We start from the raw sequence: 121,896 nt of genomic DNA, 5'->3' as shown, positions 1-121,896 counted from the left end.
ACGTATGGCCAACATGTGTAAGAACCAAATTTGCCCACAGTCCCTTTCTAGTGCATCAGCGAGTTAGAGCCCAGGCCAGTGCCTGGAGAATAAGGTGCAGAGAAGGCAAGCAATGTGGTCAAGGTCAAGCAACTGACAAACACCATGCTCGGGGGCAGAAAGGCGCCAGGCAGGGACCTGATCTGCTGCTGGGTCTGAGGGAGCCTGAAAGAAGCAACAGGCTTAGTCTGTTTCTTTTGAGTCCCTGGGGCTGCTTCCCACCAAGGCTGGTTCACAGTCATCTCCGGGCACATGTCCACAGTCACACACACAGCACAGGTAGAGCTGGAGAGCACTGACGTTAGCCCTGAAGCACCTGGAGTCAGTCCTGGCTCAGCCACTCTCTCTACTTCTGATCTAATGGCCTTGAGCTTCAGTTTTCTCATCTGTGAAATGGGACTGCTGGGTGCCAGCCTTGCCCTCCTAGGTAGTGAAATACACAGGCCCAGATGAGCCACCCCCACAGCCTACACGGATCCAGCCTCCCCACCACCCACAGAAAAATCTAGGAGGTCAGGCACATGATCCTGCTGAGAACGCCTGAGCGCCTCTCTGCACACAGCCCTGGGCGGGCCATTTCCCTTTCAGCTTGGTGAATGGTGGAAACTCATGGAAAACAGCAGACAAAGCAGCCCTGGCACAGGGAAGCTTCCAGAGAGGCCCAGTCACGGGGATGCTGGGGCTGGAAACCAAAAACCACTGTGCTCTGTAAGTCCCCTAGGCACAGCAGAGGCAGAAGGGGAGATGAGCACCAGGCGCGTGGTGGTGGATGCGCCCGCAGGGGCCAGCTCCAGCATGCCTCTGCAGAGGCACAAGGCGTCCTTCAGGGCAGCTCAGTCACCTTCCTCCCTGGACGGCCTCCCAGCTTCCAGGACCGTTGCCGTGAGTGGTCTTGTCCGAACACCCAGAGTCTATGTAGGGATGGCACCCAGTGGGCCCACAGGTGGCCTGGGTGCCCGAGTGACCCGCAGGGCCCTGGGCATCAGTAGCGTCTTCCTGCAAGGCCTGCGGAGCTCAGGCCTGGCCACGGCACCCGCTCCCAGCCTGGAGAGGGACCTCGGTGCCGTCGAGGACCTGGGGGGTTGCCTGGTGGAATACATGGCCAAGGTACATGCCCTGGAGAAAGTCAGCCAGGAGCTGGAGGCACAGCTGCGCATGCATCTGGAGAGCAAAGCTACGCGCTCAGAGAACTGGGGTGCCCTCCGGGCCTCATGGGCCAGCAGCTGCCAGCAGGTGAGTGCCTGAGAGAGGGTGCTGACTGGCTGCCTGCTGCCCCGTCTCTGGGGGTCATAAAAGAGAGCAAGGGTGCTGAGGCGGGGTCGGGGGTAGAGGAGACAAGGAAGTGAGTGGCCTGAGGCCAGAGAGACTGACCATAACTCCTTACACTTCCATGCTAAAAACATTAATGACAGTGATAAAAAGAATAAAAGGGGGCATCATTTCTTAAGGTGCCCTCGGGGCCGGGCCCATGCCAGACCCTCTGCAGACACTGTCTCCTCTAGGATTCAAAGCAGTACTGTGCAGAGGATCGTTCACTGGTTGCATTTTTAGATGAGAAAACCGAGGCACAAAGAAGTTATGTGCCCCAAATCACACAGCCGATGGGGAAACAGAGCTGAGATTTGAACCTAAATTTTTCCATCTCCAAAGCTTGCATTTCTCCCCTCAGCCTAGGCTGACTCTGTAACTTTGTATTAAAAAAGGGTTTTTACAGCCATCATCAAGCCATCATCACCACCAAATGGCTGTGGCATTAAAGACGATGGCTAAATGGAGGCGTGTTCCTGCTTGCATCAATTCAGGGCTATCCTGTAGAAATCTGAGCCATGCAGGTAATTGACAAATTTACTACCCACAGTAATAAAAGTAAAAAGAAACATGTGAGGTTCATATTAGTGTATTTTATTTAACTCATTATATTTTAAATGTTATTTCAACATATAATCAATACTAAAATTATTACTGAGATAATTTACATTTGGATAGAAGTTCTGCAATGATGGAAAAGTACTGTATCCATACCATCTAGTTATCTCTGGCTATTGAGCACTTGATGCGTGGCTAATGAGAATGAGGAACTGACATTTTTCTTTTATTTCATTTTCATTCCTTTAAATTTATACATCCACAAGTGGCCAGTGGCTACCTTACTGACCAGGGCAGGGCACAGAGGTTTCCTCCTTGCTTGGTCAGGACCTGCTCTCCAGGGTGGTTCTGCAGGACGCTGAGATCATCAGTCACATCTGCTTGCAGCCTGTGGTTCTGACACTGGGCCCGCAGCTAGCTTTGCACATTTCATCTATCTCTTTGTGGGTGGCTGGCTTCTCTGTTCCCCTCCTCCCACAAATGCTGGCCTTGGCATCCCTCTGAGCTAAATCAGCCTCTAGCCCAGCCAGGAACTGCCAGCTCAGACCCGTTGCACCCTGGGGCTCAGCACACAGCCCCCAGGGGGACGTCACAGACCTTCATTCGTGTGTGACTGGGTGATGCTGGGCAGACACACTCAGGGGCTTCCCATTTGCCCCTCTTGCCTCCCACTTGACCCCCTGGAGGCTTCTCCACTGCCAGCTGGTGCCCAGCAGACAGCACAGTACACATGACACCCAACACTGTCCTCTCGGCTCTTCCTCAGAGCTGCTGCTCTGCTCACATCCATCTGTGTTGGGAGGAGAGCCATCTCAGAGCAGCCTGGGGCCTTGAAGCTGACAAATCTCAGCCAGCCATTCCTCCAGGGTTCTCTCCAACAGTAATAATTCCAAGTTTTTGTGTCCTACAAGCCACCAGAATGCCCCTATTCCAATATTTCTTTATTTCATTGGAAAAGACTCTGATGCTGGGAGGGATTGGGGGCAGGAGGAGAAGGGGACGACAGAGGATGAGGTGGCTGGATGGCATCACTGACTTGATGGACGTGAGTCTGAGTGAACTCCGGGAGTTGGTGATGGACAGGGAGGCCTGGCATGCTGCGATTCATGGGGTCTCAAAGAGTCGGACATGACTGAGCGACTGAACTGAACTGAACATTTCTGTATTGGAATATTCCAATATTTCAGCTCCTGCCAGATAATTTCTTACACTCAGCTGCCACACAGACTTTTCATAAGTCAAATGTCCCAATTCCTAAGTCAAAAAGTACAGTGACAAAACTTAGTCTATACTCAACAGAGACTGACTTAGTCTGGCTTCAGAGGCTTCAGCAGCTGCCCAACTTCTTTCAGCCTCAGTTTCCTTATCTGTAAAATGGGTATACTAATGCCATGGGTATTCCAACAAGTCCATAGATAAATAAGTCGCATAGGTCCTGCCCGCAGGTAGACTACAGATCAGAAAAATGCATAGTGAGAGTGGTACAGGCAGAGTGCTGTGGGCTGGACACCGAGACAGTCAGCCCCCAGATAGGGCACATTTTCATTTTAAGTGACTTGAGATTCTAGCTATGAATACAGAGTTCCCTTTTTCCTCCTTTGTGAAACACGGACTTGAAGATTCAGTTAGAACAACCTGTAAAATGGAATTATTTCTGTTTCACATGGCCCAGTCCTCCCGCCATATCCAGCTCTGTTTCATCCAAGAAAATAAATAAATAAGAAAATCCTACATATCTGAGAAAGACACAGTTTTTCCTCTGTTGCTGTTGCAAAACTGACTCATGTGGGCCATCCGCCTCCCCCTTCAGCTTTACTAACACCTTCTCTCCACCTGGTATTCTCCACCCAGTCACCAGAGTGATCTTTTGGACACAGGCAATCCATAATGCAAATTCTGCATTATAACCCTGCACGAACCCTCTGGGCTTCTCCTCACCGACGAACTAAATCCGCAACCCTGAGCTCAGTCCAGAGGGCCCTCCCAAAGTCACCTCTGTCCCGGCCACACCACCCACCTAGGAGGCCATGAACACACCGCGTGCCCTCGGCCTGCTGTTCCTCTGTGGCCTCGTGACAGCCTGCACACACATCCGCCGCGGCGGTTGCCATGTCGTCCTGCGCCATTTGTGTGTCTAGGCCCTCACATACTAGGCTCACTTAGGCACATGGACAGGTCAGGAGAACTTGAATTTGGATGTTGGCTCTGCTACCTTCCAGCTAGGTGGCTTTGAATCGGTTATGTAACTTCTCTGAGCTTGTTTCCTCATTTGCAATTTGGGCGTCACTATATCTACTGTGTGGAGCTGTTAGGGGGTTAACTGAATGTCATGTACTTGGTAAAATCAGCAGCTAACAGCCTAGAAAGACAGTTTCATTCCTGGCACTGCAGATACCTAGAGCCACATGCACGATCGATGGTCAACACTGAGAGGGACCTGTTCCCTTCAAATCCTGGCTCTGCCCCTCACATGGACCAACCATGTGAGGGGCACATCCACCCCACACCTCCCTTTCCCTGTCTTTGAGGTGGATGAACACCTCACCAGTGGAAAGGGGCCACTATGAGCATGAACTGAAATAAGATGTGAAGGGGGGCTGCATGGACTATGAAGGGCTGTGTGCATGCAGCGTGGTGTCCTCAAAGAGGACCCACCACCCTGGGAGCTGGGCCACAGGCCCTGGGGTTGCTATTGGGACCATGGCCCCGTTCAGGGCCTTAAAAGGACCCCTTACTCCCCGATCCCCAAGCAGTGTCCTCATCACCAAGGGCCGCGGGCGATAGCTCCCTCCTAAGCCCAATCTATCCCCAAACAGCAGGCCCAGCTTCTGGGCACTGAGAAATGATGCCTTTCCCTCGGGGAGTGGGACCCACTGCCTCCCTGGGTGCAGGTTATGGAGCCCTAGACTCCCACCCGCCAGTCCCCATAGGGCTCAGGAGGGGCCCGCCCCCCAGGCACTCTCCCTCTTTTGGCCTAGAGATCAGCCCCCCGCACCTCCACAGTCCATTTGTTTCAGAATGTGCCTCCTTCTCCTCATGGGGGCTCAGAGGCAGCCACGCATGCCGAGTGCTCCTGGGCTCCTTTGCCCTCACTTGGATTTCTTGGCCTGGAGCTTCCTGCCTGTCTCTCCAAACACCTGTCCCCAGCATTCCTGACACTTCACAACACTCCCGTACCCTCTCCCCTTGGCCGCCCAGTCTCCTCCACCTACAGCCACTTCCTCCCCTATGTGCACCTCCTCCTTATCCTTTAAGTCTATTTCAATGGCACCTCTGCTGTGAAGTCCTCCCTGATCTTCTTTGGCCCCTCAGGACCCACACTGTGCTTGAGGCCTGGGGTCAAGCTCTCAGTAACTGACCCCTAAAGTGGCTGAATGGTGGTTGGACACCTAGAGAAAAATGTCACCTTCTCCCTAGCCTGGGCCCCCAGTAGAACCCAACATGGACCCCTGTCACCCACGAGTAGGTTGGGCTGGAAAGTCCATTTCAGTGACACTTTCTCAGACTCAGCTCTAGGAGCAATGGAGAAGTTCAGAGCAAGTACCAAGCATAATTTCATGTCCAACACTTCTGTAGCTGTTTGAGAAGGAAAAAGAAAAAAGATTGAGAGGGGATAGTTTTAATAGAGAGCTCCCAGAACTTCCCTGGGAAAAGGCCCCCTCTGCCCCGGAGCCTCCCACAGCCTCTCCACCTCCACCAAGAGTTTTCACCACCAGCCTCGAGGAGACACAGGCGTACTTTCAGAAGAACAAGGAAGAGGGCGAGAGGGGGAAAGAGAGTGCTGTCCCTGTGGACAAAGCCCCAGCATGGGACGTGACCCAGGACGGGGCTCAGGAGTTCACAGCACAGCAGTCCAGTGAGCAGCCTGGGGAGATCGTCTCCCTCCCGCTTCACTGTGTAAGTTTATCAGCCTTGGAAGAACTGGGGTCAGAGTCAGAGCCAGCTTCATGGGGGCAGACCCACTGCCACACTATAGAGCCCAAACTCTAATAGGCCCCAAAGTTGGGGTTTAAGTCTCAGTAGCTGCCTGCAAAATCCATGGACAGAGGAGCCTGGTAGGCTGCAGTCCATGGGTCACTACGAGTTGGACACGACTGAGCGACTTCACTTTCATTTCTCACTTTCATGCATTGGAGAAGGAAATGGCAACCCACTCCAGTGTTCTTGCCTGGAGAATCCCAGGGATGGGGAAGCCTGGTGGGCTCCCGTCTGTGGGGTCACACAGAGTCGAACACAACTGAAGTGACTTAGCAGCAGCAGCAGCTGCCATATTGAAACTTTCACTAGCTGTTTCTTTGAATTCGTGTTTTGTAAGTAAAGTCCAATGGCACAGTGAAGTGTGTGTCAGGGACTTGGAGCCTCGGCTCCCCTGTCTCTCTGGGACAGCCAGGTCCTGTGACCCCTTGCAACTCAAGGCCTCTCCTGACCACCCCTCCTTGCCCCACCCCCAGCAAAGGCCTGGTCACAGGGGCAGGGAGGGTCAGGGTGGTGTCTCAGGGGGGCAGATCCGAGACTGGCAGCACCACAGTGCATTCAACAGGCAACTGACAGGAGAAAGGTGAGCCTTTCACCCACCCTCGATCCAGGTGCCTACAGGGTAGTACTGAGGTTCAGTACTCTTAGGGGTCCGCTGTCCTCCATGTTAGGGTGGCCAGTCTGTAGAAAGGGAGATGCCTGGCCGGACTTCCCCACCCCTGGCCAGGACCTAGCACATCAGTCCAGTAGCTGGCAGGAAGGGTAACCCCATAGTAGCGGGCCTCACAGCTCCCCCAAATCACAGGGCATGGCCCCCCGGGTGCCTGTGGGTTGCATCTGTGCCTTGATTGCCCCTGTACTCAAAGGACTACAAGATTAAACAGCAAAAATGAGTAGGACAGGTCAAGAGAAAAAACAGAAAGAAAGGAAAATTCTAATACCTTTCAAGGCACCCCTTTTCCTGCTTTTTGAAAGCAGGAAAGCACAAGGAGCTCTGTGCTTTCATTTTGCACTGGGACTCACAAAGTATGAAGCCTGTCCTAGTTAGAGTTAAATGTATATGAAGTTCTTTTTCATGTCCAAATGTTTCTCTCAGCAACTCAGCTGTGTTAGAATAGAAACTCTCAGCTACTTCTGCTCAGCAGTAAAACAGATGGAAGAACTCCCAGATGGTGGCCAAGAGGTCAAGGAGGACCCGGGTACCAGCTCAGGCAGAAGGTGGTCCTTTCCCTCTCTGGCTTTGCTTAGTGCTCTGACTTTTCATGCCAAGTGAATAACGCGGATAATAAGTTCTGGCAGCAACATCAGGCCCTTTCATCCTCAAATATGCCAACCTCAAGCTTGGAATTGGGCAATATCCCTGCCTCAGAGCTGCTCATGAAAGAAGAGTAGGAACAGAGGTGGAGCAGCCACAGAGTCAAAGCACCGGGAGTGAGCAGAGGCCAGCGCTGTGGAGAGGCTGCAGGTGGAAGAAAGGGGACCGTGGAGGCTTAAGTCTTCACTGAAATTAGTGGTCTCCACGGGAGAAAACAGCGGCTTATACCTCCAATGGCGAGGGCTGTCAACTGGAGGCAAGGAGAAGTCAAAACTATTGAAAGGCAAAAGGATTCAAATTTCAAATGGGCCTGATTTTAATATTTCCCCTACTCTCACAGTCTCTCTTTCTGTCCCTCACAGAGAAGGAGTCCATACTCTGAGGATCTACCTATTTGGGGAAACTACCAGAAACAGGGAATCTGGATCCAGGCCAGGTTTCTCTCCTCACAGCACTTGGGGTCCTAGCAGTTTTTTATTTTGTTTAAAAAAAAAAAAAAAGATATGAGAAGAACCCTCCCCACTGAATACATGAAAGGCCACAGGGTCACTGTTGTGATTCACAACCTGGTATCCCTGAAAGGCGGAGAGAGGAAGAACCTGAGCAGTTTTAGAGCCTGTAAAAGCTTGAATACATTTACCCAAGACAAACCACTCAGTCTGTTTCTCGATAAATACAATGAAGTGAGAGCAGGCCCGTGAGGTAATCACTCTGTTAGCAGATCTATAAGGGACACTGAAGGATCATTAGAAATGTAACTAAAGAGAGAAAGATACATTGAGAGTTCCTCTGAGGGAGAGTGATGTGTAAGATTGGAAAAATTCCTTGGATGCAACAGGCGAGGGGAAGAAGGCCTGAGGCTCTTGATTGAGTAATATAGGTGGTCAGTAAGCTGCTTTCTAAGAAAAGTTGTTTTTTATTTCTTGGGGGCTCTTCTTTTGCTACATAGAGTCTCTGAGAGGGAGCAGAATTGCTGAAGAAAATAAGGGAGAGACTGAGTCCTGTCACTTGGGGCCTCTAGGCCCTTCCCACACGCTAAGTTTAGTCACTCTTAAATCTCTTAAGATCTGTTAAAACGTCAGGTCCATGTTGAGGAAGCGGGCAGAGGAGTCTAGATAATAGGGGTGTCCTGCAAAGACTGGGGATTATTAAGCCGGGGAGACTGAGGCCCCACAGACCTGAAGACAAGTTCTTCCTTGATGGCTCTACATCTCGATTCCTCATCTGGATAATGAGGATACTTGGACACTTTCTTCAATGATAAATTGTCTCTAAGAATAAAACACTGGTAGCCTTCCTGCAGAAATTAAAAAGAAAAGGATGAGTACTGTCTCTACTACTGTGTAACACTGGGCAGAGGTAGTAGTCAATGCGATCAGAAAACAATTGGAAAGCACCAAGAATTTGAATACAAGAGGGAAAATGGTGGTCTTCCTGGAGTATCCGAAAGGTTCCATGTGAAAACTTTACCACAAACAATAACATAATTTTAGTGAAGTACCAGGTTACTTAGAAAATTAAAAGTCAATGCCATTATATCTATAAATAACAAAAAAGATACAATGAAAGAGAAAAATCTTACTTATGATAGCAAAAAATAAAATGAAATGCCTTTACATAAATTTAACAAGAAATGTCCAAAATTTATATGAGACCACCATAAAACTCTCCTGAAAGACCCAAATGGAAAGAAATACCATGCACTGAAATATAAAGACTTGAAAGCATAAAGATCCCAGTTCTCCCTATTGATTTATAAATGTGATGCAATTCTAATTTTTAAAATAGTAACATTGCTTTTTTAGAGCTAGATGGGTTCATTATAAATTTCATTTGTAAGAGGAAAAAGGCAAGAAGAGCCAAGAAGAAAAACTAAAAAAGAAGAGAAAGCTCTTCCAGATAATAAAACATACTAGAAAGTCTCAATCATTAAAGTAAACTAAGGATAGAAAGGCCACTGAAACATAAGACAAAATTTAAAAGTAAGCCCCACTGCATATGGAAATTAGTATTGATCAAGGCAGCCTTTGCAACCAAGCCTTTTCAGTGAGTGGTATTCAGGAAACTAGATAGTCATAAGGAAAATAATAAAATCATACCCATTCCTCACTATATTTTAGGATCAATTCCAAATTCATTCTAGATTTAAATGTAAAAGAGGAAGCCACGCAAGGCTAAATTCTTTATAACTTGGCTGTGGGGACATTTTTTTCTTGATATAATTCAAAATCTAAAAGCAAACTTACTGATCTTTTAAAATATTGATAAATTTGATTACCAAAGTTTTTTAAATTTTGCATTCTCAAACAACAACATAAGCATAACTGAAAAATAGATGGCAAACTAAAAAATAAGTATTTGAAACTTAGAATATAAAGGGTTAATATCTCCATTATACAGACAGCATTTAAAATTTAAGGATTAAAAAAAGTCAGCAACACTCTTATTTTTAAGTGGGCTAGAGATATGAATAGACCGTTTACATAAAAAAATTAAAAGAAAAAAATTTGCAATCAACTAATTTCTTTTAATTAGAGGATAATTACTTTACAATATTTTGATGGTTTTTGCCATACATTGACATGAATCAGCCACGGGTGCACAGGTGTTCCCCCATCTTGAACTCTCCTCTCTAAAGTTAAAATGTTTTTTAACCACATAAAAGAATGCTCAATTTCAGTCATAATAGTAAAATACAAAAAATAAAACAAAATGAAAACCTACCTGAGATCATTTATATCTATCAGATTGGCAAAGCTCCACAAATGAGTCTGTTTTGTTGGTGAAGCTCTGTGCTCTGCTGTGCTCAGTCGCTCAGTCATGTCCGACTCTTTGCGACCCCATGGACTATAGTCCGCCAGTCTCCTCTGCCCATGAGATTTTCCTGGCAAGAATACTAAAGTGTGTTGCCATTTCCTACTCCAGGGGATCTTCCCAACCCAGGGATTGAACCCACATCTCTACGTCTCCCACATTGTCATGAGGATTCTTTACCACTGTCCCACCTGGGAAGCCCAGGTGAAGCTCTAGGGAAGTTCATATAATACTGATGGGAATAGAAAATATTGCAATCACTTGTGAAGAAGAATTTGGCAACATCTATACAAATGTATATGCATTTATGTATATTGAAGTTGATCCAGCAATCCCACTTCTAAGACTCTCTCCCAATGACACACTGGCAAGAACATGAACAAGAAGTATGCATAAGACTATTTATTTCAATTCTATGAATAATGGCAAAAAATTGGAAGCAACCCAACTATCTATCAGTAGGGACTAGTTGAATAAGCTATGAATTATATATCCACAAAAGAAATGAGAAATAACTCTGTAAACTATTATGGAAAATCTCCAGGATATGTTGTTGGGTTAAAAAGCAAGGTGGAGAGAATATGTATGTTATTGACCACTTATCTAAGAAAGAGGAAGGGATATGAGTACATGCATACATATTGCCTTATAATTGAAAAAAAATTTTTAACATGTTTTTAAATGATCACTTACAGGAAGCAGGTAGAGGGAAAAGAAATAGACACTAGAGTTGTTTTAATTTATCTTGTTATGTGGAGATGACTTTGGGGCCATGCAAATATTTTACAGAATTATAAAACAAAATTAAATCTTAAAGAGAAAGCTCTAAAAACCAAAAAGAAAAAAGAAACAAATGAATCCAACTATGTTTCAAACTTATGGTATAATCACAAAGAGAAGAACTATTCCAAGTGACTTTTAAAATCACAGTAATCCCTAGTGGGGATGCAGAAGAGTACTGCAAAAAGAATTTCAAATTATTTCAGTAATCATGTTGTTGGTTGTAGGTCAACATAAAATAAATATATATCCATTTCCTAACTCTAATCAGTCAAAAGACTTAGAAACTATGGCCAACCCAGTGGTACTGAGCATTTTTAGCCTCTGGTTTTGGTCTCTAACCACCATCTTTCACTATAAGAACAGAAGCTCCTTGGAGAAATGGCTAGATCCAGGTTTGGGGGCAATGAATCTGAGAAACCAAGGAAACTATAAAGAACTACTAGAGTCACATTAAAAGACTTAATAGTCAATTTGAATAAACCCCCATTAATCAAAGATGGCAAAATACCAATAAGAATATTAACTATAGTAGATTGAAATACATAAAAATGTTTAAATCTATACATTCAGTATTGTACTCTTCCCCTCCAAAATCCACCTTGGAGTCTGCTGAGGAACCAACTCAGTTTTTTGAAAACTGGTAGATAATGAGCCAGATGTTTTTCCTGACTTTCCTATAAGAACTGTAGGTATATCATGGTTACAGTTTAAAAAAAAAAGAGAAGAAAAAGAAGAGAGGAAGCATCATTTTGTAGAAGTATTACAGTTAAAAAACAAATAAGAATGTAATTATTAATTTTATTTGTATATCATAAAAGTAATTCTTAAAACAGCATTTGAATATCACCACTTTGCAAATAATGTATCTAGGCAATAACAAGTATCAAATAGCTACTAATCTCACAAAAAAAGACCAGCAGACTTGTACCTTTTGATGGAGCACGCAACACCACCTATGAAGTAGCCTTGCCAAAAAAAAGAAAGAAACCAACAAAAAAGAAAATTGCAAGTGATTAAGTCTCAAGAAAAAACTACGGGAAATACAGAGGTCAGATGAACATGTTAACTGACACCATGGGGATGAAGTCAGCAAATCCAGGCAGTAGGAAATTACAGGGGTAACCATCCAATTTTTTCAGCAAGCAAAAATTACCAGGGGAAAAAGGAGAGATGGGGGATCTATAAGTTAAAAGAGATTAAATTGACATATCAGCCCATTGAAATGGACTTTATTTGGACCACTCTTCAAAGAAACTGTAAAAAATATATCAAACAAGTGAAGAAAGAGGAACTGGATATTTGGTGCTATTGAAGAATTGTATTTACTTTTTAGATGCTATGTATTTTTAGATTTGTAGAAGTTATGTGGTTTTTTAAAAATGCATGTTTATAATTTAGCAATACCGTACTGAAATATCTGAAGAAGAAATAATATCCAGGATTTGTTTAAAATAATCTGGGACAGGATGGAAATGTGAGGGGATATTGGTATAACAAAAGAAGAAAAGAAAAAGCCATGTGTTTATAATCATACTGGTGATGGGTATACGGGGATCCATTATACCATTCTCTTTTTATGTATGTTTGACATTTTCATAATAAAAATGATTGGCCCGTAGGTATAACATGAAATAATATATGTACATTGCTGGGAGCACACTTAATACCCAATTAAGTTTGTAGAATTGAATAAATGAGAAGATAGCGACATTAAGTGGGTGGTAACATAAACAACTATGTTTACGTGAGAGGTTCAAACCACAGACACTGCAGGAGTTGAGAGAGGAGTGGGGTACTGACTAGCCCTCAGAGGTACCCCCAAGAAATGGAGACCAAATGTGAGACCCAAAGAACCTGCCAGAGGGTAACCCTTCAACCCGGGCCCAGCGTGGACCAAGCCGGGAGTTAGGACCAGGTGTGACCGCCTGCAGGGCAATCTGCACTTGGAGCTGACCTCCCAACTGTCAAAGGGAAGGTCTGTATTGGACATTTGTTAAAAGTCAGCAAAACAGGTTTTATTAATATTCAGACTACGGCAGTAGGAGAGAGAGACTTCAGAATAGAACTGAGCTCAACTCCACTGAAACAAAAGGTAGGAGGCTTTTTAAATGCTGGTGTGCTACAGGAGAATGCTGAAGGAGGCTGAGGAGGGTGGTCCAGGCGATCCAGCCATCCATGTTTGCTAACTGGCACTTATCCAGAGGAGAAACACACATCTCACATCTTTATGACGGGCACAGACTGGAGCAAGGAGCCCCCTGAAATTAGCATCATACCAGGAACTGGGAGAGGGGGAACTATGTCCCCAAATGTTTGCATTTCACAGAGACGGCTCCCAGGTTCTAGAGGAAACATTCTGGGTTGTAGGAGATTCATATCTCAAAACAATAGAGAAAAGATTTACAGTTCCATGTTTCCCAAAGTAATTGTCTAAGAAAAGGTAGAGCAGGGGCCTGTTGTCAGGCTGGAACAGTAAACTCTTTGGGGAGCTTGAGCTCCCTCAGGAAGGCATTTTAAGTGGGCTGAGTGGGAATGCAAACTAGTACAGCCACTATGGAGAACAGTGTGGAGATTCCTTAAAAAACTGGAAATAGAACTGCCTTATGATCCAGCAAAAATACTGGAGTGGGTTGCCATTTACTTCTCTAGGGGATCTTCCCAACCCAGGGATTGAACCTGCATCTCCTGCTTGGCAGGTAGCTTCTTTACCACTGAACCACCTGTGAAACTAAATATATATTTTTTTAAAAAATCAAAAGGCAGACTGCAAAACCTATCTATGCTATGCTACCATTTGCATTTAAGGCAAAAGAAAGAGAGAGAGGAAGAAAGAGAGAGGGGTCCTTAAGGAAGGAAAAAGAAAGAAAGAGGGGAAGGGAAGAAGGAAAGAAGGGCAGGAGGGAGGGGGAGAGGAAGAAAGGTGGAGTGCAGCCTGTCCCTGGAAGGATACACACGTGGTGGCAATGGCTGCTTCTAGTGTGGAGCTGGGTGACCAGAGACACGGTGGGAACAGGCTTACTTTGGGCTCTTGCACCATTTGAATGATCTATCTTAAAAGAAAATAAAGTTATAAATAAAACTGCTACCAATGACTTGGGGTGAGCTCCAGTCAGGTCCAGTGCTGGTGAAGCCCCGACAGCCTCAGAGAAGTACCAAACCAGGTGTGAGGAAAGAAGACTTTTCCCAACAGCCTTCTCTCAAAACAAAACCCCAAGAGCAATAGGAGAGACCCTCCACCGACCTACACTTTTCAGAAGAACTAAATTACAACAATCCAGGCAAGTGCCAAGGACAAATGTGATGCCTCTTTCCAGGGAGTTATTGAAAAAATGGTTGAACCCAGCAGAATGTAACCCATACCCACCCCCACTCCCCTAAAAGGTTTATGCTGATCTACCAAAGTTGACGACTCAATTGAGGAAAATAAAATCTAGTTTATCGTTGTCTGGCTGGAAAAAAGCACATAAAGACTCATTTACCTGGTTGTAAATGAGATGGTAGAGCAGAGTGTCACAAATACATTATTTAGCAGAAATGAGAAGTTATGTCAGCCATTATCAGTAAGTAACAAAAAGCAGTGTGCACAGAGTGGAAAACTCCATCACAAAACCGACCAACTGGTAGTTTTTATTTATCTATTTTAGGGACCAATGAGGAAAACATGGGGAGAGAAGTAAAGTTTAAAAGGCCCCCTTCTCAGCAGACGCTGGGCAAAGTTTCACCCGAGGCAAAGAACCCTCGCCGCCCACACCTGCTGGAGCTGTGTCTCCCAGCACCAAGGACAGAGGCCCCTCTCCCGGCACCCAGGCCCCACCCTCCCTTGCCCTCCCTGGCTGAGCAAAGTACTTCCAGGCCTCACCCCCAGCCTTTAATTGTGTTATTTCTTCATCATCTCTGACCACTTCAGGTAAGGGCCCACTGCTCAGGCCTGTTCCCAGCTAACTCTGAGGAGGAAGGTTATTTGATAAACAAATTGATTGTTACTTGGGGAGGGATGTGACTCTTAACTTACTAGTGCTGGTTTATGTTCCTAATAAAGGTGGAAAGGCTCTTTGCCCATGTGTGGCTGTGAAGTGTGAATGAGACAAGGAAAACAGGTTCCTGGCCTGTCCCCAGAAGCACTGCCTGCAGAGTGAATTGCACCTGATGGGATTTTAGCTCCCATAGGTACCTGGCAGCTCACCCAGAACCAGCCAGGCCAGGCCTTCGCTGCAGGGGGCACCCCTGGGCAACCCCCACTTGCCAGGTGGTTCACCCAGGTACCAGCTGCCCTCTGGAGCGGGCATAGGTGCCCTGGGAGTTCTATACGATTCCCTCCCAAGAACCCTGCTCTCTGATAAAACCCATGGAGATGAACTGTGTGCTCCGTCACTCTGCGCCGCTCACGTAGCGCCTTCATCAGTGTGACACCAGCAGATACTACCAGGAGCTTTATTCACTGTCAGTGGATTCTCTCAACAGTGTCTGTGTCACCCAGAAAAATGGAGGCATGCCCACTTGATCAGTCTGCCAGGGCCGCCATAGAAAATTACCACAGACTGGGTGATACTGGGTGGCTTAAACGACAGAAACTTGTTTTCTAACAGTACTGCAGGCTGAAAGTCCGAGGTCAAGGTGTCTGCAGGATTGTTCCCTCTGAAGCCTCACTCCTTGCCTGACAGGTGGCTGTCTTCTCCCTGCGTCTTCACATGGTCTTCCCTCTATAGTAAAGTAAAGTAAAAAGTCACTCAGTCGTGTCCGACTCTTTGCGACCCCATGGACTATAGCCTATCAGGCTCCCCCGTCCCTGCGATTCTCCAGGCAAGAACACTGGAGTGGGTTGCCATTTCCTTCTCCAATGCATGAAAGTGAAAAGTGAAAGTGAAGTCACTCAGTCGTGTCTGACTCTTAGCGACCCCATGGACTGCAGCCTACTAGGCTCCTCCATCCATGGGATTTTCCAGGCAAGAGTACTGGAGACCTGTGTCCAAATTTCCTCTTCCTATAAGGACCCACTTATATCAGACTACCACCACCTCATTTTAACTTAATCTCCTTTTTAAAAGCCCTTTTCAAATGCAGTCACATTCTGAGGTGCTAGGGGTTGGGACTTCAACATGCACGTTGGAGAGGGGGGCGCAATTCAGGCCATTAACACCCACTTTATAGACAAAGAAACTGAGGCCCACAGAGATGCAGTTTCTCTGGGAGTTAGTGTTCTAGTCAGGACCAACTCAGTGTTGGCTGCCCCCCAAAAATTATGAAAAGCCTCCTATTAAACTCATTTAAAAGACCCCAGGGACTTCCCTGGTGGTCCAGTGGTTAAGACTTCACCTTCCAATGCATGGGGTGAAGGTTCGATCCCTCATGGGGGAGCTAAGTTCCCACAGGCCTCACAGCCAAAAAACCAAAACATAAGACAGAAGTAATAGTGTAACAAATTCAATAAAGACTTTTCAAAAAAAGAATAAATAAGAGACCCAAGATCCTGAAGAGTAGACGGGCCAGTGATCCCCTGAGTGCCTACTGTTTGATAAGATGGAGTCATAGTCAGTGAGAGCCCTTCTCTGAGAGGAGATTAAACTCTGGGATATGCCTCCTTTTTCTCTGCTTTTCTTCCTCTTCTAATTTGGGAGGAACTGCCAGAAACAGTGATTGATCCTTACCCAAGCTTGCTCTAACTGGAACGAACTGCTTTAGCGAGGACACATTAGGCTGGGCGCCTTCCAGCTGTCAGGCCGCTCAGTACTGGGACTTGAAAGTTTAATAGCTTGGCTGTCGGGGAATGGTGCGGCCCCCCAGGGATTTCTATTTTTCTTCTTCAGTGATTTTTTAATGCTTAGAAAAATGTGCTGAGCAGTCGGCCCTGAAGGCAGAACCTCTTTATCTGAATGGAGCTGAGGAGCTCCGGTGGGAGCCTATGGGGGAGGAGAGAGGGGTGCTCCTTGGAAAACGCTCTCCTACATCAGAGGCTTCCACAGACTGCGGGGTGGAGCCACAGTCTCCCTTGCAGGGGTGATGGCTGCCACCACACCTAGGTCCACGGGGCCCCTTGAAGTGCTGAGGGTTCTTCCTGGGAGGAGAGGCCACGCCCAGTGGGAGGAGCCCCCTGTGCTGACGCCGAAGGACCTGGGTCTGAGAGCGAGGCAGGCACCAGTTACAGCCAGGCTGACCACTAAGAGTACACAGATAGGGGGACAAAGTCAGGTGTATCGCTTGCTGAAGCAGGAGAGAAACACTCTGAGGGAACCTGGGACATCTTAGGAAGAGGGATTGCAAGGAGCTTGTTGTGAGGTGTAGGCTTGTACTGGGCAATTTGGAGGAAGTTAAGAGTAAGGACTTGTTCTGTATCTGATGCTGTCAGGAACCAGGGGCTCTTGGATGATGGGGTAGCTTACAGTTTGGACCCAGAGGACAGGGTGCAACAGGCCTAGAGCTGTTGTGAGTAAACAGCAGTCCCTCACAGCACTGGCTGGAAGGAGCCCATTGAGTTTATGTGGTTGGAGAGCATTGACCTTGCCTCTTGGTTCAGATGCGATCATGCGGAGGCCTTGTCTCTGTCCGCCCCCCACCAGGATCGCAGAGCAACACTGGTGGTCGCTGATACACTGTGAACGTTTGTATTCAGGTGACCGTACCACGGCCCAGCTCTTAACTGCAGCTGCCTGCGGTCAGGCCCAGGGTTTTACATCCTCTGCCCAAACTGGGCCTCCTGAGCAGCCTGACCTCAGTGGGGGAAGAGGGGACTTGGAGACAGAGCTGGCAAGTCGAGATCTCTGCCTCACATGTGGCTACGCAGGGCTCTCCAGGCTGGGCCAAGGCGTGGTTTGTTTGGGAAGCAGGACTCTGATCTCAGAAATGCTGGGGCCCCACACCCCTGCCTGTCTCACCTTCTCCCCCCAGGAATCAGTCGTGCACCTCTCTGTAAATGAGTGGAACAGAGTGACAGAGACCAGGCCCGACTTTGTCCTTCCCTAATATGAGGCCCTTATCTCAAGGTGAGGGGGATGACCCTATTTCACAGAATTGTGAGAATTCTGGGAGATAACGCAGGGAACCAGAAGCTTCCAGAAGGCAGGGACTTCCTGCCTCTCTACTCCCTGATCTTTCTCTGGCACCCTAGACAGTGCCTAGCACATAGTAGATACACAATGAATATTGATTAAATCGACAGAGAGACATGACCCGCAAAGTAACTACTTAATAAGAGGTTTTCCATTATACTTGTTTGCTGGCTGCCATAAGGAAGCACCACAGAGAGGGTGGCTTAAACAACAGAAAGGGACTCTCTCCCACTTATGGGGCTGGAGTTGGAAATCTAGGTGTCAGGGGAGTTGGTTCCTCCTAAGGTCTCAATGGCAACCCACTCCAGTGTTCTTGCCCGGAGAATCCCAGGGACGGGAAGCCTCGTGGGCTGCCGTCTATGGGGTCTCACAGAGTCGGACACGACTGAAGCGACTTAGCAGCAGCAGCAAGAGCAAGGTCTCTAAGGGAGGATCTGTTCCAAGTCTTCTTCTACTTTCTGGTGGAGGCCTGCAGTCCTTGACCTTCCTTGGCTTGTAGATGTATTATTTCAGTCTCTAACTTCCTTTTCCCTGTGTTTCTGTGTCCAATATTCCCTCTTATAAGGACACCACGTCACACTGGCCTAGGGTCCACCCTAATGACCTCATCTTGATTGCATCTGTAAAAACCTCATATTTCCAAATAAGGTTGCATTTACAGGTACTTCAGCATATCTTTTGGCTGGTACACAGTTCAACCCATAACATCAGCTATTGTTTTTATCACATTACAGTCTTAATTTCCAACATTTTATCCTGTTTCCTCAAATGTCATTTAAAGGTTCCAGAAATGCCAATATTTCTGCACCTAATTCACTTCACCCTCACTTCCTTTTGCACTTGAAATCAGATCCCAAATCTGTGTGGTGTATGAAACCACACACATGGTACAGAGAACCCAGGAGAGTACTATTTATATATTAGAAACACAGTAAATGTCACTAAGTTGCTGTATGATCTTGGACAAGTTATTCCACATCTCTGAACCTCAGTTTCCTCAACTGTTAAATGAGACTGGGTCAAACTCACATCTTGCAGACACACAGGTAATAGGTCAGATTCTACTTCATTCCATGGACACCAAGTACGGGTGACTCCCACGTCTGTCTTCACTTCAGAGCTAACAGGCTGTGTGCCCTGCAGCAAACCCATTTCACTCCAAGTGAAATCACACTTACAACATGAGAGGGTGAGATTCTCTGATCTCCCAAGCCTTGGCCCTAGACCTTCTGTTACTGTTCCTCATTATCCCCAAGCCATGGAGGACGCCTAAGAGAAGAAACTGCCCTCCCATCAGCCTGGTTCCCTAATCTTTCATGGCTATGCTAGTTGGCCGGCTGGGATAGGACTGTTCAGCATATGTTGGCCACCTGCTTCATTTTCAAGGGTCAAGTGGTGCCTGTGCTCCAGTACTGATGAATCAGTTTTATTGACCCGCCCCTTCCCGCCAACACACACACCTGCCAGAATATATTGGTCTTGCTAACTGGCAGTGAGGGGAGAAATTGGCTTACTGAGAGAGCACAGAGCCCACACCTGATCCATGATCACAAAAACCCAGATTAAATGTAACCAATAGACACCTGGAATTTCCAGCTTGAACACCCCCCAGCATCATGCCTGACCTAAAGGTGGTCCTGGATACAAGTGAATATTTTTTCCTGTTCTCAGATGGGAATCACGCTCCCATGGCCCACTGCTGTCATTCATCCCCAAGAGCAGAGGTTTAGTCCAACAGGTCCTGAATCTAACCCCTGGGACAATGCCAGGCACAGAGAGAGCGGAGGAGAGAGGGAGGAGGACAGAAGGAAACAGTGCCTCACAGTGATTCACGGTACAGGCTACAGAGTCCAAAAAGAACTGCATTCAAATTTGACTTTGCAATTGACTGGACTTGTGATGGAAAACAAATTTATTGGCCTCTCTGAATTTCAATACATCCTCATCTGTAACATGTGGATAATAATATATACCCTACAGGATTGTCATGGGAATTAAATAATTCACTGAAAGCATTTAGCTTAGTGTCTAGCCAGGCACGTGCTCAATTAACTGTAGTGGTAATTTATGTCACTGTGTGTAGTGATTAAAATGATAATAACTGCTTGGATTGTAAGGCCTTCCCAGTACCATCTGCTCAGCCAACTCTTCAGTACTGCAGGATGAAGGAATTAGCAGTTGTGCAGCAGCAATCAGAGAGGGATATCTTTTATGGGTGTCAGTTCTAGAAGGTCTTTAGGTCTTCATAGAACCATTCAACTTCAGCTTCTTCAGCATTACTGGTTGGGGCACAGACTTGGATTACTGTGATATTGAATGGTTTGCCTTGGAAATGAACAAAGGTCATTCTGTCATTTTTGAGATTGCACCCAAGAACTGAATTTCAGACTCTTTTGTTGACTATGAGGGCTACTCCATTTCTTCTAAGTGATTCTTGCCCAAGTAGTAGATATAATGGCCATCTGAGTTAAATTCACCCATTCCAGTCCATTTTAGTTCACTGATTCCTAAAATGTTGATGTTCACTCTTGCCATCTCCTGTTTGACCACTTACAATTTACAACTTGATTCATGGAGCTTACATTCCAGGTTTCTATGCAATATTGCTCTTTATAGCATCGGACTTTACTTACATCAGTAGTTACATTCACAACTGAGCATTGTTTTTGCTTTGGCTCCATCTCTTCATTCTTTCTGGAGTTATTTCTCCACTCCTCTCCAATAGCATATTGGGAACCTATCCAGGGTGTTCATCCTTCAGTGTCATATCTTTTTACCTTATCATACTGTTCATGGGGTTCTCAAGGCAGGAATACTTAAGTGGTTTGCCATTCCCTTCTCCAGTGGACCACGTTTTGTCAGAACTCTCCACCATGATCCATCTGTCTTGGATGGCCCTATTTGGCATGGCTCATAGTTTCTTTGAGTTAGACAAGACTGTGGTCCATGTGATCAGTTTGATTAGTTTTCTTTGATTGTGCTTTTCATTCTATCTGCCCTCTGATGGATAAGGATAAGAGGCTTATGGAAGCTTCCTGATGGGAGGGAGGGGGGGGATGTTGTTCTGATGGGCGGGGCCTTGTTCAGTAAATCTTTAATCCAATTTTCTGTTGATGCGCAGGGCTGTGTTCCCTCCCTGTTGTCTGACTATGGTGTTTGGAGATAATGAAGATAATAGCGACCTCCTTCAAAAGGTCCCAGGCACCCGCTACCACTCTCAGTACCCTTGACCCTGCAGCAGGCCACCACTGACCCACGCCTCCTTTCTGAGACTCCTGGACACTCACAGGCAAGTCTGGGTCAGTCTCTTGTGGGGTCACTGCTATTCTTCCTGGGTCCTGGTGCACACAAGATTTTATTAGTGCCCTCCAAGAGTCTGTTTCCCCAGTCTTGTGTAAGTTCTGGCAGCTCTATGGTGGGGTTAATGGCAACCTCCTCCAAGAGGGCTTATGCCACACCCAGATCTGCTGCACCCAGAACCCCTGCCCACTGTGGCAGGCCACTGCTGACCCATACCTCCACAGGAGACACTCAAGCACTCAAAGACAGGTCTGGCTCAATCTCTGTGGGGTCTCCTGGTATGTACAAGGCTTTGTTTGAGCCCTCCGAGTGTCTCTGGCAGGTATGGGACTTGATTCTAAACGTGATTTTTGCCCCTCCTACTGTTCTGCTGGGGCTTCTCCTTTGCCATTGGACATGGGGTATCTGTTTTTGGTGGGATCCAACATTCTCCTGTCAATGGTTGTTCAGCAGCGAGTTGTAATTTTGGAGTTCTCGCAGGAGAAGGTGAGCTCACATCCTTCTACTCTAGAACTAACACCCAAGAAAGATGTCCTTTTCATTATAAGGGACTGGAATGCAAAAGTAGGAGGTCAAGAGATACCTGGAGTAACAGGCAAATTTGTCCTTGTAGTACAAAATGAAGCAGGTCAAAGGTTAACAGTTTTGCCAAAAGAATGCACTGGTCATAGCAAAGACCCTCTTCCAACAACACAAGAAAAGACTCTACACGTGGACATCACCAGATGGTCAATACCAAAATCAGATTGATTATATTCTTTGCAGCCAAAGAAGGAGAAGTTCTATACAGAAAAAAACAAGACCAGGAGCTGACTGTGGCTCAGATCATGAACTCCTTATTGCCAAATTCAGACTTAAATTGAAGAAAGTAGGGGAAACCACTAGGCCATTCAGGTATGACCTAAGTCAAATCCCTTACAATTACACAGTGCAAGTGACAAATAGATTCAAGGGATTATGTCTGATAGACAGAGTGCATGAAGAACTATGGATGGAGATTCATGACATTGTACAGGAGGCAGTGATCAAGACCATCCCCAAGAAAAAGAAATGCAAAAAGGCAAAATGGTTGTCTGAGGAGGCCTTACAAATAGCTGAGAAAAGAAGAAAAGCTAAAGGCAAAGGGGAAAAGGAAAGATATACCCATTTGAATGCAGAGATAAGAAAGACTTCCTCAGTGATCAATGCAAAGAAATAGAGGGAAACACTAGAATGGGAAAGACTAGAGATCTCTTCAAGAAAATTGTAGATACCAAGGGAACATTTCATGCAAATATGGGCACAATAAAGGATATAAACGGTATGCACCTAACAGAAGCAGAAGATATTAAGAAGAGGTGGCAAGAATACAGAACTGTACAAAAAAGATCTTCATGACCAAAATAACCACGCTGGTGTGATCACTCACCTAGAGCCAGACATCCTGGAATGTGAAGTCAAGCGGGCCTTAGGAAGCATCACTACAAACAAAGCTAGTGGAGATGATGGAATTCCAGTTGAGCTACTTCAAATCCTAAAAGATGATGCTGTGAAAGCGCTACATTCAATATGCCAGCAAATTTGGAAAACTCAGCAGTGGCCACAGGACTGGAAAAAGTCAGTTTTCATTCCAATCCCAAAGAAAGGCAATGCCAAAGAATTTACAAACTACCACACAATTGCACTCATCTCACACGCTAGAAAATAATGCTCAAAATTCTCCAAGCCAGGCTTCAACAGTACATGAACTGTGAACTTCCAGATGTTCAAGCTGGATTTAGAAAAGGCAGAGGTAGCAGAGATCAAATTGCCAACATCCATGGGAGCATCGGAAAAGCAAGAGAGTTCTGGAAAAACATGTACTTCTGCTTTATTGACTATGCCAAAACCTTTGACTGTGTGGATCACAACAAACTGTGGAAAATTCTTAAAGAGATGGGAATACCAGACCACCTGACCTGCCTCTTGAGAAATCTGTATGCAGGTCAAGAAGCAACAGTTAGAACTGGACATGGAACAACAGACTGGTTCCAAATCGGGAAAGGAGTACATCAAGGCTGTATATTGTCACCCTGCTTATTTAACTTATATACAGAGTACATCATGCGAAATGCTGGGCTGGATGAAGCACAAGCTGTAATCAAGATTGCTGGGAGAAATATCAATAACCTCAGATATGCAAATGACACCACCCTATAGCAGAAAGGGAAGAGGAACTGAAGAGCCTCTTGAAGAAAGTGAAAGAGGAGAGTGAAAAAGTTGGCTTAAAACTCAACATTCAGAAAACTAAGATCATGGCATCCGGACCCATCACTCCATGGCAAACAGATGGGGAAACAATGGAAACAGTTACAGACTTTATTTTTCTGGGCTCCAAAATCAGTGAAGATGGTGACTGCAGCCATGACATTAAAAGATGCTTGCTTCTTGGAAGAAAAGCTATGACCAACCTAGACAGTACATTAAAAAACAGTGACACTACTTTGCTGACAAAGGTCAGTCTAGTCAAAGCTATGGTTTTTCCAGTAGTCGTGTATGGATGTGAGAGTTGGACTATAAAGAAAGCTGAGCACCAAAAAATTGATGCTTTTGAACCGTGGTGTTGGAGAAGACTCTTGAGAGTCCCTTAGACTGCAAGGAAATCCAATCAGTCCATCCTAAAGGAAATCAGTCCTGAATATTCGTTGGAAGGACTGATGCTGAAGCTGAAACTGCAATCCTTTGGCGATACTGGGAAAGATTGAAGGCAAAAGGAGAAGGGGGCGACAGAGGATGAGATGGTTGATGGCATCACCGACTGGATGGATATGAGTTTGAGCGAGCTCTGGGAGTTGGTGATGGACAGGGAAGCCTGGCGTGCTGCAGTTCATGGGGTCGCAAAGAGTTGGACACAACTGAGCGACTGAACTGAATTGAATCAGAGATGTACCCTTGGTGTCTGAAAAGCATCTCACTCTGTGATAGAAATCCAACAGTAGACTCTAGGCCAAATTAGAGCGGCTAGGGACTCCCTTGTAGGCGGGGCTGGGGGCGGAGGGCGGGCGGGGTCTCAGGCTGCTGTCTTTGACCAGATTATCTTGGCAAGTGGCGCCACCTTCTGGACCGTCTAGGAACTGGCTTGAACTCCTAGTCACCCAGCTGCAAAATCTGATTTGTGCCAAGTTCTGGATGCCTATAATCATCCCTTCATTGCTAGAGCCACTCTGATCCAGAGAGGCCAGCCACACACTTCATACCGCCCCTCAGTCAGTCCGTTCATGTCAGGATTTTCATGACAGCTCCCAATTTCCTGAGGATTATAAGTCAACCATAAAATTGCACTTTGCCCCAAGACTTTGCATATTGTTATCTAGCAAGTCTGTTCTTATTCTCTCCTGCTTCCATTTGTGGTGGGAGAAACCACCTCCTCCTTTTCTCTTTCAGTTGCATTTTCTGTGGCTTTGGGTTTTAGATGAGAGCTTGAGTTTGCAGTAGGTGTCCTGAGTCCCATCTGCTCTCAGCTCACCAAAGACTTTGCCTGGGTCCCCAGTCTCTCCACCTTCATCTTCTCATCTACAAAAGGACAGACAGAATTACACCTGCCATCATGGCCCCAACTCTTTTGAAACTGAAGGAGAATAATATGAGTGGGGAAAACGCCCTGTCAGTGTCAGAGATTAGGCTGCAGCTCCTCAGCCTGCGGGTATAATTAGTGTCACATGTAAGTACAGAATCTTAGCAATAACGGCGTGTGCTGGCCCCACCCCCTTCCTCAGCAGCAGGCTCCACAGTGTAACCTTTGTCATGGTGGCTGCTGTGGAGCTGGCACAGAACTCACTTTTATTCTGTTCATTCATCAGGCATTGATGGGTCTACTCTGCACCAGGCACTATGGAGTTCGGACATTAAAGGGTCAAAATTCTTGGCCTCTAGGACCTGGAGAGCCAAGAGGGATGAGGAGGGAATAAATGAATCCGCACATTGTTGAGAGCCTGCCGTGTGCTGAAGCATAGTGCAGGGTGTGTGATGGGTGTCAACTGTGTGTTAAAGCGGCCTCTTGAGGTCCGCTTACAAAAGCAGCTTTGGTTTGAAAGGGACCTCTTCCAAGGTCCCTTTCAATGTATTCAGTGGGAGGTACATGCTGTCTCCTGCCCCTTGTTGAAAACATGAATGGTCTCAGGATTTTTCTGATCACTTATAGGTAATTAAAAATTCCATGCTTATTTTAAGTCCCAAAACACTGTCTCAATCCAGTAAACAACATGACTGGTCAATATATTATTCAACCCATGGACCCACGTTTTCCCTCCTCCCAGGTAGGCAACCCCCGGCCCCGCCCTGCCCTCCCCGCTGCTGTTTCTAATGCAGTCAGTGTGTAAGCAGGAAGGAAGGAGAGGAAAGGAAGGCAGAAAGGTTCTTCCTTGAGAGACACTGTTATAAGGTGGCTTCACAATGTCTGGGTGTGGCTGGAGTTTAAACCAGGTTTCTTCTCCTGAGGACGTTTCTCTTAGCTCTTTTGAGACGCCCCTCCCCCTCTGCAGGACTAGCTGCAGGGAGAGGCCTCTCCTCTGCTGGTGCCCCCACGGCAACCCCACCCCCAAAGGTGCCCTCTGGTAAACCCCTCTCAGTGGAGCCCAGGCTGTCACACCTGTCACAGGGTCTTGCCTTTGCTGCTGGGGCAGGTGAACCTCCGGGCACTGAAAGAGGAGTGAGCAGCTTCCCATCTGGGCTCAGACAATTTAACATTCTGTTACACATGCACATGGTTTAGTCCTCTTGGTACTCTGGGGAGAAAGTTTGCTTATTCCCATTCTACAAACAGGGGCCTTTAGAACATCACACATCCACAGGTGACAAAGACAGGGTTTGAAGTCCTGTCTCTCTGATCAAGGCCATGTTTCTCCCATGAGTCCTTGCTATGGTCACTAAAGAGCAGAGGGACCAGCCATCACACCTCTCTGTGCCTTGGTTCTTCATCTTGCGTGATCTCCAAGAGCCCTTTGCATTCTAAAACTGCAACATGAAATGTCTGAGTTGAGGTTTCCTGCAAGCCATAGGCAAAGCAATCTGCAGGGCCTCGGCCTCCAGTGTGAGAGGCAGCAGAGCTCAGCGCTCCACTTCCTGCCCTAAGGCCCCACGTGTCCTGCACCTCAATCAGTGCAGGGAGAGACAAACCCCTTTTAACTGGTGCTGGCCTTCTTCTCCCTCCATGAGGATGTGCCCTGTACTGAGCAGGAGACGAATTTGCTTCCTCTTCCACAGGCTTAGTTCCCACCACAGCTCCTGCTGAGAGGGTTCTACCTTGCTGAGCAGGACGCGGTGTTTCAAGAGAGGAACTTTCCAGATAGCATAGCTCTTCTTCTAAATCAGCTATCTCATCTGGAGAAAAACCCTGGCTGTCCTGGATGTGTTGGTTGTCAGTTGCCCCAAATAGAGCCCTCCTAAGGGATTTCCAAAGATAATCTGGGCTGTGCAATGGCCCTGCTCTCCTAACACTTGCTTTGGCGCCATCTGTAGGAATCAGTGCGCAGCAGTTCTCTGCTGTCTCCATAGATCCTCACAGCCTCTCTGTGGAGTCAGATCCAGCGTAATTACCTCCTGTTACCGATGGGGAAACTGAGACTTCGAGGTGAGAAATACGTGCCTGGTAAAGGCCAGAGCCAGGACTGGAACCTTGATTTCCTATTTCAAATGTAATACTTTGAGTTCTGTCCTCTCTTTTTTGCTGGTGCCCTTCTCTAATTGTCTCCCTATCAAATCCCATTCCTGGACATGGAATCCAAACCCACCTTCCTGCTCCTCAACCAGCCCCGGGGTTAGAAGGTGAGGTGGGATCTCAGGCAAAGGAAGGGTGAGGATTCTTCTATAGTTCTTTCAATAGACTATTAGCCACATCCACCCTGCCAATCTACTGACCTGCCCATCCTACACCATCGTAATAAATTGAGATTTTATGTCCATATAACAGAGAAGGGTTTATCTCCTTCATTAAATTAGCCTGGGTGTTCAGACCCAGGTTCAGGGGCAAAGCATATTAATTCCTGATTGCCCTTAAGTTCTAGTGGAGGGTAACAAAGCTAATGTTTATTGAGCATTTACCATATGGCTTCCCTTGTGGCTCAGATGGTAAAGCGTCTGCCTACAATGTGGGAGACCTGGGTTTGATCCCTGGGTCAGGAAGTTCCCCTGGAGAAGGAAATGGCAACCCACTCCAGTATTCTTGCCTGGAAAATCCCATGGACGGAGGAACCCGGTAGGCTACAGTCCATGGGGTCGCAAAGAGTAGGACAGACTGAGTGACTTCACTTCACTTACCATATGCCAGAATTTGTTCTGAGGTTCTTGCATCTCTCAAGCCATTTGACCTGACAGCAACTCTATGTGGCCCACACTTTTATAATCCCCCTTTTAAAGATAAGGCAACTCACAGCTTTATCTTCCCGCACACTGCCAGTGGCCTGCCAGGCATCCCATGATGTGCGCTGCAGCGATGGGGAAGTCGAGAGGAGATGAGGCCTACTTCCAGAGGAGCCGTCTGTTCTGGGTTACTGTCATCATCCTTTCTTTTGGCTATTACACGTGGATGGTCTTCTGGCCTGAGAGTACTCCTTATCAGAGCCTGGGACCCCTGGGCCCTTCACTCAGTACTCGCTGAAGCATCATCACACCCTCGTGCATGGTTGGTGTTGGCTTGCCTGGATGATTCTCGTGGGAGTGTCCTTGTATGCCATTGTATTGCGCAAGTCTAAAGGCATCACGAATACGTGGACCCAACTGCTCTGGTTCCTACAGATGTTCCTTTTCGGGATGGCATCTCTCTATTACTTGATTGCTTTTAGACCAAAATGCCAAAAACAAACTTAAGATACCCAAAAAAAACTGAATCACTTTATTGTACACTTGAAACTCATATAATGTTTTTAACCAACTATACTTCAGTTTTAAAAAAATTAAAAATAAATTAATTAATTAAAAAGAGAGAGAAAATATAGCATATAAAGTTCCTAGGGGGAGAAAAGAAGATATTCAAAAGCTTTCTCTATACTTTGATATTCAGCCTCATCTTTTTTGAGGGGTGCTGTGTTTACTTGATGTTCCTAGTTTCTAGAAAGTTAAGGCCCTCTAGTTATTCATGATTCCCTCGTCAGCTCTAGTTAAAGTTAAGTAGATAGTAGAAAAAGATTTTAGCTTTCTAATTACGCAGACTAACATATTTGGCAAAGCGCTCCCAGCTACCTTCCTGTGGTCCTTGGCTGCACTGACATTCTCCCTGTCACCTGCTTTAAGCCACATACTAAGTTTGAGATACCCTTGAGATACCTTCTGATTAAAACACCTTACCCTTAACCACCATCTTATCAGCTCGCCTTTCCTCCAATTTTTTTCTACCCATTTGATCCAAATAGAGTGAGGCCTCCACAGCACATCAATTCCACCCAGTTATTGGACACCTGTGAGGCAGGATCTTCTCTCAGGCTTCCATTTCACATTACAGAGAAAGATAAGGAAGACAAACAAGTGCCTAGAATGGGGTGGGCTGAGCAGTGACACAGAGGACATGTTAGGAATCCAGAAGAAAGGATTGGAGAATGCCCTTTCTGCCCTCCCAGCCGGAAGTGGTGTCACCTTTCACTCGGGCCTCCGACACAGTGCTCTGTGGTGTGCAGGTCTGACGGCCACTTTCAGGTCAGGACGGCAGCTTAGACAGCTTCATTTTCAACCCTAACACCTGTCCCATCGCCTCACACAGTGTTTACTCCGACTTCACTTTGCACTAGTTCAGCAACATTCCAGTTTTTATTTGAAAACTGCAGGACCGGTACAGTGTACACCTGTCTCAGAGAAAAGCACAGGACTGCCCTTGGCTCCCATCTTTCTGTGGGTCTCCTACAGGGTGGGAAACCTGTGTCTTTCCACCCTTTCCTATTCTTAATTACTTTTCTCCAGCCTCTGTAGATGTGTCCCTCCCGTTCTGACTCACTCAGCCATTCCTGTTCTAGAGAGTCTAGCTCATGGTCCTCCAGCTAATGACTACCTCTCTCATTCACCTGGCTATCTCTTACGATTACTAACTGGCTGGGGCAGAAGGGTTATTGACTGTCGCCTCTAGGAGACTGCAGGGATCCTTTCCTGAAGGCCGCCCTGGTTGCAGTTTCACCAGGAACTAGGCCTTGTTGTTTTTTTCCCGTGATACAGTACGTCATGTTATTTGTTTTCAACTAATATTTGTGAGAAACAGATCCCTCTCCCTGCTCCCCCCAGAAAAGAGGCTCCAGGGAAAACCACAGCCATGAAACATGGTAGACTATGAATTGCTTTTGGTGGAGAGTAACTTCTGCACAAAAATCCGGGTCTTTCCCCCTGCTTCTTTTGTGATTGAGGGGTTATTAATGGTTTCAAGGATAATATGGCAGATTACTGAATAAAATGTGAACTGTATCTCCAATTTAAAAAATAATAATAATAAAGATAAGGCAACTCACAGACTTAGAAAACAAATTTATGGTTACCAAAGGGGATAGGGAGGGGAGGGATAAATTAGTAATTTGTGATTAACATATACATACTACTATATATAAAATAGATAACAAACTACAACTATGATATAGCACAAGGAATTCTACTCAGTATTTTGTAATAACCTATAAGGGAAAAAAATCTGAAAGACAATATATATGTAAGAGAATATATATAAAAAAGACTATATGTAAAAGAATATAAACATATATATAACTGAAATACTGTGCTGTCCAGCTGAAACAACACTTCATAAATCAGCTATACTTCAATGAAAAAATAAAACTTAAAAAATAAAATAAAGATGAGTAAACTGAAGCACAGAACAGTTAAGTAACTTCTGCAAGGTCACACAGCTAATAGGTGATAGAGACAAGTCTTTCAACTTGGGTAGTTTGATTCTACAGCCTATGTGCCCAACAGCCCACTAGACAGCTTGAGGTATCCTGACCCCAGAGAGTTTCTGGGATAAGAAGAACGCTTGTCTTAGATGGATGCCCTAGAGGCAGAGCCCAAGTCTAGGACTCCTTAGCAGGTGGCATATTATAGAGGTGTTCCTGGAAAACCTGTGAGGGAGAAACAAGCAAGCAAATCATCTCAGCTTCAGGGGAACTCAGGAGGGGAATTTCCACTCAAAGTTGTCCTAATCCCAAGTGAGGGAGCTGGGCTTCCGCACCTCATGCTTGTCAGTCATTTCCAAAGGACTAGCCCAGGGAACTGAACAGTAGGCTCTGCTGGCCTGAGGGCCCTGCTCCAAAAAGAGTCCCAAGTGCAGACTATGGGAAGCGAAAGCACAGGAAACCCACAGGCACAGAAAATGGTGGAAAAAACAATCCAAGAGGATGTGGCCGAGCGCCGGCAATGTCTGCTCCAGCAGCCACACTGAAATAGGGAAGAACTTGCAATTCAGTTTAAGCCTCAACAAGTCCCCAGTGTATTTCAGAGCAGCACAAATTCCTCTGATGTTGGCAAGCTCTCAGGAACAACTCTTGTCAAAGGGAAGTAGAGGATAACTATTAATATTTCTGCAGAGCCTCCTCCAGGTGAGCACAAAGTGCCCCCCGGAGAGCCCATGCACCTGTGACCATACCCAAGTGGCCGACCCAAGCCTCCGCAGCCACCTACGGCAGCCTCGCCCGCACAGACTGCACTGCTCTGCCCCACTCTCCCATGCCAAGTCTGCCTTATCTTCATCCTTGCTGCCCAGAGGCCTCTTCTGGAGTTCTAGAGGTCCCCACTGCCCTCTACCTGGTCATCTCCCACCACCCCTGATCTGCCTCCTCTGCCCAGTTGTCCCAGCCACTCTTGCTCTACACTTCAGGAGCATGGGCATGCCAGCCACTGCACTGACTTTCTTTCCCTTGTTGTTTAGTGGTGTTGTCTCATTCTTCTTAATTTATAAAATATGTCAAATATATAAAATGGATACCCAGCATCTGAAATTGTCCGCCTTAATGTTATTTGTTACAGACTTTTTTTTAAAAACGCACAAAGATTTCAGATACAGCTGAAACCCCTTTGTGCTTTGTCCTGATTCCATTCTCCTCTCCAGAGGCTACCACTCCTCTACATTTGGCATTTATCATTCCCACCATGCTTTTATCAATTTTACTATGTGTGTATATATATATATCATTTGTAGGATTATTTGCATGATTTTAGACTTTATATTCAATTGTATTACATTGTGCATTCGGGTTCTCCAGAGAAACAGAATCAACAGGATGTTTCAGGGAAACATTTTAAGGAATTGGCTCACACTATAATGAAGCTAGAAGTCCAAAATCGAGATGTCAACAGGTTAGACACCTGCTGCTGCTGCTGCTAAGTCGCTTCAGTCGTGTCGGACCTCTAAAGACCCCATGGACTGCAGCCCACCAGGTTCCTCTGTCCATGGGATTTTCCAGGCAAGAGTACTGAAGTGGGTTGTCATTGCCTTCTCCAGGTTAGACACCTAGGAAAGAGCTTTTGTTCCAGTTCAAGTCCAGAGGCCATCTGCTGGTAGAATCCTTTCTTCCTCTCGGGACCTCAGTCTTTGTTCTATTCAGGTCTTCAACTAATTGAATGAGGTCCTCTCACTTTACTCAAAGTCACCAATTAAAATGTTAATCTCATCTAGAGTAATGTTGGACCAAATATCTGGGCACCATATTAGTCGCTCAGTCATGTCCAACTTTTTGTGACCCCATGGACTGGAGCCTGCCAGGCTTCTCTGTCCATGGAATTTTCCAGACAAAAGAATACTGGGGTGAGAAGCCATTCCCATCTTCAGGGGATCTTCCCAACCCAGAGATTGAACCTGGGTCTCCTGCATTGCAAGCATATTCTTTACCGTCTGAGCCATCTTGGCACCATTTGTTGCTGTTGTTAGGTTGCTATGTCCAACTCTTTGTGACCCCACGGACTGCAGCACACCAGGCTTCCCTGTCTTCCACTGTCTCCCAGAGTTTACAAAACTCATGTCTATTGATTCAGTGATGCCATCCAACCATCTCATTCTCTGTCGCTCCCTTCTCCTCCTGCCCTCAGTCTTTCCTACCATCAGGGTCTTTTCCAATGAGTCCCATCAGGTGGCCAAAGTATTGGAGCTTCAACTTCCGCATCAGTCCTTTCAAAGAGTATTCAGGGTTGATTTCCTTTAAGACTGACTGGTTTGATCTCCTCACTATCCAAGGGACTCTCTCAAGAGTCTTCTCCAGCACCACGGTATCAATTCTTTAGTGCTCAGCCTTTTTTATGGTCCAAATTTTACAACCATACATGACTAATGGAAAAACCACAGCTTTGACTATATGCTCCTTTATCAGCAAAGCAATATCTCTGTTTTTTAATACGCAGTCTAGGTTTTTCATAGCTTTTCTTCCAAAGAGCAAGCATTTAAAAAAAAATTAACTTATTTATTTTAATTGGAGGCTAATTACTTTACAATATTATAGTGGTTTTTGCCATACATTGACATGAATCAGCCATTTAGTGGCTGCAGTCACCATCCACAGTGATTTTTGAGCCTAAGAAAATAAAATCTGCCACTGTTTCCATTTTTCCCCCATCTATTTGCCATGAATTGATGAACCTGGATGCCAAGATCTTAGTTTTTTGAAGGTTGAGTTTTAAGCCAGCTTTTCCACTCTCCTCTTTCACCATTATCAAGAGGTTCTTTAGTTCCTCTTAGCTTTCTGCCATTAGGGTGGTATCATCTGCATATGTGAGGTTGTTGATATTTCTCCCATCAATCTTGATTCCAGCTTGTGCTTCATCCAGCCCAGCATTTCACAGCTCAACTTTGCATACAAATTAAATAAGCAAGGTGATAATATACAGCCTTCATGTACTCCTTTCCCAAATTTGAACCAGTCCATTTTTCCATGTCCACTTAGAACTGTTGCTTCTTGACCTGCATACAGGTTTATCAGGAAGCAGGTAAGGTGGTCTGATATTCCCATCTCTTTATGAATTTTCCACAGTTTGTTGTGATCCACAAAATCAAAGGCTTTAGTATAGTCAATGAAGCAGAAGTAGATGTTTTTCTGGAATTCCCTTGCTTTTTCTATGATCCAATGCATGTTGGCAATTTGTTCTCTTTTCTAAACCCAGCTTGTACATTTGAAATTTCTCAGTTCCCATACTACTGAAGCCTAGCTTGAAGGATTTTGAGCATTACCTTGATAGCATGTGAAATGAACGCAATTGTACAGTAGTTTGAACATTCTTTGCCATTGCCCTTCTTTGGAATTGGAATGAAAACTGACATTTTCTAGTCCTGTGACCACTGCTGAGTTTTCCAAATTTGCTGACATATTGAGTGCAGCATTTTAACAACATCTTTTAGGATTTGAAATAGCTCAGCTGGAATTCCATCACTTCCACTAGCTTTGTTCATAGTAAAGCTTCCTAAGGCCCACTTAACTTCACACTCCAGGATGTCTAATTCTAGGTAAGTGACTGCTGCTGCTGCTGCCGCCTGCTGCTGCTGCTGCAGCTAAGTCACTTCAGTCGTGTCCGACTCTGTGCGACCCCAGAGACGACAGCCCACCAGGCTCCCCCGTCCCTGGGATTCTCCAGGCACAAACACTGGAGTGGGTTGCCATTTCCTTCTCCAATGCATGAAAGTGAAAAGTGAAAGTGAAGTCACTCAGTCGTGCCCAGCTCTTAGCGACACCATGGACTGCAGCCCTCCAGGCTCCTCCATCCATGGGATTTTCCAGGCAAGAGTACTGGAGTGGGGTGCCATTGCCTTCTCCATGGTTATCCAGGTCATTAAGACCTTTGAACAATTCTTCTGTGTATTCTTGCCACTGCTTCTTAATCTCTTCTGCTTCTCTTAGGTCCTTGCTGTTTCTGTCCTTTATTGTGCCCATCTTTGCATGAAATGGCCTAGTCCAATTGACACAAGAAATTAACTGTTATATACTGTTTCCTTAAGCAACTTGCTTTCTTAACTCTCCATTTTGATTTTGAGATTTGTCCTTGTTGATGCATGTTGCATTTCATTGTATTTACATCATAGGTTATGAATTTTTCTGTCGATGGACAGAGGTTGCTTCACTGTCGAACCAAAGAGGTTGCTTCGGTTGACTGTCACAAACAAGAGGGGCACAAACTTCATGTACACGGGAGAGATTCTTTCTAGGTCTGAGGTGGGCAAACTACAGGCAGGCCAAGTCCAGCCAAGCATCTATTCTGTAAATAAAGTCTTACTGGAGCACAGTCACACCTGTTCATGTGCTAATTGTATACTAATTGGCTGCTTTCACACTCCCAGGCAGAGTTGTGGATTTGCAACAAAGACCACAAAGCCTAAAGTATTTCCTCCCTGTCCCACTAGAGAAAAGGTCTCTGGGAATTCCCTGGTTGCCCAGTGGTTATGATTCTTCCCTGTCCCCACTGAGAGCCCCGGTTCAATCCCTGGTCAGGAAACTAGGATCCCACAAGCAGCCACAGAACACCCCCCAAAAAAGAAAGGGTTTCCTACTGGGCTCCAGGCTGGTACCTAGAAACAGCATGGGCTCTGCCTATCATCAGCTTTTAGCCAACATTGCCAAATGCCTCCCCAGAGTGGCCACACAAACTTACCCTCCCAGAAACAGAATATGAGGCCCCCCTCCTTCATATCCTCTACTTCCAAAGGTCTGCCAGTCTGATGCTTGTGAACTGGTTTCTCATTGCTTTTTCATGTTTGGCTCTTTAAACATGTATCACTTATTCATTCAACAAACATCTATTAAGGGATTATTGTGTGCCTGGTACTATCTAGATAAAGCTGCTCCCTTTGACAAGAGAAAAAACTAAGCTACTCAGTGTTAGAATCACAATTCAAACATGGTGGGTGGTGAGGCAAGATGGTTGCGTGTGGGTGGTGCAGGCATACCCTGGAGAGGTTAGCACCATGAAAAATGATCAAACAGCTGACTATTCTGCAGGCCTGAGGATGCTCGGTTGAGAAATAAAGCAACAATTTGGCTCTCTGCCCACAGCTTCTCACAATCAGGGGCACTTCCATCGTAATTCTTAGCAAAAAGGATCTGTATTTCACACAGGCATCATTAGAGTCGTTGAGTAATTAAACTGGTTTCCTATCTTCTCTTTTGACCTTAGAATATAAAACATCTGCAATTATAAGAGAAAAAGTGAATGTGAGAAAGAAACTGTCCATAAATGATACAGCAAGACATACAGCTTTATTATTTAAAGTTATCAAGAGAGCCAATAAATAAAGGGAAAGGGAGGTGGAGTGTCAGAGCAGTAAATCTTCATATGTCCACCAGGAAGTCAATAAATAATGCCTATGGCTGTAGGCAATCAAAAAATCTGTAGAAAGATGGGGCAAGCTCTGAACAGACAGCTGGGGACTAGGACATGAGGTTACAAAAATGTGGGCCTGGGAGTGCTTTTGCTTTACAAACCTTTATAAGCATTTCTTTTTAGTACTGTCTAATTTTTAAACTAGACATGTATGCATGGCTTTATTAATTTTTAAGTTGAAGTACAAGAAGTACAAAAGAGAGTTTCTGAAATAATTACAGATGAAGTGACATGTGTATAACAATCTGAGATAAGGAGTAGAGGTCAGTGGAAATGGAGGTTTTTTTCATTAGCCATGAGATTTTAATTGTTGAAGTGAGGAGATATGTCTCTTTCTACCTTTATATGTAATTTTATGTAGTTGAAATTTTCCATAATAAAAATTTTTTTAAAAAGAAAAACGGGCAACGAGCTACGAGTCAGACATATGAGGATTAAATTCAGCTTGGATGCCTAATCCTGTAGGCAAGTTCCTGTACTCTCTGGGCCTCAGTTTCCCCACTGGGAGGCTGGGTGGCCGGGTTTGGTCATGGCATGCAGAGGTAGCGATCTGAGTCAAGGGCTGGAACCTGGAAAAGCCCTCTTCTGTTCAGGAAAATAGTTCAGCCCACAGCAGGGGAGAGGAGAAAGAAAGCCAGAGTGAAGAGCAGGGTCAAGTTGTCAGGGTTTAAATAAGAGCACACCCCTGAATAAATTCAAATTTGCTCTTAGTAAGTTCATGCCAGCAGAAAGGGAAATGGGAAGTTGGAAAGCATTTGTTTCAAATGTAGAAAGTGGAGAGACGCAGAGAGAAGTCCCAGAGGGAGACCAGCTGGCTGCCCAAACAGAGCCTCCCAGAGTCACCATATCTTGAAATGCTTGGTGCTCAAAACTCTGATTTTATTAGGGCATCTGTAGAAATTAGGGCCAGCTCATGACAAAGAAACCCTTCTGACATGTATAGCCAGGATTACATCTGCCATACTGTGGCGGTTAAACTCTTTGTTCAAAGCAAGTCCAAGGTAACTGAAGCAGGATGTTGGGGGCTGTGGAATGAAGGAGGCCTCCAGGGAGGGTGAAGACAAGGGAATTCTGTCCTCCCATGACAGAGGGCAGCCTCTAGGGACTAGGACCTCCTGATTGCCCAGCACTGTGAACACCAGCACCCACACCAGCCTCTTGCTCCACACTCCTCCGACCTCTCCTACTAAGACTTCTTCTCTCAGATGGACTGCAGTGTAATGATGAGGTCAAAACTCATATGCAGTACGGACTCAGGAGGGTTTCCCCAACCTCAACTTCCCCAGAAAGACCAAAATTAGCCTTCAGTGTCCCTGATTCTCCCTGGATGCCCAGTGGCTGTGACTATGCTTGAGATGAGCTGTCCGGGAGGTGACACCTTCTTCACTACCTGATGACATGTCCCCTGACTCCACCTGCAGGTGCTACCTTAACTCATTCCGTGGGCTTCATATTTTCCATCTACAGGTAACAACTAGCAGGTTGAACTAGAAAAGAGATGATTAGGACTCAAACCAAGCTGGATAAGGGATGGGAATGGAGTGAAGCATGTCAATGTAGGGAACTGTTATGTTTGATTTGGGACTGAGGGGAAGGGCCGAAGGTGATTCTCAGGTTGGAAGCAGGTACAACACTGGCTGTGCCTTTAGGGCCTCCCCTGTCTGGTTGTCCCTGAAGAAGCAGCACCATTTCTGGGCCCATGTATCCATCTCATCCTGTACCACACACTGTGCTGGGGATGGAACAACAGCAGAACAGAAAAGCAGAAAAGCCTGACCTCAATGAGTTTATATTCTGGCAGCAAGTAAATCAAGAAACAAAAATTGGTAATAATTATAAGCTGTGATGGGCTCCTCTGGTAGCTCAGGTGGTACAGAATTCGCTGCAATGCAGGAGACCCCAGTTCAATTCCGAGGTTGGGAAGATCTCCTGGAGAAGGGATAGGCTACCCACTCCAGCATTCATGGGCCTCCCTGGTGGCTCAGACAGTAAAGCATCTGTCTGCAGTGCAGGAGACTTGGGTTATCCCTGTGTTGGGAAGATCCCCTGGAGGAGGGCATGGCAACCCACTCCAGTATTCTCCTGGAGAATTCCCATGGACAGAGGAGCCTAGTGGGCTGTGGTTAATGGGGTCACAAGGAGCCGGACATGACTGAGGAACTAAGCACATATAGCTGGGATAAGTGTTTCAAAGAAAGGGAACAAGGCAGAGAGAGGAAGAGTGGAAGAAGATCCTGCCTTAGGAGAGGAGATCACGAGAATGGAGCCACCCACACAAAGAGGAGAGAGCAGTCCAGGCTGAGGAGTCACTGCCCACCAAGGCCTCAAGGCAGGAGGGAGGCCCGCATGGCCCACAGGCTTTAACCTGTGAGCAGTGGGAAGACCGTCACACCTGCAGGGCCTTGAGGGCTGCTGTCAGGAGCTTGGGTTTTATTCTAACCAAAAGAAACACTGCAGAAGAGTTTTTATTTAATCACAGCAACATGATCTGATGTGAAGGGTTGAAGAAAATCTCCCTGGAAGCAGGATGCAGCATGGACTCAAGGAGAGGAGGACACATGGATTAGGAGGATGGTGTCTTGGGGTCAGACAGCATGACGGGATGTACACCAGGGTGCGGGTGGAAATGTGAGATGCAGATGGATTTGAGGTACACTGGGGCAGGAGTGGGCGTAAAGCTGACTAACCTTGGTGTTGGATTAGATGTGGCAGATGAGAGAAAATGTGATGTCAAGACTCTGGTCTTTGGGTAGGTGTTGGTACTGTTTACTGGCATGGAGAAGTGGGGGGCGGTATTTGAGGGAAAAGAAATTCCGTTTTAGTCAAGTTAAGTTTGTTAAGTGGAGAAGATGTCAAGGGGAGAATGGTACACAAGCCTGGAATAGAAAGGAACGTTCTGGGCTAGAGACAAAAATACAGAAGTCGTCGCATATACATTTCAATCCATGCAAATGAATCAGATCACTTATGACTATAAAGAACAAACCCAAAGACCCAATCCTGAGAAACTCTAGCATTTAGAGGTCAGAGAAGAGAGAAAGATTTCACAAAGGAAAAAGTCAAAAGCTGGCCAAAAAGTAGAAGGAAGGGTGGGGGAGAGTGGCTCATGGGAGCCAAGAGAGGAAAGCATGTCTTGTGACAAACGCAATAGGCAGGTCAGGATGAGCACAGAGATGCATCTGTTTGGCTTGGAGATATGGTGGCCTTCGCCATCTTGATGAAATTGCAGTAAGAGTCGGGTAGGGACAGATGATGATTTCTTGTTCATTTATTGCTGAAAACAAGTCATTGTTGCTGTTGTTCAGTCACTAGGTCTTGTCTGACTCATGATCCCATGGACTGGAGCACAACAGGCTCCTCTGTCCCCCATTATCTCACAGAATTTGTTCAAATTCATGTCCACTGAGTCAGTAATGCCATCTAACCATCTCATCCTCTGTCGTCCCCTTCTCCTTTTGTCTTCAGTCTTTCCCAGAATCAGGTTCTTTTCCAGCGAGTCAGCTCTTCACAGCAGGTGGCCAAAATATTGGAGTTTCAGCTTCAGCATCACTCCTTCCAATGAATATTCAGGGTTGGTTTCCTTTAGTGTCAACTGGTTTGATCTCCTTGCTGTCTAAGGGACTCTCAAGAGTCTTCTCCAGCACCACAATTTGAAAGCATCAATTCTTAGGCTCTCAGCCAACTCACATCCATACATGACTACTACAAAAACCATAGCTCTGACTCTGTAGACCTTTGTCAGCAAAGTGATGTCTCTGCTTTTTAATAATGCTGTCTAGGTTTGTCATAGCTTTCCTTCCAAGGAGCAAGGTCTTTTAATTTTATGGCTGCAGTCACTATACACAGTTATTTTGGAGCCCAAGAAAATAAAATATGTAACTGCTTCCACTTTTCCCCCAGCTATTTGCCATGAAGTGGTGGGACTGGATGCCATGATCTGAGTTTTTTAATGTTGACTTACAAGTCAGCTTTTTCACTCTCCTCTTTCACCCTCATCAAGGGGCTCTTTAGTTCCTCTTCACTTTCTGCCTTTAGAGTGGTATTATCTGCATATCCGAGGTTGTTGATATTTCTCCCAGCAATCTTGATTCCAGCTTGTGACCAACCCTGACATTTCACATGATCTACTCTGCATAGAAGTTAAATAAGCAGGGTGACAATATACAGCCTCGTCATACTCCTTTCCCAATTTTGAACTAGTCAGTTGTTCCATGTCCGGTTCTAACTGTTGCTTCTTGACCCACATACAGGTTTCTCAGGAGACAGGTGAGCATTTATTCTAAACTTGAAAGTCAAACAAATGTGAGAAGTGTTTCCAGGGTTCTTACATCTGCCAGTGTACCAGCTGAGTCTCATTTCCCAGAGCCCAGTCTTACCCACTTCCTCCCCTTCTGCAGCTCTGTCTGCTGGGATGTCAATATCATTAACTCCGAATAAAGCATTCATTATACCCTTGAGCCAAAACAATAAACCCTTTTGAAAATGCTGCTCATCCTTGCCCTTTTTGAAACACAGTGATAGTCAAATCCCTCACCTGCCCTGCTTCACATGCATCAGCTCACGTGATTCTCACAACTACCCCAGGAGGCAGAGCATGGCATTATCCACATTTAATGGATGAGGAAACTGAATCTTAGATAACTTATCCCAGCAACTGGCCCAAACTGGTGAGGGAGGAGCTGGGGTCAAGAAAAGGCCAACATGTTCATTGCCTACACACCATTTACACTGTGTGGAGAGTTGCAGACGTGGTCACCAGAGAGGGGGGAAGGGGATTGACTTAGATGTAGGATAACCCAAGGAGGAAGGAAGGGAGGCATCAAGGGCCAGTTTGTTTTTTTGTTTGTTTGTTTTTTGTTAGTCGCTCAGTTGTGTCCAACTCTTTATGATCCCATGGACTGTAGCCTGCCAGGCTCCTCTGTCCATGGAATTCTCCAGGCAAGAATACTGGAGTGGGTAGCCATTCCCTTCCCCAGGGGGATCTTCCTGACACAGGAATTGAGCCTGGGTCTCCTACATTGCAGGCAGATTCTTTACTGTCTGAGCCACCAGGGAAGCCCCCAGTAGCTCCACCTGAAAGCCTAGGGTTCGTCCTTAATTCCTCTCTCTCATGTCCCCTGAAACTGCTCCATCCCCACCTCCTCCCTAGTCAAAGCGCCATCACCTCTCCTGGGTGAATGCAGAAGCCCTTCAGCTGGGCCCTCGGCATGGCCCCCAGTGTCCTACAGCTTCCTTCCTGCAGGAGTCAGAGGGTCCACTTACCATGGGGGTCACCCCTGTGCCTGTTCACAAGCTTCCAGTGACTTCCCAGCAGAGGCCATCTCCTTTCCACTCTTCCCAAGACCTTGACCCTGAGGTCTGTCCTCTGCCTGCCTTTCTAACCATGTCTCCTACCAATACCTGCTAATTCCCCAAAACCAGCTCATAGCCAGCACAGAGGAAATCATCATCACCTGCTGGAGACATGGAGGCAGGAATGAGTGAGTGAATAAAGCAGCTTCATAGACAAAGCCATGTTCAAGATGAGCGCTAAAGTGGGGAAGAATTTCTCAGGTGGCCAGGTTCGGGGTAGAAGACCAAGTGTTCTAGGCAGAGACCACAGTGTGGGCCAGGACAGCAAGGAGGGCCAGGAGCAGCTTGGGGGCAGCCTGAGAAGGACTGGAGGCAGGTCTGTGCAAAGCAGAGGCTCTTAAAGTCCAACGTGCATTGTAATCCCCTGGAAAGCTGGTTAAAACAGAGATCATTAGGACCCACTCCAGAGATTCTGACTCAGACATGGGAGGTAGGGTCTGAGAATTTGCATTCTCTCAAGTTTCAGGTGATGCTGATCCTGCTGGTCCAGAGGGACCAACCACACTTTGAGAACCACTGGGGAAAAGTCTGCTAAGGAAGCCTCCACGTGGAGGCACAGATGAAGATAGGTCCAGGGATGTCAGATGAGACAACTGCAGGCCACCCCCGGAGCAGCTTGAACTCACACAGCCAGTGGGCAGCCCCTCCCACCAGTACCACCCCCCACAGAACACACCCCTGCCCACCTGGACCTCTGACTGCCATTTCCCTGCTAGTCAACCCCAGCTACTCTCATCCACAGCATTTTAGGCTTTGCAGGTGACTTTTGTTTTTGCTTCTAGTAAAACCAATGGGTCCTAATCCCTCAAAACCAGCTAATGTCACATAGCAATTTGTCCTATTGCTGCTATGACGGTGTTTCTTTTTAACAGAAGTGGTATTAAGTTACATGGCCTTGATGGTAGGGGCAGCTCTGGGCAGCTCTGGCCAGTGGGACAGAGAGAAGGAAAGGATGTCACCTGCTGGTGTCTCCAGCATACCTGGGGACAAGCTGCCAGCCTGCCCTCCCTTAAGTCTGTCCTTGAGAGCAACTGTTACATCAGTTTATGTTATACTTTTCTCCTACTAGAAAAGTGGATGGGTGTGGCCCCAGGGTCATGAATAAGCATGTTTGCATTCCCAGCATCAGTCAGGGACTGCACATCTTAGTGTGTGGTATTTTATTGCCTTCTCCCCAGAAAGAAAAGGTGATTGGAGAAGTGAGGTCAATTTGCATCCACTCTAGCCATAAATCCAGATAGCTAACACATGCCTCTTGCAGTCTTAAATACAAATGACCTCTGCTGTCTAGGGCCTGACAGCAAAGCATGCAGCCGCACGAGCCCTCTGATCCTTCAGAGTCGGACCACAGATCTGCCTCAGCTCTTCCCAGCTTACAGAGCTCAGAAATGAAAGCTCGGGGACTTAAAGTGGGAGATGGCTTGGGCTGATGGTTAGCATTCTCACACACAGTAGGGAAGATGTCTCTTTGTCTTCATGACGGAGTCCAAATAGGAACCGGGAATCCTGACTCTTCTGTGTTACAGCAAAGACAGAAAACAGTCCTCCACAACACAGTCTCTCTTGATTCTGATGTGTCTTTTGGTTTCCAAAACTGATGACAAAGATTTGCACACTTTCAAGTCACATTAACCTGGCTTAGCCTTCTGGCTCTGCCACATTCCAGCTGTGGCATTGCTAAGGTTAATTGCTAAGGCAATTAACATATGCCTTAGCATCCTCATCTGTAAAATGGGTGTATTGATATCAGTATAGGGGGGATTGGAGGAGAGCATGAGCATTTAGTGAGGTTGTGGATGTAAGTGCTAAGTGGGAGGTGGGGTACTGTTGGTAAGCTGAGATCTGTTTAACAGCTGGCTCTCCATGGAATAAAAGGTTCTGTGGTACAATATTTGCCAGTCTCCCTAGTGGAGATACTCTCACCCAATGACATCAAGCTACCCACACAGATGCAGAGCTGGGAAGAGATGCATGCAGGACAGTGGTACACAGTTTCACCTGTCTATTAAAGAAAAATGCACAACCTAAGAGTTGAGAATTAAGTTTTATTTGGGGTCCTACTGAGGACTATAGCCCAGAAGACTGCCTCTAGGATAGCTCTGAGGAACTGCTTGGAAGAGGTAGGGTAAGCTGCAGGATATAGGAGCTTTATGCTAGAAAACAAACATCAAAAGATTACTGCTAATCATAAGAAACTGACATCTCAAGCTGATGATTTCAGTGCTTTTATATATAAAGGGAGATGAAGAGTCTGAGCTCATTGAAATTATTCCTTCAATATGCATCTTAACTATCTAAGGCCAGTATCCAAAGCACAGAATGCTTCCTATTTTCCTCCATCCTAGGTTCTTAGGGTGCACCATGGGGATAGGGGGCAGCTGCAGTGGCTAATGGCTTGGTCCTTGTAGAACTATTAATAGAATGGCAGGCAACATTCTTTGTTTACTGGAATGGCAAGCAATGTTCCCTGTCCACACATCACTATAGATATAATAGAAACAAATAACCTCAAAAGCAGAGATGACAGTCAAACATAGTAAAACAATTTGGAACTGATGAGTATTCATTACTTTTTTATTCTGAGTATTTATTAGTTTTGCTTTTAATATAATTTATGTAATTGTAGGGCTTCCCCGGTGGCCTAGATGGTAAAGAATCTGCCTGCAATGCAGGAGACCTGGATTCAACCCCTGGGTGGGGAAGATCCCCTAGAGGAGGGCATGGCAATCCACTCTAGTATTCTTGCCTGGAGAATCCCCATGGCAGAGAAGCTGGGGGGCTACAGTCCATGGGGTTTCAAAGAGTTGGACATGACTGAGTGACTAAGCACAACACAGCACATGTAATTGTAAGTTCACATAATTAAAATTTTCGTGATGGCTATGTTTAACAACCAGCTCACAAAACTCCTGAAATAGTTAACAGTCTGCCCTGGCAAGCCAGTACAAGCCAGTCCAATCCAGCGCCAGCACAGGGGGCGGGCAGCACACGTGTGGATGGGCAGTAAGTCCGACTTCCCTTCCTCTTCCTTTTCTGTCCTCAGCCCCAGAGAAGATGGTTTTCCCAGATATAGAGACAAAGATGGTCCCTGTTCCACTGCAGGCTCTGTGCTTACTTTTGGCCTCGGCCACAATCCCAGTCCTCAGCCTGTGCTAAACCTCATCTGAGTCCCAGCCCTGGACCGGCCTCCCGGCCCTTTCCTGGCTGCGGGCGCTGAGCCACCACTGACATCCAGAGGCCGTGGCCTCTGCGGGGCTGAGGGACCACAGGAGGACAGAGGAAGGCTTTCCGTGGCTCAGCCCTGGCTGGAGGTCTATTTTAGGATCCCATCTGTGGACATGGGGTAGTACCGCCAGCCAATTGTGCTTTGGCAAGTTGGGACCTATAATTAGCCTCTGCCTGAGGCTCGAATAAACCCCTTGTTGTTACTAAACAACAGTGAAAGCAGGAAGGTCCCCAGCTTCCCGGAGCCCAGCGCTGCCCAGCCTCCTTGGACAGAACCACTTCATCTGCTGGGCAGCGTCCAAACGGTCCCAGGCCGCCTCCAGTCCTCATCCGGGGTGAGGAGGAGAAGCAAGGGCAGGGTCCCAGCCTTGCCTCCCATCAGCCGGCACCTTCTACCGACTCCTGCGCCTGGGCTCCTGGCAGCGTCCTACTTAGAGTCTGCGGTCCACCGGGTAGATGTCACTGATTCCCACAAGCCACGCCCCAGCCATAACGCAGCACATGTAAGCACTAGTGTGTTTATTCTGGACAACCAGACATAGGTGACTGCATCCCCAAGCATCTTTCTGCTTTTCCAGATTTGTGTGCCTCTGAACATGGTACACACATACCGCCACTCATGCCCCAGGGCTGGGTTTTGTTTTTAACTTTTTCTGTCCAACCCCTCGGTCCCCAGTTTTAAAAGCAGACACAAAATGGAGCTGTACCCAAGAGAATAGTTTAAACCTGGAGCTCCCTCACTGGCTCACCCCACCTTAGTCTTTATATATATATATACTTATTTATTTATGGCTGCACTGGGTCTCCCTTGCTGCCCAAGGGCTTCAGTAGTTGCACATCCACCCTAGAGCATGTGGGCTTCAGTAGTTGTGGTGCACAGGCCCAGTTTCCCTACAGCATGTAGGATTTTCCCAGACCAGGGATCGAACCAGTGTCCCTTGCATTGGCAGGTGGATGCTTAACCACTGGACCACCAGGGAAGTCCTGCAGTAGTCATTGCTTTATTCCTTGTCTTAAAGGTGGTCTTCCAGATGGTACAAGCTACAGCCTGTTCTGCCCACATCGGCCCCACATGGCCATATAGTTTAGAGCACTTCTGAAGCCATCTTCTCTGTATCAGGGCTTCTGAGCCCACAATCTGGACACCTTCTATGCCTCGAGGTCCCATACCAGGGTGTAATATTTGCCAGGGGTACAATTGTGAGAAAATGAGCAGAGTGAGTGCTCTGAGCTTCAAATTCATCATCTGCAAGGTGGCATCACTGAGCACCCAGAGACAAGGAAAGGGGCTCCTGATGTGGGAGTGGCAGTGTGTGAAGAGGACGAAGAGAGGGCTGGGTCAGAGCTGCCAGAGATAGTGCTCAGAGGCCTCACTTAGCCAGAGCCCTTGAATGAACTATATTCAACAACATAATTATGTCTTCTTATTGTCTGTATTCTTGATGCTCTGACATCTGGGGCCTCATTAACAGGCACAGACTGCGCTTTCACGGGGCTAGCAAATCCTAGAGATAGTAACCACTTACCTGGGACAATGCCTTTGAGATGCAAATCAGCCCTTTCTGAGTCAGTACCCCAACCTGATTCCCATTGCTGGCTCGCACCTTCCAGGAGGCAATATTCCTCTGCTCCGACCACCCAGGGCTAGGTACCAGAAAACTGGGGACCACCACTATAGCATAGAGACCACTGAAATTATTGAAACCAGCCAGTCCCAGCTGCTTACCTTGCCATGCCCATTTCTTCCCATGAAAACCACAATAAAACCTTTACCCATGCTTTCCCCTCACCCCTTCCTGACCAACCCTGGTGCTTCTCCAGATGTTGATGGAATGGCCACCACAAGCCAGAGCTTAGGGACACAGCAGTGAACAAGGGGCTGACCTGGGGAGGGCCACTTCAGCAGGATGAGATGAGACTTTGCTGGGGAAACAGGAAACACAGTGTGGACCAAGTCCCAGCTCCAGGTGGAAAGAATGGTGCTCTTCTGATCCAGTAGGGCCGTCCTGTGTGGTTTGTCCACTCCATTGATTTTCCCAACAGCAACCTCATCTTCTCGCTGCTCCAGCCCCACCCTGACACACCCAGGGGAGAAGGAACCTGGGGTCTCCTTCTCCCCATTCTTTCTCATCTCACTCTAGTCTCTGACCTCTGGTGCTGGAAGTCCTCCACCAAGTCAGCAAAGAACTCATTAATTGCAACTCATTAATTTTTAAGAGCAAAGGACTGATAAGAGCTTAAAACAGTCGTTTGCATCATTTTATTTTTTCAATTTTACATATTTTTATTAAAGATAACTTGTGCTGTGCTTAGTCGCTCAGCCATGTCCAACTCTTTGTGACCCCATGGACTGTATCCCTCCAGGCTCCTCTGTCCGTGGGATTCTCCAGGCAAGAATACTGGAATGGGTTGTCATGCCCTCCTCCAGGGGATCTTCCCAACCCAGGGATTGAACCCATGTCTCCTGCATTGCAGGCAGATTCTTTACTATCTAAGCCACCAGGGAAGCCGAAAACATAACTTACATATAATAAAATACACAAATCTGTTAGGTACAACTTAACAAATCTTTACCTATTATGTGTGTTAATCACTCAGTTGTGTTCAGACACAACTCTTCATGACTCCATGAAGTCAAGAACACTAGTATTCTAGTTAAGAATACTGGAGTGGGTAGCCATTCCCTTCTCCAGGGTATCTTCCCAACCCTCGGATCAAACTCAGGTCTCCTGCATTGCAGGCAGGTTCTTTACCATCTGAGCCACCAGGGAAGTCCCTTTACTTACTATATATCTGTGTAATCATCAGATCCAGATATGGGACTTCTGGTTTCTTTACATTTTATTTACTTATTTTTGGCTATGCTGAGTCTTTGATGCTTTGCGCAGGCTTTCTCTAGTTGTGGCGAGTGGGGGCTACTGCTCACTGCAGTGCAAGGGCTTCTCGCTGTAGTGGCTCCTCTTGTGGAGCACAGGCTCTAGGCACCCTGGCTTTGGTATTTGCAGCACACGGGCTCAGTAGTTGTGACATGTGGGCTCTGCAAAGTGCAGGCTCAGTAGTCGTGGTGCACGGGCTTAGCTGTTCCGTAACGTGCGGAGTCTTCCCGGATCAGGGATCAAACTCACGTCCCCTGCATTGGCAGGTGGGTTCTTTACCACTGGGCCATCAGAGAAGTCCCTGGAACATCTTCATCACTCCAGAAAGTTTTCTCAGGTTTGCTTCCATTTTTAAAAAATTTTATTATTTATTTTTATTTTTGGCTGTGCTGGGTCTTCATTGCTGTGTGAGCTTTTCTCTAGTTGTGGCAAGCAGGGGCTTCTCTGTTGCAGTGTACAGGCTTCTCATTGTGAGGGCGTTCTTGTTTCAGAGCACGGGGCTCTAGGGCATACAGATTTCAGTAATTGCAGCTCCCTTGCTGTAGAGCATGGGCTCAGTAATTGTGGCACATGGGCTTAATTGCTCCGGGACATGTGGATCTTCCTGACTTAGGAATCAAACCTGTGTCTCCTGAACTAGCAGGCAGATTCTTTACCACTGAGTCACCAAAAGAGCCTCTTGCCTCCTTCTTAACATGTGTACACCCGTAGCGGATTCATGTTGATGTATGGCAAAACCAATACAATATTGTAAAGTAATTAGCCTCTAATTAAAATAAATAAATTTATGTTAAAAAAATAAAATACCAGTTAGTTTATCCCCCAGCCCAAACTGAAGATTATATAGAAGTCAATATGTAAAAAATATATATGTTTTTTAAAAGAAGCTTCTCAGGTTAAAAAGAGGACCATCCCCCCTAATTCCCACCTATGGGGATCTTGAGAGGTGTTATGGTCCAAGTGTGGAAAACCATTCTTCTCCATGAAACCTCTGAACTGTATGTGCAGTGTTTATGTTCACATGTATGTTTTCAGAGTGGACAGAATTCTAGTGCTGTCCAGCATAAATTTAAATGTAAATAGTTAACTTTAAATAAAATTGAATGCTCCGCCTCTGCAGTTGCCTTTACCACATTTTGAGTGTTCCATAGCCACGTGGGGCCACTTGTTGGCCCGCGCAGTATACAACAGTTCCATCATCACAGAAAATTCTGTTGGACAGCACTGGTCTGGAGAGTTCATCAGCTTCTCAAGATGTCCATGACCAGAAAATGTTAAGAGACCCTAGGTTGAACCAGTGAAACTTTGTTTAAGGAGCAAGAAATTTCTCTGGAGAGCCAAAAGCTCATCATTGTGAAAGAGGCTATGGACAAGTCTGCCTTAAGTAATCTTTTTACTCCAAAATCCAACCCTAAAAGCCCTTAAAATACATCCAGATTTTAGACTTTAGTGTCTATCTCCTCCTCTCTTAAAGAGGGACACTTGAATTCTAAAAATACTTGGCGTGAGAAAAGTTCTTGCAGTGCCCCAAAGCCTCTGTGCCCAGCATGAGGGCCCAGTGGGAAGTGGGAAGACGTGACAGTGACCTTGTCCTTCGGTGTGTGGTCGTTCTAGGTGGGCGAGGCGGTCCTGGAAAACGCACGGCTCATGCTCCAGACAGAGAATATCCAGGCGGGCGCGGACGACTTTAAGGAGAGGTAACATTCTGCAGCAGAGGGGACTGTCCCTCCACACCCAGGACTCCTGGGCCACTTGGGTAATGTGTCTGCAGCAGGCACCTCAGTGTCACAGAAGGCTGGGTGGGATAACAGTGGTCCTGGGAGAATCTAGAGCCAAGACCACCCTGCTCAAGCACTCCTTGTAGACACAAATAGGTCTAAGACCTCAGAGATTTCACGAGTGTCACTTGGTTTAGAGCAGGGGTCTCAAAACTCATTGTACATTAGAATCACCTGAGAGGCTGATAGAACACACACATGGCTGTGCCCACACTCAGAATTTCTGATTCAGTAGGTGGTACCTAAAATTCACATTTCTAACAAGGTCCCAATGATGCTGATACTCTGGTCCTGGGAACACACTGTGAGAACTACTGGTTTGGATCTATGCTTCTCAATTCCAGCTGCATATGAGAATTACCTGGACACTTGAAAGTGCCAGTACACAAGCCCCACAGGCTAATTAAACAGAGTCCCAGGGATGGGGCCAGGCCTCTGTATCTTTAAAGTTCCCCAGCCTTTCTTGATGTCCATCCAGCCTTGAGAACCACCTCTTTGGAGTCTAATACAGTATTTCCTAAAATGTGGCTGATGAAGATCATTTTAAGTGGTATGAAGATTAACATTTTGTTTTTAGTGCTCATTGATCTTTATGTTACCTTCTGTTTATGGCCCATGAAACTGTCTTTCCACTATAGTACTACCATTTATAGTATCAATTTAAAATTTATTTAATATAAAGAGCTTTTAAAGTTTGTTGATTTAATGTTTGCTCTTTAAGTAGACAAATTTGAGGAACAATAAAAAGTAAATAATGATAAAGGAGATAAACATTTAGGGCAAAATCCTGAAGGAGAGTGAGTTTTGCAAAACACTGGCCTAATGGAAAAGCAAAATGAAGATGCCCTTTTATGGATGAGCACAGTGATTTTGAGACTCTTTTGTGAGGAAGGTGTCCTGGGAGTTGAGCAAATGGGTGAGTCATGGGCTTGTTATTCCCTAAACTGGCAAAGATGAAGAAGAAAGGCATATAGTTGGGAGTCTGTAGGGAAGACCGTGATCCCACAGTCATTCTTATCTTAAGGAATGAGAAGGGTATTGTGATGAAACTCCAATACTTTGACCATCTGATGTGAAGAACTGACTCCTTGGAAAAGACCCTGATGGTGGGAAAGATTGAAGGCAGAGGAGAAGGGGATGACAGAGGATGAGATGGTTGGATGGCATCACCAACTTGATGGACATGAGTTTGAGCAAGCTCTGGGGGTTGGTGATGGACAGGGAAGCCTGGCATGCTGCAGTCCATGGGGTCGAAAAGAGTTGGACATGACTGAGGGACTGAACTGAACTGTGATGAAAAAGGGAATCCCCACCATCTCCTCAGATCCCTAGTCTTTTCCTTTCTCTGACACCAAGCTATTCTACCTGCTAAAAGGCCTCCATTAGTGGCACTCTGGAGTCAAAGAGACTCTCAATCAGCCAGGGTTGCCGTTTACCCAGCACAGTAGCCAATGTTACAGGTACACAAGGAAGCAGATCCATCATCCAGTCATGACAGCTCAGTGCACAATTAAAGACAAACACCTGTAAATAGCAAACCATTCACACTAAATTTAAGGTGGAATTTAATTAAGTGTGATGAAACAGGATCTGACTGAAATGTCTTTCATTCATTTATTCTTTTTGGCATTAATTCATACATTCATACATACCTTTGTCCTGCCATTCAACAGAATAGAATGTAAACTCACTGAAAGCAGAGATTTGATCTATTTTGTACCCCATTGTATCACCAGCTCCTAAAACAGAGGACATGAGACAGATGCTCAACAAACATTTGTTGAATGAGTGAATAAATGAGTTCAACATGTGTTTGAATGTCTGCTTATCCCAGGCCCCTTGCCAGATGCTGGGAGTGAAGTGAATCGGGCATGGTTCCTGACCTCAATGAGCCCACAGTTTAATGTCAAAGACAGAGGAGTGAGCAGACAGTGGTCTCACTGAGCATAGATGCCATCACTGAGATGAGCCCAAATGAGGGAGTGTTGGCAAAAGAGGTGATACCTGATTTGGATCCTGAACTTATGTAGAAGTTGACCAGGCAAATAAAGGACACATGACTTCCCAGGCAGAATAAGCAGCATGTGGCAAGTTGGGAGGACATGAGAAGACATGGTGTGTTATTGCAATTACAAGCAGCTTGGGAGACTGGGGCATGTAGAGCAAATGATCCTGGAGGACCACGTCAGCCATTCCAAAGGGCTCAGACATTATCTGAGAGCAGAGGAGACCCTCAGAAGGGGTCTGAGCAGTGGCCCATCATGACCAGACTTGAGCTTTAAAGGAAGCTTTGTAGTGGTAGAGAGAAGAGGCAGGCAAATGAGTAGGAAACAATGGGAGTTAAGGGTCTGGATTGGGACAGTGGTTGGAAAGTCACTTTATCAGATTATTGAGGAGCCAGAGGATGTGACAAGACATCAGAGCAGAGAGATGACTCAGTGTGGTTAAGTACAGTCACTCTGCAGGCAATACTGTGAGTCTGGGAAGACACTAGAAGGCAAGTGTAGTTTAGGGCTGGCCTGGGATGGTAGTAGTGGGCAGACTTGAGGGCTGGGTTGAAGAACTAACTGGCTGGATTTGAAAATTATCTACTTAGACAACCTGAAGAGAGAAGGTTAAAGGTAAATCCCAGGCTTTGAACTTGAGTAATTTAGAACACTGGTGATTCTTTGAATGAAATGGGAAATTGGAGAGGGAAAGCTTGTCTAAAATTCAGGCATTGATAATGAGTTTGGTTTTGAGGAAGCTGAGTTGAGTTGATGGTAGAGCAGTCAAGCAGAAGTGATGAGATGCCATGGACACCGTCATGTCAGGGAGGCCTGCAGGTCAAGGCAAGACAGTTCTGGGTGCCATGAGCACCCAGGGGTTCTAACTGAAGCACCACTCAAAGAAGGGTGGTAAAAAAAAAAAAAAAGGCTAAAAGTTTAACAGCAGCCTTGGGGGATGTCATGGAGATATTTCAAATCCTCAGAGGACTTCCCAAAAAATGGTCCTTAGGGAACCAAAACATCCAGTAATGCTGAATGGATCATGTGCTGGAAGGGACCAGGCTCCCTGGACAGGTGAGCAAAACAGGACTGCAGAGGCAGTGAAGGAGTCTTCCAACCTGGGTCAAAAGGGAACAATCCCCATTATATGAGTGGCTTTCCATTTCAGCTGGAGGGACAGGATTTGTCTCCAAAGGGACTAAATGTCAATAAGAATAAATCCTTCAGAAAAGAATACATTTGGGTAGAAAATGTGATCCCACATATAGAACACAGAAATAATGCTTCAGAAACCACCCTTGAGTGCTGATCCAAAGACACAGGTCCAGCTCTCAGGGAAGTCTCTGGTGGTATGTCACAGGGCTCTGTCCTCAGTCTCCTCATTTACTGTTTTTAACTGCAAGGTGCTTGAAAGCAGATGTGACCAAATGACCCACAATCCAAAGCCAGTGGGGGTGGTGAAGAGTAGACTAACAGAATCATGATTCTGCTCCCAACACATTGGAATAATAGGCCAATGAAACTGTAAGAGGATAAGCATGAACTCCTATTTTGGGATTCAAATAATAGGTACACTTAGAGAAGACAGGAAAACTGGGTTTCAAGCAGCTCTTATGAAAAATGTTCAGGGGTTCTCCTTGATTAGTCCAGCAAATACAGCTGGTCAAACTGAAACAAACAAACACAAACAAAAACTCACAATGCAAATCTTAGGGTTTGTGATGAATAGAATTAAAGGGTTTAAACAAAGGGGCAGACATTCCCACAGGACTGTGAACTGATCAGGCAATATCTGGAGTTTTACATTTTGTTCTCTGTATCACATTTTAAGAAGGATGTAGACCAGTGAGTATTTCTAATCATTCCACAAATATATCTTAAACCTGGTGCTGGGAAAACAAAACGGAAAGGGTCATAGACCCCACCCTCAATAATGATGGATATGAAAACTGATTTACGTGAAGAATGGAGGAAGGAAGGGGAATGTTTAACCTGAAGAAGAAAGGTCTTGGAGGGGTCGAGGGGATGGAGACGGGATGAGAGAGTGAGTAAGGGAATATCTCCAAATATTTGGGGACAGCCAGTGAAGGATTTGGGGGCAGCCAGTGAAGGATTTAGACTGACTTCAGGTGTTGCAGAGGATGGAACTCAGACTCTTACAGGAATGGAAACTAAAGCTCTTGAAGGAGGCAATTTGCAATAGTTAGAATCATTCAAAAATGGCCTGGTGGCCTTGGGCAATGAGGTCCCATTGCTGGAAGTTTTGAAGCCGAGCCTGCATGATCACCTATCAATAACACCATCAGGGGATTGTCACCTGCAATCAGTTCAGTTCAGTTTAGTTCAGTCGCTCAGTCGTGTCCGACTCTTTGCAACCCCATGAATCGCAGCATGCCAGGCCTCCCTGTCCATCACCAACTCAAGGAGTTCACCCAGACTCATGTCCATCGAGTCAGTGATGCCATCCAGCCATCTCATCCTCTGTCATCCCCTTCTCCTCTTGCCCCCAATCCCTCCCAGCATCAGAGTCTTTTCCAATGAGTCAACTCTTCGCATGAGGTGGCTGGAGTTTCAGCTTTAGCATCATTCCTTCCAAAGAAATCCCAAGGCTGATCTCCTTCAGAATGGACTGGTTGGATCTCCTTGCAGTCCAAGGGACTCTCAAGAGTCTTCTTCAACACCACAGTTCAAAAGCATCAATTCTTCAGCGCTCAGCCTTCTTCACAGTCCAACTCTCACATCCATACATGACCACTGGAAAAACCATAGCCTTGACTAGACAGACCTTTATTGGCAAAGTAATGTCTCTGCTTTTCAATATGCTGTCTAGGTTGGTCATAACTTTTCTTCCACTGCAATAGTCAAATGCTAAAGTTCCTTAAAATTCTAAGACCTTAAGATGCTTTCTGGAATGAGAGGTATGAGACATCTCCCTTCTGTGGATAGATGAAGGTAACATGTGAAATGTGACTGAGTGGATGGTGGTGGAAGAGAGGAGCGACACTGGAAGAAATTGGAAAAAATGTTGGATAGTTGTTAGGAAAAAAGGCCTGTGCAAACCAGTGATTGAAGTGACTCAGAGGTGATGGTTTCACACGTGTCTGTGCATGTATGTGTGTCTGTGTTAGTCACTCAGTAGTGTCTGACTCTTTTTGACCCCATGGACTGTAGCCCACCAAGCTCCTTTATCCATGAAATTCTCCAGGCAAGAATACTGGAGTGGGTAGCCATGCCCTCCTCCAGTGGATCTTCCTGACCCAGTTATCAAACCTGGGTCTCCTGCAGGCAGATTCTTTACCATCTGAGCTGCCAGGCAAGCCCTGTGTTATTGCATAGTTCACATATAAATCCAGGTCTCCAGTTGCTATAGAAGAGAAAGGCACACCCCTTCTGATGCTGCAGTGCTGGGGAGGGGATGGGCACCAGGGCCCCTGTTGCTGAAGCATGTATGTTCCTAGGCGCGTCAATCCCCACCTCTCAGTTTGGCCCGGACCTGGCCCTCATCACTTGTCTATATCCCCCTCTTGGCCTCTGAAGACATCTGGGTTTGCAGCCACAGTCCTGAAATTTTACCTGAGCTCTTTGGAGAGAGGAACACGTTCTTCATTTTGAGATTATTAACACATAGCCTGGTAATTAGCAGATTCTCAGTAGTGTTTGTTAAAGCATCCTCAGGTTAAAAGGATGACAAATTAGAACAATGATGACAGTACTGGTCCCCTTACCTGGATATGGTCTCTTGGAGAAGCTTTCTCTAGAGCTCCTTGCTTCCAGTGCTCCATGAGGCTCATACTTTGTTAGCCCAGGTGCCCTGTTTTCAGCAGTTGGCTGCAATCATTTTCATTTTAATAAATCAATATGTAACAATTGCATTAACAGTGTCCTCAAACCCACTGAGGTGAAGGAAATGATAACCCACTCCAGTACTCTTGTCTGGAAAATCCTGTGGACGGAGGAGTATGGTAGGCTACAGACCATGGGGTTGCAGAGAGTCAGACACGACTGAGTGACTTCACTTTCTTTTCTTTCTTTCAAACCCACTGAAACACTGAATTTTAATATTCATTTCCTGACTATCCCATAATTAGCCTGTTGGTCACATTTATAATCTGCTTGTTTTGCTTTGAGGTTATCCAGTCTTGCTGATTGGGTTCTTTTACCTACAGGTACGAAAATGAGCAGCCATTTAGGAAGGCAGCAGAAGAGGAAATTAACTCTCTGTATAAAGTCATTGATGAAGCGAATTCATCAAAAATGGATCTGGAGAGTCAAATAGAAAGCCTGAAAGAAGAACTCGGCTTTCTGTCCAGGAGCTATGAAGAGGTAGGTGGGGACTGGGCTGTCTGCAGGTCCAGAAGCCCGCACCTGCCTGGCTGAGCTTCACAACATAAGTGACAACAGCCTTTCTGTGTCAATTGCTCTGGGCTGTGGGTAAAACACCAATTAAATATGATCAGATTCTTATAGTGGGTGAGGTTATCTGGAGTCTCAAACTCCAATTGCTTCAGGGACCAGGCAGGTACAAAAATGGGGAGGCAGCAGGTCCAGGCAGCAGTGTATGATGGAATGTGCATTGAATTAAATGGAGCATCTCCCAAGGTTTCTAGCTTGGACCTTCATTCAACACTGGACAGAACAAACGAAATAACTCTGAGACTAGATCCAGGCTGTGGCTTAGTCACACTTCATAATAAAATTAGGTCAGATCGGAGTGACAAGACCAAAGGGGCCCCCCAACTGTGATGTGGTCCAGTGTCCTGCAGAACTGTGCTGATTCTAAACTACATTGCACCTGTCACTGGTCCAAGATCTAAAATGCTTGCAGTTGAAAAAGTGAAAACCCACTTTACCATGTTCACATTGGGAAGTTACTTCTTTTGTCCAACCTTGAGCTAACCACTTCCTCCTGTTCTTAGTTCCATATTTGTCACCCTTTTTAAAAGGTACCCCTTTTTAAAAACGTCACAGCTATCTTTAACTTTCTTTCCGCCTACTCTGACTTGATGAAATTCATAAGTTTCATCTTGCTTTTGTTGCTTACTCTGTGTTGTGATTTATTTTGAGTTTTGCTTTGGGTGGGTCTGGGATTGTGAAGACCAACTTAAGAAACTCATCCTAGGGAAAAGAGAATATGGTGCCCAAGCTGCCTTTCTCTGTGAAGCCCCATGATTGGCAGCAGCAGACTGAGAAGCCAAGTTTCGCTTATGGAGCTGGGCTTTGGCCGCTAGAACGTCATGTCTTTTCTTTCTCCTCTTGAACTCACTGAGGTGTATGTTGTCATTTTCAGGATGTGAAAATGCTGTACAAACAGCTGGCAGGGTCTGAGCTGGAACAACTGAACGTTCCCATTGGCACTGGGCTGGATGACATCCTTGAGACGATCAGAATTCACTGGGAAAGAGATGTTGAAAAGAACCGGCTGCAGGCAGGAGCCTTGCTCCAAGCTAAGGTGAGAGGCAAGATCAGCACCCTCACTCTGCCCTCTGCAGAAGGAGGCCAAGCAAAGATGAATAGCAGCCAACATGTGACAGAAGAAAAGCAACCATTTCAATCTCACTAGACAGAAAAAGACATGCAATTTACAGCAATAGTTTTTTGTTCACCTGTCTAAATGCAGAAAATGTTTAAAATGTTAATACTCAATGTTGGCAAGCATGTGGGTGCTCCCCTGAGTTCTTGGGAAGCACAAACCAGTCTGACGTCTTTGAGGAAGGGATTTGATGGTATGTATTGAGAGTCTTAAAATGCCCATACCTACCAATTGAATAATCTAGACTCCATTAAAGATATAATTGAAAATATAGATAAAGTTTACATCCATATATACCCAATGAAGCATTTATTATTACAAGGGTGAAAAAAAGCATTTATTATTACAAGGGTGAAAAGGGAGGAAAGACAGATAAATGTTTAACAACAGGAGAAAGAGTAAGCCACAAGCTGAGCATGCAATAGAATATCAGGCAATTATTAGAAATTAGATTTATGAAGCATTGACAGAAGTATGGGGACTGCTCAGGCAATAAGGTAAAACGGGGGTAATAAGGAGAGTAGAGAATGGTACGTCCCAAGGGCCAGCAAACTTGCTCTAGAACAAGATAGTAAATACTGAGGCTTCCTGGGCCAGAGGTCCTCTGTTGCAGTACTCAGCTCTGCCACTGGTGTGAAAACTGCTGTGGACAAAGTACCAGTGAGCATGGCTGTGTTCCAATAACACTTTATTTTCAGAAACAGGAAGTGAGTGGGCCTGATTTGGCCTTTGGACTGTAATCGCTGACCCCTGCTATACACAGTGGGTAAAGCATTCAAACAAAGAAGCTAAGCCTCAGGAAAAAGTCAGAAGGAAGTTTATTATACTTCAATTATACCTTTATAATTATATAATTTAGGCCTTCCTTGGTAGTTCAACTGGTAAAGAATCCACCTGCAATGCAGGAGACCCTGGTTCAATTCCTGGGTCGGGAAGATCCCCTGGAGAAGGGATAGGCTACCCACTCCAATATTCCTGGGCTTCCCTGGTGGCTCAGATGCTAAAGAATCCTCCTGCAATGTGGGACACCTGAGTTCAATCCCTGGATTGGGAAGATCCCATGGAGGAGGGCATGACAACCCACTCCAGTATTCCTGCCTGGCAAATCCCCGTGGACAGAGGAGCAAGGTGGGCTACAGTCCATGGGGTTGCAAAGAGTTGGACATGACTGAGTGACTTAAGCACAATTATACCTTAATTAAGCTATAAAGAAAAGGTCTCCCTTTTTTAAAAAAAATCAGAAAGAAAAAACCCTGTAATATAAAGGTATTAGCGTTAGCGGTGGTTGTCTTTAAGCGAGGGACGCATTTCACGTTGTGGTGTGTTTTCTTTCTTGTTTTTTCATATTTCTCAAACTTTTCTTAAATAGTATGATTTATATTTGTGGAGGGAAAGCATCTTTTCTTAGACCTCAGAAATAAGGAAGGACTTAACCAGAAAATAGAGAGCCCAGGGTGTGCTCTCCCCTTCTGCATCTCCCACCAATTCATGACTCTAGAATTCTGAGCCAGAGGATGAAAGAGCAGAAGAGGAAGGGAAGCAGAAAGGAAGTGAGAAAAATTAGAATTTGAAAGAAGTCAAGAGGGTTGCTCTGAAGTCTTGGTGACCATTGAGTGGGTCTCAATCCTGACTGCACAGCAAAATTATTTCAGGGCACTTTCAAAAATACCCAGGCCAGAGACCAATTAAATCAGAGGGAGGAGAGGGACTTCCTGGCTTTTAAGCTCACTGATGGTTCTAACACATAGCCAAGGTTGGGGACCATGGGTTGATCAAATCGACCAAAAGGAAATGAGCAAGGCCTTTTCTGTTCTTTCTTTTCTCAGCCCTCCTCAACCCCTGCCCCCACGTATCAACAGGAAACTTCCCCACAGGGTCTTCGCAAATATGGATCCTCCCAAATTCTCCAGTCCAGAAAGTGTCTTCCACTCCCCAATTCTCTACCCTCTACCCCTTTCCAACACCTCTTCTTTCAATTCTTTGGGCCGGGTCACTACAAACAATTTCCACAGCAAATAGTGCCTAGTAACTCCATTGAAATACAGCCTCCACAACCACGAGAAGTGAAACAGCACAGAGAGAAAGTGAAACCAAAACATAGATTTGGTTTGGGTCCATTGTTTCTTAGGGGACTCATGAATATTTACAATGAATGACCCTGGAGACCATCTGTCCCATACCCTCATTTTAGAGGTGAGGAAATTAAGACCCACAGAGGGTAGTTGATGTCCTGAGGTCACACAGCTGGATGTAACACCACTGTTAAGCTCTCCTGACTCTGGGTCCAGGGACCCTTTCTCTGCGCTGGGCTGTCACTTCTCTTTGGCCCTGTTCCCAAAGCTAAATCATACTGACCCAGCAGTCTGCAAACTTGCTTCTGTCCTAACACCCGCAGGGTCCTTACCACACCATAGTGATTATCTCTCTGGGAAAGGGTGGAGGGGCTCTGTAATTAACAGAAATAAATTGTGCATCGCATGAAAAAGAAAAAATTTGTTAGTTATTATTCTTCCCTTACCCTCTTGAGAATCATCATCAGCCCAACAGTCATTCAAACGTTAATTCTAAACAGATCCATTAGAGTTGTTGTTGTTGTTGTTTTAATTTTAAATAGAGTAATCTGAAAGCTACATCTCAGAGAATACAGACAGTATTTGTTTCAATTTGGCCAACGCTTCCAGTGGGCCTCTTGCAGAGAGGCGGAGCTCAGAAAATATTTGCAGAATGAGTGAATTCTTCTAATCATCCACAGCAATCAGAACTGACAGCCAAAAGTCCTCCAATAAATAGTTTTGTCAGTTGCCATCATGCCCTCGGGGGCTGACTTTTGTCCAGCCGGAACATCTCTTGTCTGTTTCTTGGCAGCAAAGCATAAATGTGAAATAGCTTAGCACACACTGCTTTCAAAACCTTTTGCAGAGAGAATATAGACATGTGTTTAATTACCTCTCAGTCTGGAGAGGCTAAAAATTAATTGACATGATTAATTTGTCTTCATTTACATTCCCCCAGAAACTGATCCTGAGACAAATGTTGAAGTGTAGGTAGTTTCTTTGGAAGTTGCAGGAAGCAGAGAAGTGAACCAACGAACACACTATCCAGCCAGCTCCCACTGTGAGAGACTGGAGCATCCCCACGGTGGATCTGGGGGACAGTAAAGAATATAAGAGAGATCAGGAAGCTGGGGTAGTAATACCCTCTCCTGACAGTCATCTGACATCTGCTAGCTGAGTGACCTTTCAGAGTCTTCAGAGAGAGCTCCCAGCTGCAGAATCTGGCAGCGGGAAGGAAGCTGGGGAGAACTAACGGGTCACCTAGGAGCCAAGGTGGACGCTATCTACCTTGTTCCGTGGCTAACCAGGTAGTCTGGAGGGTGGTGTGGCATCTGCTACACTTTCCTCCCAACTCTTAATCGGTAAAAGCTTGTAAAGAAGTTCCCGATAGGTTCTCTCTAGTCATGGTGTTATAGATGTTGGGAACCTCAGCGGCCCAGTTTTTTTTTTCTTTATTTACTTTTAATTGAAGAATAATTACAATATTGTGTTGGTTTCTGCCATACATCAACATGGATCAGCCATAGGTATTCATATGTCCCTCCCTCTTGAGCTTCCCTCCCACTTCCCACCCCATCCAGCCCCTCTAGATTATCACAGAGCCCCAGTTTCAGTTCTTTGAGTCATACAGCAAATTCCCACTGGCTATCTATTTTACATATGTTAGTGTATTTGTTTCCACGCTACACCCTCCATTCATCCCCCCTCTCCCCTTCCTACCCACCCCCCAGCCCCACGTCATAAGTCTGTTCTCTATGTCTGCATCTCCATTGCTGCCCTGCAATAGGCTCATCAGTACCATCTTTCTAGATTCCATATATATGCGTTAATATACCATATTTGTTTTTCTCTTTGTGACTTGTTTCACTCTGTTTAATAGGCTCTAGGTTTATCCGCCTCATTGGAACTGACTCAAATGTGTTCCTTTCTATGGCTGAGTAATATTCCACTGCATTTATGTACCACAGCTTCTTTTTCCATTCATCTGTTGATGGACATCTAGGTTGCTTCCATGTCCTGGCTATTGTAAATAGTGCTGCAATGAACATTGGGGTACATGTGTCTTTTTCAATTATGGTTTCTCAGGATATATGCCCAGTGGTGGCATTTCTGGGTCATAAGGTAGTTTTATTCCTAGTTTTTTAGTAAATCTCCATCCTGTCTACCATAGTGGATGTATCAATTTACATTCCCACCTTGGTCCAGTTTTTGGAGTTTCTCAAGTTGCAGGATTCAGTGACTGGGGCATCAGGTTGGTCCAGAGAAGTTCTAGAGTGTTTTAAAGTCTGGCCCTTTCTTTTCTGTTTGATGTGGTTACCCAACTCAGGATATCTGGGTATACTTTGAGAACCTCCAACAGCATGCCATACCACCCTCCAGACCACCTGGTTAGCCATGGAACACATTACCCAACTGCTGCTGCTGCTGCTAAGTTGCTTCAGTCGTGTCCGACTCTATGCAACCCCATAGATGGCAGCCCAGCAGGCTCCTCCATCCCTGAGATTCTCCAGGCAAGAACACTGGAGTGGGTTGCCATTTCCTTCTCCAATGCATGAAAGTGAAAAGTGAAAATGAAGTCACTCAATCATGTCCAACTCGTAGCGACCCCATGGACTGCAGCCCACCAGGCTCCTCCATCCATGGGATTTTCCAGGCAAGAGTACTAGAGTGGGGTGCCATTGCCTTCTCCGACTCAATCTGCAACTACCACCTTAAAAGACCACCTTGGGAAATCCAGTAGTGTCGCTATTATTTGCCTGTTTCCTAGATTCATGTGCTGAGATATTTCCACTCTGTAGAGTAACAAACAAAACAGAGAGTCCTAAGTGCAAATACCTTGGCTAGGTTAAGATCTTACAGTGGTCTTCTTCCTAAAACTTTTGCAGAACTTACGGGTGCATTGAAGTCATCTGTCCATCATTGTTAGAAGACTATTAATAGAATTCAAAAATTAAACCAATAACCATGTGAGGCCATTTGTGCTGGCTAGACCTCTGACATCCTTTCTGTTCATTCAAACAGCCTCAAAAGTAGGAACTGTTGTTATTCCCACTTCACAGATGTGTTTTCTGCAACCAGGAAGGAAGAAAGGAAAGCAAGTAGAAAGGGAGAAAAGGAGGAGAAAGAGCTGGGAGCTTCTAGTTTCCCTGCAACCAGGCTGTTTCTACTAAGTTTTTCTTTCACAGGTGCAAAAATTCAAGCATCATATCATCAACAGGAGAATGATGTTCTGGGTAGCCAAAAAGACACTTTCAGGAATGTAATCCTAAATGCCTGTTACAGTCTTTTGTGGGCTTTCCCTGTGGCTCAGTGATTAAGAATCTACCTGCAGTGCAGGAGACGGGGGTCCGGTCCCTGGGTCAGGAAGGTCTTCTGGAGGAGAGCATGGCAATCCACTCCAGTATTCTTGCCTGGAGAATCCCATGGACAGAGGAACCTGGCAGGCTACAGTCCATAGTATCACAAAGACACAACTGAAGAGATTTAGCACACACCCATCCATAGCCTTTTATGTCAGTGTCAGTCCATCATGATATATATAATCCCATGTTTCTTCCACCTGATCTTTTCCTTACCAGTGTGCGGTTCTCCTAGAAATGGGGCCACTCTGCAGACTAAGGGCTCCCCAAGTTTCTGAATCAGGCTGCTTAGGGATTGAAAGGTTGGCCTTAACCACTTCAGTTTGCCCTTGGTGGAACTGGAGGCCCTCCCCCCAATTCCTAGAAGTTGCATCTCTGTCCTTGTTCACTGCAGGTGGGTGATGTGCACAATAATCAAAGGCTTGTTTAATGTTGGGCAGGGGGTGGCGCTCTGATGAATCTCTCAGGGGCAGGGGCTCCCCAACAAATAGATTGCTCCCATGCCTCCTGCCCTGACAATAGGCCACACTTGCCTCAGATCAGTTTAAGGCATTTGTGGTCAGAAACTTTGTCTGTGCTGTAACCATCATGCCTCAAATAGGATGACAGATTGTGGAGACGGTTAAGAATGAAGAAAGCTGAACAGATGGAGATGAATTGTGAGGTTTCTGGTTGCTGCTAACTTAGAGCTGGAGAAGACACTGAGACTGACTGGAGTGGTGCCCTCTGATGAAAGTGTCCATGGGCAGGTGGGGGGAGGGGCTGTTCTGTGACCTGTGCAGCAGTCCAGTGAGGCAGCTCAGTCGTGGTTATTGAGCACCAGAAATGTGCCTGATACGACTGAGAACCTGAACTCTTGATTTATTTTTTATAACTTCTTACATAATCACTATGTGTTGGCTAGTTGGCTACCATACTGGACAGCATGGATCTAGATCTACCCGTGAGCAACTAGAAGCTTTGGATAACATGTCACCATGTCATCTATATTCACAAACAGTAGCTTGCCCTGTGGGGTATATATTTTATACAGGCTGCTGTGTCTGTGCCTTTTCTTTACTTGCTTTTACCTGGAAGAGTCAATTTTTTCTAGGGTATATGAACTTGGATTAAATGCATTTCTGGCACTCAACTGTAAGATGGGAAATTAGAAGCTCCATATGGTCCTGCCATGATAGTCAACTGGGGGAGTTCCTTTGGGAAAGCAGACTCCGAGAGTATCTGTAATCTGGGGGTCCCTGTGTGCTGATGAGTTGGCTATAATCTCAATGGCTCTTCCGTGAAATAAGTCCTCACAGCAAGCACTGAAGAGGAATCATGTAGCATTTCTAAACCTCATAAAAACACCACAGAGTCAGCTTTGAAAAGAGCCCCAGCTTACTTTTATTTCTTACTTTATTTATTCATTTTAATATCTAGTACCTTCACTTGGTTCAAAATTCAAGATGTACAAAATAACAAACAGTGAAAAGTGTCACCTCACCCATGTCCCAGGCACCCAGGCTTTGTTGTTGGGTCAATAAATGTTACCCTCTTCCTATGTCCCCTTTCAGAGACATTTTATGCATATACAAGAAAATATGTACATATTTTCTCTCTTCTTACACAAATAGTATTATTTGGAACATACTGCTTCTTAGCTGCACAATATTGTACTCCAGAGGGCAACAAAGCTAAATCTGGCCCACAAGCAATATCTGACCTGCTGCCTGTTTTTCCGCAAATAAAGTTTTATTGGAATGTAGCCATGCTCATCATTTACATATTGTCTACAGCTGTATTTGCATTGTACCAGCAGAGTTGAGTAGTTGCAACAGAGACCATATGGTCTGCCAAGCCTAAAACATTTACTATCTGGCTCTTTACAGAAAAGTTGCCAACCTTTGTTCCAGCTAATGTGTATCCTAGGGTTTATTTAACCTGTACCCTGTTGATGAATGGTGGCTTCCAATCTTTCCTATAATATTATAAATGATTAGTCACTAACTGTGTATGTCCCTCCTTTCCCAATATAAAAATGTATCTGTTGGATAAATTTATAGACATGGAATTGCTGGAGCAAAAGTTATGTCCAATCAGTAATTTTGATAAACATTGCCAAATTACCTTCCGTAAAGGTTGTAACAATTCTCATTAGAAATGTTTGAGAATATATATTCCCTGCATCCTCATTGAGACTGAGTTCTCACACTGTGATCTCTTTGTGATCTTTGCCAATATTATAGGTAAAAATGGTTTTTCAGTATATTTTTATTTTGCCTTTGTCGTATTATGAGGAAGGTGGAACATCATGGCTGAATTTCATCTGTATTTGCTTTTGTGTATTCTATCAGATCATATCTTTTGCCCATTTTTATTAGGTCTTGGACTCTATTACTGGTTTGTAGTGGCTGTTTGTACGTTAGAGAAATAATTAATTCTCCATGATATCTTCCTAGCTTGTCACTTCTTTTTTTTTTTTTTTTTTTTTTAGCCACACTGCATGGCTTGCGGGATCCTAATTTCCTGACCGGGGAATAAACCAAGCCTTGGCAGTGAAAGCACAGAGTCCTAACCACTGGACCACCAGGGACCTCCCTGTCACTGGTCTTTTTACTTACTTTATGATGGTTCCAGCTAGCTTTCAAAAGTTGTTATTAGCCTGTAAGGAAGTGTTAGTATAGGAGCCAAGGGCCAGAATTTGGTTCCTGTAACTGTGTGCTGCGGTGGTGTGACCCAGCTGGTGCAGCTGGGGGCAGGTGTGGAGAGTCAAGAGTAGGAAATATGAAGAGGCTGTCACACCCTCTTCTTTATCTGACTACCCAGCACAATCACAGGTGTTGTAAGGGCGCACCCAGGTCCTCACCTCCTATATTGGGTTTTCAACCCCACGACTGGTCAACACCCAGTTGGCTATCAGGGGATCACTCACCATTGCAACCTTGTCCTCACACCTTCTACCAAGAAATCTTCACTCGCTCACTCATTCAGACGCAGCCTGTCAAGGACAAACCAGGCTCCAGGCCCTGAGCTTGGTGCTGTGGACACAAAGTCCTTGGCTTCAATTCTTGGTCATTCCTGGCACCTGATTCTGCTGATCTCAAATCTGTCTTGGATATTTCTTAACAGTAGCTCTTTCCCAAGAAAAGCATAGGAATCTTACTTCTAAACCAAGAGATCTGCAAAAACAAGACAACGCAAGTCTCTGAGACATTAAGGTAGGGTGGCTTGTATTCAACATTTGGTCTCCTGGCAGGGGCAGAGCAGAGGTGAGCCTTCTTAGAAATGGGGTGATCTCCATGAACCAGAGCAAAAATGCTGTCATTTCAACTTTTTCAATAATTACTTTAGGAAGAAAAATCTATTTTTATCCTCAGAATACTCCTCCTTCCTGAGCTTCTTCTGCTTCTTTCATCAGCGGGCACACTTGCACACTACCAAGAAGGCAGGGGTCTGCCAGACCACGTGCTCCCATGGGTTTCCTTTGGCAGCTTCAACTGAGGCTGTGAATTGCTCCTATACCCTAAAGAAAGCACCTTCAGCAGCCAAACAGCTCTCGTGTAAATTCAAGAAGAGACTTGGCTCAGCCAGGCCAGGCCAGCTCTTCTGCCAGTGTTGATGTTTCACTGAGGGAGACAAGAACTTCTTTTTAATTCCCACTAAGGCGAACCCAAATCCTCCTGGGTGGCATCCAGCCTTCTCCCTACTAAATCCTACATCTGGCTGGGGTAGCTGCCTGGCAAAAGCTTTCCTCAGCTAAATAGCATTTATATGACACTTGTGACTATGAAGTACCTTATAATCATAATAATGACAGCTAGTCCTCCTAATGAAAAGGAGATTTGATTTAATTCCATGGTAGATGTTCCTCTACTGTAGTCCCAAACCTGTGCCTGGGATACTTTGTTGACCTTAAATAAAGGTCGCTGGGTATGTTCTAGGGGTAAAAACCAGTTTAGGTGCCTGGGATGGAAGTTGAGGGGTGAGTACGAAGTTGTTCCTGCACACAAGGTGCCACACCCTAGTGTGAGGTTCGGTGGGGAGCAGGTGGGAGGCAGCGGACAGAAAGACCACTCTTTCGCAGGACAGAGTGAACTGAGCCAGGAAAGCAGCTTATTAAGGGTTTACCAAGTGCCAAACAGTGTCCAGAGCACTTGACAGGCCTGTTCTTAGTTCATCTTCCTAACCTGAGATAGCTACTGTGATTTCAACCATCATATAGAGAAGGAAACTGAGGCACAGACAGGTTAGATAAATTACCCAAGATCACAAAGTTAGGACATGGCAGAGCTAGGATTCAAACCATGTGTTCTAACTATAGAATCAACATTCTTCACTGCTAGGCTGACCCAGAGAGATCATGTGGAGTGGGTGGGGAGCTGGGGAGCAGGGAGACCTTGATTCATCCTCTTTTCTAAGGATGAGCACAAGTGACGTCATGTGTGAGGCTGGGAGGGCTTTGTCTTGAGGAACCAAAAGGTTATGCCAGGCTTCTGTCAGGATCTTTCCAGACCACAATTCTGTGCCTTCTATGTGGATGTGAAAATGAAAGTGTTTGTTGCTCAGTCATGTCTGACTCTTTGAGAGCCCCATGGAGTGTAGCCCAACAGGCGTAAGATTCCTCTGTGAAGCAAGATCAGAAACCCCTGCTTCTCCAAGGAACCCATTGCTTTCCCTTTCTCCATGAACGTGACCATAATGAGGTCAGTGTAATCCTGCGAGATCTGAGAAGCTTAAGAGCAAGGACGTGAGCAAGGATGTTGGCAGAGCGATGCTCTCGTAAAGCTGTTCCCCAGCTGCAAAACCCAGAGAGCTTGTGAGACTCTGGAGCCCATGCAGCAACTGCTCAGGGAAAGGCAGACTGCACATGTCCACCCCTGAGTGCTCAGCTTGGACTCATGTTCAGTGCTCAGCTTGGACCCACGTCACTGCTGTCCATACTCTGCCTCCTCTTAAACTCTCACTCTCCCCTCACACCACACAATCACCACTTCCAAGTCACCTTTCCAAGTGCCCAGGGTGTTTGGAGGAATGGCTGCGCTAATCAGCAAAGTGGGTGGGGTGTGGAGATGGCTCTTTTCCCCTCCGATTGGATGGCTCTTTACCATCCAATTCTTCATTCTGACTTCCTTGAGAGTCTGCTGCTCTTTTTCTCTCACATCCATCCTTCATGTGCAACACCATGCCAATTTGTAAAAATTAATTTGAAAATGTTTACCATATTTCAAAATGCCAATATGCTTTCCTGCCCCAGAAATATTACTGGAGTGCAAACCTGAGTAGCCCAGCTCCTGCACAGTGGAGCCAAGGTTTCAAGCTGATCTGCAAGCCTAGGGACCAACATATTTGAATCTCAGCACACATCCCAGCAATGGCACTGAATCGCAGATCAAGGTCCTCCCTTCCCATGCTCAGGGGCTAGAAACACATAGCTGCTGTTTGGTGTATGAGGAGAAATCTGGAGGTGTTGGGTCAACATAAATCTAAAAGTCACTGGAGAAGAACATGTTATACTTTTAGGTGAGTTAAAACAATTGTCTCCATATGAAGGGCAAGTATCATTTGTGGCAAGCTGATTTAAGAAGGTTGTCATTATTGTTCAGTCACCAAGTCGTGTCCAACTCTTTGTGACCCCACGGAGTGCAGCACAGCAGGCTTCCCTGTCCTTCACTGTTTCCTGGGGTTTGTTCAAACTCATGTCCTTTGAGTCAGTGATGCCATCCAACCATCTCATCCTCTGTCACCGCCTTCTCCTCTTGAAAATGTTGGAGATGTCATATAAAACAATATTTACACCCATAGGGATAAAATTAGTTTCTTTTTCTTTCCACCTTAATTTAAAAAATGGTGCAAGAAAGTTTCCATTTAGTGATGGGACGTCACTAACACTTCTCTTATATTTATTAACTCTACCTTTCAACAAAGAGAAAGCCAACTTTGAGATTCAGCAGCTTGGCAAGCAGCATGTGTTAAAATACAATACAGTGGCTTGTTTTCATTTTATTGACTTTTCAGTTATCTTTTATCTTTGGCAAGTAACACAGTTTTATCAGTTTTTGTAACAACCTAGAACTTTGCTTCCATGGACCAGGCATCACATGGAAGTTTTAAATGCACATTCCTGGGCCCCACTCAGGATCTCTTGACTCAGAATCTGCATTTTCACAAGGTCTCCCAGATGATGCGGCCACACATTAATATTTGAGAACTTAACTGCAGATCACATTTTTAAAGACATTTATTTACAAAGAAAAAGTGAATTGATTCAAATAAAAACAGTTTGAATAAGTATTCATATATGCAACAAACCATGCTCGTTGTCTAAGAATACTTGGAAAATATTTGGGTACAGCATTTTGCTAATAAAACTGAGACATGGAGATTCATCTCTCCGGAGACCAGTGTGTACCACTGAACCACAGACTACATTATCTGAATGCAGTAGAGGGACAGTTCATTCCTTGGCCAGCAGCTTTACCCCAGGCCTGCCCACCAAGGAACTGAAGTGTGCCTCCGTGGGACTGGACTTCCCCTCGTGCCCAGCTCTAACTCATGCTGTGCTGGTGACATTCTCTCTGCAGGGAAATGTAAACACATGTATTTATGTGCCAGTCATATTCACATTACTACTTCAGTTCAGTTCAGTCGCTCAGTCGTGTCCGACTCTTTGCAACCCCATGAATCGCAGCACTCCAGGCCTCCCTGTCCATCACCAACTCCCAGAGTTTACCCAAACTCATATCCATCGAGTTGGTGATGCCATCCAGCCATCTCATCCTCTGTCATCCTCTTCTCCTCCTGCCCCCAATCCCTCCCAGCATAAGGGTCTTTTCCAATGAGTCAACTCTTTGCATGAGGTGGCCAAAGTATTGGAGTTTCAGCTTCAACATCAGTCCTTCCAATGAACACCCAGGACTGATTTCCTTTAGGATGGACTGGTTGGATCTCCTTGCAGTCCAAGGGACTCTCAAGAGTCTTCTCCAATACCACAGTTCAAAAGCATCAATTCTTGGACACTCAGCTTTCTTCACAGTCCAACTCTCACATCCATACATGACCACTGGAAAAACCATAGCCTTGACTAGACGGACCTTTGTTGGCAAAGAATGTCTCTGCTTTTCAATATGCTGTCTAGGTTGGTCATAACTTTCCTTCCAAGGAGTAACCATATTTTAATTTCATGGCTGCAGTCACCATCTGCAGTGATTTTGGAGCCCCAAAAAATAAAGTCAGCCACTGTTTCCACTGTTTCCCCATCTATTTCCCATGAAGTGATGGGACCAGATGACATGATCTTCATTTTCTGAATGTTGAGCTTTAAGCCAACTTTTTCACTCTCCTCTTTCACTTTCATCAAGAGACTTTTTAGTTGCTCTTCACTTTCTGCCATAAGGGTGGTGTCGTCTGCATATCTGAGGTTATTGATATTTCTCCTGGCAATCTTGATTCCAGCTTGTGCTTCTTCCAGCCCAGCGTTTCCCATGATGTACTCTGCCTATACTACTTAGAGGTAACATAAAAGTTTCTGTTGATATTTTCTTATGTTATTTTAGAAATAACAAATTTTAAGATAAAACACCTTGTTTTTCCATTAGAACCTATAGCTTCAGTGTGACTTGCTATTTCTTACAAAATCTGCCAGCCATTTTAATAATTCTGTCATCAACTGTAGTGTCACAAAATCAGAAAAGTGCTTGATTATTAATATCAAATTAAACAAAAAGTCACTCACATCATAGGAATGAGGACAACTCTGCTGTGAATTTTGGTTGATATTTTCGTTGACTTTAATGAGTTCATTCATCAGTGCTATGAGTGACTTCTTTGTGAATCACATAGTAATTTTCAAATACTTGAAGAATAACCCCTCTAACTTTTGTGACATTATCAATGCAATAGCTATAGACATGACCCACTTTTAAGTTTAATCTGCATTATTAACACTTTCTGCATCCCTTTCTTAAGTCTGCACAATCAACAAAACAATAATTCAGTCCCTGATTTGTAGTGTTTGCCAGTTTCCATGGTGTAAGTACTCTCACCAGGGCTGATTTAAAACTACTGTATAGCTCAGTCATGTCTGACTCTTTGTGACCCCATGGACTGTAGCCCACAAGGCTCCTCTGTACATGGAATTTTCCGGGCAAGTATACTGCATTGAATTGCCATTTCCTCCTCCAGGGAAGCTTCCCAATCTAAGGATCGAACCCACATCTCTTGTGTCTTCTGCATTGGCAGGTAGATTCTTTACCACTGAGCCACCTGGGAAGCCCATTAGTTATCATTAGGAGTATTCAACTATAGTGAGTTTTGCAAACTCATTTGTTAGCTACTATTCCTTGTTACATATAGAAAATATACAGAGCCAATATTTGCACACTTTTAAGGTTCCTAAAACCTCCACATGCATAACTGATGGGAGCCTCACAGTGACCCCAGGAGGCAGTCATCATATGATTATCATTCCCCACTCAACATCATCTAAGGGTACAGACTGGAACTCAGAGAGGCTGAATAATGGGCCAGAGACACACAGCCATGGGCCAACCAGTCAGAGCTGAGCCCATGGGTTCTGCTGTCCTTCAGCTGCTCCCTGGCATTTAATGGACATTTTAGTTGAGCTCTTAATAGACCTCAAACAGCAAGAATTGGCAGAACTGATACTGAGATGTGAGCCTTCTGATTTGGGATTTTTTTAGCCAGTCAATTAGGTGGACTATTTGGGCGTAATTCTATAAATAAGTATTCATATGTGGTAAAGATGGGAAACTCAGAAAGCCAGTAACCTAGGAGAGAAAGCAGTTTATTTTCTCCTACATCATTGACTTGGAGACCTTTCATCGGGCTGCACTGAAGAAACACGAGGGAGAACTCTGGTGTTTTCCCTTTTCTCCAGCAAAGAGGAGTAGCAGTGACCCGCTCTCGTGAATGTAGAAGGAATCAGAATATGTCCATCTTGCTCTGGGGAGAAGCACAGATCTTCCCCTTGTATTCACAGTGGTGGTCAGATGGATCTTTACAGGAAAACAGCAGCTTTCAGGTCAAGCTGGTTCACCCCTTGTTGGAGGAAGATGTGGGACAATTGCAACGCTGGAGGGAGTTCAAATTTCCAAAGTTTATCATGGTTACAACGCCTCCTTTTTTTTTATAATCCTTCCTGATGACCCCTTAGCACTGGGTTTTTTATTATTAATTAATTAATTTTGGGGGGTTGCACTGGGTCTTCATTGCTGCACACAGGCTTTCTCTAATTGTGGCAAGTTGTGGCTACTCTTTGCTGCGGTGCATGACCTTATCTTTGCAGTGGCATCTCTTGTTGCTAAGCATGGGCTCTAGGCACACAGACCTCAGCAGTTGCAGCATGTGGACTCAGTAGTTGTGACTCGCAGGCCCTAGAGCACAAGGGCTCCAGTAGTTACGGTACATAGGCTTGACTGCTCCCCAGCATGTGGAATCTTCCCAGACCAGGAACTGAACCTGTGTCCCCTGCACTGGCAGGAGGATTGTTAATCACTGAGCCACCAGAGAAGTCTGAAATGCCTATGTTTTTGACTCAGCAGTTTCACTACAGCAATTTACCCCTCAGAGATCCCCCCATGTATGGAAATTGAGGGATTGCGTCATTGTTCATAACAGGCCAAGACTGGAAACAAGGTAAGTGTCAATCATTGGGAAACTTCCAAATAATCACAGTACCTCCAAGCAAGGTAATATCATGCAACACTTAAAAAGAATGTAATTGATCTACATGTACTGCTATAGAATAGTTTCTAAAAATGTATTAAGTACCAAAGCAAGGAGGGATGTTCATACGCATCTGTTAATTGATGCTTTTGAACTGTGGTGTTGGAAAGACTCTTGAGAGTCCCTTGGACTGCAAGGAGATCCAACCAGTCCATTCTGAAGGAGATCAGCCCTGGGATTTCTTTGGAAGGAATGATGCTGAAGCTGAAACTCCAGTACTTTGGCCACCTCATGCAAAGAGTTGACTCATTGGAAAAGACTCTGATGCTGGGAGGGATTGGGGGCAGGAGGAGAAGGGGACGACACAGGATGAGATGGCTGGATGGCATCACTGACTCGATGGACGTGAGTCTGAGTGAACTCCAGGAGTTGGTGATGGACAGGGAGGCCTGGCGTGCTTCGATTCATGGGGTTGCAAAGAGTCGGACACGACTGAGCGACTGATCTGATCTGATAAATGAATGAAATAGCTCTGGTAGGAGATAAAAGAAACTAGAAACAGAATGAAGTAATTAGGGCACAGGAAGAAAAGGTGACTTTATACTATATATCCTTTAGAAGATCTTTTGTATTTATTCTATTTGCATGCGTTATATGTTCAAATTACTTAAATGTTGGAATACAAGTTCATGTGCTGCTGCTACTGCTAAGTCGCTTCAGTCGTGTCCGACTCTGTGCGACCCCAGAGACGGCAGCCCACCAGGCTCCCCCGTCCCTGGGATTCTCCAGGCAAGAACACTGGAGTGGGTTGCCATTTCCTTCTCCAAAGCATGAAAGTGAAAAGTGAAAGGGAAGTCGTTCAGTCGTGTCCAACTCTTCGAAACCCCATGGACTGCAGCCTACCAGGCTCCTCCATCCAGGCAAGGGTGCTGGAGTGGGGTGCCATTGCCTTCTCCAACAAGTTCATGTGGGCACCTATTTAAAAAAAAAAAAAAAGTGATTTTTAAATCAAATGGCTGTTTCCAAGAGGGTGAGAGGAAACGACGGGTTCAGGCCATGGCTCCTCTTCTCACTTCTGACTCTCCACAGCAACAGGCGGAACTGGCTCGCAGGGCCCAGACCCAGGAAGAGAAGCTGGCTGCAGCCCTCAGGGTGGAGTTGCACAACACTTCCTGCCAAATCCAGAGCCTGCAGGCTGAGACGGAATCCTTACGAGCTCTGGTGAGTGCGCCAGGAACAGTCCTGGCCTTTCCTGTGTCAAGTTTAACTCTCAACTGTCTAACTGTAGTCATATGGCTTTCCCATCTCACAGCACGTGAGAGGTTTGAGGCCTGCAAAGGATCATCTGATACTGAATGCCAAGTGTAGTAGGTAGAGTTAGCACCCCAGATCTTACCAGCAAATAATAACCAGAGCAGACACTGATCTACGTTTATTTCTACTAATCACATTTTGCCACCTGTAGACATACCTAGGATGGGAGTCTGACTCAACATTCTCATATCCTGTAAAGTTAGGAAGATTTAAATAAGATAATATGATGGCCTCTGCTTGACAGTAGTCATGATTCAAGATGACATCTTGAGCAAGAGTCTTCCATTTCAGTCACAATGGTCAAAAGAGAGTACAGAAACTTGTTTCAACAAGACTCAGTCCAATTTAGAAGGATATTTGTTTTTTATGTGTCATATAAAAGGCCAGATTCTAAATTATAGAACTACATAATTAGAAGTACTAAAAACTGTTAAAGATGCATACCATTTTTTAAGGTGTTTACTGGTCAGTAAAGCCCTACAGTTTGCAGGGCTTGGTATATGGGAAGATGAGAAGAAAGTTTCAGTCTAGTGGGGAGACAGGGCAGTAAGTTTAACCATAATACAAGTGCTGTCATTTAGGCAACACACACACACACACACACCCCTGCTCTGTATCAGGTCCTGTCTTATATCTGGGGTTATAGAAACCAGGTTCCTTCTCTCAAGGAGCTCAGCATCTGCTAGAGGAGACATGCCCTAAGAAGCTCAGCCCACTTCAAGGGCATGTGTGTGCTTGGGAAGCTGTGAAACCCAGAGAAGGGACACCCTAATCCAGCCTGGTGGTGGCAGGCACAAGAGGTTTCCTAAGAAAGGTGACCCCTGATCTTGGACATGGGGTGAATAGGAGTCAGCCAGCTGAGGAGGAGGGGGATACAAGCAGATTTGGGCTTTAGACAGCACACGGTGGCTGCTGTTAGCAGCAGGGTAGGGTGGGGGGAGGGGGGTGCTGTGGTGCAGAGGAGGAGGAACTACAGTCAGAGGAAATGAGCTGGGAGGCCACAGAGTTTCCTCCAGATGAGAGGCGATAAGCAGTCATCCAGGGTATTGGTGGCTGGAGCACAGGGGGCACAAATGGGAAAATGTTTCAGAATTTAGAAGAGGCAGGACTCTGATAACTGAATTTGGGAGGGAAGCAGGATCAGGGGCATATCTTTCCCTGGCTTCTAGCTCCTGTTGAGTTCACCAGCTGGAGCACAGGAGAGAAGGGGCCAGCAGGTTTGGAAGGAAGCCAATGGCTTCACTTTGAACACCTTGATTTGAGGTGCCCACAGCCTGTGTATATGTCTAGGAAGAACCTCAGTAGCAAGTCTGCATGGGTGGGGAGACGTCTGTGCTGGACACATCAACACAGGAGTCAGCCACAGAGATGACCAAATCGTGAGTCTGGTAGAGACCAACTGGTGTGGCTCAGCTCAGAAAGAGACGGGCTAAGGGTAGGGCGAAGGGGCAGCTGGGGAAGAGGAACTAGCACAGAGTGCTACCGAGACACTGAGGAAAGACATGCCGAGGGTATAGGGACCAGAGACGTTATTTCTGACTGTGGAATGTGGGAAGCGTGCAGGAAACAGCATCCCAGCAGGACGGTGAGTGGGGGTTCACAGAGGAAGGAAGGGGCCCAGTGGGGGAGCAGTCAGGAGCAAAAAGGCTTGGAGGCAGTTCAGGGAGAAGACTGCAAAATTTCTTTGAAGAAACACCTGCAGACTGCCTCCTGTGTGTGTGTGTGTGTGTGTGTGTGTGTGTGTATTTCTGTCTCCTTTTATCTCTCTCCTTCTCTCACTCATCTCCCTCTCATTTTCTCTCATCATTCTGTCTCATAGGCCCTCCCTTCTGGTCTCCTCCTCTCTTTTTCTTCCTCGTCTCCCTCTCCACCTCCACCCCCACCCCCATAGGAAGGATCAATGAATTAGACTAAACAAGACTCTGGCCTCCCCAGGAGGATTCATTACTTCCCCACTGAGCCACCTCAGTCGGTCAAGGTAATAGTCATGGGAGAAACGGACAGACCAGGCCGAGGCCAGCCCCTCCCACTGCTCTGCCCACCTCCCTCTTCCCAGGGCCTGTCCCTCGGCCTCAGGCTTGGCCCGCGTTCCCTCTCTTGTAGAAGCGAGGCCTGGAGAACACCTTGCACGATGCCAAGCACTGGCATGACATCGAGCTGCAGAACTTGGGAGCGGTGGTCAGCAGGCTGGAGGCGGAGCTCAGGGAGATGCGCGCGGAGGCGGAGCAGCAGCTGCAGGCCCGGGAGCACCTGCTGTCGCACAAATGCCAGCTGCAGCGGGACGTGGCGTCCTACCACGCACTGCTGGACCGCGAGGAGAGCAGGTGCGTCTCTGCTAGCTTTGTTAGGAGGGGGTAGGTACTCATAGGTTTCCATTACACATTTTCTCAAATACTATAAAAGTAATTAATGTAAAAATGAGAAATCACCGCCCAACACACCCCCTCAACTCCCACAGCCGGACTGTCCTCCCAGGACTTTTCCATTCATATGTACATAGTATTTGTCTTCCCTGGTGGCTCAGTGGTAAAGAATTCACCTGCCAAGGAGGAGACAAGCGTTGGATCCCTGGGTGGGGAAGATCTCCTGGAGGAGGAAATGGCAACCAACTCCAGAATTCTTGACTGGAAAATCCCATGGACAGAGGAGCCTGGGGCTACAGTCCATGGGTTTGCAAAGAGTCAGACATGACTTAGCGACTAAACAACAACAATATATAGATGAATATATAGTATACACTTACGTGTGTATACATATATGTGTGGATGTCAGTATATATTCATGTATACAGACATATGGACACACACCTATAGACACACCTATATGGTTCACACTTACCTCATACTACATGGTAGCTGTTAGCAATGCTTTCTGCTGCATGTTGCTGCTGCTGCTGCTAAGTCGCTTCAGTCATGTCCAACTCTGTGCGACCCCATAGATAGCAGCCCACCAGGCTCCCCCATCCCTGGAATTCTCCAAGCAAGAACACTGGAGTGGGTTGCCATTTCCTTCTCCAATGCATGAAAGTGAAAAGTGAAAGTGAAGTCACTCAGCCACGTCTGACTTGTAGCAACCCCATGGACTGCAGCCCACCAGGCTCCTCCGTCCATGGGAGTTTCCAGGCAAGAGTACTGGAGTGGGGTGCCATTGCATGTAGTAAGTCCTTATTACTGAAGCTATAAATCAACACTCCTGAAACATGCCAAGCCTGGGCATCTTTTTAAAAATGCAAATTCTGCTTCTATAAGTCTGAGACAGGACCTGAGACTCTGCATTTCTGACAGAACTCTCAGGCGATGCCTGTACTGCTGGTCCACAGACCACACTTTGAGCAGCAAGGGCATAAACCATGTTCACCTGAAAGTTTCAGAAATGAGAGAGGCTAGGCTGCTCGTGATGTCAGTCAGGTCCCCAGCTCATTTCATCCCTCTGATTTACCATTCCTGTCTTCATCTTTGTCACCCATGGTTGCCAAATGCCTATCACAGCTCCAGAGAACATAACTTCATGCATGGCAAGAAGAGGGAGGGAAGAGGGGACAGAAGAAAGGATTTTCCCTGCATGACTCACTCCTTTTTTCAGTGAAGGGAAAATGTTTTGAGAAGGCCTCCAATCGACTTTCTCTTTTATCTTATTAACCAGAGTCTGCTCACATGATTAGACCTACCTGCAAGGGGAGCTGGGAAAGCAACTATTTAGCTTTTCCAGCCTCCATAGTGGACAGAGGTGAGAGGTTGGGAATGACATGTGTACGTCAATGAACATACATGTGTGTATGTGGTATATATACATTTATGTGTGTGTGGTACATATACATATATAACACATTTATATACATATGTGTGGTATATATACATATACACCATGCACATATATATACACGTAGCAGTACTTTTTTAATGGGTAAGGACACCCTGAAGCATAGGCGTGAGGCTTGGGGCTCAGCTTCCTTGCCAATTCTTTAAGGAAATTCAAGCCTTTCTTTCATCATAATTCTGTATCTCCGTGCCCTCCAAGGTCCAGTCTATGGCACACATTGAATTAGAAATAGAATAGCAGGGCTAAGAGACGACTTGTTGATTATGTAGTACAACGGCTCATGATTCCAGAGAGAATAAGAAGTCCAGAGCAGAAAAAGATTTTCCCATGGTCCCACGGGGAGGCAGAGCTGGACTGGATGCCAGGAGTCCGGACTCTCACTGTGCTCTGCGCCATCCCCTTCTTAGAAGGTGAGAAGGCCAGGAAGCAACCTAACGCTCACTCCTTTCAAACGAAAACCGTGGCATCCAGCTCCTGTTTCCAGCTGCCTTTTTATTGGATTGATTTCTGTTGGGTATAAAAGCTAGACGTTTGTAACAACACTAATTTTTTCAGGTGTGTATGAATAACTGAAACACAGAAGTAACAAGACTGGTTAAATTTACTTCAAGAACGCCATTCAGTGAGTGCCTGCTATGTGCCAGCAGTCTCAAGCTCTATGCTATCTTCATTTCCCCTCAAAACTCTGCCAGAACCACATCATTATCCCCATTTTACAGACAGGAAACAAAATCAAAGAGATCTTAAGTCATTTACCCAAGGTCATACAGCTAATAACCGTGGAGGTAGGAGTTGAAACTCAAACTGTCTTGTTCCAAAGGCCAAATTCTTTCTGTGAAACATCTGCCTTTCCTGTAATCCTATTGTGATGTCTTTACTAATTTTCATCATCCATGGCTTTTCTCACTCAAATGTGTTTTGGGTTTTTTTTTTTTTTTTTCTTTCAGCTAATGGAGAAATACCCTCTTTTCATGAAGAAAATGCTGGCTTCCTCACCAAGTGACCAATGAAGTTCCCTGAGGAATTCCCATCCCTACTCCCTTACACCCCCAACCCTCATCTCCCCTCACCCTTCCCACTCCCCACCCCAAGCTGGATTTCCTGGTTGGTTCAGCTTGAGCTGAAAAGCTTCCTGGAAGTGGAGAGGGTCCTGCTGCCTTAATTCAAGTAGTCTACAGCTCGAGCAATCTCCCTTGCCCCTCTCAAATAAATGCTTTGTGTGTGGCTTCCAGTCTGCCCACCTTGTTCAACCCACTATCAGATAGAGATGGATATCACTTTACCTACCTGGCCTTCCCTTATGGGGCCATTCTTAAAAGGCTTCTGGAAGGGTCCTGGAGCATGGTGCCATCTTCCTCATTATTCAAGGGTCAGCTGCTCATGGGTTTATCAACATAAATGTGCTTCTGGGGTGAGAGTTGTGCTCAGTATACCAGATTGCCACCATTGGGGAAAAAAAACAATGTTCTTGCTAGAGGGGTCTAGCATGTAGCGTGATCACAGAGCATTCAGGTGTCTTTAGTGTGCTCTGCATGAATAGTTATGCGCAGACACCCACATTTCACTGCTGTTGGCAGAGCACCTCTCTCAATCAGTTTAAAGGGAACTTCAGTTTAAATCTGTGGGAGATGAATTAGGTTGTGATTGTGGCTGCCTACACTTGCAGCCTCAGAACATTCTTCCAGGGTCCTTCCCCAGCCCTCTCAGGGCCCAGGCCAGCCAAATATAGTTCATGAATCTGCCGCCTACCCATTCGAGAGGCCCCTGCCTTCTGATTAAAACTGAAACCACCACCTGTGTCCTACCACAGGCTTTCAGTGCCTCCAAAACCACACACACCCAGCCCAGACTTCATTTCTTGATTCCTCCCCCAAGCTCCTATCAACACACCTGTCACTCAGAATTACAGACCAAAATTTAAAAATGATCCAAGCTGAGTGTCTGTCCTCACATAAGCAGCTAATCCAGACAGGGCAGTGTGTCCAACATGGGCACATTCGAAGACCCCCTCCTTCAGTTCCTGGGCTTCCAAATAGCCGAGGTCAACATAAACAAATGGAATCTTATTTACTTTTAAGAAAGTTAGAAAGAGAAGTGAGGCAAGACATGGGGATCGCCTGGTTGAAATCGCTCCAACTGGTTTCGCTTGTGGCTTCCAGAATCAAAGGAATTGTATTAATAAGTCAGGTGGGCAGGACAGCTATTTAGTTTGCATGGCACCTTTGCATGATTCCCTTTGTTGTCTGAAGCATAGAAATAGTCAAGACACCACCTACAGCTGCATTTCAGAAAGCACCAATCCCCTCCATAGCTGCACACCCAGGGGTGCCCGTGACTGAAGCTATGGGTACCAGGGCCTCCCCAGAAGAATGTGCAGCCAACTTTGTAGAATGCCCGTTCACTGGGGTCTGCTTCTTTTCTTTTTTACTTATTATGGTGAATTTTTGTTCCCCAGCCACGATCTAAATCCCTAACTTAAACACAGCTGGAGAGCCTCAGAAGGCCAGCCATCAGAATGAGATACTTCTGGATCTGAATGGCTATGCATTCCCCAGAACCTGGAAGCTAGGGGAGAATGGATTTGTACACCCTCCTGAGCTTCCACCAGACAGCACACTGCGCCGGCCGCACACACTCAGTCTCCTCGGCTCTGTAACCTTAAAGAGCAGCTGCCGTAAATCATTAAGTTAATCATCCTTTGGCAAGGAGAGCCCAGCAGACTGGTGCTTCCAGCTCTCAGCACGGTTTCTTGCTGTCTCTAATGAGGCTTCATTAACAGGTAAGAAAAGGCACTGTTGGCCCTGCTGAAGCCTCATTTAATTCAGGCTTCCTCTCACAGCATCCGGTACAATTACAGTCTGGCAGCAGTTCACTGACAGGTGGCAGGGAGGCTGTTGCTTGTGTTGGCCTCAAGGATGGAGCACTTGTTCTGGGGCAAACCAGAGAAGGGCTTTCGACAGACTCCTCTGAAAGCACAGACGAGCTCTATTTCCAGACCAGGCTACTCCACTGACCTCTGGCCTGGCGCCTGAGGCACAAAACTCCCTCTGAGATTGTTAGAATACCCATTGGATTTCAGACCAAGGTAAGTCTCCCTTTCATTATCATGTATCACACTTCCAAGCATCTGCAGGTACCCAGACATTTTCTTGGACTTCAGGGATCCCAGTAAAAAGAAGACACAGTTTCTGCCCTGTTGGGTTTACAATCTCATTGAGGAGTTCATATGGGCACATAAAAGGGGAAACAAAGCAAAGTAGGCAGAGCAGCACATTACAATTTGCATGACCCCTTCAACATAGTTCAGTTATAAAAAACGTGAACACAGACTCTCAGATCTGACCTCTGTTGGTCTCAGTAAGATGATTCAGCAGGAATCATCAAACACCATGCTGGTCTCTGATTATCTCCATATAGCACACAAATATATTTTCCAGATTTTTTGAGATAAAACTGATGTGCAACACCATGTAAGTTTAAAGCATATAGCATAATGATTTGATATATTATGAATGATTACCACAATAAGTTAACATACATTATCTTACATCAGTTCAGTTCAGTCACTCAGTCGTTTGGCGACTCCATGGACTATAGCATGCCAAGCCTCCCTGTCCATCACTAACTCCAGGAATTTACTCAAACTCATGTCCATCCAATTGGTGATGCCATCCAACCATCTCATCCTTGTTGCCCCCTTCTCCTCCTGCCTTCAATCTTTCCCAGCATCAGGGTCTTTTCAAAAGAGTCAGTTCTTTGCATCAGGTGGCCAAAGTATTGGAGTTTCAGCTTCAACATCAGTCCTTCCAATGAATATTCAGGACTGATTTCCTTTAGGATGGACTGGTTGGATCTCCTTGCAGTCCAAGGGACTCTCAAGAGTCTTCTCCAACACCACAGTTCAAAAGCATCAATTCTTTGGCACTCAGCTTTCTTTATAGTCCAACTCTAACATCCATACATGACTACTGGAAAAACCATAGCTTTGACTAGACCAATCTTTGCTGGCAAAGTAATGTCTCTGCTTTTTAATATGCTGTCTAGGTTGGTAATAACTTTTCTTCCAAGGAGCAAACATCTTTTAATTTCATAGCTGCAGTCAGCATCTGCAGTGATTCTGGAACCCCCAAAAATAAAGTCTGTCACTGTTTCCACTGTTTCCCCATCTATTTGCCATGAAGAGATGGAACCGGATGCCATGATCTTCATTTTCTGAATTTTGAGTTTTAAGCCAATTTTCACTCTCCCCTTTCACTTTCATCAAGAAGCTCTTTAGTTCTTCTTCACTTTCTGCCATAAGGGTGGTGTCATCTGCATATCTGAGATTACTGATATTTCTTCTGGCAATCTTGATTCGAGCTTGTGCTTCATCCAGCCTGGCATTTTGCATGATGTACTCTGCATATAAATTAAATAAGCTGGGTGACAATATATAGCCTTGACGTCCTCCTTTCCTGATTTGGAACCAGTCTGTTGTTCCATGTCCAGTTCTAACTGTTGCTTCCTGACCTGCATACAGATTTCTCAGGAGGCAGATCAGGTGGTCTGGTATTCCCATCTCTTGAAGAATTTTCCACAGTTTATTGTGATCCACACAAAGACTTTGGTAGAGTCAGTAAAACAGAAGTAGAGGTTTATCTGGAACTCTCTTGCTTTTTCAATGATCCAACGGATGTTGCCAATTTGATTTCTGGTTCCTCTGCCTTTTCTAAATCTTGCTTGAACATCTGGAAGTTCTCAGTTCACGTACTGTTGAAGCCTGACTTGGAGAATTTTGAGCATTACTTTGCTAATGTGTGAGATGAGTGCAAGTGTGCAGTAGTTTGAGCATTCTTTGGCATTGCCTTTCTTTGGGATTGGAACGAAAACTGAACTTTTCCAGTTCTGTGGCTAGAAAAAAATATCTTCATGACCCGAGATAACCATGATGGTATGATCACCTGCCTAGAGCCAGGCATCCTGGAATGCGAAGTCAAGTGGGCCTTAGGAAGCATCACTCCGAACAAAGCTAATGGAGATGATGGAATTTCAGTTGAGCTATTTCAAATCCTAAAAGATGATGCTGTGAAAGTGCTGCACTCAATATGCCAGCAAATTTGGAAAACTCATCAGTGACCCCAGGACTGGAAAAGGTCAGTTTTCTTCATTATAATTTGGATATTAACCCCTTAGTAGATGTATAGTTTGCAAGTATGTTTTCCCGATCCATAGGTTGTCTTTTGTTGGTTTTTGTTTGTTTTTGCTGGGCAGAATCTTGTTAGTTTGATGTCATCTAACTTGTTTACTTTTTATTTTGTTGCTTGTGCTATAGGTGTCATATCCAAAAAATCATTTGTCAAGACCCATGTCAAAGAGCTTTTTTTTTTTTTTTCTTTAATAGAAAATTATTTAATTAGTATACATGTGTTCCCCATCCTGAACCCTCCTCCCTCCTCCCTCCCCACACCATCCCTCTGGGTCGTCCCAGTGCTTTTTTCCTATGTTTTCTTCAAGGAGTTGTATGACTTCTCATCTTACATTTAGGTCTTTAATCCATTTTGAGTTCATTTTTGTGAGTAGTATAAGATAAGGGGTCAAGTTTCATTCTTTATGTGATATCCAATTTTCTCAGTTATTGAAGAGACTGTGTTTTCTTCACTGAATATTCTTGGCTCCCTTGTCAAATATTAGTTGATCATATATGCCCGAGTTTATTTCCAGGCTCTCAGTTCTGTTCCATTGATCTGTGTAACTCATTTATGCCAATATGATACAATTTAATTACTATAATTTTATAATATAGCTTGGAATCAGGAAGTGTTATGCTTCTCTCTTTGTTCTTCTTTCTCAGGATTGTTTTTGCAATTCATGGTCTTTTGTGGGCCCATGTAAGTTTTAGAACTGTTTTTTCTACTTCTGTTAAAAATACCATTGGAATCTTGATAGAAACTGCATTAAATTTCTAGATGGCTTCGAGTAGAATAGACATTTTAACAATATTAATTCTTCCAATCCACGAACACAGAATACCTTTCCATTTATTTGTGTCTTGTTTGATTTCTTTCATCAATGTCTTATGGTTTTCAGTATAGAGATCTTTCCCCTCCCTGGCTAAACTCATTCCTAACTATTTGTTTCTGATACTATTGTGCTACGGATATCCTTTCTTAAACACATCATCTTTTTGTTTGAGAAATGGTGAAAGAAAGTGGTGCCTCTTTGGGGCCATTCTAGCATCTTATCTGGAGTTGCTGGACTTAGCAAATAAAAATATAGGATGCCTAGGTAAATCTGAATTTCATACAAATAATGAATAATTTTTAATAGACGTATGATATGTCCCACATATTGAATGAGACATACTTCTACCAAAAAATTATCTGGCAGCCCTAATCATACCAGACAAAAACACTCCATACTTCATATTCCCCACATAGTATCTGACCTTAAATGATATATGAAGGTTTGTCCAGCATTTCTAGCTTGGATATTGCAACACAGGAGAAGGGGAAAAGGTGATCCAGGCCATGTCCTTGCCCAGTCTTGATTGAAAACTCAGTCTCCTGACACAGCAGCACAGCAGTTCCAGTCATGTTCAAGAAATTAATCTGCTCATTGAGTAATGAAATAAAGCGAACTATTTTCTCTGCTGAAGCGACTGGCTTAATTAGATCATATAGACTGGTTATTTTGAACAATAGGTTGAGCAGGAACCGGAGTAGATCCCACCATAGATGTGCTGTGTTGCAGAGTCAACAGAAAACCCACTTGTTCCTGTCAAGCATAAGAGAAAATATTCCATTTTCTCCAGCTCCTCGTGAAAGGGAAAGGTAATTCACATCACAGAGAGTCAGGCTTTCAGTGCAATACTAGGATTGGACAAAAAAACCATGTTGATAACTTCCCTGGTGGTTTCAGTTCAGTTCAGTCACTCAGTCGTGTCCGACTCTTTGCAACCCCATGAACTGCAGCACACCAGGCCTTCTTGTCCATCACCAACTTCCGGAGTTCACTCAAACTCATGTCCATCAAGTCAGTGATGCCATTCAGCCATCTCATCCTCTGTCGTCCCCTTCTCCTCATGCCCCCAATCCCTCCCAGCATCAGAGTCTTTTTCAATGAGTCAACTCCTTGCATGAGGTGGCCAAAGTACTGGAGTTTCAGCTTTAGCATCACTCCTTCCAAAGAACACCCAGGACTGATCTCCTTCAGAAAGGACTGGTTGGATCTCCTTGCAGTCCAAGGGACTCTCAAGAGTCTTCTCCAACACCACAGTTCAAAAGCATCAATTCTTCAGTGCTCAGCCTTCTTCACAGTCCAACTCTCACATCCATACATGACCACTGGAAAAACCATAGCCTTGACTAGACGGACCTTTGTTGGCAAAGTAATATCTCTGCTTTTTAATATGTTATCTAGGTTGGTCATAACTTGCCTTCCAAGGAGTAAGCGTCTTTTAATTTCATGGCTGCAGTCACCATCTGCAGTGATTTTGGAGCCCCAAAAAATATAGTGTGACACTGTTTCCACTGTTTCCCATCCATTTCCCATGAAGTGATGGGACCAGATGCCATGATCTTCGTTTTCTAAATGTTGAGCTTTAAGCCAACTTTTTCACTCTCCTCTTTCACTTTCATCAAGAGACTTTTTAGTTCCTCTTCCCTTTCTGCCATAAGGGTGGTGTCATCTGCATATCTGAGGGTTATTGATATTTCTCCTGGCAATCTTGATTCCAGCTTGTGCTTCTTCCAGCCCAGCGTCTCTCATGATGTACTCTGCATATAAATTAAATAAGCAGGGTGACCGTATACAGCCTTGACATACTCCTTTTCCTATTTGGAACCAGTCTGTTGTTCCATATCCAGTTCTAACTGTTGCTTCCTGACCTGTATACAGGTTTTTCAAGAGGCAGGTCAGGTGGTCTGGTATTCCCATCTCTTTCAGAATTTTCCACAGTTTATTGTGATCCACACAGTCAAAGGCTTTGGCATAGTCAATAAAGCAGAAATAGATGTTTTCCTGGAAATCTCTTGCTTTTTCCATGATCCAGCGAATGTTGGCAGTTTGATCTCTGGTTCCTCTGCCTTTTCTAAAACCAGCTTGAACATCTGGAAGTTCACGGTTCACGCATTGCTGAAGCCTGGCTTGGAGAATTTTGAGCATTACTTTACTATGTGTGTGAGATGAGTGCAAGTGTGCAGTAGTTTGAGCATTCTTTGGCATTGCCTTTCTTTGGGATTGGAATGAAAACTGACCTTTTCCAGTCCTGTGGCCACTGCCAAATTTTCCAAATTTGCTGGCATATTCAGTGCAGCACTTTCACAGCATCATCTTTCAGGATTTGGAATAGCTCCACTGGAATTCCGTTACCTCCACTAGCTTTGTTCATAGTGATGCTTTCTAAGGCCCATTTCACTTCACATTCCAGGATGTCTGGCTCTAGGTGAGTGATCACACCATCATGATTATCTGGGTCATGAAGATCTTTTTTGTACAGTTCTTCTGTGTATTCTTGCCATCTCTTCTTAATATCTTCTGCTTCTGTTAGGTGCATACCATTTCTGTCCTTTATCGAGCCCATCTTTGCATGAAAAGTTCACTAGGTATCTCTAATTGTCTTGAAGAGATCTCTAGTCTTTCTCATTCTGTTGTTTTCCTCTATTTCTTTGCATTGATCGCTGAAGAAGGCTTTCTTATCTCTTCTTGCTGTTCTTTGGAACTCTGCATTCAGATGCTTATATCTTTCCTTTTCTCCTTTGCTTTTCACTTCTCTTCTTTTCTCAGCTATTTGCAAGGCCTCCCCAGACAGCCATTTTGCTTTTTTGCATTTCTTTTCCATGGGGATGGTCTTGATCCCTGTCTCCTGTACAATGTCACAAACCTCCATCCATAGTTCATCAGGCACTCTATCTATAAAATCTAGTCCCTTAAATCTATTTCTCACTTCCACTGTATAATCATAAGGAATTTGATTTAGTCATACCTTAATGGTCTAGTGGTTTTCCCTACTTTCTTCAATTCAAGTCTGAATTTGGCAATAAAGAGGTCATGATCTGAGCCACAGTCAGCTCCCAGTCTGTTAGTAGACTCACAAACCCAAGTTATTCCAAACTTAGAAATTTTCCAGTAACCAAACTGAGGACCAAAAAAATTGTTTTCTTTGATGTTTACAACTATACTGACCATTTATATTCACCTTTTTCAGAAGAATTCATATAAATTTGAAGCAAAAGCATGTCAACTTCAAAATCACACCTAATCAGGTTAAGTAAATCCACTCACTCTTACATCTAATTATTAATATTACATTTAAGGAGGTATTCCACAAATTGAAAATCAATTCTAAATCTATAAATATAAAAAATGAAACACGTTTCAAAATTTTCTTGTAAGTTTTACAGGACAAATATTCTATATAGCTTCCATTTTTAATTAAAATTAAATAATATTTCAAATTCAGTTCCACACCCACACTATCCATATTTCAAGAGCTCAATAGACACACATGACTAGTGGCTACCATATTGGAGAGTGCAGATTAAAGTTGAGTAGAGGTGTATGGGATGTACCATGGGCTTAACTACCTTTTGAAAACAACTAAGGTCATATTTGCAAGCTTATTTGTGAGAAGTCCTGCTTAATTTTACCAAATACGTCTGAAGTGCCTGGCAGGGGGGTATCCCTGAGTATAGTGAGTGAGTATAAATTGAGTGACTGTCATTCCAACAGTTTCACAGGCTTCCTCCAAGTAATCCTTCTACTCCACTATACTGATTCACTACTCCACTACTGGCTTCTCCCCTACAGCCAGCTCTTTTGGAAGGAGTTCCCTAGCAGAGTGCTTGGCCTCCTGTGACACGGGTCTTTCGTTTTATGCCACATCCCTCTCCTCCTTACTGCACAGGCCCTGGACGGGGTAATAAATCAAAAGAGGCTCATATCTGGCCCCTACTTGCTCAGCTGAGCCATTCTGCGAGTTCTCACTCGCAGAGAGAGAGAGGTCCCATAGCCTCTCCCTCAGTCTAGTTACATCCGGACTCACCTCCAACCATTTCAGTTCCTCAGACAGATTTGAACCCCACCTCTGGGCTGAATTCATATCCTTTCCTCAGCCCCACACAAACCAGGATATGTGACCAGGCACTTGTTTCAATGTCCCCAGATATTTCTTGAGTTTTAAGAAACTCCTGAACTGTCAGTTGTAGTTGAGGGAGGGGAAGCTAATGTCCCCAGACCACAAAAGGAACCTCTAGGGAACAGTGCTGTCCAACTTCACAGCTGGCCTCCTGGATCTCAGCTGGCCCCAGCCTGGGTGTCCTGTTACATACTATGTTCATGGAACTTAAGGCATCATTGATTATAAACCACATCATTATTGAATTTAACACTAAGAAATAAAGCCACTCCCAGTGGAAGTCTGCTACAAGACCCCCAGATAAAGGTGAGACATTAAAGACCATAGTTTAGGGGTAAATGAGAAATATACAAAATAGACATAGCAAGAAAAAAGACAAGCAGAATGACACAAGAGAAGCTTCAGCCAGAGCCTGAAGCTTATGCAATTTGGGCCATCTTTAAGAAAATGAATATGAAATATCTTATTCTTAAACATTTTACGAAACCAGATCATCATGTGAAACTGCGACTCAGGCCCCTTGCAGGGTCTTGCAAGAACCACACAAGAGAGGGCCCTTGAAGTTTTAGTTTCATTGGTTTTGGGTACACCTACTTCTGCCCACAAGGGACTGGCAGAAGCAAACAGAAAGCCTCTGTGAAGGCACTCAGTTTTAATCCAACTGAATAGCAGTAACACATCATCAACTGTTATCATATCTTGATTTTAGAGACTTTAAAGTATAAAACAATGTGCTCCTTAGAACCAGTGAAATATGGTCCTTATAAAGGAAAGTGGTAATCTGAACGTTGGCCCTGCTTTGCCTTGAACAATAACAGTGACAGTATGACAACAATGATGATGATGGCTACCATTTGTCAAGCTCCTTCAGTGTGCCATCCTTCTCATAACGCTTTTCTCTTTCCCCATGAGAGCTTAATGCTACCACCAAAGACTTGAAGATGCAGGGTAGTGGTTCCCTCCTTATCCGCAACTAACCCAGCTGTGTGGTCAGCACACAGTCAGGTGGGTCATGGAGAAGGATCAGAGAGGAAGCAAATGGTGAGGTGACTCACAGCATGATTGCTGCTGCTGCTGCTAAGTCGCTTCAGTCATGTCCGACTCCGCGCGACCCCAGAGACGGCAGCCTATCAGGCTCCGCCGTCCCTGGGATTCTCCAGGCAAGAACACTGGAATGGGTTGCCATTTCCTTCTCCAATGCATGAAAGTGAAAAGTGAAAGTGAAGTCTCTCTGTCGTGTCCGACTCCTATGACCCCATGGACTGCAGCCTACCAGGCTCCTCCGTCCATGGGATTTTCCAGGCAAGAGTACTGGAGTGGGGTGCCATTGCCTTCTCCAGCATGATTGCAGGGGTGGTATTTTCCCTGGAGCAAATCCACACAGCCCTGGCACCTGGTGTGTCACTATTGACCCAGCAAATGCTTTTCTCCCCATCCTATCCTGTCCCTCTGGCAGGAACAATGAAATACCTTTCCTGTCTTGCTTCAGGCCATGTCTTCTCCCCTGTACATGGTCATAATGTATTCTAGAAGGACCAAAGAATACCAAGATCATCCATTACAGGTTTTCATCATGCTAACTAGACTTGGTGGGCCCAAGGAGCCAGCATGTAGGTCCCTCTGTAAGCCAGATGGGGGAGATAATCCCTGAGAACATGGGTGGAGCCTCTAAGGATCCAGTGGTCTAGAGTTGTCGGTACAGACCTTCGAAAGTGAGATACATATTGTACTTTACACACCAGCCACCACAAGGAAAGACGGGCCAAGCTAGATTTTCAGAAGCAGCACACAAATAGTTATTTGGCTATGAACTAAATGCAGTAACACATAAGGCTGCAAGGTCTGACGTTTGAGGATTTTTTTTTTTTTTTTTAGTTTTTATTTTGACATAATTGCAGGCATACAGGAGTCAAAAGAATAAATTTCAAAGAATTCCCATGTACCCTTCACTCAGATTCCACAATATTATCATTTTAGATCAATAAACCATCCCAAATTATTAATACAGCTTTAAGCTATGTTAACTTCAGAAGTATAAATGCTATAAACTTTAAAAAATTATTATTTTAAAGTTTTAATTTCTTATATACTTATCTATTAATTACTTGTATACTTATCTATTGTAATATATTAATAACTTGAAATTTTTGACTGGCAAACATTGAGACAAAAGCTTTACATTTTGGATTTTTTATTTAAAATTTATAAAATTTTGTAAAAATTTCTAATTAGTAGGCTTTATTTTTTACAGTGGTTTTAGATTTACAGAAAAACTAAGCAGATTGTACAGAGAGTTCCTGTATACTGTCTCTCCCACAGAGTTTTCTCTAGAGAGACAGTAAAAAGGTCAGTGGTTGCCAGGGGTTCCAGGAGAGGGAAAGGATGAATGGGTAGAGCACAGAGGGTCTTCAGGGTGGTGACACTATTCTCTATGGTACTTTTATGGTGGATACATGTCATTATACATCTGTCAACCAAAGGAATGTACAACACAAAGAGCAAGTCATAATGTAAATTATGGACTTCAGCTAATAATGATGCATTAACACTGGTTTAATTAAACTCTGGTTGGGTCAAACCCAGGTCTTCCACATTGCAGGTGGACTCTTTACTAGCTGAGCCATAAGGGAAGCCCAAGAATGCTGGATTGTGTATCCTATCTCTTCTCCAGCAGATCTTCCTGACCCAGGAATTGAACCAGGGTCTCCTGCATTGCAGGCGAATTCTTTACCTACTGAGATATCAGGGAAGCCCCCCTGTATTATTAACAACTTGCATTAGTGTGGTATATTTGTACAACTGGTGAACCAATATTCTGGTCAGTCACTCAGTCCTGTCCGACTCTTGATGATCCCATGGACTGTAGCATGCCAGTCTACCCTGTCCATCACCAACTCCCAGAGATTGCTCAAATTCATGTCCATTGAGTCGTTGATGCGATCCAACTATCTCATCCTCTGTTGTCCTCCTCTCCTCCTGCCTTCAATCTTCCCCAGCATTGGGGTTTTTTCCAATGAGTCACTTCTTCACACCAGGTGGCCAAAGTATTGGAGTTTCAGCTTCAGCATCAGTCCTTCCAATGAATATTCAGGATTTATTTTCTTCAGGATGGACTGGTTGCACCTCCTTGCTGTCCAAGGGACTTTCAAGAGTCTTCTCCAACACTACAGTTCAAAAGCATTGATTCTTTAGCACTCAGCTTTTTTTATAGTCCAACTCTCACATCCACACATGACTACTGGAAAACCATAGTTTGACTAGATGGACCTTTGTTGGAAAAGTAATGTCTGCTTTTTAATATGCTGTCTAGGCTGGTCATAGCTTTTCTTCCAAGGAGCAAGCATCTTTTAATTTCATGGCTGCAGTCACCATCTGCAGTGATTTTGGAGCCCCCCAAAATAAAGTCTATCACTGGTTTCCATTGTTTCCCTATCTATTTGCCATGAAGTGACGGGACCAGAGGCCATGATTTTAGTTTTCTGAATGTTGAGCTTTAAGCCAGCTTTTCCACTCTCCTCTTTCACTTTCATCAAGAGGCTATTCCGTTCCTCTTCACTTTCTGCTATAAGTGTGGTGTCATCTGCATATCTGAGGTTACTGATATTTCTCCTGGCAATCTTGATTCCAGCTTGTGCTTCAACCAGCCCAGCATTTTGCATGATGTACTCTGCACCAGGGCTTCCCTGGTGGCTCAGACGGTAAAGTGTCTGCCTGCAATGTGGGAGACCTGGGTTCAATTCTTGGGTCGGGAAGATCCCCTGGAGAAGGAAATGGCAATCCACTCCAGCACTTTGCCTGGAAAATCCCATGGACAGAGGAGCCTGATAGGCTACAGTCCATGGGGCCACAAAGAGTCGGACACAACTGAGAGACTTCACTTTCACTCTGCATATAAGTAAGCAGGGTGACAATATACAGCCTGACATCCTCCTTTCCTGATTTGGAATCAGTCTGTTGTTCCACGTCCAGTTCTAACTGTTGTTTCTTGACCTGCATACAGATTTCTCAGGAGGCAGGTAATGTGGTCTGGTATTCCCATCTCTAGAAGAATTTTCCACAGTTTGTTGTGATCTACACAGTTAAAGGCTTTGGCATAATCAATAAAGCAGCAGTAGATGTTTTTCTGGAATTCTCTTGCTTTTTCAATGATCCAGTGAATGGTGGCAGTTTGATCTCTGGTCCCTCTGCTTTTCTAAATCCAGCTTGAACATCTAAAAGTTCACAATTCATGTACTATTGAAGCTTGGCTTGGAGAATATTGAGCATTACTTTGCAAGCGCATGAGATGAGTGCAGTTGTGTGGTAGTTTGAACATACTTCGGCATTGCCCTTCTTATTAATGCCTCACTATTAACTGAAGTCCATAATTTACATTATGACTTGCTCTTTGTGTTGTACATTCTTTGGGTTTTGACAAATGTATAATGACATGTATCCACCATAGCAGTACCATAGAGAATAGTGTCACCACCCTGAACACCCTCTGTGCTCTACCCATTCATCCTTTCCCCCTCCAGGAACCCCTGCCAACTACTGATCTTTTTACTGTTTTTGCTTTTTCCAGAATGTTCTATAGTTGGAATCATATAGCGTGTAACATTTTCAGATTGCTTTCTTTCACTTAGCACTATAAATTTAACGTTTCTGCATGTCTTTTCATGGTTTGATAGATCATTTCTTTTTATTACTGAATACTGAATACTATTCCACTGTACAAATGAAATATGGAACACCAATTTGTGTATCCACTCATCCATTGAAAGAATCTTGGTTGCTTTCAATTTAGGGCTATGAATGAAGCTGCTCTAGACTTCCATGTGCAAGTTTTGTATAGACATAAGTTTTCAACTCATTTGGTTACAATATTATGTATTACTTTAAAATACATGTTTTGGCGACTTCCCTGACAATTAGGAAGTCAAGAAATATCTGTAGTAACAGGCAAGTTTGGCCTTGGAGCACAGCATGAAGCAGGGCAAAGGCTAATAGAGTTTTCCCACCATAACATGCTGGTCATAGCAAACACCCTCTTCCAACAACACAAGAGAAGATTCTAACACATGGACATCACCAGATGGTCAATACTGAAATCAGATTGATTATATTCTTTGCAACCAAAGATGGAGAAGCTCTATACAGTCAGAAGAAAACAAGACCAGGAGCTGACTGTGGCTCAGATCATGAACTCCTTATTGCAAAATTCAGACTTAAATTGAAGAAAGTAGGGAAAACCACTACATCATTCAGGTATGACCTAAACCAAATCCCTTATGATTATACAGTAGAAGTGACAAATAGATTCAAGGGATTATATCTGATAGACAGAGTGCCTGAAGAAACTATGGACAGAGATTGATAACATTGTAAAGGAGGCAGTGATCAAGACCATCCCCAAGAAGAAGAAATGCAAAAAGGCAAAATGGTTGTCTGAGGAGGCCTTACAAATAGCTGAGAAAAGAAGGCAAATAGCTGAAAAAAGAAGGCAAAACGCTAAAGGCAAAGGAGAAAAGAAAAGATATACCCATTTGAATGCAGAGTTCCAAAGAATAGCAAGGAGAGATAAGAAAGCCTTCCTTAGTGATCAATGCAAAGAAATGAAGGAAAGCAATAGAATGGGAAAGACTAGAGATCTCTTCAAGAAAATTAGAGATACCTAGGGAGCTTTTCATGCAAAGATGGGCACAATAAAGGACAGAAATGGTATGGACTTAACAGAAGCAGAAGATATTAAGAAGAGATGGCAAGAATACACAGAAGAACTATACAAAAAGGATCTTCATGACCCAGGTAAACACGACGTGTTGTGATCACTCACCTAGAACCAAACATCCTGGAATGCGAAGTCAAGTGGGCCTTAGAAAGCATCATTACAAACAAAGCTGGTGGAGGTGATGGAATTCCAGTTGAGCTATTTCAAATCCTAAAAGATGATGCTGTGAAAGTGCTGCACTGAATATGCCAGCAAATTTGGAAAACTCAGCAGTGGCCACAGGACTAGAAAAGGTCAGTTTTCATTCCAGTCCCAAAGAAAGGCAGTGCCAATTGCACTCATCTCACAGGCTATCAAAGTAATGTTCAAAATTCTCCAAGCCAGGTTTCAACAGTACATGAACTGTGAACTTCCAGATGTTCAAGCTGGATTTAGAAAAAGCAGAGGAACCAGAGGTCAATTTGCCACCATCCATTGGATCATCGAAAAGGCAAGAGAATTCCAGAAAAACATCTACTGCTGTTTTATTGACTATGCCAAACCTTTGACTGTATAGATCACAATAGACTATGGAAAATTTTCAAGAGACAGGAATATCAAACCACCTGACCTGCCTCCTGAGAAATACGTATGCAGGTCAAGAGGCAACAGTTAGAACTGGACACGGAACAACAGACTGATTCCAAATCAGGAAAGGAGTACGCCAAGGCTGTATATTGTCACTCTGCTTATTTAACTTATATGCAGAGTACATCATGAGAAATGCTGGACTAGATGAAGCACAAGCTGGAATCAAGATTGCCAGGAGAAACACTAATAACTTCAGATATGCAGGTGACACCACACTTATGGCAGAAAGTGAAAAGGAACTGAATAGCTTCTTGATGAAAGTGAAAGAGGAGAGTGAAAAAGTTGGCTTAAAGCTCAACATTCAGAAAACTAAGCTCATGGCATCAGGTCCCACCCCTTCATGGCAAATAGATGGGGAAAACAGTGGAAACAGTGACAGACTTTATATTTTGAGGGGCTCCAAAATCACTGCAGATGTTGACTGCAGCCATGAAATTAAAAGATGCTTGCTCCGTGGAAGAAAAGCTATGACCAACCTAGACAGCATATTAAAAAGCAGAGACATTAGTTTTCCAAGAAAGGTCCATCTAGTTAAAGCTATGGTTTTCCAGTAGTCATGTGTGGATGTGAGAGTTGGACTATAAAGAAAGCTGAGTGCTAAAGAATTGATGCTTTTGAACTGTGGTGTTGGAGAAGACTCTTGAGAGTCCCTTGTAGAGCAAGGAGATCCAACCAATTCATCCTGAAGGAAATCAGTGCTGAATATTCATTGGAAGGACTGATGCTGAAGCTGAAACTCCAATACTTTGGCCACCTGATGCAAAGAACTGACTCACTGGAAAAGACCCTGATGTTGGGAAAGATTGAAGGTGGGAGGAGAAGGGAATGACAGAGGATGAGATGGTTGGATGGCATCACCGACTCAATAAACATGAGGTTGAGTGAGCTCCAGGAGTTGGTAATGGATAGGGTGACTTGCCGTGGTGCAGTCCATGAGGTCACAAAGAGTTGGACACGACTGAGTGACTTAACTGAACTGAACTGGCAGTCCAGTGTTTAAATCAGTGCTCTCAGTGCAGGGGGCACAGGTTTGATCCTTGGTAGGGGAACAAAGATCCCATATGCTGCACAGTGTGGCCAAAAATAAATAAATACAATGCATTTCAGTTTTTATATAGTATCAGTTTGTTACACTAGAAAACACGCACTTGTTAGCACAGCTATACCTTTTCTCTTTTTCCTTCTCTTGCTCTCTTAGTATCATTTTTTTTTTTTTGCTCACATCATTTTTATTTAATCAAGATTTGCTGTGTTCACATTTTTTTCTGAAAATGTAAATCCTTTTGTTGTCAGCCTTTGTCCATATTTAGCTATGAGTACTTTAACCACAGCTTTTTCATTCTTAGATTCTTTATTATGTTTCCTCTCTTGTTTAAATCAATTTATCTTTAGTGAATTTTCTAAGTGTTGGTGGCTGATGGGTACTGGACTTCTTCCTTCATGTTTGAGCATGTCTCACTGGTTCTGTTACATTTGGATAAGAATTGACTATGTACAGTGTTCCCAGGTCACATTTTGTTTCCCTCAGAACTTGGCAGACTTGACTTCAGAGTCTTTGGCTTGGACTGTTGTGGAAAAGTCTGAGGCCAGTCTACCTCTCACTGCTTCTTCCTGGACACTTGAATAATTTGTCTTCATTTTTCAAGGTCTTAAATCAGACTGCAGATCTGCTCTGATAACCATCATTTTTAATCACTTTTTACATGTGATATGCCCTATATGCCTAAAAATTTTATTCTTCTTTCATTTTTAAGGTAAAATTTTTTATATTAAATCTCTGAATACATGTTCTATTCCATTTGTGAGAGTCTCTACCTCAAAGCCATCAAAGAGTCACCTTTGCCCTCTTCATGTCTATCATCTCCTGTCTAATTTTTTATTTTTTTCCCTTTTCTCCACATTCATTCTGATTATCTCAAGACTCTCCACCAAAATTTGACTTTCAGCTATATCTATTCATCAGTTCAGTTCAGTCAGTCGCTCAGTCGTGTCCAACTCTTTGTGACCCCATGAATCACAGCACGCCAGGCCTCCCTGTCCATCACCAACTCCCAGAGTTCACTCAAACTCATGTCCAGCTATTAATATATCAGGTTTATTTGTTATATATCAAATAGTACTAACTTTTATTTAGTTCTGCAATATCCTCTTCAACCCATTCTGCTGGTCTTAGCTTATTCTCTCGTAGATATTATTATATTAAATTAAGAATCTATATGTTCTCTTAGTGCAAAACACTTATGGAGAATATGCCCCTGTCTAAGGGTGCATGCTGGTATCTTTCTATGTTATTTATATTTGAATAATTTATTTGACATAGATTTGGGTACCTACTACTGTAAGACCGTGTTTTGGTCTCCGGGAATACCACAAAACAGAAAAAGTTCTTGCTTTAAAGGTACTTATGTTGTGTGGGTGTGCTTGCATGTGTACACAGAGTCTGTCTGTGTATTTGAGTTTGCTATGATACGTTTATGTATCAACTACATCATTTTTTGCCATTTTACTGATGGTTAACCTGGTCTTTGCTACACAGATCTTCATTTCTCTAATGAAGTGAGATTGAATTTTCCTTGACATTTATTGTTTTCTTATTCTCTGAAACCAGATTGAATTCCCTTCAGGGCTTCAGATTAAATTACCCATGTTGATTTTAATCTACTTTTCTGTAGCCTGAGGATAGGATTGTTGTGATTAAATTTATGGACTTCAACCTTACAAAAGGGAATTCACTTTGTTGTCATAACAAACTTTTCTTTATAAATTTAATTTTAATTACAAATCATATAACTACAGTTTCAAAAAGTTGGAAAAGAATAAAGTCACCTGTACATGTTTCTACTTGACAACAATTTATATGATTTTTGCTTTTTAGTAACTGGACCATTACCTAAAAATGAGTAAGCTGAAGAACCAAGAGAAGGAACCCAAGGGCTCCGTGGTAACCTGTGCATCATATGAGTCTTAAAACTCCTCACTGACTATTTAGGAGAAAACCACTAAGATTTTTTCCACACAGATGAGGACCTGAAGGTGTTCCGTATCTTGGTTGCATCTCATGACAAAAATCACCATATACACAGATACGATCCACGCGCGAGTGCAATTTCATTTCTATCCAAACTGGAAATACAGCTTTCACCTTCTTTGTGTTCCTCCCAGTCAAGAATTACATTTGTCTCTTGGGTGGAATAGGAAGGAATGGTGCCAAGTTACCAGAAATGAAATATGCCCTCTCTAGGTTGTCTCCAAAACAAGGAAAAAAAAAAAAAAAGAAGGCAAGAGGAAGGAACTTTGGCAAATTCAACAAACACAAAATTGCCTTAAGCATTCACAAAGAAACTTTTCAAGGACTGACACTAAAGGGAACTAAGTACAGAAAGATAGAACTTAGACTAAAGAGCACTCTTTCCTACAATCATAAAATGTATATCTGAGTTTCCTGGCAACCAGGACAAGAAGAAAAATAAAAATATCATACTTCTTTTTGCCTTATAAATGAATGGCAAGACTCCAGATTTTTCCCACTTTTGCACTTTTAAAGGACAATTTTTACATGGATCTTTATGTATAGAATCATGAACAATGGGATAGACAACATTCTCAAAATATAAAGAGAGATCTACTTATGTTATCTATGATCCCAGATATAAGGACAATAAAGAAGGATGTAGTTTTATAAAGTCAGTGCCACAAAAGGAATTCTTCAAAGTCCTGTCCAGACTAATGAATCCCTTGTGTGACTTTCTTCTTACTCAGTGTTCTATTTTCCACTGCTCTTGCCTTTGCATATATTTTTTTTAATTCTGTTTCTCTCTCGGGCATGAAAGAGTCATCTGTTAAACAACCATTCTGAAAGCCAGAAGAGAATGAGCAAGCTACTGTCAGTGGCAGGTCGTGCTGAAAGCAGGAAGTGGGAACCATCCTTCACTGTTGCTCTCTCCCCTCTGCACAGCCCTCTATCCCTTGCCCACGGCTTGGGGGCCTGCCGGGGAGGGGGGCGCCTCACTGCTTTCTGGGCTTACAACCTCCCACTGCCATGTCCTGTCCAGGCTCATCTCTCAAATATTGTCACAGCTTAAAGATTACCTCCTGTCTCTTTTTTAATTAGTTTATTTTATTGGCTGTATATTGTCACCCTGCTTATTTAACTTCTATGCAGAGTACATCATGAGAAACGCTGGGCTGGAAGAAGCACAAGCTGGAATCAAGATTGCTGGGGGAAATATCAATAACCCTCGGATATGCAGATGACACCACCCTTATGGCAGAAAGGGAAGAGAGGACTAAAAAGCCTCTTGATGAAAGTGAAAGTGGAGAGTGAAAAAGTTGGCTTAAAGCTCAACATTCAGATAACGAAGATCATGGCATCTGGTCCCATCACTTCTTGGGAAATAGATGGGGAAACAGTGGAAACAGTGTCAGACTTAATTTTGGGGGGCTCCAAAATCACTGCAGATGGTGACTGCAGCCATGAAATTAAAAGACGCTTACTCCTTGGAAGGAAAGTTATGACCAACCTAGATAGCATATTCAAAAGCAGAGACATTACTTTGCCAACAAAGGTCCGTCTAGTCAAGGCTAGGGTTTTTCCTGTGGTCATGTATGGATGTGAGAGTTGGACTGTGAAGAGGGCTGAGCGCCGAAGAATTGATGCTTTTGAACTGTGGTGTTGGAGAAGACTCTTGAGAGTCCCTTGGACTGCAAGGAGATCCAACCAGACCATTCTGAAGGAGATCAACCCTAGGTGTTCTTTGGAAGGAATGATGCTAAAGCTGAAACTCCAGTACTTTGGCCACCTCATGCGAAGAGCTGACTCATTGGAAAAGACTCTGATGCTGGGAGGGATTGGGGGCAGGAGGAGAAGGGGACGACAGAGGATGAGATGGCTGAATGGCATCACTGACTTGATGGACATCAGTCTGAGTGAACTCCAGGAGTTGGTGATGGACAGGGAGGCCTGGCATGCTGCGATTCATGGGGTTGCAAAGAGTCGGACATGACTGAGCGACTGAACTGACTGAGTATAGTTGATTTACAAATTTGTGTTAGTTTCAGGTGTAAAGTCATTCAGTTATATATACATACATATTTTTTTCAGACTCTTTTCCCTTGTAAGTTGTTACCAAATATAGAACAGTGTTTAGTTCCCTGCACTATGCAGTTAGTCCCTGCTAGAGATTACCTCCTCACTTTATTTTCCATTAAAACCGCTCTGTCCTCAGGCCTGAGTGAAACATCAAAAGGAAATTATGTATATCAATTGGGTCCAATCAGGGAAGCAGAACTGAAGTGAGCTCTGGGATAAAGAATTTGGAATTAAACCTTATGCAATCATAAGAGGAGCATGGAAGAGGAAGTCAGAAAGGAAGAGTGAGATGAGAGAGTTGCCAGCCTATCAATCAGAGAAGCACATCCCAGTGGAGTGCAATGCGGAAACTGATAGAGAAGCTGTGTGGGCTGTGGGCCCACAGCATCTGGTGATGGGCTTGCTGTTGGTCATCAGGGACACCACTTGAATAGAAGAGCTGGTTTCAGAGCACAGGAGGACTAGGGCTAGCCTGAATGCACTGGCACCTCTTCGTATGGCATTGCATCTAACCATAATGACATCCAGAGAGTAATGGCTGCTGCTTCTCTCTCACCTCCCCAGTTTGGTGCAAGTTCCTCTTTCGGGCAACTCTAACCTGAAACCAAACAGGAAAGGGATTGTGGAAACATAGTTCCCATTTAACAGGTTTGACAATAGAACTATCCAGTAGAGTATGCTTAGATAAATTCACACTGAGTTACAAAGCTCCTGATACTGTCTGTGAACTTGTCTGAAAAGGATACTTTCCAGGGAAACATTCCTTCAGAGAGATCTTGGGCAGATAAAGAACATATTGCCAGCAGGGTTAAGATAGTTTCCTGCTGCCCTCCGTACTGGCTCCAGGGCTCTGCAACTGTTCCACCACCAATCACCTGATTATGTTGCTGCTGCTGCTGCTAAGTCGCTTTCAGTCGTGTCCGACTCTGTGCGACCCCATAGACGGCAGCCCACCAGGCTCCCCCGTCCCTGGGATTCTCCAGGCAAGAACACTGGAGTGGGTTGCCATTTCCGTCTCCAATGCATGAAGGTGAAAACTGAAAGTGAAGTCGCTCAGTCGTGTCCGACTCTTATCGACTCCATGGACTGCAGCCTACCAGGCTCCTACACCCATGGGATTTTCCAGGCAAGAGTACTGGAGTGGGGTGCCATTGCCTTCTCCAACCTGATTATCAGATCAGATCAGATCAGATCAGTCGCTCAGTCGTGTCTGACTCTTTGCGACCCCATGAATTGCAGCGCACCAGGCCTCCCTGTCCATCACCAACTCCTGGAGTTCACTCAAACTCATGTCCATCGAGTCAGTGATGCCATCCAGCCATCTCATCCTCTGTCGTCCCCTTCTCCTCTTGCCCCCAATCCCTCCCAGCATCAGAGTCTTTTCCAATGAGTCAACTCTTCGCATGAGATGGCCAAAGTACTGGAGTTTCAGCTTTAGCATCATTCCTTCCAAAGAAATCCCAGGGCTGATCTCCTTCAGAATGGACTGGTTGGATCTCCATGCAGTCCAAGGGACTCAGATGACACTAAATATAGGCTTTGGAGGACTAGGATCATAGCCCAAAGAAGTCCACCACAAACTCATAATTTCTTTAAAGTCTTCTCTTTTATCTTCATTATTCTTGAAAATCCTGTGTCTTACTTTGCTCATTTCAGTATCAAAATAAAATTCTAAGTTGCTTACTGGGAATAAGTTTATTTTTTCTTCTCAATCCAGTCACTTACATGTGAGGAGATGCACTCATTCATTCTGTAGCTTCAAAAGCCCCAACCACACCACCACGTATGCCCTGGGAAGCGTACATGCAAGACTGAGAAACATAGGCTTTCCCTTGAAAAGTAGTTCAGCTCATCAGCCGCTTCCTGGCTTCAAACATCCAAAGGGTTCCGACCACTCTCAGGATCAAGTCCAGCCTCTCGAGCCCACCATTCAATGCCTCCATGATCTGGGATCACCCACTTCTCCTGCCTCTCTTCTAATCTGAGCACCCACTCCTGCCTCCTAAAGTGTCCCTTCCAGCCCATTCCTGACCACCCTGTGCTCCTGATGCTTCCACACCCTTCCCTGTGCTATTTCCTCTCCTCTGCCCACGTCTTCAGCTGAAGAAATCCTTCTCAGGCCTGCAAGACCCCACTCACCTGTCACATGCCTGAAGCACCCCCCACCCCCGCATCTTTGCACCATTAGGGCCACAGCTGCATACCATTAGCTGTTATTGTTTTGTCTGGCTTCCCAGGTGGCCTGTGAAAGCCCAGGGCAGATGCTGTCAGAAGCCTACTCAACAGCCATGCTCCTCTTCCGCCTTGCTGATGGAAGACCAGCCCTATTTGGAGGAAACGTAATTAAGCTAAACTAGTATGGTAATCCACTCCAGTGTTCTTGCCTGGAGAATCCCAGGGATGGGGGAGCCTGGTGGGCTGCCGTCATGGAGTCGCACAGAGTCAGACACAACTGAAGCGACTTAGCAGCAGCAGCAGCAGCAGTATGGCTATCCTATATTATTTCTCCACCAGTGAGGGACATAAGTGTGGGCCCATGACTCATTTCTGGTTATCAGGGTGCCAAGACGAGATACAAGGGCCCTCTTTCACTGTGTCTCACTCTCTCTCTCTCTCCCATGTAGGACACAGCAGAAGGTAGCCATTTGTCAGCCAGGAAAAGAGCTCTCACCAGAAACTAAACCCTGCCAAATGTTGACCTTGAACATTCAGTCTTCAGAACTATGAGAAAATGAATTTCTGTTGGTAAAGTCATCAAGTCTATGGCATCTGTTACAGCAACCCCAGCTGCTAGTTGATTCACGCTTAAATAGCTGAGATTTGCAAAGTGCTTGTCACATACTCAACTCTGTGCTTGTACTCAGTCTCTCAGTGGAGTCCGACTCTTTGTAACCCCATGAACAGTAACCCTTCAGGTTCCTCTGTCCATGGGATCTTCAGGCAAGAAGACTGAAGGGTTGTCATTTCCTTCTCCAAAACACTGTTCCAAGTATTTTTTAAGCACCAACTCATTTAATATTTACTACTTTCCAGTGAAGTAGATACAATTACGATCTTATCCACTGTACAGATAAGAATCTGAGGCACAGAAAGTCTAAGTACTTAGCTCTAAATCATAAAGCTAAGAAGTAGCAGAGTTGGGATTGGAACAGTTGCCATTTGGCTCCACATTCACTCTCACCCACTGTAATATTCTACTGCTTCTCAAGGGCTAGCCTTGTCTGATTCACCTTACAATTCTTCAAGGCCAGCATAGTGCCTGACCCTTGGTAAGGCATTTACTGAGTGCTGATGTACTAGGCAATCTGCCAAGCTTTGTCAATAATCATCTAATTTCAGCTTTACAACAAGTCTATCAGCATGGTAGCTGAGAGTCCTGTTTGCTTACGGCTGAGGGGGTTCATGGGATGCAGGACTTTCTATTTAAAACTGGGGTGAATTGGTCACCTTACCTATTCAAGGTGTGTTATGATTCTCATTGGCCCAGGAATTTTTGCTTTTGAGGGCCCCTCCCACAAAGTAGACTTTGGTGGACTCTTAAAAATTTGTCTTTTTATTACCTGAGAAAAAAATGTAAAATATCTTCTTCAGCCCTAAAGGTTTATTTTTTTTCTTCTGGTTTTAAAAGAAATCAAACATTTTAGTAGGCTCCAAAAAATATCATGTGTGGCTTCCCAGGTGCCAAGCAAATGTGAGTTTGATCCCCTGGGCCAGGAAGATCCCCTGTAGAAGGAAATGGTAACCTACTCTAGTATCGTTGCCTGGGAAATCCCATGGACAGAGGAGCCTGGTGGGCTACAGTCCATGGAGTCACAAAAGAGTCAGACATGACTTAGTGACTAAACACCAATAGCAAAAATATCATGGACCTCGTGCTTGTGCCCAGGTCCTCCTAGGCTTAACGGATCTGTCATAATTCCCATTTCACAGAGAGTTTAAGTAATTGCCCAATAATCATACGTCTAGAAAAGTGATGGAGCCAGGATTTTAATTCATTCTAACTCCAGAGTCTGTGCTTTTTTTAACTGTTCTATCAATGTTTTCCAACATTTTTGATGGTGACTCACAATAAGAAATAAGTTTAAAAGTACAATGTAGTATTCACTCAACATTTATACACACACATACATTGACCCAGAGAGGAATCAAAAGATGCATGTAACAATATTTACCCTCACTGCACATAATTCTTGCTGACATTTCCTGTTTTATTTGGTTCTATTTCATTTTTAAAAATGCCAACAGCAGCCCAACACCATTCATGACCCATCAGTATGTTGTGACTCACAGCTTGAACCCTGTACTCTGATATCATCAATAAATACTTGTAGAATGAATGTCTTGGGTGTAGAGACAGGATAGGGACATCACCCAACACAAATATTTTCAGCCAAGTAACTATCAGTTTCATCTGTCTCTTTAACAACTGAAATAACATGAAAAGGAAACGTGTTATTTTAGAAACACAATGCCAGTGGTTGAACATTTTAAAATATCTGCTTCCTAGAAAGAATGTGATGAGAACTTTGATTTTGCATGGTTTTGTCTTGAATAAGTCTTAACTCTCTGCATTCCATTCTTAAGACAGGGCACGTGCCTTCCAAAACTCATGAACTCAGGAGTAAAATGAGACAGCTCACTCTCCTGGGTCTGTGCGTGCCTGAACAGGGATCTTGGTCACATCCAACATCAGTGTTTCACCAGTTTCCTTAACTGTGTGCTAGGGGAAAATGTGAATTACAAAGCTGGCTAGGTAGATAAATAGTGGTTACTAAACTAGATAAAAAATGATCAGGCCATATCAAGAAGCTACTGGGCAAATTTTAAATCATTCTGAAGCCTTAAGACTTCTGAACTCCCAAACAAAGATGTTAATACTACTGATATTAACTAGAAATTCTCAAGTGACCCTGAGGGGCTGACACTCCTGTCCTTCTACATTTGGGGACTCCTCTTTTTTAAGTTATATATTATTTATTTATTTTTGGCTGAACTGGGTCTTCATTGCTGAGCACAGGCTTTCTCTAGTTGTGGTGAGCAAGGGCTACTCTCTCGTTGTGGAGCACGGGCTCTGGGGGCATGCAGGTTCAGTAGTTAAGGCTCCTAGGTTCAGTAATAATGGTTCATGGGCTTAGTTTCCCTGCTGCATGTGAAATCTTCCCAGACCAGGGATTGAACTGTGTCCCCTGCATTGGCAGGCAGATTCTTAACCACTGGACTACCAGGGAAGTTCTGGGAACTCCTCTTGATAATGAAGAGTTTTCATTTACTAGGACCCTCTGTTCACTAGCTGTATACTCAGTGTCCAGACAGGACCTGGGTACCAAATAGCAGTTGACCACTGATGGATGAATAAAGGCCTACATGAAGGAATGAATGAGTGTTGGCACAACCTCAAATTAAAGAAGCTTAGACCAAGAAGCTATAAAACCCAAGCTCTCAGGGTGTGGGTGGTGAGGTAGGAGGAGAAAAGTCAGTTGAGGACACAAGAATCCTAGTGGAAGGCAGGTAGGGGGCGTAGTTTCTGTCAATTTTGATGTCTAGATTTCAGCGTGATAGTGACGACAGCCTTCACTTTTTTGACCTTCAGTATCCACAACAGTAAATTGAGATGTCTCTATCCAATGACATAAACTATTCCTTTCAGCACACAAATTTCAGAATTTTCAGAACACTAAAGGTCCTGGCTTAGATATTTTGATGTTAGAAAGAGTCCTCATGCCCAAAGAGATTGGGACCCATTCTCACATCTTTATGGGTGGTATTGCTTTCCTGGGGTTGGGCTTGGAGATTCCTTTACTGACTTGCCAGCTAACCAAGGAGAAGCCCCATCGTGCCCTGTATCCTTTCTTGGTGTTGGTTTAGCTGCTAAGTCCAACTCTTTGTGACCCTAGGGACATAGCCCACAGGCTCCTCTGTCCATGATATTCTCCACGCAAGAATAGTGTAGTGCACTGCCTTTCCTTTATGTTCCTAATTATAAGTAAAATTGTGCCAAGCATTGGGCTAAATGCTTTCTGTGCACAAGCTCATTTTGTCCTCACAGCAGCCTGTGAAATAAGGAACTCCATGCTATAGATCCCCACCTGAGGAAATTTCATTTTCTCTCTTTCCTGTTCTTTCCTACTTCCAGCTTTCAAGATCCTGACCCCCTGAATTTAATTACACTTCCTCCTTCTTGGTTACAGTGACTATGGAAATCTCACAAGATTCTATTACTTAATCCTTTGGTATTCGTTATCCAAGCTTTACTATGTAGTTCTTTGTGTTGAGTTATTCTTATTGGTTTCAGAATTTGACCTGGGGTGTTTGCTCCTCTTCATCGTACTGCCAGTTTTCTTGAATGATTTTTAAATTAGAATCATTAATGGATTCCTCACTTCTGCACCATATGAAAAAGGCTTTGTACGCTGTCAACATGAATCATCTCACCCCTTCCTGAGAATGCCTCACCCGCTTCAGGAAGGGGACTTGGCATCCATTTTGTCACCAGTGACCTGGCCCCTCCCTGACCATAGCTGACTGAACCAAAAAAGAATTGGTCAATTTTCTCCCAAAAATGTAAATTGGGCTTAAAATAAGAAAGTCCATTTTTGTTGGTTACTTGACTGAAAGATGGCCCAGCTCGGAGGCTGTGGGTGAGCAGAGAAGTCTAGATGCCTAGTCCATTGAGGGGAAGACACAAAGCAGATGTGCAGAGAGAAAGAGAGACGGAGCAAGTTTTGGAGAGTCAGATAAGATCTGTACCTTGGCTCTTGGAGTCAGGAGAGTACCTGTTCGACGCCATGCAGATTCTGATTCCTATGGGTCTCAGAGAACTGTGTGATCCATAAAATTTATCCTGTTTGCTTCAAACTAGCTTCCATGTGCGGAGAAGGCGATGGCACCCCACTCCAGTATTCTTGCCTGGAAAATCCCATGGATGGAGGAGCCTGGTGGGCTGTAGTCCATGGAGTCGTGAAGAGTCGGACGTGACTGAGTGACTTCCCTTTAACTTTTCACTTTCATGCATTGGAGAAGGAAATGGCAACCCACTCCAGTGTTCTTGCCTAGAGAATACCAGGGACAGGGGAGCCTGGTAGGCTGCCGTCTATGGGGTCACACAGAGTCGGACATGACTGAAGTGACTTAGCAGCAGCAGCAGCAGCTTCCATGTGACCAATACTAAGTATCCTGCAAGACTAGGAACAAATGAATTTCCATCCAAGTAATAACAGGCCCAATCCTGTTTGGCTTTTGAGATTAGAAGAGGGCACATTCAACCTGCTGAATTTCCACAGTGCTCAGAATCTTACTCACCTCAGCCTTACAGGTGACCATTACTAATGTAAAGAACTTGCTCATTAGGGCAAATTTCCCTTGATGTAGGAATTCAGTTAATAAATGGAGACAGAATGGTAGAACTATAGTGTCATCAATCATCAGTATTTGTTTATTTCAGGTATCAGTTCAGTCTCTCAGTCATATCCGACACTTGTGACCCCATGAAACGCAGCACGCCAGGCCTCCCTTTCCATCACCAACTCCCGGAGTTTACTCAAACTCATGTCCATTGAGTCGGTGATGCCATCCAACCATCTCATCCTCTGTCATCCCCTTCTCCTCCTGCTCTCAATCTTTCCAAGCATTAAGGTCTTTTCAAATGAGTCAGCTCTTCGCATCAGGTGGCCAAAGTATTGGAGTTTCAGCTTCAACATCAGTCCTTCCAGTGAACACCCAGGATTGATCTCCTTTAGGATGGACTGGTTGGATCTCCTTGCAGTCCAAGGGACTCTCAAGAGTCTTCTCCAACACCACAGTTCAAAAGCATCAATTCTTCAGCACTCAGCTTTCTTTGTAGTCCAACTCTCACATACATATATGACCACTGGAAAAACCATAGCCTTGACTAGACAAACATTTGTTGACAGAGGAATGTCTCTGCTTTTTAGTATGCTGTCTGTGTTGGTCATAACTTTCATTCCAAGGAGTAAGCATATTTTAATTTCATGGCTGCAATCACCACCTGCAGTGATTTTGGAGCCCCCCCAAAATAAAGTCAGCCACTGTTTCCACTGTTTCCCTACCTATTTGCCATGAAGTGATGGGACCAGATGCCATGATCTTCATTTTCTGAATGTTGAGCTTTAAGCCAATTTTTTCACTTTCCTGTTTAACTTTCATCAAGAGGCCCTTTAGTTCTTCTTCACTTTCTGCCATAAGGGTGGTGTCATCTGCATATCTGAGGTTACTGATATTTCTCCCGGCAATCTTGATTCCAGCTTGTGCTTCTTCCAGCCCACTGTTTCTCATGATATACTCTGTATATAAATTAAATAAGCAGGGTGACAATATACAGCCTTGATGTACTCCTTTTCCTATTTGGAACCAGTCTGTTGTTCCATGTCCAGTTCTAACTGTTGCTTCCTGACCTGCATACAGGTGTCTCAAGAGGCAGGTGAATGGTCTGGTATTCCCATCTCTTTCAGAATTTTCCACAGTTTATTGTGATCCACACAGTCAAAGGCTTTAGCATAGTCAATAAAGCAGAAATAGATGTTTTTCTGGAACTCTCTTGCTTTTTTGATGATCCATCAGATGTTGGCAATTTGGTCTCTGGTTCCTCTGCCTTTTCTAAAACCAGCTTGAACATCTGGAAGTTCACAGTTCATGTATTGCTGAAGTTTGACTTGGAGAATTTTGAGCATAACTTTACTAGCGTGTGAGATGAGTGCAATTGTGTGGTAGTTTGAGCATTCTTTGGCATTGCCTTTCCTTGGGATTGGAATGAAAACTGACCTTTTCCAGTCCTGTGGCCACTGCTGAGTTTTCCAAATTTGCTGGCATATTGAGTGCAGCACTTTCAAAGCATCATCTTTCAGGATTTGAAATAGCTCAACTGAAATTCCATCACCTCTACTAGCTTTGTTCACAGTGATGCTTCCTAAGGCCCACTTGACTTCACATTCCAGGATGTCTGGCTCTAGGTGAGTGATCACACCACCGTGATTATCTGGGTCGTGAAGATCTTTTTTGTATCAGTGTATCAGTGTCTGTTTATTTCAAGTGCAGAGGAAATGTTAAACTACTATGAACAAGTAATCAGTAAAATTCAGACTAAGGGCAACTCTATAGGTCATATGGCTTCTTTTCTTTAAAAAAAAGAAAAAAGTGGAGAAAAAAAAAGGATGCAGGGGAAACAGTGTAAAAGATACCTAAAAGACATATCCACCAATCAGAATGTATGGAGTATACTTGAATCCTTATTTAAAAAAAAAAAAAAAACTATTGGAAAGAATACACCATTCATGAGACAATTAGAAATGTAAACATGGAATGGATATTTGGTTAAAGTAAGAAATAACTACTAATTTTAAAACACGTGATAATAGTATCATCTATGTTTTAAACAAGAGCCTTCATCTTTTAGAGTAGTGGTTCTCAGTTTTGAGATTTTGCTTCCCAGGATATTTGGCAATCTTGAGACATTTTTGGTTGTCATAACTGGAGGGAAGGTGTTACCAGGATCTAGTGAGTAGAACCCAGGGATGTGGCTAAACATCTTATAATGCACCAGATAGCTGCTCACAGCAAAGAGTCATTTGGCTCACAACAGTAATGATCCTGAGATTGTGAGGCTGTGTTTTAGAGATACATATTGAAATATTTGGGCAGTGGTGAAGAATCCACCTGCCAATAGGAGACATAAGTTCAATCCCTGGGTTTAGAAGATCCCCTGGAAAAGGGAAGGGCTACCCACTCCAGTATTCTTGCCTAGGAAATCCCATGGACAGAGGAATCTGGAGGGCTATAGTACGTGGGGGTCACCAAAGAGTTGGGCACAACTTAATGACTAAACAACAACACACTGAAGTATTTATGGGTAAAGTGATATTATGGGTGGGATTTGCTTTAAAATAATACAGTACCCCTCCCCTCCCCCACTTTAGCAGCAGTTTTGTTTTCTGCCCTGTTTCAGTTACCCATGGTCAACTCTGGTTCAAAAGTATTAAATGGAAAAATTTAGAAATTAACAATTCAGAAATGTGAAGTTGCACACCATTCTTTTTAAGAAAATTATCGAATTATTTATTATTTATTTGTGGCTGTGCTGGGTCTTTGCTGCTGCGAGGGCTTTTCTCTAGTTGTGGTAAGCAGAGGCTACTGTCTAGCTGTGGTGTGCGGGCTTCTCGTTGTGGGGCTTCGTTTGTTTTAGAGCACGGGCTTTAGGATATGAGGGCTTCAGTCGTTGTAGTGTGTGGGCTTGGTAGTTGTGTCTCCTGGGCTCTGGAGCAGAGTCTCAGTAGCTGTGGTGTCCAGACTTGATTGCTCCTTGGCATGTGGGATCTTCCTGGATTAGGGAACCCCTGTCTCCCACATTGGCAGGTGGGTTCTTTACGACTGAGCCACCAGGGAAGCCCCTTGCACACTATTCAAGGTAGTATGGTGAAATCCCACGAGATCCCACTCCATCCTGCCTGGGACATAATCATCCCTTTGTCCAGCATATCTGCCCATTAGTCATTTAGTAGCCGTCTAGGTTATCATGTTGACTGTCATGGTAACCCAGTTCTCATGTTCAAGTAATCCTCATTTTACAGAGACCACATTCATATAACTTTCATTCCAGTACATTGTTAAAGTTGTTCTATTTTATTGTTGGTTACTGTTGTTAATCTCTTATTGTGCATAATTTATAATTGTATTTTAGGCAAACATGTATAGGAAAAAAATCATACATCTAGGGTTCAGTACTATTTCATACATCCACTGGATGTCTTGCAACCCCCACAGACAAGGGGGGCTAACTGTATGTGACAGAGGAAATGGATGGAGGTCTGGAGGCATGGACTTGTTGACGGTTGTTGTTTGGGGCCGGGTAAATGTTATGGGACTTCATTATATTCTATATCCTTTAGGTAGGTTGGGGCTTCCCTGGTGGCTCAGATGGTAAAGCATCTGCCTGCAACGTGGGAGACATGGGTTCGATCCCTGGGTCAGGAAGATACCCTGGAGAAGGAAATGGCAACCCACTCCAGTACTCTTGCCTGAAAAATTCCATGAACTGAGGAGCCTGGTAGGCTACAGTCCATGGGATCGCAAAGAGTCAGACATGACTGAGCGTCTTCACTTTCACTTTCTTTTAGGTAAGTTTGAAATTCTCTAAAATAAAAAGTTTAGGGAATTCCCTGGCAGTCCAGTGGTTAGGACTCTGTGTTTCCTCTGCAGGGGGCCTGGGTTCAATCCCTGATTGGATAACTAAGATCCCGTAAGCCATGTGGTGAAGCACCCTCCCCACCCCAAAAAAAATCTTCCCATGAGGTGGATTGCCATTTCTTCTGGATTCCTTCTCTAAGAACCATCTTTTTCATTCTCTAGTAACTTTGAATTGTTTCTAATCTTATCCATAGGGAAATTGTGAGATAGCTTATTTTGTGTGTCCTCCTGTCTCTGCCTTCCCTACCACCAGAGGGGAGATGTGTAGGTCAAACTTCCCCCACCCTGTTTCCTTGACCGATGTTTTTATCTGCAAAGCAGGGACACACATAAATCTTGTTTACTTCCTGGAGTTTTTTTTAAAAAATTTTGTCTGTGCCACGAGGCATGTAGTATATTAGTCCCCCCACCCCAGAGATTGAACCTGGGTCTCCTGCATTGCAGACAGATTTTTTACTGTCTGAGTCACCAAGGAAACCCAGGAAATTGAAGAGGAGAGGTTATTTACCAATTAACTATTAAGTTAAAATTATCCTGAAATTCAAAGACTTTACTTCCAGACCAAAGACTGCACTTAATATTAAGGGGAGAAAAAATGCAATTTTGGTAATGCCAGATGAAATGGAATCCTCGGTCTTCTAAAAGCTCCGCAGGAGACTTCCCTGGTGGTTCAGTGGCTTGGCATCTGCATTTTCAATTCAGGGTGTGGGGTTCTAAAATAATTTGTATAGAATTTATATTACTTTTCCCTTACATGTCTGGTAGAATTTACTTGTACAGCCATATGAACTTGGAGTTTTCTTTGCGGAAATGTTTTAAACTATAAATTCAATTTCATTAACAGACATGATATTCAGGTTATCTATTTGCTCTTTCATAATCTTTGGTCATTTCCATCTATCAAGGAATTCATCCATATCATCTAAGTTGTCAAATTTATTGGCATAAAAGTTTTCCATAAGCATCTCTTATCATCTTTTTAATCTTTGTAGACTCTTTAGTGATGTCATCTCTCATTTCTTAAATTGATAATTTGTGTCTGAAATAAAGTTTTTTTTTTTTTTTTTGGCTGTATCTTGTAGCACCTGGAATCTTAGTTCCCTGGCCAGGGGTCAAACCCGTGCCCCCTGCATTGGAAGCATGGAGTCCTAACCACTGGACTTCAAGGGAAGTCCCTGACTTAAAGTCTTTTAGAGGACAAAAATTCAACAAGGAAGACAATTTCTTTGTTCATATGAGAAAATCTACTTATGTTTGAAGTATTTGCTTTTACACATTTTATAGAATTATTCCTTATGCTGAATTAATGCAGCAGGAGGCTTATGGGAAACAGAAGGGAGACAGTCAGGTGAAAATCTGATTTGTAACCAGGTTCTGTCTTTATGAAAGGAGGAAGCAAGAGTGATAGGTCACCTTGAAGTGTTTTGCATACTGAGTTGCTTCAAAGAAGCACATAGTGTTCATCAGGGTCATTGACTCCTACATTCTGGATCCTTTCCAAACCATTCTATTATTTTGGGAGCATGTGATCTTAAATAATGCCATGGTGCCTGTTTATTCTCAAACACTGGAGATTCTGGCAACATTGAGCAGCTCAGATAATATTCTAGGTCTGCTTTTCCAGGAAGAGTCTGAGGGATGTTTGAAATTGTGGGAAAACCATAGGTTTTAGAGTAAGATAACTGTGACTTCAAAGTATGGCTGTGCTGCTCAGTAGCTATGGACTCAGGGTACAATTGTGGAACTTCTCTCTGAACTCTACTTTCCTCACGTACAAATTGGGGACAATGAGACCTACTTCATAGTGCTCTTGGGGTGTTTAAATGTGATAATACATGGGTCTAGCACATATTATCAACTCTGAGTGGATCTCAGGCTGTGGTCCCTGGACCAGCAGCATGAATAGCACTTAGAAACTTGTTAGAGTTGTAAATTCTTGAACTCAACTCCAGACCTACAGAATCAGAAATCCTGGGGATGAGGCCCAGTAATCTATGTTTTCATAAGTCTCCTAGGGGATCATGAGGACCTGCCACGTTGGAGCACATGGATTAGCACATTCTTTGGCAGACGGTAGAAGCTCAAGATATACTCATTTTCTCCCATTGTTTATGCTTTCTTGAAAACTATTCTTTCGGCTTATTCTTGGCTCTCATACTAATTAAACTTGTCAAGAGTTAGGAGAGTCTTTCTCTGTCTCATCTTTTTTCTCCTTTTTCCAAAGTTCCTGCTGCATGTTAGCATTCAGTAGAACTCAGAAAGTTAACTGTATTTCCACGTGTCACAGAGGACAGAACTGCCCTTGGCTTTCCAGAGCTATATTTATTTATTTGACTTATGTAGCACCTTGGCTCAATCATGTCTCTGAAAAATGAAGTGTTCCATGTGTGCCTGGAGTGAATATCAATCTATGTATGACACCAGGGATGTCAGAGTATAATATCCTCCTTTTGGTGTTGGCCAATAAACATAAAGGCATGCGCAACGTCACAGGTCATTTGGTCCTGATTAAAGAAGAGATGTCGTAAAACCTCACAAAACCCAAGTGGAGTGAGAGAGAGGAGGGCAGGCCAATAAATAAATGAAAAGCCTAAGATGCACAGAAAATTCTTTTGTTTAAAAAAGGCAACTTTATTTCATTTAAGAAGCACCTTAAGCTGAGAGACCAGTCACAGCTACCCTATAGGACGGTTGTGAGAAAAGAATGTGATACTCCCTGTATTTGAGGCATGGTGTACTTTATTAAGCACTCAATATATTACTATGGAGAAGGCAATGGCACCCCACTCCAGTACTCTTGCCTGGAAAATCCCATGGATGGAGGAGCCTGGAAGGCTGCAGTCCATGGGGTCGCTGAGGGTCGGACACAACTGAGCGACTTCACTTTCACTTTTCACTTTCATGCACTGGAGAAGGAAATGGCAACCCACTCTAGTGTTCTTGCCTGGAGAATCCCAGGGACGGGGGAGCCTGGTAGGCTACCGTCTATGGGGTCGCATAGAGTCGGACACAACTGAAGTGACTTAGCAGCTAGCATATTACTAAATTATTACTAGTAATAATAGTAGGTGGTAAGCGAATGTTTACTGGATAAATGGCTCATTAAATGAGTGCTTGGTGGAATGAAATAATGAACTATCAAGTTTTTTGATCACAGATAATTTTTCTTAGTGCAAAAGCAAGCTTCAGGGAAAATTGTTCATTTTGTAGCGAGTCCCATAGCAGCTACTGGATAAGTATAGTTGAAATTCAAAAAAGGAAAGAAAAGTTTTATTTATAATAGTCCCAAACTAGAAACCACCCAAATGTCCATCAAAAGCTGAATGAATAAAGCAATTGTGGTTCATCCATAAACTGGATACTCTTTAGAAACAATAAGAAAAAAGCTAAGGTGTCACTCATCTTAGATGAATCTCAGAAACATTATACTGAGCAGAGAAAGCCAGACACAAAAGTGTGCATGCTGTATGACTTCATTTCTGTCACATTCTAGAAGTGGCAAACCTAATGTACAGTCAGGAAGCTCATCAGTGGTTGCCTGAAGTCGGGAATGCAAGTTGGGATTGACTACAAAGGGACGGCAGGAACCTGAGACGGTGACGGCGAGATTCTGTATCTTGATTACAAGAGGGTGTACATTTGTCAAAACTCATTAAACTGTATATTTCATTTATTTTTAAAAATCGTGTCTATTTATCTGGCTGTGCTGGGTCTTTGTTGCTACACTTGGGCTTTCCCTAGTTGTGGCAGGCGGGGGCTACTCTGTAGTTGCGGTGCATGGGCTCCTTATTGCAGGGCTTTCTCTTGTTGTGGAGCATGGGCTTCAGGCACATGGGCTCAGTATTTGTAGCTCTCAGGCTCTAGAGCTCAGGCTCAGTAGTTGTGGTGCACAGGGTCAGTTGCTCCAAGACGTGTGGGATCTTTCCGGATCGGGGATCAAATCCGTGCCCCTTGCATTGGCAAGGCAGATTCCTATCCACTGTACCACCGGGGAAGTCCAGACTGTTCGTTTTAAATGGATGGATTTTATTTCAACAAAATCGATTTTAAAAAATCAGAAAAAAAAACAATAACTACAAAAGTCTCTCCTACCAAGGCTTAGAATCCACTGTGGTGCCACTGTGGATTCTGAATCCAGAGTGAGACGGAGTGAAGGCTACAGTGTGTCCTGCTCTGGCTGGAGAGGGCAAGGCTCATATGCCCAGGTGCCATCTATCAGGGCTGATCACTCTGGGGAGACCAAGGAAAACCTAAAATGAAGTAACTGCAGCAAGTAGAACAGATATTTCAAGCTTGTTTTTCAGGCCTTCTTTTGTCTTGTTCTTAAACTAAATGTTAACCTCTAATTCATCCTGACCTGGCATATGTCCAAATGCATTTAAACATGATGTTCCAAGCCCTACAGGAATCTCTCAGGGGGCCTGGAAGAATCTTAACAAGATGTCTCACCTTGAAAGGCTATCTTACAAATCATTTTCCAAACTGCTATAATCACAGACATTCTGTGTGGCCTCCAGCCCTACTGCAGTGGGTGTTTGATCACCATAGAAGAGTTCAGACCAATCTGGGAGAACAGGCACGAGGGAGGGCTGCGTCTATCCACCGAACCACCATTCATCTCTCCACCCATCTAAACACAAAATCCAAACATGGTCATTTAGCTTACTTGAAGCATAGAAAAAAATACATACAAAATAAAAATTGCCACCCATCAGTGAAAACCACTGGCTAACATTTTGGTCTACACTTTTTTCAGGGATACACAAAAACACATAAACAAATTTATTTAAAATTAAAAAATAGGATCTTACTGTAAGAATTGTTTTGTAATCAATTTTTGCCATCATGTAATTTATTGGGAGCATTTCCTGATGAAATAATCTCAATCAGCATCCTATTAGTCAGTTACTGCTAGGTAACAAGTAGCCTCGAATTCTCAGTACACACACAGTTAGAACTGGTTCTCATTTAAATGTTTTCTGGTCAGTTGGGGTGACTCTAGTCCATATGTCTCCATCCTGCCACTAGGATCAGTCGATTAGTTCCAGCATATTCTCATACTGATGAGAGAAACACAAGGGGACACACCCCACTGGCACACTTCAAATCTCTACTAATTTCACATCTGTTAACATTCAATTGGCCAGAACCAGTCACATGGGCCAGCTTGAAGTGAAAGGGCAAAGAAACAGATTCCATCACCTATGGAGGAATTGCAGTCACATGGCAAAGGCCCTGGATACAAGGAGGGAGATGAAATTGGAACCAAGATTGCAGTCTACCAGAGACCTCATTTTCAATGCCAGACTCATGTGAATGTTCACAAATTTATTTATTTATCACTTGTAGTGCTATGTTCCAGCTACAATTCTAAGTACTTTATAAATATTTAATTCTCAAAACAGACCTGTTTACAGATGAGGAAACTGAGGTACAGAGAAGTTAAACAGCTTACCCACAGTCATACAGCTAGTAAGTGGGGGAGCAAGGAAGTTTACATCCAGAGTCTGTGCACATGGGTATCATGCTTGGCTACGTCTCTTATAATTTGTCTGTTAACCTCCTGCTCCCACTAGACTGTGGACAGAACTCAGCAAACAGAGTAGTACCTGGCCCTGCAAGCACTCAGTATATATTTGTTGGATCAGTTTCATCATTATCATATCATTAGATATTTCACTTGGTTCTAATGTGTTTAGCTATCAGTATTCTATAATATTATGGGGTAAAATGTGTCCCCTCCCAAGATTCATTTGTTGAAGCTCTAACCCAATACCTCAGCATGTGACTATTTGGAGATGGGTCTTTAGAGATTTGATTAAGTTAAATGATGCTTTTGAACTGTGGTGTTGGAGAAGACTCTTGAGAGTCCCTTGGACTGCAAGGAGATCCAACCAGTCCATCCTAAAGGAGATCAGTCCTGGGTGTTCACTGGAAGGACTGATGTTGAAGCTGAAACTCCAATACTTTGGCCACCTGATGCGAAGAGCTGACTCATTTGAAAAGACCTTAATGCTTGGAAAGATTGAGAGCAGGAGGAGAAGGGGATGACAGAGGATGAGATGGTTGGATGGCATCACCGACTCAATGGACATGAGTTTGAGTAAACTCTGGGAGTTGGTGATGGACAGGGAGGCCTGGCGTGCTGCGTTTCATGGGGTCACAAGTGTCGAATACGACTGAGAGACTGAACTGATACCTGAAATAAACAAATACTGATGATTAATGACATTATAATTCTACCATTCTGTCTCCATTTATTAACTGAATTCCTACATCAAGGGAAATTTGCCCTAATGAGCAAGTTCTTTACATTAGTAATGGTCACCTGTAAGGCTGACGTGAGTAAGATTCTGAGCACTGTGGAAATTCAGCAGGTTGAATGTGCCCTCTTCTAATCTCAAAAACCAAACAGGATTGGGCCTGTTATTACTTGGATGGAAATTCAGCATGTGATGGGGTGGAGGTAGTGATTTCTATCCCTGATCTAATCTACTCCCTTCTTTGAGAATTTAAGGTTCAGTAGAAAGAAGTAAGATTACACACTTGAGGGCAGAGTGTTGAATATGATTATAGAGTCAGGATAGGCTCAGAATCAAATGGGTTATTTTTTCTTTTTGTTTTTATTGATAATTTCCAACATTGCCAATATGCAAGGAAATGGCATTTTCAGACACTATTTGTAAGAACATAAACTGGTACAATTTTTCTGGAGGACAACTTGACAACCTATAAAAAAGCCTTTAAAGTTTGCATATCCTTTGACCAAGAAATTTTACTGTCAGAAATTTACCCCAAGGATGTCCAGAAGACTCAATGAAGTTTATTCATGATAAGTCTGTAGTAATAAAACATTAGACACAACCTAAGTGTTTGCCTATAGAGGATTCACTAAAGGCAATGTGTTATGCCATCAATGGCCTTGCAGTCATTTGAATATTACAGAATTTATCAAGGCATATAAAGATATCCAAGATATATTACTGAGTGAAAAAAATGCAGACCTTAAGTTATACAATCTGGAATCAAGATTGCCAGGAGAAATATCAATAACCTCAGATACACAGACGACATCAACCTTATGGCAGAAAGTGAAGAACTCAGGAGCCTCTCGATGAAAGTGAAAGAGGAAAGTGAAACAGTTGGCTTAAAACTCAACATTCAAAAAACTAATATCATGGCATCTGTCTCATGTCTCATGAGAGACATATCATGTCTCAACACTTCGTGGCAAACAGATGGGGAAACAGTGGAAACAGTGACAAACTTTATTTTTTTGGACTCCAAAATCACTGCAGATGGTGACTGCAGCCATGAAATTAAAAAATGCTTGCTCCTTGGAAGAAAAGCTATGACTAACCTAGACAGCATATTAAAAAGCAGAGACATTCCTTTGCCGACAAAGGTCCATATAGTCAAAGCTATGGTTTTCCAGTAGTCATGCATGGATGTGAGAGTTGGACTATAAAGAAAGCTGAGTGCCGAAAAATCGATGCTTTTGAACTGTGGTGTTGGAGAAGACTCTTGAGAGTCCCTTGGACTGCAAGGAGATCCAACCAGGCAATCCTAAAGGAAATTAGTCCTGAATATGCATCGGAAGGACTGATGCTGAAGCTGAAACTTCCATACTTTGTCCACCTGATGCAAAGAACTGACTCACTAGAAAAGACCCCAATGCTGGGAAAGACTGAAGGCAGGAGGAAAAGAGGAGGACAGAAGATAAGATCGTTGGATGACATCACCGACTTGAGCAAGCTCCAGGAATTGGTGATTGACAGGGAATCCTGGCACGCTGCAGTCCATGGGATCCCAAAGCAACTGAGAGACTGAACTGAACTAAGTAATATATAATCAGTAAATTCATTTTTCTATTTTTAAAAAAGGAATTATGCATATAAACATATGCATAATGGAAAAGAGGTCACAATAAATATAACAAAGTATTAACAGCTAATATTTAAATATTAATATTATATGATGGTAAAATTAGGACTCAGAGAAGGCAATGGCACCCCACTCCAGTACTCTTGTCTGGAAAATCCCATGAAAGGATGAGCCTGGTAGGCTGCACTGCAGTCCATGGGGTCGCTAAGAGTCGGACACGACTGAGCGACTTCACTTTCCCTTTTCACTTTCATGCATTGGAGAAGGAAATGGCAACCCACTCCAGTGTTCTTGCCTGGAGAATCCCAGGGACGGGGGAGCCTGGTGGGCTGCCGTCTATGCGGTCGCACAGAGTCTGACACGACTGAAGCGACTTAGCAGCAGCAGCAAAATTAGGACTAATTTATATTTTCTTTCTTTTGCTTATGGGCTTTCTTTGTGTCTCAGCTGGTAAGGAATCTGCCTGCAATGCAGGAGACCTGGATTCAGTCCCTGGGTTGGGAAGATCCCTTGGAGAAGGGAAAGACTACCCACTCCAGTATTCTGACCTGGAGAATTCTATGGACTGTATAGTCAGTCCATGGGGTCGCAAAGAGTCGGACACGACTAAATGACTTTCACTTTCACTTTTCTTTTGTTTATCTGATTTTTCAAAATTTTCTGTAACTCATGTTATTTTTTAAAAGAAAAAATATTTAATAGCAAGTACCTTATTTTTTTATTTTTGTTTTTTTAATCAGATAGGTGTAGTCAGGGTGTTGCAAGTCCTGATTATGGAGAGCCCTTAATCATAAATCATTCGAGCTCCAATCATCACATTCTATTCTGCCCTCCAAAAAGAGGGACAGGTAAGAAGTATCTTACCTGACAATAGCAAGTACTTTAAGTTAGAGTTTCCAGGTATCATGGGACATACTTACACCAAAAAATTATTCATTATTTAATCTGAATTTTTAATTTAATGAGGTGTTTTGTATTTTTATTTACTAAATCTGGCCAGCCTATTTTTAATATAAAGCAATCAAAGGAGAGACTTGGGTGCTGGCCCCTTTGAGAACAGAAGAGTCACTGATTGTATCCAGTCTTTTAAACCAGAAATATGATTTGATGGAATAAGATAGGAAGATAAATTTGGAAGCCACATAGTCCTTATCTGAAATCTGGACTCTGCTACCACCACCACTATACCCAGCCCCGCTACCCCAGCCCCATTCACCCCACAATCTGGATGTTCTGAGGTGAGTCACTTATCTCCCCTGAGCCTCATAATAATGCCTGGCTTGCCAGGATCAAATGAGAACATGTGTGTGAAGGCACTTAGTAAACTGCGAGTGCCAAGCAGCACACTATTATCATGTTAACAAATTATACACACAAGGACACGTTGAGCAGGAACAAAACATCTGCCACAAGACAACTGCAGAATTGTTCCTTGCAGCAGACTTTGATGGCTCTCTGAGGTCAAAACAACTCAAGGTTTAGTTACTCCAGGACTGAACCCATACATTAATATCTATCCAGATTGTTTTTACGACCCTATTTATAGATGCACTGATCATTAAATAGTTTGGAACACTTTGAAGCAAGTCGGTTGTTAAATTGCTTGGCGAGTGGCTCAGAGGAAGCCCGCATGGTTTATGAGTTTGGCAGCTCATAACTCCAGGCCCTCACCTTATCACCTTATCCTCACACACCAGGCTCAGTCACCTTGGAAACTGCCCTATTCTAGATGCAGAGCACAGAGCGCCTGACTGACATGGAATTCCTCAGCAGTCGCCTTCTTGTCTGGTCTCTGTTACTGAAAAACCATCGGTGCCTCTCAAGCCACTTTAGGGAGGATCCAACAGGGGAGTTTCAAGGATCTTCCAGGGGAAAATTAATGCTAGAGATTGAGGTTTATGACAATGTGGAAAAACAAATTGAGGGAGGAAAAATTAAGGGAGAAGGAAAGAGGAGAGGAGGGAAGGAATACGAAAATGTGGAAAAGTTCAGAAGAAAGAAAATGAGAGTATTATCCTATTTTACAGATGAGGAAACTGAGGCCCAGAGGCCCAAGGTCACATGACCAGCAAAACAGCTCCTCGTGGGAACCAGACTCTCTGGAAAGAGCAACATGAAAATGCAGCTTGTGAGTGAAGTGGCGAGACACAGGGGAGCGACCGCAAGAGGCAGCCACCCGCCAGTCTTCACCAGACACTAACCCTGACGTGGGACCCACCAGCTCCAGAATTGTGAGAACCAGATGCCTGCTGTTTAAGGCCTCCAGTCCATGGTATTTGTCATAGCAGCCCAAGACATTTGGCAATTCTCTTTAACTGATGGACGAACTGCTGAACTACAGCTGCCCCAGTTTCCTTTCCCACCATCGGTGTCTGAGGAGGGGGTACCAGTGTTGGCCCGTCATCCTCAGCCCAGATCTTCACTCTGCCACACACTCAACTGGGTGACCTCCTTACACAACCTCTTGGAGTCCCAATTTCCTCATTATAGAACGGAAACAACAGACTTGAGGGAAGATTACACAGATGACATACAAAAAGCTCCCAGGGCATGATGCTCAGCAAATAGTGGTTTCCTGGTCAGTGTGCAGAGAATCAAAACATCTCAGTGTAGGAAGGAGCCTGACAGGTACAACATGTATTGCTACTTCCTGGATTATTATAACACGGTACCCTGTCCTGTGTCCTGACCGAATATCCCCATTGCTGCTCACTGTAGGGCATCAGTGGCCAGAACCAACTCCACAGGACATAAGGAGGCATTTCCCATCATTTCTTGGAAATTTTGCTTTCACGGGGTATAAATGAGTGCTATAATGGGAGGAGGAGGAAGAATTCTGAAGTCAAATAACTGGGAAAGACTGGATTGAACAACGCCAAGGCAGATTTCTCTTCTGCAAGACACCTTGGATCATTGAACAGAGTCATACACTAAAATCTCCAAACAGGAATAGAGCATTTCTAAACCTCTCTGTCCTGTAAAATGAAAGTCTGCATCCAGACATAAGGCATCTGTCCACACAGCAAGGAAACCACATACAACCACCAAGGCTGAATTGTAAATACTCACCCCCAAAACCTCTGTCTGCCCTGTAGCAATTCTCACCTTTACTGATTTATCCCAAATGGCAACATAGAAACTGTGGCCACTGCTACGCTGCTGTCTTCCTTAATGTTTCCATCCATCCCTGCTGCCTGAAGTCAATTTCCAAGCTCAAGTTCAAGGAGTTAGATAATCGTCAGAGGCTGAGCAAAGCGAGTCACCATGTGAGGATTGAGGGAGTTCGCCCTCCCCATTCCCACACTGAAGCAGATACTGAACACAAATGAGCAGAACTAGGTTTCCCTTCTCAGCCAGGGTTCTCAGCTGAGATTAGAAAATTGCCAAAGAGTCAATTTTCTTGGGTCCTGCAATTGCCCTTTTGTATGTTTCTGCACTTTTTTTAAAACTCCATGATTTGTCTGGAGACTGTAACTAAGAAATGTAAGGAATGGTCAGGATCTGAGGAGACAGAACAAAACCCTTAGCAATTTTTTGAAACCCTAGGTAAGAAGCTGAAGGAATTGTTCCAGAAGACCTGACCTCTAAAGTTCACAGTCTGCAAATGCAAATGAGTTATACCCTTCTGTTGCCCCCACCTCCCAGAATGGTGAATAATTCCATCTCAGATGGCTACCCTGGGCTTCCCAGGTGGCTCAGCTGGTAAAGAATCTGCCTGCAATGCAGGAGACCTGAGTTCGATTCCTGGGTTGGGAAGATTCCCTGGAGAAGGGAATGGCTATGCACTCCAGTATTCTTGCTTGGAGAATTCCAAGGACAGAGGAGCCTGGCAAGCTACAGTCCGTGGAATCATAAAGAGTTGGACATGACTGCATTGCAGGCCTGGAGAATTCCATGGACTTGAATTTTGCATCCATGGGGTCACAAAGAGTCAGGACAGGTGGCTACCAGATAAACGATTCTCACTCCATGTACAACTTACCCTGAGTCCTTTACTCTCAATGGCACTAAGGAAAGTGAGGCCTTTTCCTGAACTCTCTTAACTAGAATGAAGACAGTCCCAGGATGACCACAAGACAGGGACTACTGTGCCACTGAATTTTTTTTTTAACAATTTTATTCATTGATTGATTTTTGGCTATGCTGGTCTTCACTGCTGTGTGGGCTTTTCTCTAGTTGTGGCAAGTTACTCTGCAGTTGCAGTGCTCAGGCTTCTCATTGCAGCAGCTTTTCTTGTCATGGAACATGGGCTCTAGGGCACATGGGCTTCAGTAGTTGCAACTCCTTGGCTTGAGCACAGGCTCAGTAGTTGTGATGCAGGAGCCTAGTTGCTCCACAGCATGCAGAATCTTCCCAGACCAGGGATCAACCAGTGTCTCCTGCGTTGGCAGGCAGATTCTTTACCACTGAGCCACCAGGGAAGCCTACAATGAATCTTTATTAAGCACCTACTGTGGGATAGACGCATATGGTCCAACAGCCAGAGAGAAGAGCCAACCACACAAATGCGTATGGCTGGAATAAATCCAACCCAACCCTGGGAGCATCAACAGTTCCTCCAGACTCTCTGCCCAGCTGGAGTTTGGGAAGCTAAGCAATGTCTGTAATGTAAGGAATCTGATGCACCCAGCCCTTATCAACCCTGTCCGAAGAATGCAGCTTAGCGAGCCCCTTAGGAAGATTTACTCAAGTATGAAGTTAGAAGTGGGTTTGTCTTTCATCAACACACTTGAAGGCAATAGGCACTGGTGACAGCAGAAGAAAGGCTGGCCCAGCTGTACTGGGGGTAAAGTGGACCTCTGCCTGGGAAGCAGGGGGCCTGGCTGCAAAAACTATGATGTGATGCATGGCTCAGGACATTGCATGTCCCTGAATCTTAGCATTTTTGGTAGGGGTTGGGGGT

General features: G+C 44.4%; 1 protein-coding gene, 1 non-coding gene and 1 pseudogene across 3 annotated transcripts; 2 read left to right on the top strand and 1 right to left on the bottom strand.

Moving 5' to 3' along the window:
- The first annotated feature begins 682 nt into the window (after nucleotides 1-682).
- Nucleotides 683-77,601, top strand: BFSP2 (beaded filament structural protein 2). Of its 2 annotated transcripts, none has more exons than XM_024990597.2 (7): nucleotides 683-1,272; nucleotides 48,480-48,562; nucleotides 54,798-54,954; nucleotides 55,919-56,080; nucleotides 72,333-72,458; nucleotides 74,655-74,875; nucleotides 77,318-77,601. In XM_024990597.2, the coding sequence occupies exons 1-7, from the start codon at nucleotides 784-786 to the stop codon at nucleotides 77,319-77,321; spliced, it is 1,242 nt and encodes a 413-aa protein (XP_024846365.1). In that variant the 5' UTR covers nucleotides 683-783; the 3' UTR covers nucleotides 77,322-77,601.
- Nucleotides 27,556-27,957, top strand: LOC786077 (transmembrane protein 254-like; annotated as a pseudogene).
- Nucleotides 77,602-117,728: 40,127 nt separating the features above from the next.
- Nucleotides 117,729-117,864, bottom strand: LOC112448307 (U8 small nucleolar RNA). The gene has a single exon (XR_003036675.1). It is a non-coding gene; the product is annotated as a U8 small nucleolar RNA (small nucleolar RNA).
- Between the last annotated feature and the right edge of the window lie 4,032 nt (nucleotides 117,865-121,896).

The sequence above is a fragment of the Bos taurus genome, chromosome 1 (assembly GCF_002263795.3).
Source record: "Bos taurus isolate L1 Dominette 01449 registration number 42190680 breed Hereford chromosome 1, ARS-UCD2.0, whole genome shotgun sequence".
NCBI classification, from domain to species: Eukaryota; Metazoa; Chordata; class Mammalia; order Artiodactyla; family Bovidae; genus Bos; species Bos taurus.
This window is presented reverse-complemented; position numbering and strand designations above follow the sequence as displayed.

Bases quoted from the DNA above. Each gene is read 5' to 3' on its own strand.
- BFSP2 (XM_024990597.2), top strand. From the start codon at position 784: ATGAGCACCAGGCGCGTGGTGGTGGATGCGCCCGCAGGGGCCAGCTCC. The intron at 1,273-48,479 runs GTGAGTGCCTGA...TGGTCGTTCTAG, and splicing joins GGGCCAGCAGCTGCCAGCAG to GTGGGCGAGGCGGTCCTGGA. The intron at 72,459-74,654 runs GTGAGTGCGCCA...CCTCTCTTGTAG, and splicing joins CGGAATCCTTACGAGCTCTG to AAGCGAGGCCTGGAGAACAC.